Source organism: Archocentrus centrarchus, chromosome 1, assembly GCF_007364275.1.
Source record: "Archocentrus centrarchus isolate MPI-CPG fArcCen1 chromosome 1, fArcCen1, whole genome shotgun sequence".
Classification (NCBI taxonomy): Eukaryota; Metazoa; Chordata; class Actinopteri; order Cichliformes; family Cichlidae; genus Archocentrus; species Archocentrus centrarchus.
In genome coordinates this window covers 9,693,583-9,837,761 of record NC_044346.1, presented here as the reverse complement: position 1 = coordinate 9,837,761, position 144,179 = coordinate 9,693,583, and the positions used below count along the sequence as shown (strand labels likewise).

Here is a 144,179-nt window from a genome sequence, read left to right as displayed (position 1 = left end):
ATACTCTGCCATCAACAGCCACACCACTTTCAAAGTCAGTTAAATCACCTTTTTATCCCATTCTGATGCTCAGTTTGAACTTTAGCGGGATGGCTCGACCATGTCTCTGTGCCTAAATGCTTTGAGTTGCTGACATGTGATTGGCTGATTAGATATTTGCATTAAGGAGCAGTTAAACAGGCATATTTAATAAAGTGGCTGCTGAATGCATGTAGCATGATTTTAATGAACTATACTATACTTTCACGAGTATCATTTTGCTTTTCTCAATTTCAGCATTTTTGTAAAATTTCAAATAAATCCTTCACATTTCATTTTTGTGTCTGAACACTTTTTTACTCTGAATTAGGCCCACATCATTGCAGTACTCTTCCCAAAGGCAGTAAAAAACACAAACAAAAACATTTGGTGTCTAAGTATTTTTTAAAATAAATTTTAAAAAGTCCTAAAATGCTGGTGGAACAGTTTTTATTCACTGATCACAGAGATGAAGTGACTGAGTGACTTTGCATGTTCTGACATATGTGAAAAAGTTTCTGATTGTTTTGGTGTCTTTTGCATAGGTGAGTCTGTGATAGGAAAAATGCCTTAACTGTTTTAAGAACCATTAAGAGTGGTGAGAACGACGTTCCTGATGTGTGAATTGCACCAAAACAATGGAGAAAAATGGCTTACAAGTGATGTGGTTACAGTTTCTCTGTTTGCTTGGTACATTTCTCACATATAGATACTCATTATGGTATACTCACCAGCAAAAAATCTCTAACTTGCTCAAAACCTTTAATACATGATCCAAAATGATGTTTTTCTGTCAATAAACAAGCAATTACTTTGCTGCAATGTTTCAGGACACAATGGTGGTCAAAATGTTTCAATTTTATATCACAGCAACAGCACAGTCGTGGCCGAAAGTTTTGAGAATGACGCATGTATTGGTTTTCACAAAGTTTGCTGCTTCAGTTTTTATGATGGCAATTTGCATATACTCCAGCATGTTATGAAGAGTGATCAGACGAATTGCAAATATGTGCAAACTCCCTCGTTGCCATGAAAATGAACTGATTTCCAAAAACACCCATTTCCACTTCATTTCAGCCCTGCCACAAAAGTACCTGCTGACATAATTTCAGTGAGCGTGTCGACGGGGACGAGGCTGGAGATCACTCTGTCATGCTGATTGAGTTCGAACAGCAGATTGGATGCTTTAAAAGGACGGTGGTTCTTGAAATCATTGTTCTTCCTCTTTTTTGCCATGGTTACCTGCAAAGAAACACATGCAGTCATCATTGCTCTGCATGAAAAGGGCTTCACAGGCGTGGGCACTGCTGCTAGTAAGCCTACACCTAAGTCAACCATATATCGGATCATCAAGAACTTCAAGGAGAGAGGCTCAGTTGTTGTGAAGAAGGCTTCAGGGTGCCCAAGAAAGTCTAGCAAGCACCAGATTCATCTCATAAAGGTGAATCAGCTGTGGGATCGGGGCACTGCAGTGGCAGCAGGCAGGTGTGAATGCATCTGTACATGGCCTGGTGTCAGGAAGGGTAGCAAAGAAGCCACTTCTCTCCAGGAAAAACATCAAGGACAGACTCATATTCTGCAGAAGTACACAGATTGGACTGCTGAGGACTGGGGTAAAGTCATTTTCTCTGATGAAGCCCCTTCATCAGAGAAATAATTGTCTGGAGAAGAAAAGGCGCTACCATCAGTCTTGTGCCATGCCAGCAGTAAAGCATCCTGAGACCAATCATGTGTGGGGTTGCTTCTTATCCAGAGGGGGGGGGGCTTACTTACAGTTTTTCCTAAGAACACAACCATGAATAAAGAACGGTACCAAAACATCCTCCAAGAGCAACTTCTCCCAGTCGTGGAAGAACAGTTTGGTGAGGAGCCACGCCTTTTCCAGCATGACGGAGTATCGTGCCATAAGGCAGAAGTGATAACTGAGTGGCTCAGAGAACAAAACATTGAAAATTTAGGTCCATGCTCAGGAAACTCCACAGACCTTAATCCCATTGAGAACTTGTGGTCAGTCCCCAAGAAGCAGATTGCCAAACAAAACCCCACAAATTCTGACAAACTCCAAGCACTGATTATGCAAGAATGGGGCTGCTATCAGTGAGGATTTGGCCCAGAAGCCGACTGACAGCATACCGGGGCAAATAACAGAGGTCTTGAATAGGAAGGGCCAACACTGCAAACACTGACTTTGAAAAAACTTAATGTAATTGTAAATAAAGGTCTTGGAAACGTATGAAATGCTTGTCATTATACTTCAGTATACCATAGAAACATTTGACAAAAAGATGTAAAAAGCAGCAGACTTTATGAAATCCAATACTTCTGTCAGCAGACGGTGCATTCGGCATCTTCTGGTTTCCTAACTTGCTTGTCCTGACTGTGTTCATAGACACTGAATTCTTACAAGCCCCCCACCAACTGGTTGCAACAGTTAGAGCCTACTGAACCAGACTATTATTATTCCCACAACTCACTGCATGGATATCTTTCAGATGCTGAGTTCAAGATAATAGGAAAAAAAAACATGCAAAGCGCTGCAAAGAACAGACACATGTAGCCTATCAGTACCAAACACGCTGTGGAAAGAAAACATTGGCCTTCTATGTGCGATAACATACTACAGTAATAAAATCATTTTACATGTCACTGCCCGTCTGTTGGTCCACTGATTCTCTTTGATCTCACACCTAATAGTTCCTTTCATCCGGATGGAGGGAGAACATCTTCATATCCATTCACATCTGCTCTGCTGCATCTTCTGTTTTGCCTTTTTCTCGTTACACCACCACACATTTCACTCCTCTTCCTTCCTCACAGACATGCTGTTGTCTTCGTAAAATGTTTATCTGAAAAATTTCCTCCATGTTCACAAATGGTTGTGACTCTGTGCGCACAGCTTCTCTGCATGTATGCTTTACAGTACTAAGAAGAAACAGCCTTTATTGTCCCACAGAGGGGAAATTTGGGATTTGTCAAAAAACTAATATTTTGACAAATAGACTAGTCTGCAGTTATGACTTCCACAATAAAATAATTAGGGGAGAGTTATTCAACTGATAGAAACATTATCTTTTTTTTTTTTTTTTTTATCCCAGAGGCAAATTGGAGACATGTGTTCTTAGTCATTTCCCTAAATGTCACAGAGCTTTTGCAAATGCTCGCAAAGACTGGAAAAAGCTCTTTCTGATGTGCACAAGTCACAAAATGTTTTAAAGGATTTCACATTTTGTTTTGCTGTCATTCAAGAATTGAGCCAAAGCAACAGATAACTTTAAAACAGATCACTGCATAACAGTGCTGTGTTCTGTGAATTTATTATTTATAGTTATTTTTATTTTTTTTAGATTTGAGCATTGTTGCAGACTTGGAGTGGTTAAGGTGGACAAAGGGGAATAAATATACATTTTAAATGCCATGAAACTTTATGTGGCAACTAGAAGTGCTTTGTATTACAGCCTATGTACCCTGTAGTTACCACGTAACTGTAGGAGCTACCACCACATACATATATATCTAACTAACTGTGTAAGTACAGAAAACAATATAAGAACAGTTTAGTATGCTTGAAAGTATTTAGTATGCTTGGAAGGAAAAACCTAATTTATTGCACAGGTTTCTGTCAAATGAGATATAACAGTATGCATTATGTCATCCAAAGCTTCTGTTTCTTGCTCTAATTTGTATTTATGTCCAGGGACGAAAGAAGGCTGTGTACTGCTAAATAAGATAAGTTTCCACACTGATTAGCCGTAATGCTGCTTAGACACAATTACCAGGAAGAAGAGTAAACATTTTAACAGCTTTGGGAGAATAATATCTGTTGAAGTCAGACTGCTGGTGAGGTGAATGATAATTAAGATCAAAGCCATCCGTGTCCACAATAATTCACTGCTCCTTAGACCTTTGTTGCTAAGAAAAGGCAACAATGTACTCTGTAGTTATTTTAGGCAGCCCCAGATACTAAAGGAACTATTAAGTCTGCTTGAATATTAGGTTATTTTGACACTTGAAATGTATTGGTTACAGCAGACTTGGATCACTAGGGGAAAATTTGCATTTTCCTAATGATGGCAAGGTGAAATTGGTCTTAGAGGGTGCTGCAACAAAAACCTCCTTGTGATTGCTTTGGTCAAAAGCAGATTGCTGTGATTGCCTGTAGTTTGGTAAGCAGCCTTACCAAAAGGTGCAAGAGTTACTTTAAAGGCAAATAGTCTCTGTTTCCAGTTTGTGTCGCACTTTTCACAGTTTCATTATCACTAGTTGGTGTCTTCCAATCAAAATATAGGCAGATGCGGAGGTCTGCTAGCAGCTATCATTATCACTAGGAGGTTTTTGGGGTAGCACCCTTTTTGCAACAAAGTTCATTTAGCGACTGCCGGCAGCCTCCAGCAACCACTTGCCAACCAATCAGGGAAGATGCAATTTTCCTTAGCAATCAGTGGTTATCAAGGGGTCGTTGACTGGACACACCCAGTTGTTAAATGATAACTAAATCATATTTTTTTTCCACACACCCAGATTATTGTTTAAAAAAAGCAGTTATAAAGTAAAAGATCTTCTAGTTTTTCTCAGCTGCTTTGTCTCAGTTCTGAAGTGACAACAGCCTGTTAATGGAAGAGGAAGCTGCAGAAGAGTGCAAAGGGCGGATGCAGCAGAGACTGGTTCTTTGCTGGTTACATGTTAAGAGAGAGTGCTGGGTGCAAGGTTGCTAAGAATCTGTGGAGAATAATGGGTAGAATATGATATCCACTAATCCCAAGCACTTCATTCATTGCTGCACATAGTAGCCCTATTTTTTGTTTCCATAGTGCATAGATGTTTTACCATATTGTGGAGGAAAAACCATTTCCCCTCACAAAATGTGCAAATATAAGTGCTATTTTTAATTTTTTTTACAAAGTAGAACAATCTGCTCTTGGAATCAGTTTCTGAAAAGTACTCACTTTGACACATAATAGCATTCAGACATCTTAAGAAAAACAGTTGTCTGGTACACCAGGCATTAAAGGTCAGTGAAAACAAGCAGATCAAGAATGTTCCACCCCCACTCTGACAAAACAGCTGAACATTTTGACCACTTTGGTTTACACAGTGTCAAAGGAATTTGTAATTTTGGTGGCAGTGACTTCATTTTGACAAATGAAGTGGAGGTTTTGGGTGAGTTTGAGCCTTTTGCAGGTTCATTATAGTGTGTGGAAATCACATCTTCAGAAATGTTGCAAGAAATATATTCATGATGGGTTTGGTTGCCCATTTGCAGATTGTTTAAGAGTGAACTCTTGGTCTTGGATGAGGTCTAACTTTCCAAGAACCCTCTTATTTACAGTAGTGGGATGGATGGTCTGACAGTAGAATTGGGTGCCTGTCAATGGATATTATGAGTGTGCAGCACAGTGGAAACAAAGACAAGAACATACAGTAGGTCGCAACACCAGTTAGTACCAGTGTATCCATACTACTGACTATTTATCCCTACTGAGAAAAGAACCTGTTGTTATTTTTGAAAGTAATATCATCACAGTGACAAAGATGAAGATGAATCTGCAATTAAACTAAGCACAGATGGAAGCTCATAAGGGAAATAACAGGAAATAAGGACATCGACCACATTTATTCATCGTGATCATTGCACCAGAATTACTTGAAGGAGCGGCTTTTGACTGCAGGTGAACGTGACAAATGCAAGCTGGAAACAATTAGGAAATTTACATCCTTTACCCAACCCTTTCAAACTGGATTTTCTAGTTCAAGTATAACAGAGTACACGTTTCAGTGCTCTCAGTGACCTTCAGTCTAACAGCAGAATTCACCAGACAATACCAGCTAATGATTCACTTTGCTTTCGCATTAGTATTGCTCTCTGTGGGTCAAAAGCAAACAAACAAAAATAACAGTAGCATGCACACAGAGCACACAGCAGTGGAGGATGTTTTAATTCCTTAAATTGTATACACTGTGTGATTTGAGGATAAAAACGTAAGTGCTGTGAGAGCTGTGGTCAGCTCTTACAGTAGATCCACTAGCCACTGAGCATTGGTGCTGTGTGTTGCATCCTTCTCCTACATGCTCTCCCAGTATTGCCCCATCTCCAGCCTTGGTGGGGCTTGGTACCCAATCCAATATAATTGCAGTTCAGTAATTATAAAGAGACACATACAACTCCTTGTATTACAGTATTTTACTCATTCTTTTACTCTCTGAAGTCAATACCCTGTGTATTAATTATTTTTTAAACTTTGCTCTACAAATTCCCTCAGTCTCAATAAACAGCTTGAAAAGACTTTTGAAAGACGCTCCTATTAAATATTACATATCATATCAAAAACGATTCCCTTTACGGAAAAAAATCTTTTTAGATTACATCTCATCTTTCACACCTTGATCAGAGGTTTTGTGTGTTTGTCCATATCACTTTTAGCACTTCCTGTTTGATGTACAGGTGGCCTCTGCTGACAGGCTCAGAGAGATCACATTTCGAAAGGTGGCAGATAGAAATAATCAGTGAGAAAATGATAAACTCGGCCTTTCAGCTACAGAAAACTGAAGCTGTGGGTTCAGGTATGAATCTGTGTGTGTTTCAATTAAAATTGTACAAGCACATTTTTATCAGACATTTCTGAGAGATAAAATCCTCCTAATTCCTGAAGCATTCTTTTACACACACACACACACACACACACACACACACACACACACACACACACACACACACACACACACACACACACACACACACACACACACAGCTGTGCTAATGTTAGACCCATTTTATGTGAGATAGTTCAATCTGCAAGCCATTTTATATTACTCTGATCTATTTCGCTCTCCTTTCCCTTGGCGCTCCGAGGCAGGGTGGGGGTATTTACAACAACACAAAACATGAGCAAACAGTTTGATGCTAGACTACTGATGCAATGTATTTCCAGTCTTATGCAGTAAATATGGCAATGCAATAGAAATATGAACTGTAAATATAGAAACAAATAAATCTGTTGTCACCCACAATTGCTTTCTAAAGTAGTTTCTGAAGCTGTGGTTTAAATGTGATGTCGCGGAAAGCTTTTATGTTATGCTCATTTTGTGGCAGCATTATGCATATGTAGGATGATAGCTAAACGGCATAATACACCTGCCACATCGGATCAAAACCTTCCAATATGCTTTCCCCATGAAATTCTGCGTCTTATTTTAACATTAACTGACTCTATTATTATCTGAAATACAATCTTTTATATGAGGCAAAAAATTGCGTTACACTTGAATGTGCAGCCACAGGCCGCTGGCTTCCAGCAGTCACATTATGATGCTCTGATAGGTAATAATTAATTCTCATCAGGCATGACTACTGTGTGTGCATTCATGGTGCTGGAGGTGGAAAGAGAAGGCAAAAAAAAAGTGACAGAAAGGATGAAAGCGCAAAGAAAATAATGTCTGGCTTAAAACATGAACAAACATGATTCAATCTTTTGATCTCCAGCAGCTTTTACTGGAGAAGATCTGACTGTTTGATCTGTAGCCAATCCATTTTGAAAAGTGACTAAATGACAGCAATCTAACAGCAGGATTATAACAAACATCAGTATTTTTTGATCATTTCAAGAAGAAGAAAAATGATCAATGGATTGGTTTAGCTTTGAAACATATAGAGTATCTTAACCAACTTTCCAAAGATTAATAAAGGAAAGGAAGGTCTGGAAAGTTTTGCACATTGACACAGCGCAGGCTGCTTTAATCCAGTGAGGTGGACAAAAAATATTTCATTAACTTCTGAGGAATTACAGCCATTTATATACACAGTTGCCTCTTTGGCAGGGCTCATGTGAGCATAATACTGAATAAAACTTAAATTATTAGTACACTGTCAATCCTTTGCAGGCAATGGCTGCCTAAAGTCTGGAACCTATGGCTATGACCAAAGAAGGATTTCCTGCTTTTTGTGTGTTCTCTGCAGCTGTTTGTTTGTGGATCCTTTAGCTTCGTCTGTAGCAATATGGCCTGATCAGGTTAAGATGAGGTGGCTGACTTGGAATATTTCACATCTTTTACCTCAATAATTACTAGCTGGCTTTCCCATAATGTTTATGGTCCAGTCCGTGTTGGTTGTGAAGTGCCTTCCAATCAATTTTGCAGCATTTGTCTGAAAATGAGCAGAAAGCTCTTCACACTCCATATTCCACTCAGAGCTCTGTATTTGGTCACATCATGAATAAACATCAGCAATACCCATGGGAAACCTCGCATTCCTGTGCATTACACCGTCTTCAACAAGATGATGGTGTATGCCTCATATCATGAGTTATGTGTTTTTTTATTAATAGAATGCACCAAACTCTTGACTTGGGCTCTCTTTATAGTCTCATTATTTCCCTGATGGTTTATGTTATTATTATTATTATTTATTTGACTGAATATGGCCTGTTTTACTTGCCTTTTGTTGGGGATTCACAGAAACAGCTTTCAAATGCAGCACTCAGACCTTTCACCTGCTTTATTTTTGAAAAAAAAATAATGAAGAAATAGCCCGCATGTTCACGGCACTGTCCAGTTACATTTGAAAATAAATAAATAAAAGATCAGAAAAGCTGGAAATTATCATCAATGAGTTGACAGAAGAGGAAGGGGGAGGATTGTCCTTGGATAGTGAAAGGACATTTCATTTGTTAAGGTCTGCTGTTTCCTCCATGTCTGTGTGTGTAAATCAGTGTGAAGGAAAAATGTCCTTCACTGGAGCTTGAGGCACTGCTTTGTGTTGGACTGCGCTGATGATGAATGGACCCAGTGCTGGCTAATAAAAGTAGTACATTACTGAACACCAAAGCAACATATATACAGACAAAAGGTTAGCCACAGAAAATATGTGAACAGCACTTGAAAAGATTATAAAATGTAATTATCAGATTCATACGGTGTGGAAAAAAAAAGCAGTGCAATAAATGAGAAAATGTCTGCATAGTCAGCGAGCATGTTTCTGCTTATTGGATTCATTGCATTCAACATTAATGTTGTGTTTCACTTTCACCACTCACACAGTAGCTGGCTGATACAGTGACAAGCACATTAAAAAATAAAAACAGTGTTCATGGGCAAAGTCTAATTTATAGATAAGATATTAGCAGCTACATTCTAACTAAGAATATCAAATACATTGTTGACAAGACAAAATTCCTTTATGGATATCTAAAATGACATCTGATGTCATTGTGCCTTTATGTTATTGATTTGACTGAATTTATATTAAATAACCAGAATACATTAAGGACTTAAATACATAAAAATTAATTAAATGTATTTCAGATGCCTTTAATTTAAATTCCCTAGACTCTGTGAAGAATAGACCAAAGTTAAATGGCGAGTGGATACTGGGCTTTCGCTTTTTGATTTTTTTTTCTCTGTTTTTGTCTGCTGTGATTATTTATAGACAAAACCATTTATCTTCATTTTGGTCCCACTCTAACAAATTGTTCGAACAGCTTTTGAATCTTTGGTTTTGCACCCAATTTGAAATGCTCTGAGACCTAACATCATCACCATTAGTCATTCAAGGTTGTTCATTGCCTTTGTACGGGCTGCGACTACAGCTACCATGTCACCCGCATTCATCCACATATCAACTTTTAAGTAATGTGCCAAAGGTCTTCTTTGACGAGAGAGAGAAGAAAAGTTGACTGAATGGAGTTAGAGTGCTTTCAGTGAACTGTAGGTTACGTTGGTCCTTCAACATTCCCTTACACCTCTTTGCTCTTACTCTCAGGAATGTCAGCCTCTCTCTTACTTGCACCAGATTCAAAGGTATCAAATCTGCAAAGGTCACAGATAAAAGAGTCCTCCTCTACATATACAGAGCACAGAGCCCAGCGAAGAAAAACACCATATGTTCTAAACCACTGCTAGGCTGAGATTGAAATACCACTTTACCAAGTTGCCTGACAAATAATCACAATATGAATAATAACAAACAAAAAATAACATTAAACCAAACGCAGCCTTAAGCAATATAGATGTGCATGTTTAAATGCAGGATTTGTTTGATTGAAATCAAGAGAACTTTGGGTTGTCTTTGTGGGTCAATATTAAACATTACACAAACCCTTAGAGAATATTTCTTTATCTTGCTTCTTTTGACCTGTTGAATGTTTGTATTCGCTTTCATTTTTCAATTCAATTCAATTCAATTTTATTTATAAGCAAAGACCCTACAATAATTACAGAGAAAACCCAACAGTCAAAACGACCCCCTATGAGCAAGCACTTTGAGACAGTGGGAAGGAAAAACTCCCTTTTAACAGGAAGAAACCACAAGAACCAGGAAAGAAGAACCAGGCTCAGGGAGGGGCAGCCATCTGCCGCGACCGGTTGGGGCTGAGGGGAGAGAGACAGGACAAAAGACACACTGTGGAAGAGAGCCAGAGATTAATAATAACTAATGATTACAAGCAGAGTGGGGTATAAACAGAGTAAAAGAGGTGAATAAAAAAGAAACAGTGCGTCATAGGAACCCCCCAGCAGCCTAGGCCTATTGCAGCATAACTAAGGGCTGGTTCAGGGTCACCTGATCCAGCCCTAACTATAAGCTTTATCATGAAAGAAAGTTTTAAGCCTAATTTTAAAAATAGAGAGGGTGTCTGTCTCCTGAATCTACACTGAGAATGAATTACAATAGACCAGCCTAGAAGTAATAAAGGAATGAATTATTTTTTCAGCATCGTGCTGAGACAGGATGTTTCTAATTTTAGAAATATCGCGCAAATTCAAAAAAGCAGTCCTACATACATACACATACATTTGTTTAATATGTGCATTGATGAACATGTCCTGATCATCATCTGGTGTTCACAGTCATTATCTGCGGTTTTTTTCCAGCGTAGATTTGCACACATTGCTGTGTGTGTGTGTGCATGTGTACACTGGAAAAGGAGCCCTTTTAAAATGACACACACGCATGAAGCTTAAGTGTCAGTGTTGTTGATCACTGCTGTAAGAACAACCTCTGCTAAAACTTATATTAGCACTGCAATTTTTTCAGTCCCTTCCTCCATCCAGCCAGCTGTACTTAGCTTGTTCCATCCCAGCCAAGGCTGTCCACTAAAGGTGACCGAATGCAAACAAAGTCTGTAAAGACATCGCAACCAAGCTCAATGAATATTAATCAAATATGTCCGGCATTTTCTTGGAGATTCTCTCTCTGCTGATTCTTCATTCTTGTATTACGTCATCAGTTTACGTTGAATGCACATTTCCCCTCAAATTATTTATGGCAGAACATGGCAGATAAAGCGCCACACACAAAACCTCAGTGAACAACTGTTATCCATCTTCGTCTGCAGTCTTTGGAAACAGTGTCCTTTACTTTTTAGCTAAGTGCAAAGGGAAACAGTATATGAACATAGTTCATAAATTTACAATAATTCCAGTCTGGTTTGTATGCAGACTTCATATTACACAATGACAAATATGTATGTGTGACATATTACAGTGAATATAGGGACTTGTAAACACTTCACTAGTTCTTATTATTCTTTTTCTGAGGTCTTACAAACTTATTTTACTGCAAATGGAGGTGGTGGAGCCTTCATAGCACGTCATAAGTTCAAGTCTCTGATCCCTCCAGTCTCTTAACAGTCTCCTTGTAGAAGTTGACACACACACACACACACACACACACACACACACACACACACACACACACACACACCCCCTCCTGCGATTATGGTGATCTTGCTGATGTAGCTTGACCAGAGCGACAGGCCTGTGTGTGGTGTGGTACTTTGCATGCCTAAGTAGTTACTGTATTATGCAAAATAGAAAATAATCTTGTCTGCTGATGAATTTTAATGTTTGACAGTTTCAGATAAAGTGGGACAGTGCCAGATATCTTCAGCAGTAATTTCTAATTAAATGTTTAAATGTTTTCTAATTAAATGTTTAATTAGAAATTATGTTTAAATTATGGTCTCTGTTTATGAAGCACTAAGATTATGAAGTGTTTCACACAAGCAACAGAGCACTCAGACCCTTTGACAGCAAGTAATAAAATCACGATATAAATATAATTCAGTCCAAAGTAATTTCAGATAACATACTCCCCTGCAGGGAAGAATTTAAACATATATGAGGGGATCAATAACTGTCAAGTAAAATCATGAAAGGATCTCTCATAAAAGTGTGTCTTGTACAAGAGGTCAGTAACTTATTTGATCTGATTTTCTCAAGTGGCTTGTAGTGTTGCTTTAGCTCTGCTGGAGGATCTCAGGTTACATGCAGGCTCTTAAGGGACTAAGAGCTCTGATAGAGGAGTCTTAAAAGTGACAAGAAAGAAACTAAATTCAGTTCTGAAACATACTCGCAGTGCAAAAGCAAATCTGCTTACCTTGATACTAAAAGAATTGGAGTTGATTTCTGTCAGCATCCCTTTCTGCAGAGAAAACCTTGGTTACAAAGTGGCCAGGCTCAGAATGAATCAAGCCTTTTTTTAAATTTTCCATTTGGTGCATCAAGTTAATTTATAATAGTTTTCATTAGAAGTGTCAGTGTTTCCCAAAGCATCAGAAAAATGTAGATATGAATCCATCTATAAAAAATAAAGAAGAAAGAAATGTAAAATAGTGAGCTGCCAGTGCAGTGTATTCAGATTTGGTAAAGTTGCTTACTGCGTGAGAACTCTGTCATGCATTCATACACAACCTCAGTACACATGGATGAATAAGTTGATATATAGATTGTTTTCATACAAATGGCATGAATAATAATAGCATCAATTAAATATATCTGACATGATGGCACATAGTCTAGTTTAAAAAAAAAAAAGGCCTGAAGGCTGGGGTGGAAAGGGAAAAAAACAAATGGCAAAGTTGACAACTTGTATGCCTTAAACCCTGACTGGCAGCAGCTGTTCTACGAGCACCGCTGGGTTAAGCGGGTAATGTGGGGTGGAGGGCAATGATGACATGGAGGTGATGTGGGACAGTTTGATGCTCATGAGGATTCAGCTGCAGTGGATGGGGAGCAAATCTGTAATGTTCGAAGGAGGAGAGGAAAACACAGGAGACAGTGTAAAAGTTAATCCAGGCCAAAGGCATGCACGAGTAGGCAGTCAACCAGGCAAACAAACCGGCAAAGGCAAAAGGCAGAACTCATACAGGAGAAGGTCAAATAACAAGGGGGGAGGACAGAAGAAAAATGAGGAGATGCAAATGCAGAACTCTAGGATATGCTCCAAAGACTGACTTAAGGATGTGCAAAACCAATCCGGCAAGTGACAGAAGGAAAGAAGAGGGTATATATACACACTGGAGAAACATCTGATTGGACAATGAACACAAGTCACAAATTCAATACAGGCAAAATCATAATGAGTGCAGTTTAAGTTATTACAGGGGACAGATGGGCGGTGGAACACGACAGAAATGCAAAGTGTCCAAGAATTACAAAATAAAACACAAAAACACTAAACTGTTACAGATAGCTGACTGATCAGAGAAAGTTCTTAAACCCAGAATAAGCCAGCCCAGATTTTTGCTGTTGAGATCGGTCATTTTCCCCACAGGCAAATTCAGGAGGGCTCTGCAGACAGGGAGACAGGTTATCAGCAAAGGCCAGCTGATTATGGCAATTTGTGAGGGTGAATAGTGAAAAGTCTCTGAGGCCTTACTTACTAGACTGGATGATGATAGCATTGGAAGAGTTGCAGATGAACAGGCTGACGTCTGGGAGACTTGACTTTTTTTTCTCTTTTTTTTTTTTTTGGTGGGGAGTGCGCAGGCAGGTAAACAACAGGTGAATCTTTGTTTCCACAACAACAAGCTGATTTCAAGTAAGGTACAGGTAAGAGACCGGAGTTGAACTTCAGGCTCCTTACAGGCACACAGGAGAGGACTCTGAGGGATGAACAATGAACTTCTGGTAGATAACTGGGAAGCAAGCAATGAGAGAGGATTACACAGTGGAAAGCACCAGTACAAAGATTAGACTGCGTGAGCCAATTTACCACCATAGTGGATGAGACACTCTGGCATAGTGGCAGCCACAGTCAGTCCTTAGGTACATAGACTTGATGAGCAAATGCACTGCAGGTGCTTGGCTGCCAGCGCTGTAGAGGGTAGCTCCGCCCACGAGAGAGAGAGAGAGAGAGAGAGAGAGAGAGAGAGAGAGAGAGAGAGACCCCCTAACAACTGGTGCTCCCTTTATTCATAAAATAATGAATGACATTATACACAGTGTACTACAGTTTTTCATGATAATTGTGTGTGTGTGTGTGTGTGGGGGGGGGGGGGGGGGGGGGTGCACTCAGTTAGACATGGACACACTGTGATAATAAATGTATTATAGGGACAAATTAGTTACCTTTTCATTAATATCTGCTGTTCTGGGCCTGAACACACTAAGATAACAAATATTAGTACACATTAGTACACAGATACACAGCAATAATACTTATGTCCCTTTTTTGTTTCCACAGTCCTGCAAGTCCTCTGATATTCTCCACCACTTCCTTTGTTCCCCTCCTCTCCTTCCATCCCACCTGTTTGACATCACCGTCACGCTTCCTCTCCCTCCTCCCGCTGAGTGTGTTTTTTTTATTATCCCTAGCCTCCTTGTATTCACTTGAATCTCCTGAAGCAGCTCCTTGATGCTTTATATTTGTGTGTGTCAATCAAACTACCCTGTGGATGGAATGCTTCTGTACAACTGGTTATATCCCACCTGATGCCTCACATAAGTGGGCAGACACACACACACACACACACACACACACACACACACACTACAAAAACAAATCTCTATCTTTCATAAGACAGCAAGTGAGTCCCATTGGAACACTGTGGTGGTTTATTGATTGAAAGGTGTGTGAGCTCGACAGTTTTTAAAAAAAATATATTTCCCATATAATTCCAATCTGTCCCAGGCATATCCCATCTCTTGCCCTATGTCACCTGGGATAGTCTCCAGTCCTCCAGCAACACTGAATTGGATAAGCGGTTAAGAAAATGAATAGATGGATGGATTATATTCAAACAGTCACAGAGAATAGAAACAATACTTTTGTGAAATAACAATGACTTACACATGATTAACAACTATTTTGGGTTGCATATTAATAACATAGTTTTCTGTGTTTTCTGTGCTGGTGATATTGCTACTCTCTGGCCTGCGGACTGCAGAAATGTTTTTAATGCTGAAAAAAAAAAAAAGAAACCTCGGGGGTGGGTGGGGGTGGGGGTTTGAAAGAATTCAGAAAATGATGTGACACACACATCTCCTCCCCGTCAGGCTTATCCCACAGAGACTGCTTATTTCATTAATTAGTAAGTACAGTTTATTTTTAATTTCATCTCCGATTGTGGGTTCTTTATGCATAATTGGGCAGTTTTGAGTCTTCTTTGTTTTCCCCGTGTGTGCACGAGCATGCACGCCTAATATTGTTAAAATATTCCCTGGGGCTGTGTTGCACAGAAAGCCTAAATCAGCTATTGGCTCTGTCCACCTTCATTAGAAGGATATAAAATCAGGACTTCATCGATTCTTCTCATTAACCTTTCTCTCATTTGATCTGTAACGTCGTTTTTTTCCCTCTCTGAGCTTTTTCCCTGCAGTTTTCTTCCTTTTGTCTGCCACGCCTGTCTGTCTAACACCCCCCTCACACTGTCCTTTGCATTTTATGAACCTACCAGGACCACAAATTCCCATTTATCTCTCCTCATGCCTGTTCTTTATCAGCTATGTCGCCTCATGATTCATCCACTCGTAGTTCCAATGTTTACTGAGGTAACACAGTAGGTCTGGATGACCTTGAGGTGACCTCTGTCTGTTGGGGGTGTGACTAAAAATATATTTCTATTTTCCCAGAGTGGTATTCAAATTCAAAAATTATGTCTTAAATAATATGTTAGTTTAATAGCTGCTGAAAGCCTTCTTTATGGCTATTTGGATTACATTCGTTCATATCATTCAATGTAGTTAATTGCAAAGATGTAAAAGATGACACTGCCACCAATCAGACAACACAAGAAATATTGATTTTTCTCCGTGTCAGCTGCCTCTAACCTTTTGCAGTTCACATGACATTGAGGTATTCATGTTTGTTTTCATGTTTACAGCTGTGGGTGGAAAAACCCAGTGAATGTGAAATGGCTTTCCATGAACTGCTATCACTTTTCTCACAACAGATGGCAATGAAGGGCACATCTGCAGGCACTTCGGCTGATTTACATCTTACGCTGTGCATGTGTCTGCATGCGCGCGTCTGAATTTGTGCATTTGCGTCATCTCACAGAAATCGCTGCATCCAGGTCGACCTCAGGAGGACCGGGGCAGGTGGAGATGTTGGGGACGGCGAACGAAAACCCAAGGGAGACGGGGAGGGACTGAGTCAGACTATGACAGATAAAAAAAGACAGTGGAGGGAGGATGTGGGGAGTGTTCTCACCCGGTGAGAGAGGGAGATAGTGGGACCATGAAAGGAAGAGATGAGGGAGGGAGGGAGGGAGGAAGGGAGGACAGTGGACCAAAACAGACAGAATACTCATGGGGGTGAAAGGATGAAAAGCAAAGAGACAGTGACAGATAGAAAAGAAGCTCTTATGTCACTCTGAAGAGGAAATGTCTTCTGTTTGACCTTTTCAGGCAAATTCACACCCTTTCATTTAATCCCTCTTGAATCTCACCCACAAAAAAAAAAAAAAAAAAAAATCCCTACGTGGACCCTCCTATCTTTTATTTTATGTTTTCCAGCTCTTTCCTCACATAAATATTGACTTGAAACTGCACTGCCTCTCACCTCTCTTGTGCTCCTGCACTGCACTCGGCCTGGTGATGGAGTGGCGATTTTGTAATTACAGCCTTTCCTTTTGCCATCAGATTAAAAACACAAGCTAATGCTAAAGATATTAAAGTTGTTTCTCTCTTGTGTGTCTCTCGCAGCTTGTTCCAACCATCTGTGAGTGGCCTGTCTGCAACATTTCTATCTGTGTATTCTGAAACCATAGAGATCAGCACTCTCAAGGTCTTGTCTATGTTTTGCTGTAGATATTCCTACAAAAATCCCCAGAGTCTCACTTCCTTGGCTTCGCTCATTAACGGGCATGAATACAGGCCAATCGTAAGAAATTCTTTGGTCATGACCTCAGATGGTACACACAGAAATGGAGTTGGTCCTCGGCTGCTGTGGGGTGACTGTCAAATGCGGAGGATGAATTTTCACATGGGAATAAATGAAGCATTAATGAAGACACAAACCCGGATGCAGGAGAATGAGCGTCACTGTTGCTCGGATCAGGAGGATGAGTTGAGGCGGCTTATGGTGATTTAATTAAACACGAATTAAAAGGCTTTTGGCTGCAATATCGTGGCACAAATGGCCGTATTTCATGTCGTCCATGGCAATGCCGCCATCAACAATCAGCTCATACTGTGTTTGCCATCTGTAAAGCTGTGCCATCAGTGCCACACTGGGAGTGATATGCCTTATGCTAGAGGAAAAAGCATGTCCAGATCTGCTATGTCTGCTATGTGGGTACAATATCAACATTTCTCCTCACATTCATATGAATTCCAGTAATGAATAGCCAGTCACAGCTTACTATTTGTACAAAGGTTAGACTTTATGCCTAAGCAGACCTCTGCGTCCACCAAAACACCACTTAGCTGATCGTCTGTGTAAAATATATAGGGATAAATATAGCAGTGATGCCCTCTATGGGACAAACTATGTAACTACGTTTTTGTCCGCCAACATGGCCACACAAATCCAGGTACATACAGGTGCTAGTTCTAAGGGGATACAAAAGTAAATACACTATATCAGTTTTGGTAGGTTCTAACAAAAGCACAGTAATGCCACATAAATTTAGTTTTCATGTCTGGAAATGTCATAAAATATGTGTGTTTTCCTGACATATTTAGTCGGTTCATGAAGCACAGGTTTTGGTTTTAAAGTCTTCATCTTCACCATAAAAGGCATACAGTAAATACAGTTAGAGAGACTAAGAATAAATCCATAGATCTTTGAAGGACACATTACTATCCAAATTCGCCTCTTCCTTCTGCAGTCGATGGCTACATGGCCTATTCTGGGACAGGATGATGTAAAGGGCATCCACACTGACAACAGGCTGAACTAGAAGACCAACACAGAGGCTGTATACAAGAAGGGGGTGAGTGAGCTTTTTTTTCTTCCTAAGGAAGCTGAGCAAAATATTGGATATTTTCAATCAGTCAGCTGTGGTGAGCACAGTGTACTTTGCTGTGGTCTGCTGGGGAAGCTGGTGACACAGACAGGCTGTATAAACTGATTAGGAAAGTTGGCTCCGTGATTGGCTGCAAACTGGACACTTTTGAAGCTGTAGTGGAGAGGAGGTCACTGAACAAACTGTTATCCATCATGGTTAATCCACCCTCTGCACCACTTACTGCACCTTCTCTATCAGACTGATGCAGCTCTGCTGCCACAAGGACAGATTTAGGAAATCTTTCATACCACATGCTATCACCCTATATAATACCATATGCATCTGGTAGAGAGCCATCTGCCAGAAAATAATATGTATTATTAATATTATTATATGTATTATTTATTATATGTATTATTAATATTAATATTCATATTATTAATATTAATTAAGCAGAGAAGCCTGGGCTTCTCTGCTTAGGCTCCTGCCCCCGCGACCTGGTTCCGGATAAGTGGAAGAGAATGGATGGATGGATGGATTATTATTATCAATATTATGTGTATTAGGCTGTATTTTTGACCAGCATTTATTTATATATTATTCCTGTTTCCCTTTGTACTTGTCATCCCTGTGTCTCTGTGCTCCAGTCTGTTTTGTCTCTCTGTGCAGTTCCTCTTTTCTCGTGTGTTTTGTTCCAGTGTTGTGACAAGTCTGCGTCTCTGTGCTTATGTGTTTCCTGTTTTACATTGTCAGTCTTTGTCTCTTATGCTGTGTTTAGTTCTACTTCCTGGTCTTGTCTTTTGTGATTCCCTGCGCCTGTGCTTCCACCTGTTGCCATTTCCCTCATTAGTCTTTGTGTATTGTCTGTGTTGTGCCCTGGTCCCTTAGTTTTGCGCTTTAGTTCTGGCACCTGACCAGCCCCAGTTTAGCTGTGGCAAAAATATCGTATACAGTTTTTTGCGTGTAAATATTTATATGAATGAATAAGTAGATAAGTGTCTTAAATTTCCCAGGAAGGGTGTAGAATTTATTAATAACTACCGTATGCATATATAAAATTTTATTTTGGTTTGAATGTATCAAACTTCTTTTTACAACTTATTAAATTTTACGTTGAAATCGGTAAACAAAGATTGTGACAGTTCCAAAAATCAGTTTCTGTGATGCACCGTGAAGATGATGGAACGATGAGCTCCAGGACGTCAGAGCGTCCGGACATACGTGTGTAAACACACCAGAACTTGTTCTTCTGTTGGATGCTGAATCCGGTTGTTTAAACATTTAGGTGTTTCATGATCAAAGGCCTAATATTAAACTCAATATTAGCTTTTTTCCTGTGATCCTTAAAATGTAAGCAAAGGAGATAACTGTTTGTTTGTTGTTATACTTCCACGCTGTTGCATTTAATCAAGGACATCATGAGACTGGTTTAATTTCCACACACCTTGAATCTGACCTAAAAAAAAAAAAGATTATCTGCAGCAGTGTCCCATCGTCTCCTACAGACACCACACCTTTTAGACATACCCTCCGAGCTTTGCATGCATTTTTTTAAACTGATGCCTCATTTAATAATTGATAACACACTTGTCATTTAGAAAGACAATTTTCTTTTCCAGGCAAACAAGTAGAATAGGTCATCATTATGTGACATAAATACAACCTAAAATCATTATTCTGTCATCTGTTGAAAATAATGGGCACAGACCTGCGCAATATTTCATTTTTTTATTTGTTAGTTTAGGGCAGCGTGCTTTACGTTACATTTGCTACAGGATCCTTGACAGCAATTAAGATAATCCTCCAGTCATCATCTCATCTGATGAGGAAGAGGACAATGAGGATCAGGCTGAGAGTGAAGATGAAGGTGAGAGCATCCTCCCTGATGGTGGTGATGATGATGATGATGAGTTTGAGGAGAATAGTCATCAAGATGTGGAAAGCGATGAGGAAGATGAACCCACTGATGATTCAAAGGACTGGGTCGACTCGGTCAGCAAGGACCTGACACCATGGATGAGGATAAAGGCTCCCGACCTCATTCCCCTCTCATCCAGCAGTTACCTGTAAAAGACTCCTGGCGGGAATATCACCTGGTGGTTAAAGAAACTGCTCCATCAGCTTCAGGCCTCAGCACCTCCATTAAGAGAAGAAGAGAACAGGACTACATGGAGCAGGCGGGTGCAAAGATACTGAGGAAGTTGTGAGGAAAACACAGAAGAGTCTCCACGTTCAACTTCAAGTCTCAGCTCTTCTATAAGCAAGAACACAGAAGAGAACTTACAGGGAGCCTGCACCCCCAACCTCAGCTTCCTCACAAGTAGGAGTGATGAGGAAAGATATACAGAGTCAGCACCTTCTACATCAGGACTTACCATCTTTAGACTGCCGAGGCCTTTCGGTTGCCTGGTGTGGGATGATCACAGTGGCTCTGATTAGAGCTGCAGGACTGGAAAAATGTAAAACCTCTTTATCTGGCAAGGTTGGCAGGCCCTGTGACAGCTGGGATAGACTCTAGCCCCTCCACGACCCTGAACACGATAAGCGGAAGAGAATGCCTTAAGACGTCAACAAGAAGAACTGGATATTAAACCAACAATGCTTTTACCTTCTAAGCTTCTGATCTATCTATAGTTGCTTACTGTCGAGAGGATTTCTGAGGGGTCTGCAGTGGATCTCAGCTATTAATGGAGTGTTATACCCTGGATATATATATCAGGATGTATATCAGTCATGGGGTGGATGCATTGAGATGGACAGTTTTCACATTTGCACTCACTAAGGAAAATCCACAAAGAAAAGTCCCAAATGACCAGCAGGTCAACCTTCTTACTTACTGTCAGGCAACAGTGCAAACCACCGCGGACTGAGGGAATCAACTATGAAACACCTCCACCACCACCATGCTGAGGATCCTTTAGTTTGATCATCTAAAAAAAAAAAAAAAAAAACACTGAAAAACAAGACAGTCCTGCAATGAACAGAGAAGCCACATCATGAGTTATTTCTTATCATGTAATGTGGGAGAAAATGTAGGTATGGGTATGTGACTGGAATAAATGACCTACAAGGAGTTCTTATTACCTGTTTGAATGTTGAAATTCAATTTAATATTACATCTGATGTTCTTCTTTCTAACACAAGTGGTACGTATATCAACTATTTATGGCATTTAAAGCATTTTTTCAAAAAAATCTTACAGTATGATAACTTTTATGTGTTTGTCTATGGCCATACCAGAAAAAGGGTGAACTCACACATAATAAAAATGTGAACATATTAACAAGATTTTCGTATATATTATTATCGTATATATAAAAATGATGTATTTTACTGACTGTTGTTCTTATTTTTTTTGTAAGAGACACTGTATGTTCATAATGACTTCAACAGAGGTAAGGTAAAAATCAGTAACAGAGGAAAAGTCATTAACTTCACAAATCAGTGATCAGTGGACTCGCACTGTTTGTTTGTTTGTTGTAAAAACTTGGGTGCTCAATGGCTGCAATGCACAGAGGTACGACAACTGACCTCTCTCAGCATTCGGGACTTCAGACACTGGATCAGCGTCCACAAAGGAGCCATCATCCAGATCCTCAACAACCGAAAATAGGTTTCACTGACAAGATAAGAGGCCCAAAAGCCAAAGTGGAAAGTGCTGCACTGTTTTCAGCTGTGAGCAGTCCCCTCACAGTGTACCTACAGTGATACACTGATGAGCTTAAAGACAAACTTTACAGATGTGATATACTTTGTGAACTGTCTTGACTATGACATCACTCCCATACCAGCAGCTCTGTGGGTTTAAGTTTATTAATGGGTTGCATATTTACACATGGGTACAAAAATGGTAATTCAACAAAATACTGCAGCCACCAACACTGAAAGTGCTGTTTTTCAATTCAAAAGGATTCATTATTAGGTTTGTTGTTTTACAGGCGATGCCTTCAGTACTCCTGGAACAGATGAGAGTGGATACCATCTAATTAATTATCATCCCAGGAAGATGCGACTGCTCATCAGACCACTGAACCGAGCGCACATATCCAGAGACTTTGTTTATGACCACCCTGCCCCCAGCACCACCCTGTTCAGCCACCTGAAGCAGCGTCCTGACAGTGAAAAAAGAGATGTTCTCAGAAGGCGTAAAACACTACATAACAAAACGTTTTTATCCCTTTGTCAAAGTGAAATACTTTCTGAAGCAATAATAATAATAATAATAATAATCACCCCCTTTTCATATATATTCACATAAATATTTTTAAAACCAGACTAGTTTGATGTTGAATAAAATGATTAAATCTGAAATTAGTTTTGCTTGTTGTGCCCTCAGTGATGATGGGTCAAAGCGGGCCTTTATGTCACATTTATTGGGGCCATTTTTCAGAATCCGCTTTAATGAGATATGTTTTGAAAAGTCAAAATGTTTCAGTAATGTTTTAAACTGACTAGATATGAACATGTGCAGTTTTGCATAATACTTTGGTATTTAGTTGCTGACACATATCTACAATCAAAACAGTATTTTTCAGAGTTTTATAGCCCAGAGTGAAGGTGGTTTGCATCAGTTTAACCTTCTGTTTATTTGCTTAATAGATAATCAATTGTTTTTCTGAATATTTGACTAATTGGAGTTTAAGATCTGTGCATGTTGCTCCACCTAGTGGACAATTTTAAGTACTGTTTAACATGATCGGTGATAAATAAACTGAAGGTAATTTACTGTCTAGACATCAGTTTATTTCCTCTTCTGGAGAATGAGCTGCAGACAGAAGGTATAATTAAAAAAAGAACTGAGGAGCATGGCCCATAATGGCCTGTAATCAGAGAGACGTTGGCAGGTGTGTGTGTGTGTGTGTGTGCGTGTGTGTGTGTGTGTGTGTGTGTGTGTGTGTGTGTGTGTGTGTGTGTGTGTGTGTGTGTGTGTGTGTGTGTGTGTGTGTGTTGGGGTAAATGCACTGTGGTGGAGTACAGAAAACATATAAACTGAACTGTATATGCACTGCGTGCCAACTACTTTGCCGTTTAAGCCTTGTCATAAAATTTGACAATATAAAATATCAACATAAAATATATTGACCTCAATTGAGACAAAATGTTTTTACACATGTCAAAACAGAATGTTTTCCTTTAATATTGTCTTACAGAAGTATGGTGAGGAAAATCCTGCAGTAACACACGCAGCACTGTGTCTGAGCCACAAAACTGCCCACCAGTTGTGTACCACAATTTTAATTAGTGGAAAATCGAAGTATTAGGTAAAGAAAAGTTAGGTTACTGTTAATGAAAAAAAAACTAAAATAATAATGATAATGGAAAGAGGAATTTGTGATTCCATCCACCCATTTCTGGGAAATGTAAGCCTTGTCTAATGAAGACACCGTCTCTCTGCATCACTAATAACTGTGGGAGAGATAAACAAAAAATGGCATGACCAGCTGACTAATTTTTTTTTTTTGACCATATGAATTCCAACTCAGACGGCAGCAACGCTGTGAAAAACATGAGAGTACAATCGTGTGGGTAAAAATCACCTGACATTAGCGTTCTAATAATGTTAATAAGGATACAAATAAGAAATAAATATATACTTTTTCGTATTTATACTACAGTGTAAATATGCTTCTTGTTATACTGTCAATATGTTTCTTGTTTTTATATATTGACTTTCACCGGGACCTGAGAGCAAGATTTTGTTTCACTTCATGTAAACACATGTGGTGGAATGACAATAAAAAACCTTGAATCCCAGTTTTATCATTTACTCACTCTGCTTATATGCCGTATTCTACGACAGAGTATCAGTGCCACATTAAAAATATATAGATTAGAAGGTTTTTTAAGGTTCGCATTTTGAAATACTAGGGAAAGAACTGTTCAAAATGTTGAGAATAAAGTAATTAAAAGTTTCAAATCAAATCAAACTTAGTGCGATCTGTTCTACGTTAGGACATATTAATAATTCAATAACTGCCTGTTTGTAAATTTTACAAAAAAAGCGAGTTTGCGTCTGATGCTCGCGATACGTCTCCAAATCTCGCGATACCACGTGCATCACTTTCGAGCTGAACGGGAGGGATTTTTGTAGTATTTAGCGAGTGGCTAACACGTTAGCGCGACAGAGATATCTTATCTACAAATAACTCGCTCTTTGAGAGAAAAACAAGTCGACACTGAGGTGAGGATGTATTCTTACAAGCGATACCCATTTGATGGCTGTTTACGCGTAGCGGAGAGTGAATACCTGTAGAGAAAAACAGTCATTTTAAACTGAACTCTCGTCTAGCCTGTGGCTCTCTGTGGTTGATAAAGCAGAGAAACTGTTTTTAACAAACCAGTGAATACCTTCCAGAATAATTACCTGATGTAGCGACTAACGGAAACAGCTTTTGCTTGAGCTACTGAGTTATTTTCTTATTTGTGCAGATAAACAAGTACGCTAATGGCACTTTTTAGCTCCTTTGTGTAGTTAACGTCAGTGTTACACGCTTGCCTGCATATATGTGTTAATACTTGGGACGAGTTATCATAAGTCATAAAGCATGAACATGGTGCGCCGTAGAGTCGCTCAGCTAAACTTTGAATCGCCACACTACAGGTTAAATTGGTCCTCTGAACCTTTCGTTTGTGTGCTGCATCTTTCAGGATGGATTTAGAAGATGACACCACCGTTTTAACGACCCTGAAGTCCTTCAATTCCTTCATCAGCCGCCCTGAACATCCTCAGCGGCTGTCAGAGCACTCAGCAGGGAGTGGAAACCTGCAGAGCCAATACAAACGCAGCATGGAGGTATACACAAACTGTTTGCATCAACAGGGAAAAGGCTGAGCAAAAATAGCATCAACATTCAACCTCTGCGCTTACTAACATTTCCTCCTCTTAGCTTTTGGAAGCAGCAGAGAGGGTGCACTCCAAGAATCGCTACCTACAGTTGGACCAGGAAAAGAAACAGATGGAGCTGAGTCACAAACGGGCTCGTTTTGAACTGGAAAAGGCAGCTTCAGACAGTGCACGAGACTTGGAGGTATCATTTTGCATTCGTATGTAATATAAATCCTCAGGACTCCTTTAATCCCTGCATGAACTAAGCATCAGATGTTGCTTAACCTTTTATGTTGCAGCATGAGGTGGATCGGAACCAGGAACTTTTGGGGCGAATAAAAAAGTTGGAGGAGAGAGAGACAGAGGCGACTAAGAACCTGTCAGAGCAAGTGGAAGCAAATCGTGCTCTCCGTAAGAATCTGGAGGGTCTAAACAAGATACTGGAAGAACGAGATGATAAGCTTAATACAGCTAACCAGGTACACACACATACGCAGATTTGCACACACACTCACACAGTTGTTTAGCTACTCCGGTCACGTCTCTTACCTGATGTTGGATTACCTCTCTTATCTGTTTGCAGACCATCAGTTCTTTGAAGGATGAGATCAGAGAGCTCAAGCAGCAGATTCAAAACCAAGACTCAAAAATTTCTGCTCAAACACTCGAAAACCAGGAGTTACAGGAACAGCTAGATTTACAACGCAGGTACACACACACACACACACACACACTTTGCTGTGTTTCATGCTAATAAATATTGAGCTGTACTGCCTAAGATAAATGCTGACCGCCCACTTTTCTCTGATTGGTATTATGATCAGGAAGTATCAAGAAGTCTCTCAGCTTTGCCAAAGTGTCCAAGCTGCACAGTCCTCATGCTCCGAGCACATAATCAAGATTAAGGTACGTTACGTTGACACTACTTTTGGCTTCTCTTTGATCTCACTTCAGAGTTTGCATGTGGTACCGATTTGTCTGTAGGTCATAACAGTTCCGTGTCCACAATTCATGGAGAGGCACTAGTTGACATAGTTAAAAATATCAGCTTCTACAAAAATACTTGCACTGATGCAGACAGTGAGGTGTGAGGACGTTGTGTATACACACAGTATTATGCAGTTCACTCCGAGTTGCATGTAAACCTCCCACTTCAAATATGATTAAATAAAGATTTAGATGTATAACTAATGGAAGGTCATGGGCAGTATAGCAGTTCAAGTTTTTGACATGTCAGCTTTCTTATTCGAACTAGTTTTCTCCTTCAAATTGTATCATATGAGTTCAAATGCATTTTTCCCCTTATAACATACACTTGTCAGACACTTTATTAGGTACACCTTGCTATTACCAGGTTGGAGAGCATTTTGCCTTCAGAATTGTCTTAATTCTTCATGGCATAGATTCAACAAGGTGCTGGAAACATTCCTCAGAGATTTTGGTTCATATTGATGTGATAGCATCACACAGGTGCTGCAGATTGGTCAGCTGCTCATCCACGATGTGAATCTCCCACTCCACCACATCCCAAAGGTGCTCTGTTGGATTGAGAAAATATCCCCACACCATGACAGCACCACCATTCTGAACTGTGTATTGTGTATTTAACTGTGTAATTAATCTTAATCTGAAAGGATATTTGTATATTGTACTAAAATCATTGTCATAGCCATCAAATAGCCATCAGTGGTGAATTTCTTACTTTCTATTTTGGCAGGAGTTGGAAAGGCGCCTTGCATTCCAGGAGCAGGACATTGCCATTGTGAAGACTGTAAAATCAGAGGTGGCCAAAGTTCCAGATCTGGAAAAGGAGCTGAAGCGCCTCAGAGACGATAATGCCTATCTCAGGTTAAATACGTTTTTGAAGTCTTTGAAATACCTATAAACTTAAGCATTTCTCTTTACACTGTATGGGTGGGACTTTTCAAGCCACATTTTCACACATGCATGTTTACACATGCACCATAATAATTCTAGAAAATGCTGAGTTAAACCTCTTAACATTTAATTTTTTTATTACCACAATCATTCCTTTCCCTGTGACTCTGCTAGTATTGCCTTTAAAACCATATGCTATATGTTTAGGTTGATTCTGTCTGTACTACATAGTTTGGATGCTATCAAGCAGTAGTACGCATACAAGCACTTTGAAAGATTAAGTGGGATTACACTACTTCCATTTGTCAAGTAACAGCCTGACAGCTTGTCAGACTGAGTGCAGAAATGCAGTAGTTGGTGTGTTTACCCACTTACACATACTCCATTGTTGGCATCATTGTGTTATTACAGAAACATCAGTTTAATGTGTGAAACTCAGGATACTTTCGCACGATAACAGATTAAGAATTTAGCTGGAGATACCATAACTGTAACTAGGGATGTTCCTTACATTATTTATAAGTCGATTAAATGGGAGGAAAAATAGAGACTCACCAGTCTACAAGTACTCAGACACTCACATTCTTCATTAATCAAGTCGTATTTTAAATGCTGCTGAAATTTAATGACACTTTGCAGTACACACACGTACACACGTGCGCACACACAATGTCAGATTAGTTTGCAAAGTGCAGCAAATGTTTCGCAGCTTTTTGTCCTTGTAGGTAAACCTGTGCAGAATATGGTTATGGATTGCTCTGGTTGAGTGCTTGTATGTGTAAGTGCCTCGAAGTGGCACAAAGCAAAATAATCAGTTTTTAAAATAAAAGTTGGATTAACTTTACTAAAAAGTGGAATGGCTCGATCAGTAGTGCAGTGAGTGCGTGAGAGGAAGTAAGAAAGTTAAGCAAAAAGACAAAAGTAATGCGCTTCTGCTTTCAGGGAACCTCTGAGCACTCTGAGCAAGGAAGGGACATGCATAATGGGATGGATCATCACATTAAGATCAGTCTGACATGACTTGTAAAAAATAATAAAGTAAATAAAGTAAAATAAAATACTGTAGAGCCACACTGGTTAGGGGGACTGTTACATGTTTTACTTTCCACCTTGCTTGTTTACAACTTTCTGTCACAGAGAGGGTAACAGAGGGCACGGTGCTGCTGTCTGCTGAGAATTCCTGCATAACATCTCAGGGCCAACAGTCAGCTGGTGTGAAATAATGAAATATGAATAAGTAGTTATTCATACTTACTGAGTACTTATGTATATAAGTACTCAGTAAGTATGAAGTATTTATATTATTGTTACTTTATATTTATTCTTCTTTAATGTGCTTGAAAAAGTGTCCAAATATTCAAGGGCAACACTGGGACCTGAGGACAGAAATTTTATTGCACTGCATGTAAATATGATGCAGATGACAGTAAGGAATCCTTGAGTAATTTATAGTTACTGAATATTTCTGGTTAGCAAGGGGCGCCAAGTTTCTAACTATTTATAATTATGCAAACACAGTATTTTAGATTTCACTTTCCCCTCAGAGCGGAAAGCGAAATGTCAATAAAAGTAACTTAAAGGGCCAAACTGTAGTATATTTTTGGCATCAGTTTGCAAGTCTGAATTAGGGGGCGGGGCCGGGGGCAGAAGTGGCCCACGGGCCAGGAGGTTGAGACCCCTGTTCTAAGGCAAGTCCATTGTCTGGTCTCCTCTGGTAGGGCAGTCCTCTTGGGGAGAATCTTGTTTCACATTGACAACAGAAGGAAGATTTATTTTTTTTTTATATCTCATCAGTTTCTATTGTCTTGCTCGCTCTTCTTCCTTATCATTTCTTTCCTCCTCATTTTGCATTTTTTTTCCCCCAATTTCTACCGGCTTGTGTCAGCGTAATCAGCTCCCTGGTGTAAACAATGTGAGCTAGGCAAAAGTTGTGTCGTTGATTGAAGAGGAAAATAACATGGTTAAAACATATCAGAAGTTTCCCAAGCAGAGTCCACAGAAAAGTCACTGTAATCTAACAAGTGTGACAAAAACAATGAGAACTTAAAAAAACAAGCAGCAGCAACGCTGGCATGCTGCGTGCACAGTTGGTACATTGTTACATGTGCACATTTTACATTGAAGCTACATGTATTCTGGGCTTTTAGCATGACAGAATTCATGCACCACATTTTAACCTGTTACTTATTTTACTACTTAAATCTAATAATTCATAGTATCTGTTCTTTTTTTTATGTCCTCAGTCACTGAAATTTCAATGTACTTGAAAACAGGTTTTAAAATTGCATCTGAGTGTGATTGTAGCCAGGGATTGAAAGTACCGTTCTTGCGTCAGACACTGAGCTCCAAGTTTAATTTAGTCTTTAGTGTTTTTTTTTTTTTGTTTTTGTGTTTTTTACTGTCTTTGCGCTGTCCAGGGAGAGCAGAGAAAATTGCAGCCTGTTGAAAGAGGAGGTGGAGGGACTGCGGAGGAAGCTGGAGAGGATGGAGAAAACCAAAGAAGAGCTGGTCAATATGGAACTGGAAAAGGAGGTAAAAGTGTGGGCATTTGTGAGTTGTGTATTTTATTATAGTAGCATTTTAATATTTGCATAAAGACATAATAACTATAAACATGAAATATAGATATTCCGAGAATTTTTATAGTAAATGAAGATCTAATTAGACAAAATGATTGGATATTTAGATTAATTTAGATTAACATATACAGAGAAATTAGATTAATGTCTCTGTATATTCTTTAAAAATGTACTTTTAAGTTTGTAGAGCAGTCAATACAAACAATGGCAGTAAGAAACATACTTTTAAATAGCTCTATAGCTTTATCATCACTTTGACCTTCAGATTAATCTATTGACCTTGAAGGAGAGGTCAGAGGTCAGATGTGACCTGATATTTTAAATATTCATACAGTACTTTCTATATGTTGACAATACACACCACACTTATAAAAATCATAGTTTCTAAGTTATAAGGCTTTTGTCAATTTGCGACCAATAAATCATTAAGTTGACACTGAAGACCTTGATGGATGTAAGCCAAATTTTAATGGATCATTAACACGACCCTACTGTACACCCCTACAAAGTTTTATCAGAATTCATTCAAAACCTTTTGAGCTGTCGCGTTAACAGACAGAATGGCACGCAAACGCTACCAAAAACATAACCACCTTGGCGGAGGTTATAATATAAGAAACAAATAATGTACTGTAGTGATTTCGTTGTTTGTTGCAAAGATTTCATATTTGCAAGGCTTCAAACTGTATATGTGTAGGGTTTTTTTTCTCTGCAGTTGACTGCTAGTATAATACCAGGATTAAGTTTGTCTATACTGACAAATGCTTTTGTGTCATTAAAATTTAGCGGCTCACTGAGAAGCTCCATGCCTGGGAGAACCTTGGTCAATCTACTGGACTCAACATAAGGTCAGACATTGTTTCAAAGTGTATATGTATTTATGACAAAGAAAACATTTGTGTATTTCTTTCTTTCTTTCTTTTTTTTTTTTCTTTCCCTATGTGATCATGTATAAAGTGCCACTAGGTGGAGCTGTGGCCACTCCATGCAAATATGCATCATCATTGTGGCTTGATTCCACCAGTGTGTGTATAGATGTCTGTTCGGCACCTACTTGTGAGTGCACCGAGTGAGTCTCAATGCATTCACTCAGAGCTGGTAATGAGAGAATGATTGCATGTTTCCTCGTGAGCAGTGAAGCTGATCTGACAGATTATAAACATTGCAGACCTGCCGATTGCATGCATGCATGCACGCACACGTGCACACCATGTTTTTCTTTCTTTTTGTGATTAACGCTGACTGTGAGGTAAACAGAGTGTTTAATGAAATGTGCGACTGTGTGTGTTTGAGGGTGTGTTTAAAAAAAAAAAAAAAAAAAAAATAGTGTGTTACAGTTTTCCCTGGGGGCGAAAAGAAAAAAGTAGAAACTGTCATCTAATAAAGTACAAAATTAAGTGAAAACAATCCTTCTGTAAGGCTTAATTTTAGTCATATGTAATGTGTTATGGTACGTGATAGTTGCAAAATTTGGATTTCTTTAAAGCTGAGAGGCTGATAGGATTGGAATGCTAATAATGTGCTTGGGCTTCCCATAATTTCTTTTTCTTAAAATCCACTGTATAAAGGTACGTTTAGATTTCTATGTTATTGACTTAATGCGTGAAGCAGATTTAAAAGCACAAAAATATTAATGTCGCATGTATATGTTGAGCTCATATTGATTTAAAATTACATCGCATTTAGAAACCCTTTAAAGCTGTTTCTGGGCTTTAATGAATGTCCGAATAAAATGTCAAGGTGGTCAAGATCTTATTTTCTTGTCACAGTGTGTGTGATGTAGAGACAGATGGAAGTAAGTGTGTTTCATTCAGCAATTAGTTCACCTTTATTGCACTCGGTGCATCAGTGCTGTGCGAAAATTACTATTGATGTGGATTTGTGCATAAGTGGGATATTGTGATTGCCTTGTAGGCTATTAAACAGTCATTATTTCTGCATTTTACTGCATGGAATCTTGTCAGGTATATAATTGTCAAAGTTTTTATGAAGAAGTTTAAGAATCACAGAGGAAGTGGAAGTGAATTGGATATATGTCATACTCTTTTTGTGGTTAAAAATGATCAGGAGGTTTCAGAAGAGAGGAGAATTGATGAGAGTGCAGTGACAGAATAATGATGATATCTCAGGGCAGTCAGTAATGTAACAGTGCCTGAATTAATGTTGACATCAAGTCGAAGCGGCTTGTTTAGGGTACTTCGAGTTCTGTCATAGAGGTAATGTTTTCCATCTGTCTGTCTGCAGGATAACTCGGAAAATTATGAACGAATTCCAGTGAGAATGTCTAGAGTTGTTAGGGGTGGTACAAGGAACCATTGTTTAAATTTTGGTGGTGATCCGGAATCTGGATCATGAATCAGGATCCAGGAATTTTTTAAAAGGATTCTTTTCCTATTTTGAGATACAGACAATATTCACATATTTGCATCTAACTTTGTGAGGATTTGAACCTAAATTAATTAAACTTTGTGGAACTATTCCTTAGGGGCCAGAGAACGTATGAATTCATTTTCAAGGTCAAAGTGATGAAATATTAAAAAAACAAAACAACCATATCTTATTATTCAAAAAATGTTATTAGTCATATCTCAGTGAATTTTCCATCTATCGCGATAAAAATTGGTACTCAGTTATAAACAGTTACTGTTGATAATTCATTGTCTTTTTCTAATTTAAATTGAAATGCTCACAGTAGTGCAAACACTTCACAAAAAATCACAAACGCATAAATAATTCATGTCTCTGAAAATGTTTGTCTTTCTTTTCTTTTTTTTAGAGGATGCTATTAGGGTACATAAACTGAATAAAATATATCCAGACTGTATATGCCATCATCTGTTCATGTGGAGCTCATTTTTTAAATAACAATATAAAATCATGTTTTACAATTTTTACAAGTCAGTAAAATCAATTTCTAGTCTTTGTGATCTGGTAACTTATGATGGAGTATGACAGCATTGGGTGGTATCTATTGCAGCGTGGTATCGACACAGAGAAAATTTGGGGTGGGGGAGGTATGCGCTCTACTGAGTGCCCTTCTAGTGAAATATGAAATGGCTCATAAGGGCTGCTGTGTTTTGGCATACAAATTTGGATTTGTATTGTTGATTTTCTATATGTTTGGCTGCTGCGTTATCTTACGTTGCTTGAAGTAAATGTACTTTATATTTTTTCATTGGTTTATATGAAAAAATGTTTTCTGTCATGAGATATTTCTGGGTGATCATTAGTGGTGAAAAGAATATGTAGTTGAGCAGTTGTAAATAAGGAACAAAAGTATTGCACTGTACTCACAGACTTTCTCTGCCACCTCGAGTTTTGATTTCTTACCAGCAATGTTGCTTTTTTACCAGGAAAAAGCCTTTAAAGGAGAAGAGAAAACTCCTAAAGAACAATAAATGTGGCTGTCTGGTAAGGTAGACACAACCCTTTGCCAGCAGCTGGCTGGTTGCTGCAATTTATTTTCTTTCCTTCCGTTATGTGAGATGATAACATTGTGCTTGGTTATGTGTGCGCCACTGGGGATGACAATTGAAAATAAAATTGAAAGAAATAGAAAATGAAAATATTTTTATGCTTCCACGCTGGCGCCAGCTGTGGCTCTGGGGGCATTGTGTTCTGGATTTGTCCGTCCCATTCTCTACATGATGTCTCTTGGATTTCTAGATTTGGCGCCAAGTTTCACTTGGATTGAAGGATGAAGTGATTAGAATTTGGTGTTCAAAGTTGAAGACTTGGTTGTACCCTGCCTTTCACCCTATGGCAGCTGGGATAGGCTCCAGCCCCCTTGCCACCCTGAATTGGACAAGCGGAAGAAGATGGATGATTCGAGTAATGACATTTAAACCAAGTGAATTTTCCACAGGGAATTGTGATCTTTTTCCATATTTGCTTGGATACTGAATTGGTGCAAGTTGACTGGTTGGTTGGTCAAGGAACTAATTCTAAGTAATTCTGGTCTTGTCATTCAAGGACAGCTGAATGATTAAATTCTACTGAAAGGTTTTCCTGAAAGCCCCCCCCCCCTTCAAGCCAGAGAATAGTTTTGTGTGATAGATGGTGTATTAAATTGTATTAACTACTTTGTGCTAGTGTTTGTGTGTATGCTGAATCTTGATGCCACAGTGAAGGCCATACAAACTTGGTGATGTTCACTATGGATTAAAACTTTCCTTTGGCCCTCCTATTCCCATGATACATTAATTAAAAAGTTTTGTTGGCATGCTGCTCAGTGTTCAGAAATTGTGGCATCTTTATTTTCTCTACATATTAGTTCCATAACTAAATGAAACCAATAAGAATATTGTCAACAGCTTTGATAAGTAGAATATGAGATGACTAGATAACTAGAATATATTCTGGAGAAACTGCAGTGTGATTGTTGCTACTGCCGGACTTGTTCTGCGGCTTGTGAAGGGAGATAGTTTTTTTTTTTTTTTTTAATTTTTTTTCCCCCCCAGCATTTTACAATGTAAGTATCAAATGCTAAGTAGGAGGCCTATACTCTGGCTCACAGATGGTTTAGATAAAAATGTATACAAGTCCATTTCAGACAGGACCTTATAATCACATAGAACCACTTGTCTGAGAGAGAGACAAGTTCATCGACTGCCAATTGTTTCCACCTGAGTCAGTTAAGAGACAGTTAGAATTAGCATGGTGATAGCATCCTGTGCACCAATTGATTAAATTTCTCTGAAATGGGCTTGGCACTCTTTGCACTCTTGCAAAATGACTTGTAATTTCCAAACTATAATTTGTATCAACTTACTTTGAAAACCGTGTACAACATTATCATTAGCACAGGAAATATCTTTGTCAGTGAGAAGGCTGTAAAACTGACGGTGATTTAGATCTCTGCCTTGGATGAAATGAACATTTCTCATAAACACAAATATTGAGAGTGGTTAACAGCTGGGATGTGCTGAACCAAAACCTTTGGATTTTTTTCACAGCCACAAACATTATAAACTCCTCTCTGGTTTTTGCACATTACACCCATCCAGTGGGACAGATTGGACTATTTGGCACTATGGTTATGTTTGATACCCCTGCTTTAGGTTAAATTCAACTATTAGTCATGTTTCCTAATTCATTTAAGTGAGAATTCTAAGCAAGACTCTCTATACTGACTCTCTAGTGCATTTTGTTACACCTCGTAGTTGTTCACAACTTTTCACCCAATACTGTACAACCATCTTGTTATTTGAAACATCATCCAAGATGACTGGCTCATGATCCACAAAAGAAAACAAACAAATAAGGCAGAAGACAGAAAAATAGCTCCTTGTATGAACTCAGTAGAACGCTCGTCCCTCTGTGCTTAGGGCAATGTTGAATTACCTTCTCGGGATACCAAGGCCATTCCATGGCATAATTCACAAACTCATATTTTAGTCATGAGTATATTTCCATACCACTTGCACTTATCTTGGTGTGACCTCAAGTCACGCCAAGATAAGTGCAAGAGGTTCAACCCACTTTCCTAGAAAAGAGAAATTCTGTGCAAAATGTAAATAAAAACAGCATGCAGCAGTTTTGAATGTAATGCCAGCAATATGGTTCCAAACAGGTGGGAGGGGGCATGTTTACTGCTGCGCCACATAATCCCTTCTTTTAACTGCACTTTGTAAGCATGAACATAAGACACCAATTTCTGAAGTGTTGAAAGGCAGATGCTTATTTTTATTCATGTTTATTTTTTGAATTTTGTAATACAGTAAAGTGAAAGGCTGGTTGGCTCTTTTACTTCACAGTCAGGCTACTGGAATCCATGCAGAATGTGGTTTGGCATTGTATGCTGAATGATACATGGCTTTTAATGAAAAAGCCATTCTCTAGATGGTGAAATTTGTTGCTTGTAGTTCAAAATCTTTGCTCTCCTGAATGAGCAACAAGTGTATCGGAGAAAAAGTTCCACAAAACAGTTGAATGTAACTCCCGCACACTGTCTTGCTCACCGATAATACAGTTATTAAATCACGTTTCAGTCCGACTGTCCTTCATCAGGGGCAAAGACCATGTCCATGTATTCACACATATTATAACACTTAACACATATTCGTATGCATATTAAGATAATCGCAAATAACAAATTACATTAACTATATCTGCAAGTCAAAAGAGGTAATTGTTAACATATCCTAGAAATAACATGAATCAATAAATAGTAAAAATATGATGACAAATATTTTTCGCAACTACATAAAGACCTCAAAAATTAAATACAGAATATCACAACACCAATAATGTACCAATTTAAAAAAAAAAAGAAAAAAAAAGACTTGAAATGGATTATTGAAACTTTTGTGGTGGATGATGCGTGTGTTTTGTGTGTGTGTGTGTGTGTGTGTGTGTGTGTGTGTATAAATTATGAAAAGTAAGATCATTTGTGTTTAGTTATTTCTTTGTTGTAACAGTGCTTCTCGCCAATGACACTTATACCATTGGAAAGCATGTTTATTTCCCCTTAATGGTCCCACATTTGTAAGGAAAATGCATTTGTGGGTTGAGCATCACAGGTTGAGTGTGTTGGTTGCACCTATGAAAAACTTCCCAGCTCTTCACTGCCAATTTCAAACAGCTTGTTCTGCTATTGTTTATTGGATTGGATGAATGGATTCTGAAGAAACACAACATGTTGTCAATTTAACACTTTATTCATTTAACAAACAGGGGCCTCTGTAGCATGTGGAAGAACCATACACAGCCACAACAGCCTGGCACCTCCTCCTCATGCTGGTCACCAGGTTGGTTGAGCACTGCTATGGGATGATGGCATCCCGTTCTTCAACTGGGATCAGCCAGTGTGGTTGTGTTGATCACTCTGACATGAACAGCAGCCCAAGCTGATCCCAGAAGTGTTTAATGAGGTTGACGTCAGGACTGCAGACAGGCCACTCCATCCTCTCCACTCCCAAAGTCTGAAGGTAAACTCTGATAAACTCACTCTGTGGGGGCGAGCACTGTCATCTTGGAGGATAGAGTTCAGTCCCAGACTGTGGAGAAATGGGAGTGCCACTGGTTGCAGAATCTCATCTTGATATCTCTCTCTGCGTTGAGATTGGCTCCAATGGTGACAAGTCTGACTGTCAGCACCTGGGGTACCAGAAGCGCAAAAAAGAGTGAATAGCAGAATAAGCTGTTTGGCATTGGCAAAGATTTGAAAGTTTTTTTTGTGGGTGCAACCTACGTACTTAATTCTGCCCCACCCCCCACCTTCCCCCTCCCAGTCAGAAGGTCAGTCAGTGCATATTTTATATGCAGTAAGCTAGACAGTCTGGAGGGGTTACACTGAAAATCTGTTCAGCATTAATGGTTCCTTCAGATGAGATAGTTACGCATGCCATGTATAATAGTGCATTCCATCATGGACACTTGCTTTTGAATTGTGTGTTGATAACAAGGAAGATAGCGTATCTCCTCTTTGGCCTGAAGGCATCAGATTCAGAGCATGGTAAATGAGCCAAGGAAGGTGCCAGTGCTTCTGGATCCTTTTTTTAAGCAGTTAGTTAAGAGAGTCTTAACTAGCATTTGGGTATCCAGTGACAAGCTGTTGACTGACAATGGCTGTCAGAAGATCCATCCATCCACCCCCCCCACCCCCTGCTTATCTAGGTCTGAGTTGCAGTGACTAAAAAAACTGACAGTATTTTTTCCCGAGCATAAGTAGGTTGCAAAGGATGGCTAACCACTTTTTTTTTTGTTTTTTGTTTTTTTTTTTTTGGGGGGGGGGGGGGGGGGTGTCCAGGGGGAGATGTGTTTGGTTCACAGAGTACAAAAGTAATGATAATTTTTCCACTTTCGGGTCCACAGAACCATCTCAACAGCTCTTCTGTAATGCTCTCCTGTGTCCAATAATGGTACCGAATAATAATTCAGTATAATTCAGCAAATACTCAACTTTTTCCATTCTTTTGTTCCTGTTCCAGCACTTATGAAATGTGTTGCTCACATCAAATTTGAAATGAGTGTATATGTATATATTTGTGGCACAATGGTGTGGTGGTCAGCACTGTTGTCTCACAGCAAAAAGGTCTTGGCCAGCTGGGGCCTTCCTGTGTGGAACGTGCATGTTCTCCCTGTCCAGAGACATGCGTGTTAGGTTAATTGGTGGTTCTAAATTGACTGCAGTTGTGAATGGTTGTCTGTCTCTCTTTGTTAGCCCTGTGACAGAGTGGCAACATGGCCAGGGTGTACAATGTGTCTTGCCCCACAACAGCTGGGATAGGCTCCAGCCGCACTGTGACACTGAATTGAAAAGGCAGAAGAAAGTTTGTGTGCGTGTGTGTGTGTGTGTGTGTAAATAAATATATAACAAGTAGTCTTCTACTGTTTTCAATTACATCTACATTTGTCTAAATACAGGGTCTGAATGATTTGCTAATCATTGTCCCCTTTTTTTATGTACATTTTATATTTGTCTGTTTGGGGGTTTTTTTGATGGGGGCATGCTGTTTGTAATAAATCCTCATACCCTTGTCTGCCAGCCTTAAAGTTGGTGTGTACTCACAGTAGGGAATCCGTACTCTGCCAAAGCACATTTGACCCCCAAAGTCCAATTTGTTTAACTACGGTGACTGTTGCAGTTAAGCATATCAAGGCCTGGCCTATTTTTAGGAGGTGGGCCGGGGCATGGTTCAGTTAGACTCATACAGGGTACACATTTAGTATGATCACTAACTGTGCCCAAGCATGGAACTCTAACACTTCCTCTCTGACAGTATCTCTTGTGAAAATCACTGTGCTAAGTAATTAACAAATCTATAAGGTACGTGAGAGGACAGTGTGTCATTATTTAAAAAAAAATTGCTCCAGCTGAATCACAAAATGCATAAAATCATGAACCTCATTTGTTCTGCAAGAATGCTTTTCAAAAGGATGTGTCTGCCTGAAAGAGAGAGAGAGAGAGAGAGTAGGCAGGAGATGAGATGCTGAGACAAACTGAAGCATACTCTGGCCCGGATCGTTAACTGTGAGCGCAGGCCAGCAGGCGAGCGGGGTGGGCAGAGTCATGCTTGGGCAAGGTACAAAGCCACTGTGTGAGTACACCCTTAATCTGCCTTCTCAGCCTTTTCCGTTCATATGCCTAATTTGTCATATGACTCAGTAGACTGCCTAATTATGGCGCACACAACCAGGTCAAGTCTCTTGCTGCTAGTATGTGAAACATGTAATGTAGATTGATTTTTGTTATTGAAGAAAAGCAACTAGCCACTATCTGTTGAAAGCTCCAGGTTTGCTGGTTGTATCACTTAACCTGATAATGTTGAGTTGCTCTGAAGAGTACGCTATATCCCTTCAAGTGTGTAATTTTAACTTGAACATTGCACTAAAGGTATGCTGTAAGCTGAATTACCCAATCCTGTGCCCATTTCACAAGAGATGGGATGATGGCATTTATACTTTGGACAATGCCATAGCTTTCCAGTATAAAAGTATAAATGCCATTTGTCAGTGTGACCACATGCATCGCTACCTTTTCTGCTGTCTGTTTTGTGACCTGTCAGTCTCTTCCCCAGAATGAGTTTGTTTTGTAGAGCAATGACCAGTATTTATCCCACTGTCCTCCTCTCATCTCTCCCCCTGTTCCTCATGTCATTTTATTTCCGAGCTCCCACTGACCGGCAAACAAAAGACTATGGAAATGCCATCGTTTTCATCTATTCTGTCCTTTCTGCTTTCTCAGGTCGTATCAATTTTCATTGCGCGAGTATGTGTGTACACATCTGTATGCTAACTGTTCTGTGCCGTGTGTCTGTAGGAAACCCGAGGATCTGTCCAGGGAGGTGATTCAGATCCAGCAGAGAGAAATTGCTCTGAAAGAGCAGAACTACACACTCAACAGCCGGTAATACACACGTTCTCACTCGCACACAAAATCCCTTTCTCTCCCTTCAGACCTATTTCTCTCATTCTGTCTGCTTGCGTGCCTCTCTCCCCTCATGTATCTATTAGAGCATATCTCTGAGAAGTCCTTAATTGTCACAAAGTTAATTAAACTGGTCCTGATTCTGATAGCACTCCTGACAGTAACCACTGGTGTGTGAGTGTGTGTATGTGTGAGAGATTGTGAGTGTAAGAGAGGGAATTCACTAATTAAACTTGTCCTGTTTAGACAGAGGTGATGTCTATAGGGAGGGCCGCGTGAATGCTCTGGTATATTCATGCCGCAACTCAGTCCAGCTAAGAAAGCTTTCATTAGCTAACAAGCGTTCCTCTTCTGCTGAGCGTATTGGGCTCATTATGAAGTATTAGAAACAGCAGAATGGGAAAGTTGTGGGTGTGGGAGGGGATGGTGAAGGGAGCTTGCGGTGTAATTATTGCCCTTCAGCATAATTATTGTCCTATTGATCAGACCTGGCACAAATCTCTGCTGCAAATAATTTCTGGACCCTTGTCTAGGAATTATTTTGGTGTCAGTCAGGTAAGTTGTCTGTACGTCTTATTATAAATTGACTGTAAATTGCTTTTCTCAAATTGTCAGAACATTCTGCACTAATCAACCTGAATCCTTCTTTCCCTGCCCCCCCCCCCCCCCCACAACCCCCCACCCCCACCCCCTCCCCCTCCTGTTATTAACAAACACACACATGCGCACACACACACGTGTGCACACATAAAATTGCTTCCCACCAATTCATTTATCCTGCACTGTCAGTGTGAGGAGTGTGGAGCGTTCACAGTCTGAGGTTCGTGCAGAGCTGACCCAGCAGCGCAGCAAGACTCTGGAGGAGCAGAAGAAAAGAGAGGCGCAGGATGCTCTCGTCCGTCGACTGCAGAAGCGAGTGCTGTTGTTAACCAAGGTACCTGCTGGTCAACCACGCACTCTCAGCACAGAGACATCAACAAGTTTTCATGCCTTCAAACATGACCTTTCATCCATCACCCAATGCTGAAATTTAAACTCTGAACACTCACAGTAGCCGGGTAGACTTGACTCACAAGGGCAGCACTGAATTCTTAATCTTGCCTTTACACCCCTCTCCTGCTAATTGGCCACTGAGTGTCATGTGACTCCTCCATCTGGGTGTTCTTGCTTCCCCCCTGCTCTGCAGTTCTTGAGAAGACCTCCCTGTAATATCGATTTCTTGGTCTGTGTAATTCCCTAGATTATCATGCTCAGTCTCTCAGTACACAAATCACACACATGCACACACACCACCACCACCACCACAAGTGGGCAGGATTAAAGGCATATTCACATTATAGCTCTGTGGAGAATCTTCGGCATTTTGCATCATTATTCAGAAGGGTCTGAGTAATTGTTCCTTACATCCAGTCACAATGTATTTGAAAAAATATCCGTTGTATTTGCTGTTGAATACTGAAGTTTTAAATCCTTTGAACTGTAATCTGTTCAGGCATAGTTGCAGAACAGTATGTTTCTAAGCAGGCAAATACAGTTAAATTACCTTAATGATGGTAGTTAAGGTGGTATGTATGACTTTTAAGACTTCTAATATAACCAGCTAAATTGATGTTTCTTTCAGATTTTTTAACTTCATTTTGAGAAAGTAGGAATTTTACACATTTTACAATAACAAACAACTGAAGAACAATTGTCTTTTTAACTTTACTGAAAATTGCAACTCTCTGTGTGCGCACCTAAAATTTGAGCTTTCAGTTTGGAAGCCAGTACTGATCCAGTATACATCCTACAGCTTGAATCCTGCATTGCAAAAACAGTATGAGTGGTCTTTCAGTGATGTAGATGGTATCTTGTATCTAGTACTTAAACTTGTAAAATGAAAAATAATAGTTCATTGAGTATGGCTTTTTTTTTTTTTTTTCCCAGTGGAAGAAGTGTAACATGCTGTTTGAAGAATATAAAAAAACATCTCAAACAAATTATTAATCAGAGCACAGCATGTTTGTCCAGTTTTGAACTTTCCTGGAGGGATCTTAGATCGATTTTGATATATCACCCTGCCCAACTGAGAAATTAAATGGATGAAGAAGCACAAGTTCCACTTATTTGTGTGTGTGGAACCAACAGAATGATTGGCAAATAACTTAAACTGAAATGTTACTTAGTTGTGATTGTTGACGTTGTTTGTGTATTGATCAGCTATCATACCATCAAGTAATGTTGACCTTTAAAGAGTTTTTGGAGAACCGGTTTAATTTCCCACACACGCTCTAGGTTCTTCCACTCCTTCCTGTGAAAATGCAACATTTTGTCTTTGCCACAAGGCTACATCTCCTTTAAGCAAACATTGGCCCGATTACATTTTTTTTTTTTTTTCTTTTTCTTCACATACTTTTGTGGGGCAGACTCAGTGACCCATTAGAGGCACAGCCAGAGCTTCACGCACTAGATAAACCGTTGACACAAAAGCAATTTAAAAAAAAAAAAAAATAGATGATGAAAACAGTAATGATAGTTTTATCATTCTGTCCGCCCACTCCCTGTTTGGTTTGTGTGTTTTTCGATTGAGAGTTTTTATCAGAGAAGAGCTGACAGATTTTGATTAAGATTGAGTAAATTTCTTTGCACGTTAATAGACAGTAAACAGCCAAAGGGCCTGCTGGTTAGTACTGGGAGTGAACACATGCATACTGACCTCTAAATGTACTTGTGCCTTTTTGTATTTGCTTCTATTCACTCTGTCTTCCTGTTTATCTTCTCTTCTCTAAAGAGGCTCTTGTAGGATGTATTAACAGTTGTGTGTTGGTGGTTGGCAAATGAGACTGTTATAGTGTTTAAAAATTAATTTGACCAAATCATTTCTGACAGATTATCTTAATTTGATCTAAGAACTGGTTAGCTTTGTCATGGTTTGTTTGCAGATACTAAACAATATGCTAGTGTAAAAGCACAGCTGCTGGCCATTGATGGGATTTTTCTGCTAAAAATGAAGGGTTAGGATTAGGGGCAGGGGTATGGGTATGGGTTAAGCTGCATCTACACTGGAAGCGATTACTCTCGTTGCACATCACTTTGAAGCTGGCAGTTCGTCACTTGTGGCCATTCCAGGCTCCTGTTACCTATGTGACCCTGTAACACCAGGTCACATCAATCTATGTAGTCGTATATTTTTTTTGTTTTGTAGCACTTTGAGGTTTTTAAAATGTAAAGTACGTTATAAATTAAAGGTATTATTATTATTATTATTATTATTATTATTATATCACTCTCAGTCGGTCATCTGGAAGTTCGATCAATTTCAGTTACAGATACAGAGGACATACAGTTATGTCCTCTGTATTTGCTTGAAGTCACCAAATATCATTTATATTTCTTCCATTTTCAAATAATTGTACCAGCAGTTGTCACCTTCTCACCAAGCTTCTTCCGGATAGTCTTCTAGTCTGTTCCAGCACTTGTGCAGGTCTACAGTCTTGTCCCTGACATCCCTTGACAGCTCTTTGGTCTTGCCCATGGTGGTGTAGATGTTAAGAAACTTATTCTGTGAGCAAGTTTGCTCTATATGCAAAATGAGTTGAGATCAGGAGTATCTGTAATTGAGTGAATTACAGGGGATTGAGTGACTTGTAGGGGATCAAATACTTATTTCACTCAGTGACATGCAAATCATAAAAAATAATAAAACTGAAATTGATAAATAATTTGTACTTGGGATGTTGTATCTTTGTTCAGGCTCTTTAAGCTTTCCCTTGAAGCTCTGCTTTACCGGGCGCCTGGGTGGCTTAGTGGTGAAGCCGGCGACCACATACACATGCGGTGCGGGCGTCACGGTGCGGGCGTCGCGGTGCGGGCGTCGCGAGTTTGCGTCCTGGCCTGTCGCCAATTTGCCTGCTTGTCTTCCCCTGTATCTTGCCCCCATTTCCTGTCTCTCTCCACTGGTAACAAAAGCCGCTGTGGCCAAAAATGCAAAAAAAAAAAAAACCACCATGTAGCCACATCAGTAATTTTGAGCCACGATTTTGCTCTTCCTGTCATGTGTACTTTACTAGTGAGCGCTCCAGCGATGCTTGGTTGAGTCATTTGTTTACTTTGGGGACAGACATCACCAGCTGCTAGTATCTCCTCCTCGTGTGCCTTCTGGTTGTACTTGACAGTGTGTTTTTGCTTTAAGTGATGAAACAGGAACAATTGTCTTGCGTGTTCTTTGGGGTTGTTGAAGTAGCTCTAAATCGTCATCAGAGGCTGTCAGACATATCTGGGGTTGTCTCGTTTTGGTGCACGCTAGAGAAGTAAATACATGATGTCACTAAATCATTGGCATCTTGATACGACACTTATACCACGTAATGTATTATTGCGGATGATATGGCATAGCCATGTCAAAATTGTGGGCTGGTAATTATGAGGCACCAAGGCAGAGCTAACTTCACACCTGCATTGCATCAGTGAGGTATAGATTTACCTGATCTGTCTCACACTGAGCATGTGTGAGATTTCCTGGAAAAACGAGTCCAGATTACAGAGAGCCCACCTGGTAGTTTATAGAACTAAAAGGATTTGCTGTTAACGTCTTGGTACCTGTTATCACAGGACACTTCAAATGTTTCATGGAGTCCATGATCTATGGGTCAATGCTGCTTTGGTGCTATAAAGGTGCTCTACAAAATATTATGCTTTTGGTTTTTAATGGGACTGTTAATCCGTGTTTATTGCTACAGTTATTACATGACATGAACCTGAATTTCATATGCTTTCCCAAATTAGCCTCTTTAATAACCAGCGGTTGAGTTTTCAGTGAACCTCAAAATTCAAGGGTGCTTCTAAGCAGCCTGGCTGTTTGTGAGATGTTTATTAAAAGCCTGATTGCTACAAAATGCCACGTGCTTTACTTTATAATGCACAGTGTACGCTGACAGACAGCAGGGGAGGAGCTGCATCATTTTAACAGTGCTGACTGGCAGTTCACTTCAGCCGAACTCAGTCTTTTACTTTTCCTTTCTCTCCAAATATTCTCAACTAAATCTAATTCTTGACTGACGTGATTGTAGATTTTACAAAAATAAAGTGCTTCCGGCATTTTAACAAATATAGGCATGAATAATTATCAATTTATAAAGTGTTAACATTATATTTTCATTTGCTTCTGTATTTAATTGCCTTTGTTATAGTACTTGGCTGTAAATTAACAAAGTTAACTATTTTATTTCTCTGGGATCTGTTTTGAGCGAGCATGGAGGGCATGAATCACAGAATCACAGAAAGTGACAGCATTCTCACTGATTTATATTTATTATGATTTTAGCATTTCTAATTCCTGGTTCTTACTTAGTTATTTGCTTTAGAATTGATATGGTTAATAAAGTGACTGAGGCTCATATGTACCCCATTAAGATCTACTGAGACCTGTAATTATGTGTTGTGGAACTTGTGCTTCCCGGGGAGTTTTGTGATGCCTAAAGATTCTGCTGCCTGGAGGCTGAGGGGCAGCACCGGCGACCAACAGTATTTTTTGAAAATCCTGGACACCCCTGACATTCATTCACACTCAAATATGAAGTACACATAGCTATTTGGAAACAGTATGTCAGTGTTGTTGACATGTGAAAATGTTGACTTTAAGAGGTTTTTTTTTTTTTCCCCCTCTTGGAGAGAAGCGGGTACACTTTTGACTCTACTGGCACAGAGGAGAAACCATTCATTTCAATATTATCAGCACATCTATGATAAGATGATGAGGAAGCATAACATAGGCTACATCTGCTATTTATTTATTCTGGTATTCTCTGTGTACAAAGACATTTGTCTTTTGATTTGATTATTTCAATCTTCGAAATACAGATGAGCATGACCATAACCCTAATCTTCTCTTATCACAGCTAGGATAAGAAAGATGCAGCTGCCTCATACTGTGTTACTGATTTATAGAGGCGTTTGCTAATTATGAAAAAACATAATTTCATATTTTGTTTATTCATGAAGATACTGACAAATATTCATATCTGATGCTACAAAATGCTCTAATCACCCAACTTTTTTCTTTTTGTTTATTATTCATTATATATCAGATTTACCTATATCTCCATAGTGCTGTGTTAATGTGTATGTTTTTGTGTTGCAGGAGCGTGATGGAATGCGTGCCATACTAGAGTCCTATGACAGCGAGCTGGCTCCTACTGAGTACTCTCCTCAACTCAGCAAACGACTCAGGGAGGCTGAGGACATACTGCAGAAGACGCAGAACCATAATGCAGAGATGGAGGTGTGCCTGCATGCATGCATGCATAAACACATTTTTTTGTGTGGCCCTTTGTTGTGCATAGCAAGAGGTGTTTTTTCAGAGAAACTTGAATATAAAAGTAGCGAGTTGCACTAAGCTGCCAACCAGATTATTATGCATGTTGCTGTTTGACAGCTCATAGCTGAGGGCACAGTAATTGCATACTACTTAGCTTCAGCTGCTTGTTGTTTACATCCTCAATACTCTTGTTTAGTGGACTGAAACATATCTACAGTGAAAACAGATAATACTGCACGTTGTTTCTCTAATTTCCTCAATTGGACAAATAGAATTGGCCACATTTAAGTGCAAAGCCTCAGTCTGATTTGCTTCCGTTTGCCCTTTTAAAGTTACTGCATTATCTGTTTACACTGTGACTCACTCTTGAGAGAGATGGGCGAAATGGCTAGAGTTTTCTCTACAAAGCTTTTATTTTAGCAATGAGCAAACATCACTCTGAATTTGGCAATTGCTGTGCTGACACGGGGATCGGCATTAACCCAGCACCCCCTGCACTCATAGTGTCATAGTTTTGCTAATCTAACATGAAGGTTAATAAAATGCAACTTGAGCTGTGAGAATAATGGAACAAACAGAAAACTCATTATGACACAAAGCTTTGCTACTGCAATCCTGAAAGTTCCCCAACACACTGCCTTAGGACACTACAATACAAAGTCATAACCCATAAAAGCCTTAGTATTTCGGTTGACAGCAACTCATTTCTCAACAGGGCTTTTATTTTGAAGTGCTTGCTGGCTTCTACCCTCTGTATTTTAGGTCTATTACTGTGTATCAGTAGGCTAGGGTCATTTTTCATTTTTGTTTTGTTTCTATATTATTTTTCTTCCCTTTTGTCCTATTAATTCAGGCCCAGCTGACCAAAGCACAGGAGGAGACAGGGACACTCAAACTGCAGCTACAGACAGTAAGTACACCTGCACTCCTGTGTATTTAGCAGTTTTTGTGACATGCCATTTCTGGAAAGGGCACAGCCATTTTGCACTGGTCAAGTAATTATCACCTCAAGTATGAGCAGTATAGACTGGGCTGGAGATGTGGAGTTGAATACCTCCAATCCAAGAGCACAAACAATCTGTTTGGAAAAAGCATTTGAGACGTAGCTAACTAACTTGGTACATAGCAGTTAATAGAAAATGTTAGGTACATAGTGAGTATCTGTGATTGTGATATGCAGGCAATGCAAAATTCGGGGGAAGTAGGGTGTGCTCCACGTGTGCGTCTTTGGGCAGGCCATCAATGTCACGTGCTCACTGCCTGGAAGCTCTGGTTGATAATTGATATAACTAGCATAAGATGAAAGGGCATGTTTCAATGGGAGGAGGTGGAAGTTATGAATCTTTATGTATAATCTGTGACAGAAGTTACAGAAACAACATGTTCACTTCCACATTTACATATATAACCCCAATTAATTCATGAAAGGAGTCTGTGATGTTGTTCCAGTCTGATGCAGTGAGCTGAGTGTTAAGGTGTAGCCGTTGATTTACTGGTTAATTTACCTGCCCTCACCAAATACCACAAGCTGTGGGCAGTGACTGAAAGAGTAAAATCTTGGATATAAGTGGAAATGAGCTTCATCCAAAGGTTGTCTGGTTTCTCCCTTAGAGATAAGGTCAGGAGCTCAGTCATTCGGTAGAGGTTCGCAGTAGTCTAGACATCCTGACGAGGATGCCTCCTGGAGGCCTCCTAGGTGAGGTGTTTCAGGCATGTCCTACCGGGAGGACACCCAGGGGCACACTGGAGAGATAATGTCTCTTGGCTGGCTTGCCTCAGTGTGCCTGTGAAAGAGCTTGGAGGAGTAGCTGGGGAGAGAGAGATCTGGGTGTCTTGTTTATACTCTTGTTCCCACAGCCCAGACCCATGTAAGTGTTAGAAATAGATGTTTGTGGCCACCCAACCAGCTAAATACAAGAAGAAATGAAGAAACATTAACACAAACTGTTTAACTGTAAAAAAAAAAATTAAAAAAAATCTAGTAACGCTACAGAAATCTTAATTACAATGTCATAAATGATAACCAAACCTGGCCAATTTAGCAGATGCTTTCTCAGGTACTTTTTTAGTCCTGGGTGTTATTCTGATAGTCTGTCAGTGCCGTTTAAAATGGGTTTATCTGTTAATCCTGGTGTGTATATTTTCTTAATTGAGGGTTTTGGAAATGACAGAAAACTCTTAGAGACAAGAAGTATTCAGCTTTTAACTATAGTCCCGGATAACGTAGAGAGTTGGCAGGTGTGACCTGAAAACCTCTAAATGCACTCTGTGACCCTCTCTTTACTCATTCCATGATCTTCCTTCTTTTCTGGCTCCTTGTTGCTGAGGTGACATCAACAAGCCATAGCAATGAGTATTGACGCGGGAAATCCCCTGTCTGGTATAGCAGTAATTACTTATCCGTCTTGGGAAGACTGGAGTGGGGATGCGCTGAGAGACAGGCAGATGCTGTCAGAAGGAGGAAATTGGTGTGCAAATGGAAATGAGGCATAATTTCACAGACGAGAGCAAGATCAGAGGGAAAAAAAAAACTTTGAGACAGACAGAATAGAAACAAGTAAGAGGGTAAAAAGATCAGGACATTGTGAAACAGAAAATAAGTTATTGGACTATGGTGTGTAAAGGATGTATCTGTTTGTCTTGATATCTGTCTCAAAAAGATAACAGCCCACTGTAATACAGTCTATATTTATCTGGAGGCAAAAGGTTTCTGCCAGGCACACAGCCAAAGGTGGTCTGATGATACACCAGGATCATTTTCTTTGTGTCCCAGGCAGAGCTGGAGCTGAGTCTTTAAAGAAGCAGCAGGCCTCTGCTGCTGACAGCAACTCTTTACTGACCAAAGAAGAGGTCACCATACTCAGGTGGGTAAACCACAACTTGTTGCAATGAAATTCATGACTATACTTACAAAGGATTTAATCACCTGTTCACTGCATGTTAGGTGTTATTAAACAAGTGAGTGTATGTGCAATGCATTTTTTTCAGACAGAAAATTGAAGATTTAGAGACAGAGCGTCAGCGTTTAGAGGAGCAGAATAACATTCTGGAGATGAGACTGGAGAGACACAACCTACAGGTAGGCGCTAAAAAGTTCCCTCCAACTGTTTTCTGTGATGGATTTACTCGTCTGGCACAAAGGAACCAATTTAATAACCCCAAGGGCAGCAGATGAGCCCGCATGACACTACAGATTGATTCACAGAAACGTTTCACATATCTGACAGTTTTTCAAGCATATTGGACCAGGTGTGACTTCAGCAGCGTCCAATAGAAAAAACGTACAACCTGTGGCTGATTTGAAATCCTTCCTTTGTTGGTTGAAGGGATTACAAACACACAGAGTATTGCATGGACTTCCCTAGTGTGGGAAAAGACACTGGCTAAAATTAAACAAATCGTGCTTGGTAGACAACTTAACATTAATCACACACACACACACACACACACACACACACGTTTGACTGTGTGCATCTAATCCAGCTACTTTCATCTTCCAAAGTTATTTAACTCCCTTCTTCTCTTTTCCGTGCGTGCGTGCGTGCGTGCATGCGCGCGTGTGTGTGTGTGTGTGTGTGTGTGTGTTTCATCTCAGTCAGCTTCTCCAACTCCCCTGACTCATACTGTGCCAAACTAAGCCTACCAGGGCACTTTAATGAAACGTGTGTGGGCAAGCGTGTTGGTTCCATTTAGCAGTGAAGTGAATGAAATCCATGTTTTTTCAAGCATGACCACCACCTTTAAGTCAATTGATATGTGTGTGTGTGTGTGTGTGTGGTGGGGGGGGGGTGTTCAAGGTTACACAGTCAATGGATCAGGTCAGTTCTTAGGAGCTAATTTTTATGACTCTTCCATGGTCTGATACACACCAAGAGACTTCTGCATCAGACAGACTGAGATGAGTGACTGGATGGAGAACTATTTGAAAAGAGAGATGAATGGCTGAATGAGGATGACTTAACAGAACTGAATGCTTAAATAAACTGACATTGCATTTTTTTTAGTAGTATTATATCAACTTCCACATAAGATTTTTTGTGCCGGTGCAATGACACTGCTATTGTGGACTGAACAATTTAGCGATAAAACTAGTGGCTAGATTATGAAGTCTTGAAACCAGCTAACTAATCAGTGAAAACATAAATTTAACTCTGTGTTGACCAGTAGATGCTAGAACAGAAGGAATGCAATGTTGTATCTTAAAACTAGTTAAAAGCTAAGCAGCAGCTTTTAACTACTCAAAGGCGTGGCATTGATTTGTAGCTTTTCCTAATACATTGAATCATTGCTCATTTCAGTTTAGTTTGGAAAATGTTAGAGATTGAACTAGATATTGATGACGTACAACACAAAGGCAATGGCAAGATCACTGTGTCACAACATACAAAATGCTTTCGTATTTCTTGATTGTTACATAAAACTCCCTTTTTTAACACAATAAAGGACCTTGAAATAAGTGTGTATTTTGCCAGTGAATAATTCTGCTTATGACTTGTGCAGCACTTCTAAGCCTAAATATATATTATTTTTTTAATAAAATAACACACATCACGTGTGGTGGAAAGTGCGGACCCAAAATGCAGACTTGGATAATGGAGTAAATAAATCGTCCAACAAGTGGCAGAAAACAATGGCCATAAATCAAACTGGAAAAAGCTCACAGGCATACACACAGGAAACAAACAGTACAACATAGTGATGAGCACGTGGAAACTGAGAAACTAACTGTACTCCATGAGTTCCTGGCATCACAAATGAATCAGCTGCTAAACTCTAAGACACACCCAGAATGGCTGACTGAAGGCTGGACAGTCCTGATTCCCAAGGATCCCCAGAAGGGACCGGTCCCATCCAACTACTGGCAAATAATCTGCCTCAGCACAACAAGGAAACACCTGTCAGGCATCATAGCAGCTAAGAAGAGCAGGCACGTGGCTCAATACATGAGCGGGGCCCAGAAAAAAATTGGCAGAGATACTAGAGGAGCAAAACACCAGCTACTAGTAGATAGAGCAGTCACTTGAGACTGTAAGACCACACCGACCAACCTGAATGCAGCACTGAGTGCATCGAGTCTTGGACTTTCTTGTAATCTGGATTGATTACAAGAAAGCCTCTAACTCGATGCCTCACACATGGATCCTGGAATGCCTAGAACTGTAAAAGATGAACAAGAACCCTCATCAGGAACTCACTGGGGATGTGGAGAACAACACTAGAGGCCAACTTCAAGCCAATTCCACAAGTCACCATTACATGCAGGATTATCAAGGAGATGCTCTGTCCCCATTGCTATTCTAAATAGGCCTGAACCCCCTCAGCCACATCATCAACAAGACTGCTACGGATACCAACTGCTGAATGGAGCAAAAATCAGCCACCTTCTCTATGTGGATGACACCAAGCTATATGCCAGGAGTGAATGAGATATTGATTGACTGATCCACACCACACGGATCTACAGCAGTGACATTGGAATTTCATTCGATTCGGAGAAGTGTAGTCAGATGGTAACAAAGTGAGGGAAGGTAGTCAGAACTGAGGGGAGACACTTGCAGACACTGAGGACAACTACAAGTACCTTGGGATCCCATAGGCAAATGGGAACCATGAAGTGGCCACTTGGAAAGCTGCAACTGCCAAGTACCTGCTGAAAGTAAGGCAAGTCCTAAAGAGTCAGCTTGAATGGGAAGAACAAAATCTGGGCTATCAACACCTACGCCCTGCCAGTCATCAGATACCCCTTGCTAGGATAATGACCTGGCCAAAGGAGGAGATAGAAGCCACTGACATTAAGACAAGAAAAGCTCCTTACCATACATGGAGGGTTTCACCCCAAATTCAACACCTTGAGACTGTGCACTAAGTGGAAGGAAGGAGGCTGAGGACTAGTGAGAGTCAGAACCATTGATCCTGGATTGAGTAGAGGCTGGGGTCTACCACACAAGGCAGACCCCAGGTGCAGGCTGTGCTGAGATGCCTCTGAGGACAATCCAGCATATAACAGCAGGGTGGCAAGATGTTAGCAGGCAGGGCATACATGGAATGCCATAACCAACTGGCTGGCATAGTATACAGGAACATCTGTGCCGAGTATGACCTGGGAAGTCCTAAGGTCAAAATGGTATATCCCCCCACGGGTGGTCGAGAATGACAAGACTAAGATCCTGTGGGACTTCCAGATACAGGCAGACAAACTTGTGATGGCTAACCAACGGGACATTGTAATGGTGGACAATCAGAGGAAGAAAGCCATAGTGATAGATTTTGCAATAGCAAGTGATGGCAACATTAAGAGGAAGGAACACGAGAAGTTCGATAAATACCAAGGGCTGAGAAGAGCTAGAGAGGATGTGGCAGGTGAAGGCAACAGTGGTCCTTATGGTAATTGGGACCCTTGGGGCAGTGACCCCAGGAACAACATCCGAGATCTCTGTCCAGAAGAGAGCAGTCCCAGGAACAGCTAAGACACTGTGCAGGATCTTCAAGCTCCCAGGCCTCTGGTAGAGGACCCAAGCTTGGAGGACAAAGACCACCCACAGGGCAAGTGGGGAATTTACTGGGTTCAGACAAAAGGTGCTGTCTTCTGAACTGTGTATCAGATCCAAATGTAAATCCCTGGAAATAAGATGATGTTGATCTTTTGTCTCATAGTCTGATATATTTTAATGTCAAACCCAAATGTTTTCAGTCTACAGCAAAAGTAATTTGCCCTCACTGTTCCAATAGTTTTGGAAGGGGAGTGTATATAGAAAAAAAGCTTCAATTCAAAAGTATTGCATTAACTTTTCAGAAATTACAGTCATTTTTATACTAGCATACCATATTTTGCAATAAGATTATGACTGTGTGTGTTGCATAATACTACTAGTACTACTACTACTACTGCACATGGTCCTTAGTGGGACACCTCGTAAAAAGATTCCACCATCCAAGTGCTGCAGGTGATAAAGAACCATAAACCACCCCTCTTTACTGCCTTTTAGAAATGTTTGCCAGTTTACTGGGTTTTCTTTAGAGATATGGAGAGAGAGCATGTTCTACAGTATTACTCTTTAAAAAAATTGATTTTCAGAGCTGCTGCTATGTGTAGCAGCCTTCATTGAAACATGGGTCAAATCAGTTTTTGGCATTGAGTGTTGATATGTGACAGTTATAATAGTGAAAGAAACCAGGGATCACTGGATTTGTTGATGTGCAGGTCTTTACTAAAGACCGTAGAGGTCATGGTAAATACTGAATTTCATGACTAAATTAATTCATGCTAAACTAGGCTACGTGTTTATTAACAAATACTCTCAGGTTTGATGGTTGACAGAAGTAATAGTCACACTTTTTCCTGTTGCGTAGTAACAGGAATCCTCTCATAGTTAGCACATGAGTCCTTTTAGCTACCATGGAGTTATATGCAAACTCCTGCATATATACTGGAGACAAAAGGAAAGTTAGTAAATGCTTGTAGTATAGAAAATTATACTCATAATATACTGATAAAAAGTCTTCACAACCCAACAATTTTATAGCAGGTACACACCTTTATTGTTTCCACAGTGCTTGTATGCCTCTTCCAAAACTTTGTGCTTTTCAACTTCAGTCACACTATGTCATGATTATCTGAGACCTGTTGTCAGTTTCGACCACTTCTTGTAATTCAAAGACATTTGCCTCCGCTGCTCTCCTGCGGTTTGCTGCATCAGATCCAGATGCAGAGTCTTCTGTACTGGGGGTATAAATGTCTCTGTCAGTTTATCAAAAAAGTGTCTTAAAGAGTAATATTTCAAGTGGAAAATGCGTGAATGTGGTGGCTGCGCAGGGGGACCAGCAACACTGATCACTGCTGGTACAAGGTGATGCCACTAAAAAAAATTCCGGAGCATCTCCAGAGTCTGCTGGCTCTTGGTCTTCAATCTATACAGCTGGCCAGCAGCTGTTTTTCTGCAGAGTCTGCAAAGCTGCCTTGCATACAGACCTTGAAAGACTACTGGACTTTCTTAAGGTTGATTTAAAAAATAAATAAGTAAATAAAATTGCACTATTCAGTTTCTAATTGGTTGAGGCCAGGGCAATACTTGAGTTTATTACTTTATTGCTTCAGGGAGGGGCTCCAGGTCTCCGCTTTCACTCAGGGGTCACATTAGTAGGTTTAGGGTTGACCAGTGAGAACCTCCAGCTCCCCCTCTGATCTCCACTGCCTCCAGCTGTTTCTCATTGGTCAAGACTGGGACCTTCACTCACAGTCGCCTCAGTAGAGTCAGGGTCCTGGTAAAAAATTTATCCAACTTCACTGTAAGCTCTTCGGTGAGAGACTATGCACCAAATCTACAATCCCTCATTTTCCACATGAATTTTGGAAATTTACATTCGTGTGACACCCACGGGTTATAATCAATTCTAATATTTCTAAAATTCACTGATTTTAAGATAAATTTCACCAGCATCTTTCATTTGCTAGCCGAAATAAAATTTAAGAGATTACCCCATTCAGTTAGTTGCAGAGATACTGAAGCTCGAAAAATGCATTTTCACATTTTTAACCATTTCCAAGGTAGAACCTTCATCAACCAATTGTGTTTACTTATTCAGTTAATTCGTTTTGTTTTTTTTCAGAGAATAATATAGCACTAATGGTTACTGAAATAACTTGGAACTGACGAAAGTAATAATAAGTAAAAATTCACTGAAAATGAACTCATGAAAATCAGATATTGCTTTTGTGGTTCAACAGAATTATTCTTTTGGCTACAGCGGCTTTTTGTTGCCAGTAGAGGGAGACAGGAAATGGGGGGAAAGATACAGGGGAAGACGTGGGCAAACTGGCGACAGGCCGGGACTCGAGCCCGTGCCGCCTGCACCGCGGCATATACACGTGGTCGCCCGCTCCACCACTGAGCCACCCAGATGCCTGTACTTCCTTGTACCATTTTTGTCCAGGGCAGTTTCATTAGTTTGTTTTTTAAAATAATTCTCTTGAACCACAGTTCAAAAGAACTGTGATTTTCACGAGTTAATCTTCAGTAAAATTTTTATTTATTATAATTTTGTCAGTTATTTTTAGTGATCATTGAGGGTTTTTCTTACCAATAATTTTGTCCACATCTGTATAATGCAATACATAATGAAGTCAACACATGAGTTGTTACCTGGATAGCTTGTGTAATCAAAGTTATTGAAACAACTTTTACTTAAACATGTCTTTAATAGTAGTGTCATTAATAGGGACTCCTTTATGTATGTAAGTCTCAGCATTTCTTCAACTACATACTGTGTCTGTGTTCAGTGTTGTATCAGGAATTTCTGTTTTATGTGTTTTAATGCACTCATGCTCTCTTCTTGGCCAGAACAAAAACGTCTTGCTGGGCTGTGAGGCTGCACACATTAAAACACGATGATCTACTTCTGAATCAATGTGACTGTGGTACATAAATACAAGTATTTCAGAAATTCACACTGGGAAAATGACAGATAATACCCTCACAAGTTTTTAGATATAATGTTAACATAAATTTGTGCTGTCTGAAAAAGTTAATTTTAGATTTGGTACATGATGTCACATTTTACGTTGAAATGCGTGTTTTTTTTTTGTTGCTTTTTTTTTTAAATAGGCCTCAAAATCTGCTTTCAGGGATCGAACAACCAATATTTGAGGGCCTTAAAGCAGACCTAATTTTATCTTAACTTGAGCTACACTCCTGAAAGTCCATATTGATAGAGCCATAGTACCAGAGATTTACTCTAAAAATATTTGAAGAACCTAGCTCAAGTAGTTTTATGGCCCCTCGAATACTAGGAAAATATCTAAAAATAGCCTTGCTTTAAAGCATTTTGCATCTTTTCCTTGGATTTTTTTTTCCCAGGCAAATAGAGTATGCCAGGTGGGAATATTTTTTTTGTTGTCTTTGTTTGATAATTGAATAATTGAGATGAAATGACATTTATTTTGGTCAGCTTTGAGATCAGAGTTATTTAGCACACTCACTCATTAAACTTAGACAAATAATGAAAACTGGAAAAAAAAGATCTTGTTCTTCTGGAACTAAATAAATGTTAAAAATCAGGTTGATTTGGTGGACACTGTTGTTTGGTTGGCAGTTACTCAGACTAGGGGGTGTTTTTGACTGTGAAGTCAGTGTTGCTAGGCAAACACTCCAAGCTGCAGAGAGATCAGACAAGAGGGGCTAGTGGCGGAGGACTTACTGGGAGACTTGCATGCAAACATCAGGGAGAGCGATGGACTGTTACATCTTTATATTACCCCAAAATACAGAGAAGCAGTATCAATAAGAGTTGATTAATATTGGTCAGTATCAATACTGGTATTGATAGATGTTAATTTATCACAAAGTAGACACAGCATTTGCAGAGAAACACCTGTTATACAGACAAATAGAATCCAGTTCTGTCCACTCTTCATTGTGCCCTCTTTGAACACAGCGTAATCTTTAACTGACACATCCGTAGAATAGATAGATTCAACTCATTGTCATTGAGTGCACAAGGCACACAACGAAATGATCGTTCGAGATCACTCATCCAGAGACGAGCATCTGCGGTCGTGCAGCCAGAGACCGGCGCTACCATTAGGCAATGTGGTTTAAGTGTCTTGCCCAAGGACACAATGCAGTGCAGGGACAGGGGCTTGAACCTGCAACCTTCCAGCTGCAAGGCGAGCGCCTGATTTATGTTGTTCTCTGCATGCACATTCATTTCAAAAAGTGCAGAGGTGTGAGCATGAACTTAAGTGTGCATACTCACACGTGTCCCTGTTGCAAGTATTAGTTAACTGCTTGACATAAAGCAATAAGACAGGTTATTATAATGAAGAATACTGGTTTCATGTATTTATGGGAAAACAAGCTATAAGTCTTCTTGATTGGTAAGCTATTTGTGTTCACTCTAACCAACATCGATCTCCGAGATCATCACTTGGTGGCACAGCTATAAATGCCCTTTAAAATCCAGTTTTTGGTAGGGCTGTTGTATACGTCGTAATGCAATTAGAGCCTGAGCGATATATCAGCCGATATTAGCTATTTACCTATATCTGTATCAACATCTATACCGGCTGATAAATGAAAAAGAAAACTGTAAGGAAGAGATGGAAGAAACATTTTTCAGCCATATTATGAGTGTTGATGTTGCGTGTTGTTTCATAGTTTGTCCACCCTGCAGCATTTGTGTTGGCAACATGTTTAGAATGGTACAAAAACGGCAAACTGCTGCTCTGAGCAGATTCAGGCAGAGCATAAACAAATTTTTAAAACTGCATTGTCATATTATCTTAGTAAGGACTCATAAACTACACAGAATAAATGTCAGAGAAATCTTTTTTTGTGTATCTGAAAGGAAAAAAAAATGCTGATATCAGATTTTTTGGTATCTTTCTTAAAATTATTTTTTGGTCGGGCTCGAATTCTTGCTAAATTTAATTCATTAAAATAAAAAATTTTCTACACGTTTACTTCATCTGATCTAAATTTGTATAGTAATAATTTATAGCTTCCATTTCTATCTAACAATATATTTTCATCAATATATTTTCATCTTATGTATACATTCTTGGCAGTGGGGGTGGGTGTTATAGCCTTGGAATTAAATCTTTGTGATAATGTTATTTTTGACAATATAGATAGAAATCCTGAGCAACATTTTCTGTGATTGCAGCCTGCAGGCAGCAGCATTTATTATTGCAAACAAAATGAAGGCCACTTTCCATCCTTCTTTTCCAATGAGCTGCTGTCACTAATGACAGACTACCTAATTCAAAGAGTGAATTTATTGCCACAAGGTTCCAGCAGCAGCACTATTGTGCAACAGTTGTGACACAGCATCAGTCAAATGTAAGCACAAATGTATCCTAGGTAGTGTTTTCCCTAGAAATTGTAAGTAATGTGTAAAATAACTGCTTAACACTGTAGTTTACCAGTAACTAAAATAACTTAGCCTTGTAACTCTAAAGGAGCCTGCACTATGTAACAATAAACTTATGTAACAATAAACTTGAAAATATTTTCTATCTGGGATGTTTTATCTTTTTTAATGATTTGCTTAAAGCCCACATTTTCCACAGTTTGGATTGGCATCATATCCTTGGCCAAACAATACAAAACTGCATTAGTAACTTCCACCCACTGTTTGCTTATTCTGTCATGTGAAGTGCAACTAGCAAGTGCTTCAGCAATGCAAAGTTGAGTCATTTGTTTACTTTTAGGTCATAAATCACCAGCTGCTAGTATCTCCTCCTTGTGTGCCTTCATAGCCTGGTTGTGCGCAGCAGTGTCTTTTTGCCTTAAATAGTAGGTGTTGTTTTCAGCTTTAGCAAGAACAGTTAAGTATTGGGCTTTGGTGGAGGTTCTTGAAGTACAGTACTGTGCAAAGGTCTTGAGATATATGTAAATAAAGAGAGCGAAATAGACAAATGGGAAATAGGTGCAGTGATTACAGTGATTAAATGAAACATATAAAAGTATATAAGGCAAAAACAAAGTTTGTACAATTCTAACAATCTTATAAATCAGTATTTGGTATGACCACTTTTATTCTTCAACACAGCCTGAACTCTTGGGTAAGCTTTCTTAGGTAAGTCTTATGAAATACCTCTGCAGGCTTCTTGAATAATATTCAAAGCTCTTTGGCTGCCTTTTGTTTCCATTAAGATGATCCCACACTTCTTCAGTCATGTTGTGGTCCAGGCTCTGGGCAGACCAATCCATGACTAATCCCAACAGACTGCATGGACAGTGTGTTTGGGATCATTGTCATAGTGAAAAATGAAGCCATTGCCAATCAGGCACTTTTCATATGGTATTGCCTGGTGGATCAAAAAATTTGATGGTGCTTTTCTGCATTCATAATCCCATCAATTTTAACAAGATCTCCAACACAACTGGCTGAAATGCAACCCCAAACCATGACAGATCCTTCATTATGTTTTACAGGTGGCTGTAGACATATATACTGATGATGATTTGAATCAAAACTTTGAAATCTGGATTCATCACTCCATCTGCCTGTTGCCACCGATTTTCAGTGCAGTTCTTGTGTAATTCGGCAATTTGCTGTTGCTGGTCTTGCTAACTGATTTCTGTGGGAGAATCAAAACTGCTATGTTTTCATCTTTTTATTTTGGAGCTGCACAATTCTGTATTTTTCTCCAACATTCATTATTGATGATGGTAAAAATATAAACTGATTATGTTATGTGCACCAGATTTTTCCCCAATACCTGCTGGCTTGTTCATAACAGTGAGGCTGTATGATTTGGTGACCCATCTGATTTGGCAAAGGAGAGGCAAAATGTAAACTTGAAAATGTATTAATTTGTATTGCACTGTAGATTTAAAAAGAATGTGCTGGTGATTGTTTCTCTCAGTTTTTTTTTTAAGGTTTGTTTTCGTAACAATATTAGCTCTGAAATTTTCTGACAAGACCATCTCCAAGAAGCTCCAGTGTTCAGTTTTATTTTTAACAGTAATGTTTTTCCAGAGAAGCTTTTAGAGCCTATAAAGGGCTTCTATGCTGTGTGTGTTGTCTTATCTCAAGTTGGCCCTTTGTAGTTTCAGCCCTTTGTTTTTAATGGGGAAAAATTATGTTAATTACCACATGATTTTAATTTGGTTAATGACAACAAAATAAGAAAGATCTGTAGTCTGTAATATGAATTCATTCCTTATAATTTATCTTGTTTGTCCACTAATGTTTCATGTTTTTTCTTTTTTGTTCTTTTCTTTTTTTAAATAATGCAGTACAGACCCTGACAGTTATAATGGTAGACTTGGCATTGCTGTACTTTGTGCTTTGCTGTCATGTTAGTGTCTAAACAGAAATAATTGTTACCGTTGCAAGAGGTTGCATCAACATAGTCTCTCTGTTGTGCATATGCTTATATCTGTGAGCCTAGTTGTATAATACACAGCCACAGAATCATTATGTTTAGTTGTGTGTTTTTGTTTTGTTTTTTCAGACAGAAGGAGGGGCATTATTAGCAATGCTGACAAGTTACCTTCTCATTTTTGGTAGTGGGTGTCAGGACACCACTGTGTGGCAGGCAGGATTAGGACCCCAATGCAGGACTCAGAAACAGGAACTGACTTTTCACAGCTTTATTGCCGGAGTCAAAACCAAAACAATATCAAACTAAATAAACAAATTACACGGAAGCAAGAATGTAAAATAAACAAAAGTAATGTACTGCACTGGAAACACACAACAAGAGGGAGAACGCAACAGAGCACAAAGGGAAACTGAGACACTAAATGCACTTCAGGATAATGAGAGGATGGGAAACAGGTGGGCACACGGCTGGGAACAACCAACATAATTATTAAAGGGGAAGTTAACCTAGACGTAAAACACAGAGTAGAAGTATTACCAAAATAAAACAGGAAGGGAGCAACAACCAAATAGGGAGGCAAACTCAGCACAACACACAAAGGATAACAAAACCCAAAAACTCTGGATCAAATCCAGAGACCATGACAGTGGGTCTTAAATATAGTTCATAGTGAATATAGGGTGTTATTGTAATTTGACATAAAACTGTCGATATTTATTTCTTCATAATGTTTGAAAGATAGACAAGCAGAATAAATTACAATAATAAAGGAGTTGACACCTCTGCTACCAAGAAAATTAACTCAAAGTCCCAACTAATTTTCTTGAAATCCTCTACAGATTTACTAAGACATTGCAACTTTGCTGTTATAGACCTTACTAAAGCTCACACTGTTGATCTAAGTGGCTAAGGGATGGCAGCAGCAACAAGAAGCTTCTTGAACCCCAGCTTCAGGCCTTTCTCTGTGGCATTTGCATGTTCTCCTGCGTGGGATTCCTCCAGTTGTTCCAGCTTCCTCCCATAGTCCAAAGACATGCATGTTAGATTAATTGGTGATTCTTAAGTTGGCCATGGATGTGATGCAGATATTGTCTAGAATAAAGCACTACAAGAATATATGGTTAAGTGTGGCTTGTAGTCTAAAGTGCTTTGAGTGTTCAGTAAGATGAGAAAAGTGCTGCATAAATGAATTACAGCCATTTCCTGTTATTAAAAATAAATTCAAAATAAATTCAAGAAAAAACATAAATCTTAGGTTCTGTAAGTAACAAATAGCTGAAAGCTGAAAGACACAATAACGGTTATGCAAACACTTCGTTTATCCACGTGACTGATCCGTGTGACAGGAAAGGAGATGACATATTTCGCATTCCAGTTATTCCTGACAGAATTATTTGCACTGGTCTTACCTAACTGTGGGAGGCTGGATACTATGAAAAGAGGTCTTCCATGTAAGATGGTACTGGTCTGCAGACCTTCATGCTTTGTAGCCACAGCGTTCATCTCCTCTAGCTCATCCATGAATCCTTAAGGTTTATGTCCCTATGGCATTGCCTGCCAGACATTCCTGTGCTAATACTACATAGACCAATTCTGTGGCCTGTCCATAGACATATTTCTATGTCCTGGTGACGGGACATTTTTCTGTTTCCTATTCTTTGTGGATTTATGTCTTGATTTCAAAGGGAAAAAAATACAGTTAGTTCAACATTATATGGATTTGGTGTATGAAATGAAATTTTTAAAAAAATCTGTTTTCAACCCCCATTCCCCCGCTGCCTTGGAGACATGGATATAGTACCTATTCAGCAACTGCTCTGTGTTCATCATAACCTGCCTGTATCACAAGAAGTTTTTGCTTGCTGTGGTTGTTTTCCAGTTGACATCGCACTATTGTCCCATAGAAGCCTTATTTTATTCATTTTCAAGGTACATTCTTGTGCACTTTGATTTAATATAGGCAAAACTTTCCACATTTTTATTTAACCTTTATTTAACCTGGAAGTCCCTTGAGATTAACATTTTTTTTTCAAGAGACCTGGCCAAGAAGGCACACCATTACAATGTTACAGATTAACATAAAATAAACATCAACATATAAACAAAATAACACAGTAAAAACAATTTCAGTTACAAAAATTGTTAGAGCTGTAAACTCTCCCAAGAAGACAAGAGTAATCACCTTTAATATGCGCTGAAGATTGTTCCAAGACCAAGGTGCAGAATAAGAAAACGGAGTTCTACCAAGTTCAGAAAATATTCTTGGTACTCTAAGAAGAAGAAGAAGAAGAAGAAAATTCATAACGGTTATTTAAAGGTATTAAAAGATTACACAGATAAGAAAGAAGTTTGCCCCAAAAAAGCTTTGTACATAAAAGTATACCAATGCAGTTGTCTTCTTAAACTTAGTGAAGGCCAAGAAACCAAGTTATAAAGTACACAGTGATTAATAGTGAGCTGCAAATTTGATATAAAACATAAAGAGCTATGATAGACTGAGTCCAAACAACGCAGAGTAGAAGAAGTAGCATGCATATAAATAATATCACTATAATCCAAAACATTGAAAAATGTACCCTGTACAACTTTCTTTCTAACTGAAAGATTAAACCAGGCTATATTTTGATAGTAGAAACCCAGCCTAACCTTGAGCTTTTTCACTAAGTGCTCAGTATGTACTCCAAAGGAAAGTCAATTGACCAACCAAATACCCAATAAAATCTCCTCCTTAGGTAGAAATGTTCATATTGCCTAAGATCTGAGTATGATTTCTGGAAAACAACATAAGTTTGGATTCATTAACATTAAAAACCAACTTTAATCTGCACAGTAATACGTGCAGCTGCTGAAAGGCATTTTGTAGCTTTGCAAGGTAGAGCCAACTGCATAAAGCTGTACTTTAGCTTTGACCACATTCTTTCCTATGTTATTAATAAAAATAGGAAATAAAACAGGGCCTAAAATAGAGCCTTGGGGAACTCCTGAGGAACATATTAAGTCAGTATAGAATAGAATAGAATGCTTTTATTGTCATTATACAGAATGTACAATGAGATTAGTGTAGTGTTTTTATAAAATGTAGCTTGTGGTGCTTCACCACAACAGACCCATGCACCGGTAAGCTGTTGATGTACCGGTCTGTGTCCCAGCTCTTAGCTATGGTCACAAACTCTTGGTATTGACCAAAAAATAAGAATGCTGATACAAGCAGCAGAAATGAGCTTCCTCCAAAGGGTGGCTAGGCTCAGCCTGCTTTACACTTCAGTAGGAAATCTACGGTGTAACCTACATGGTAACCAGAAACCCCTCTGAATACTATGACGTAACCTACGACGTAGCCTGATGTGCAACACGTCAGGTCAGTGCAGCCTGCAACAATTGTCATTGGCCTGTTCAGTACCGTATATTCCTCCTGTGCTTTTCAGGCGAGAATAACAGTGAGAGAATAACAATTATTGTCTCAATACAAGGAGTAATAATCATAGCATCAATATCAGGTCTCTCAAATGTCAGTAAATTCCTGGACGGAGATTGCCGAAACTACCGGAATGGACATGAGTGAATGAGCAAAGAAGTGGAAAAACTAAAGGGGCAAATATGTTTACAGTGAGGTGTTCTAGGCATCTCCTACTGGGAGGAGGACACAGGGCAGACCCATGACACACTAAACAGATTACATCTCTTGGCTGTCTTGGTAGCACCTAGGTTTCCCCTCCAAAGAGCTTGAGGAAGTGACTGGAGAGATGGGGATCTGGGCATGTCTGCTCAGAGCGCTGTCCTCGGGAGGGATGGAAGGAAAGAATTTTGAGATGCCAGCTGTCACACATGTACTGTATCTTTTATTAGACATATTGTAACAAAAAGTGACCAGCATCTTTTACCAGCAAAGGTCACCAAGAAAAATGACCGTGGTCACCTACAAGTTAGAGAAGCGAGCATGTGACACAAACGTTACCATTTCCTGTGTCCTGGGATTGCACAGACCTCTGCCTGCCTGTCTAATCGCTACTTTTCAATCTCCAAACCTGCAGGATACATTCTAGGTAGGAAAGTGTGTAGCAGTGCCTTGAATGAGGCACTTCAGCTCAACTGCTCCTTTGGTAAGCAGGTCTGATAGTGGATATGCTGGGCAGCTTCCAGGTGTGAATCTTAGGCTGTATGGATGTGATTAGAGTATTAAAAAATAGTTTTGCTCTCAGTAGAACTACATTAAAGTAAAGATTAAAAAAAAAAAACAGATAACTGAAAACTTTTCCACAGTCCCTTTTCATACAAAACATTAAATTATTTCAAATAAAATTATGTTCAACTCCGTTGTTTTGGGGGGTGACAGTAAATCTCAGTGCAATTCGAGCTGATCCTTAAAATGCATCTGAGCTTCTGGACCCATATTTTGTAAAGGACAAAGGCTTACGCCTGCCAATATCTAGACAGCAGCTTCAATCTGCTTTTGATAATGTCGCTCAGTGGAAGAGGTCTGCCTCTCCAGTGTCTCTTCTGTCTTTCCATTCAACCTCACTTTGTCGGTTCATGTGGTTTTTAGGTTGATAGTACCTTCTGCTCTCACATTCATACACGCTCACCATTAATGTGTCACCTGTTCCATCAGTGACTCGTGTGTTCCCTGTGGTTGGTGCTGTGTTGAGTATATAAGTGGATGTTTCAGAGCAATTTGTTCTGCATTTGTTAAAAACAGACTGTTCCCTGGACTTCTGTAACACCCCCATTATGCCTCTTTCTCTTACTCACTCTTTTTCTGCACTTGATCTTGCTCTGATGCTGTCTCTCCCTGCCTTTTGCTCTTTCTTTTCTTTTTTTTCTTTTTTTAACAGACTGCACTCTGGTATTAGATGTGTTGTTATTGTTGTTCTATGAATAAGAGATCTGTTGCCTCGGGCACTTAGAATGGCATTCCACCTTGCTGCACTGTAAATTCTGTGTTGAAGAGCAGGCTGTATATATGCATGTAAATACGTCTGCAGGCACACACACACACACACACACACACACACACACACACACACATACGTGTTTTTCCTCAAACGTGGGGACTCTCTTTAGGCCCCTGACTAGGTGGTTACACGTGGGGACCCAACTTTCTAAACGATCTAGAGGCTTGGTTTTAGGTCAATTTTAGTCTTCTATTTTTTTGAACATGAAATATCATCTTTAATATAAAAATAATCAAATTTAGAAAATTTTAATCTTTCAGGTTTTTGGCTCCACATGGGGACCTGCTCATTTGACTTATCCACCAGGTGGCACTGTTAAGTTTTAGGGACCACTGAGATATATGAGGATGTCAAATATAAGCAATAAATAAGTCAATAAACCACATTATATTTGATTCTTTTTTGTTAAAAATTATTTTTAAGTACTGGTAACCTGTTTACTGCCAACCATCAATACTGGACTCTCCTTTCTGGTTTTATGCAAACCATTTTATTGCACAGTTTATAATATTTCAATCTTGTGGCAAAAAAAATATACATAAAAGCCAAGATGTAAAACAAATGAAAAAATAAAAATTTATGTATTCATCAATACGTATTCATAAACATGAACATGCAATATGTATACATACTTCTATTACAAAACCTGACTGCAGCTGTCCCAAAACTTCAAAACTTTCAATCTCCAAACAGAACTGGCGTGGTTATGGTACTAACAAATGGCCCGTTTCCATTCACTTTAATAAAAGGTCAACGCTTACCTTTTTGTGAAAGTCTCTCGTTTTAATGCATCTATGCGATTTTTCACATAGAACTTAACCGCTTGCCATGTCCTGTTCTCAAGGGCCACTGGTGAGGCTTCAATGCACTTCATACACTGGGCTTTCCCAGGAACCGTTCCAGAGTCAATACAGTCCATGAGCGTTTTCTCCACCGCCTGGATTTCTTCTTGGCTCCACTTCACTCTCTTCCTATGTGATGGCCCTGTAAAATGATTAGAGGGCGTAAGCATTCTTCAGTGAAAAAAAAGGTTTCAATCTTTGTGACAGGGCAAGTTATATGCTATTATGAAAACATTTCTTCACCACAGCAGCAGCACACTGCAGTAAAAGTATTATTGGGGGTGGGTGTATTACTTGTTGAAGCTGACAACTGGTAATAAATCAAGACACAAGTTTCACCAGCACTTATAAAAGCATCAGCAGGTACAGGAGAGAAATAATTGTTCAAAGTACATCACAAGAATAAATGATTAAGGTCAGGGGCATGTTAAAAAAAACAAAATTGCTTAATATATCAGACATTTCCAAAGGATTTCACCAAAAGAAAGGTTTTGAGTGATTTGATGGTGGCTAGAGACTCTGTGGACTTGAGTTAAGAGAGCATCAACATAAGTGGGGCACTCTAATGGATGAAGCCCAAATTTCCCTTTTTCACAGAGTCCAGCCTGGGAAAACTCAGCAGGGCCTGCGCAGTTTTAACACTACAGTGGAAAAAAAGTGGTGTTGAAAATGTTATTGGTGCAGTTAAACAAAAAGATTAAGCTAATCATCCAAACTACCTTGGATGATGCTAGTTAGTTTGCTGTTCCAAGACAGTTCAAGGCGAAATTAGTGGGGAAGAAGGGGAGAAGAAATAAAACCAAACTATTGCTTGAGGGTATGCAGTCAAATGAAAAAAAAAAGCTATTCTAAAGTTTTATGTGTAGAGACATCATCTGGTCTTCACCAGGCTGCAAAACGAAGAAACCTCAGATTAACACCACACAGAAAGTGTTGTGAACTGTTAATAAATTTCCCATTGTTTAGTTCAATAACAGATGGAGGAAATATTGGAAATAGGTTTACACCTGTTAATGTGAAGTATTCATTGAACAGTGACAGTAAATGCTTGTAAAAAATAAGTAAAAGTTTACGTGTTTTCAAGCCTGGCTTACAGGAGGAAAATTCAGTTATCAAGACATTGGACCCAATGGGTATTATTCTTTTTATGATAACAATTAGAAGTCAAGTAAATTCTTCGGTTTGAAAGATGTCTGTCTGGCAACATTTTTAATGCTTCTGCCCATTTATAATCTCCAAGTTTGAAGACAAACTACCTTTAGTTGTGTTGGAGTTGCCAGAGACTTCCATGGCCACCGGTACCTTGTCATTTGATCTCTCTATGAAACAAAACAAAACTCAGAATATATATGCAACTTTGAGAAAATCATCAGGTACAGAATAAATTGAAAAACTTAGAAGCCAAAAAGAACATGCATGAAGAAGAGTAAGGATACAGGACAGTGGCCTCTAAAGGTCCAATATTTATCAGAAATCTGCAATCTCATTTTCTTTCCACTTAGAAATATTCTTACCTTTGGCTGAAGGCAGATCTTTGTTTTGTCCACCTTCAGTGGTGCATCTCCTGGTCACCCCAAATTGATCTAAATAAAGCAGGTCTATTAAGTAAATGAGTATTAAACAGTAAGCAGTCAGTGTGTTTGCTTTATACAAGCATCTTAAATGACTAGTTTAACAGCTGACCTTCTTAGGAATTCTTAAGAGCACTAAATCAGAAGCTGCTGACATTGTAATCTAATTTTCACCATCAACATTTAGTTTTGCGCTGTTAGCAACAGTTTTTAAAACAGTCTTCCTTTTATGGATGAAACTGTCAATCATTAGACAGGTTTCCATGATCCCTGGATTTGCGTAAAACCAAATATCAAAAAAAGAAATCCTGTAATGGAAACTGCACTAATTTTTTTTTTTTCAAAACACTCCTCAATATCGAATTAACCTTTTTATGCTTCCAGGAGGTGGGTTTTCAGGCGATTTGAAAAATGTTAAAAGTGTTATGGAAACACTTTTTTCACATGTCCACATCTCTGGCAGACCTGGATGTGACATAGTCAATCTAAAGTTATCAAAATCTAGTTTCCAACTGTTTTTGGCCTAATTAATACGATGTAGTTGTCCTGTAACATGAACTAATCATTAGTCCATTTTCTTCAATGTTAAGATTTTGTTTTTCATTGTTTTGAAGAGAAGTCTCGCAGGACAAGATACAGAGAGTTACAAGAATTACACACACACTCGAAAAACAGCGATCAGTGGAAACACTGACCCCCTGCAGCACTGTCTTTATCGAACTTTCAGAGATAGAGGGACAAACAGAGACTACAGCGCGTTGTGCACTCTGCTGAGAAGGTGATTGGCTGTAACCTCCCATCTCTCCAGGACCTGTACACCTCCAGGACACTGGGGCGTGCAGGTCGGATCACAGCCGACCACTCTCACCCTGGGCACAGACTTTTTGACCCTCTCCCCTCAGGCAGGAGGCTACGGTCCATACGGACCAGAACCTCCCGCCATAAGAACAGTTTCTTCCCCTCTGCTGTTGGACTCATGAACAATAACCCTAAGACTGTTACCACCACCCTCCACAAACGCTGATGACCCTATGTCTATGCACCTGTCTGACTGCACTGATGTACATATTAGTGGAATATAGTCTACATTCTTTTATCTTTTAATTAGTCTCTGCACTGTATATTTTGTAATTTTGTAATATTGTGCTATAGTTATAGCTCTAATATCTCTGTATATTTGCAATTTGTATACTTGTATATTGTCTTATAGTTTTTATACTTATTTGTTTTTTTTTTCTGTAAGCACGAAGTACCGCAGCAATTTCCTAATGCTGTGAACCTGTTCACCCATATGGCAATAAAAACCTTCTGATTCTGATTCTGATTCTGATATGATTTTCTTTTGTGCAAAAGTGTCATGAAAATACAGTTATCGTTAATTGACAATTTCATCCATACCTGGTGATCTGGAAGATGAAGTTGCAGGATCCCTCTCAGCTGAGTCAACCTCCTCTTCAGTGTCTGATCCACTGTCCACAGACATTTTCTCTGAAAAACAAAGTAACATCATCCATCATATTAAACTATTAGATGTCTAAAGCCACTTTAAGCAAAACTAAAAAGGCCAAAAGAAGGAGTAATGATAGAGCTAGTACTAAGCAACTAATAATGAAATATATATATGCTGCCATCAAAAAGTTAGCGCTATTCCTTGTTTTATTACTGTTTAACATCTACTGAACTGTCACTGTCAGATTCAGGAACATACTCTTCCTCACTGATCTCAGAACTTGATGGAGCCTCTTCTGTGTATCCAAGCATTTGTTCGTGTAACTAAAAGGATTAAAAAAAAAAAAAAAAGAATACTTTAAGATACTCTCTCAAATATAAAACCAAATCATAAGAATCTAAAAATTTACAACTAGTATTTAAAGAAAGTTGAATAAAAAGAAAAACTCCCAATACTGGTATGATTTTTTTATTTTTCGGTGCTTGGAGCTCAAATGTTTTTTCAACTTTTTTAAGCATCCCCTGAACTTTGTTTTCAACCATCCATAAAATCATAAAGAGACTAGCTAAACTGGAAGTTGCTGAATGTTTTACAGCAATATGTCCTATAAAGAAGCTTAGATTTTAAATGCTACAGTTTTCCCTCCATTAAAACTTTTTTTTGTGTGTGTGTGTAAAATTAACTTGATTTTGTATCTCTAAATCTGTGACTAGGAAAGCTCTTTGGGAGTAAATGTCTTACGCTAAAAACAAGCTTAGGTTATTCTTATGGTACAAATAATTTTAATTTCTTTGGAAAGAGAGTCAAAAATAGAGGACATATTACAAAAATAATGGGTTCCTTTGATTTATTAATTTTCTTCACTTTTTTAAAAAAATTGTCTTTTTTTTTCAGGCAAATGCATCACAATCCATATTTAGAGAAATGAAATTAACTTACTAATCATAATCAAATCATGAGTAAAGATTCCCACCAACAAACAAGGTTACCCCAAAAAGTGACAGATTTACCAGCACATGGCCACTAACTGAGTTAGACAATTTGTTTTTAAATAGTGTAATAAAACAATACAATAATCCAGGAAAAATAGAATTTCTAACCCAAGTGAGTTTTAATATTAGGGTAAAATAGTGATACCAGTTAAAATAACAAACCAAGTACCCCCTAGGTTAGACTATGATGCTTGTAGATAAACTTACAATCACACTGTTGGTTCTGGCGAGCTCAGGCACACTCATGTCCTGGATTACTGCAGCTGGTGTTGGACCAAGGATGATGGTATCGTCACTCTCACTGGATGACTGTTGTGATTGCTAAAAATTGAGAAGTTTAACACTTAAATTAGTCCACCCCAAAATGAAATGCAATGCTTCAATACAGAGCTAACTTTAACTGTATCAAGGTATTTAAAAATTCCAAAGATGTCAGTTCTCAACAGCACCAAAAATGCAAAGGGTCCTTCAGATTAAACTTGAGTTTCTGAATCTTATGGTGTACAATATCACAATGCACAGTACTTTTTTACAAAGTGGAGAAATAAAACAATGCCTCCAGAAGGGGGGCAGCAGGGCCACAGTTCACCTATCACCCACACAGGAGGTAGGCACTGACCACTGCCAAATACTTCTGGATTTTGGTATTCATTGCCGACTAATCCTACCCACCAAGTTTAGGTTAAAAGACACTGAAACTATGTAAATTGATTTTATAGTTTAATTTGACAGGCCATGAAAATTTCATAGACTGGCAGATAATAAATCCTTCAGAGTGTTTTGAGTTTAGTCCTGATTAGTCCATGTTTGTATTGTAATGGACGCTATATAAATAAAATTAATTGAATGACAAAGGTGGGTCCCCCTCAAAGAAAGCTCCTGTGCACGTTCTCAAATTTCATGTTGCAGAGATTCATCTGCAACGTGATTTTGCTCAGCTGCCACCACCACATGCATTTCTTCTGATAAGCACAGTGTCTGCATCATGATGTTGGCCATTTGAAGTCTTGTAATGGATAACTGAATGCAATTTTTGTTTAATGAAAGTTTTAAAGTTGAAAAGACTGTTTTATCAAACATTAATTATGGCTGTTTAAATTTGAGTTGATTTCATAATTATAGCAGGTACTAAGAAATTTGCAACTCCATTTTACAAAATATTTTTACAAAACTAAGTCAAAACAGCTCAAGCCATACATACTCTGGTACATTTACTGATGACACACCCATAACAGTTCTCATCTCTGGGATGTAAATCAGAAAAACGGTGAAGCAAAACTAACCATTAAACCCTTCTCATGTAGACAAGACGTCCTCTCCTTCTCTTCATTTGCCATCTTTACACAGGCTGCCTTGTAATGAGCCTCACATTTATCATGATGGGCTTTGAGTTTCTTGAGGTGACAAGTGTGACGTGTTTGATCCTATAAAACAGAAAACAAGCATTTGTAAATGTCCACATTTGTGAGGTGAAACAGACCGGAAACACAGTAAAAGACATCGGATGGAACTGAAACCTGACCACAATGATGCATCCAGATGAAACTTTAAGTCAAGGATCAGCAACTCTTGTCCTGCAGCAGCACACCTGATTCAAATCAAATGGTTCTCCACTAGCTTGTTATCACACATTTGTTAAAGATCAATTTTGGTCAAGTGCAGTGGAGCAGGCAAACATCTAAAACAAGCAGGAAACCAGCCTTCGGAGACCTGAGCTGCAGATCCCTGTTTTAGGCATTTATCTACTTGACAGTTTGAACACAGATAGTGATCTCATGTGTCTCAAACTTCTTGTGATCAATTTTTAAAAAAGCCAAAAAAAGTGAAGCAGTGTGGCTTTAAAAAAAATTCACATTATTTTCAAAATCAGAGACGTCTTAACGGGCCTGATTTCAGTGGTCATCTATGATTCAGACATAACATCTGCTTTACACCTGAAATGTCAGCTTGGTTGGAGGCATATTTTCAAGATATAGCTTACTCCCAAACTCAATACCACAAGCTTATATCACAAGTCAGGGACTTTAGACATCACCTTTTACTCCAGTTTATCTTTTTTAGGCATTTCTCTACATAACAATATAGGCAACCTCTCTACAGTGAAAATAGATATCACCACTGTAGGATTTGAAAAGTATTATTGAAAATACTGATGAATACTTTGGTCAAGTTCAGTGGTTAAGACTAGAAAGCAACCTTTCCAAACTTAAATTTAGAATAAGATTTAAATCAACTTTGCAGTATGTAGAGTACAAGTGAGCTAGAATTAAACTGAAATAGTGTCACATCATTTGGACCTCTTCATAGGCACACTTACCTTTTGCCTCTGTTCAGGATCAAGCTCATTTGTCTCATCAGTGGCTGAAATTTAAAAAAAAAAAAAGAGAAAAAAGTTAATTGATTTAATAACTGGTCACCTTGAAGCCATTCAGAGGTTGTGCATCTAGATTTGTTCTTCTCAAAATAGTTCTGGGCCTTATCCCTAGGTCACGAATGCTAAATTTGGGATTAGAAATTAATACCCTCCCTTAAGGATTCAATAATTCAGGTAATGCTTTAAGATTTCTCACTTTATCCATTTAATATTAAAGGTTGGCAACTTTGAAGGACTGAAACTGACAATATAAAATAAAAGCAGAAATATATATATTTTGTTTTGCCTTTTCCTTATTCAAGCATTTGTGCGTTTTACATTTCCTTGTCTCTTCTTTTTACTTTGCCATCTGCATTTCTGCCTCATTATGCAAAGGAGGAGGGCTGCCTTCTTGGTCCAACTCCTCTACTATTGGTTAATAAACGGGAAGGAGCAGGATCCATGTACAGATCAATTGTGTATCCCTAGTTTTTGGCCGTTTCAGGACAATGCCTTATTTGAGAGGAACTGAAGTCCTCGCACTATACTTAGGTTGCCTAACTGAAGTCAAGGGCGCAGGCATGCACAATCGATCTGCACATGGATCCTGCTCCTTCCTGTTTATTGACCAATAGTAGAGGAGCTGGACCAAGAAGGCAACCCTCCTCATTTGCATAATGAGGCAGAAATGCATAAGGTCAAGTAAAAAGAGGAGACAAGGAAAGGTAAAAAGTACAACTCATATAAAGAAAAAAAACATACATTTCTGCTTTTATTTTTAATTATGTCAGTTTCAGTCCTCCATAGACAACAACTAGACTAAGCCTAATTAAATAAAATTTGCAAAGCCATGACAAATCAACAATGGAAGCATGCAAAAAGTAAAGCAGTTGAGCTGGGTCCTAACAAAACATTATTCCCCCGTCAGAGATGACATCACTAATCTTTATTTCCTCTGATATTCATAAACAATTGGCATTTGAAATAAAACTGTTGAAGGACAGATGTGCTGAGTCTTTTCTGGTTTGACAAGAAAAACTTGAGAACTCTTAAACATTAACTGATATTAGTGGTACCTTCTTCTAGGCAACTAAAACCATGTGAATAAAAATTATAATTTTATTAGACTTCTTGTTACACCTCCCTTCTCTCACCTGTCCAATTATAAGTCACATTATATTAATTTAGCATAAACGTTTATGCAAAACAACTTACAAGTGAGAAACATATTGTGGGCTAATGTATCTTTCCCTAGGATAATTCACCTTTTGAACTGGGACAGCTGGGTGTAGACTCGTCAAACCTCTCCCACGCTACCGGCACTTCCATCATATGATCTAAAACTCTGGTTGGCATTCTTTGAAGAAAAAAAAAGTGTAATGATTAGAAGTCAGTGTCAAAGCCCTGAAATTCATTTTTCTAAAACAGGTGCCCCTGCCCCCAAGTTATAATGCTGAAGTTAGTTCCCAATTCACAGCTCCTGATTCACAATAACCCCCCAAAAGACAAAAAACAAAAAAAAACTTAACCTTTATCATTCTACAAATAATGTAGGGTCTGGTGTAATGTGGTCTGCAGGCCCCACCCCAGCATAATCAACCTTTATGCACAATGAGTCATCCATTAACTTCAGCCTCATGTTTTAGCATGCCATGTCTATCATCTCTCCATTCAGAATACATGCAAAAATTTATAACCCTTTTCAATAACACAAGTGGGCTGACTGAAATAACTTGTATATTTCATGATTTCTATTCTATTAGCTTTGCAGCTGTCAAACCTTTTTTTATTTTACATTCAAGCCCTTTTTGAGAGCAGTCATATTTAACTAATTTAACCTTTTTTAAGTTAATTGTCACTTTCATTTCTATTTATTTGCTGGACCTCATTAAATGGAAAGTAAAACATGCATGCGTCTCAATAGCTGTAGCTCAGGTAATTTCAGCTAGCCATCCTAGCGAAACTCGATTGAAATATAGCTTTTATGGATCAATACGTATAAACAACATTTAAAAGTATATCTAACTGGTACTATGACATATAGATAATAAATAGGAGCTTGTTAAAATAAGAAGAACCTTACCATTTTCTTCAGTGTGGCACAGCTAGAATGCTCCTCATTCCTCAGACATTAGCATGAAGGTCTGAATGCCGTCGTTGGTGCAGGTGTGAGGCAGTGATAAAGGAGCGCTTGATTTAGGCTCCGGCACAAACCGGAGTTCCTGCTTGGATACAAAAAGCAGCTAGCTGAGGCTGACGGCTCAGCCCTGTGTAAACAACTAATGACACTTTAACTCAGCCTTCACAACGTTACCACGCATCAATTAAGTAATAAAACTATGAAATTAATTAATAAAATTCGATAATCTCCCACAGTAATGCTTCAGGAGACAAAGTTATTCGTTATAATGGACATTTTGTAGGTTTCGCACCAGTCAAATCTGCAAGATTTGAGAGTTTCAGCAAGCCATGGAGGGAGTGTTGAGGGGGGATGGGCGTGGGTGCGGTGGGGACGTCAAATCTCAGGATGCGTGTGAGATGGCAGCCATTACAGAGACTGGGTGGAGGGGCTACAGAGAGTGGGGGCTCCACTGAATTATAAAGGGGGGTTCTGAGGTTTTATAAGGGGGTACAAAACATTTTTTACACCTCCTATCTCTCACCTGGCCAGTTATGACTCACATTACATTTTTTTAGCATAAACGTTTATGCAAAACAACTTACAAGTGAGAAACGTTGTGGGCTAATGTAGCTTTCCCTGGGAGAATTCACCTTTTAAACTAGTACAGCTAGGTTAACTCAGCCTTCACAACTTTAACACAGATCAATTAAATAATAAAACTATGAAATGAATTAATAATATTCTGTAATCTCGCACAGTAATGCCTCAGGAGACAAAGTTATTCATTGTAATGGAGATTTTGTAGGTTTCACACCAGTCAAATCTGCAAGGTTTGAGAGTTTCAGCAAGCCATGGAGGGAGTGTTGAGGGGGGATGGGCGTGGGTGCAGTGGGGACGTCAAATCTCAGGATGTGTGTGAGATGGCAGCCATTACAGAGACTGGGTGGAGGGGCTACAGAGAGTGGGAGCTCTACTGAATTACAAAGGGGGGTCCTGACGTTTTATAAGGGGCCCAAAAAAATCTTGATGCAAAATAAAACAGGAAGTGACCAACATAACATGCAGACCTTGACACTGAAAACATTACACAAAGAAAGAGGAAGGGCACTAAATACAGAAGGGCCACACACAGACAATACACACAGGTTCTGGTTCTGGGGATGCAGAGTAGACCAGAACCAAAAGACCTGGGTGGTCTTGAAGGTTGATACAATAACAGGTCTGTAATGTATTTTGGTGCTAAGCCATTCAGTGATTTATAGACTAACAGGAGTATTTTAAAGTCTATTATCTGAGCTACAGGTAGCCAGTGGCAGGACTTTAGAACTGGGGTGATGTGCTCCATCTTCCTGGTCTTAGTGAGAATATGAGCAGCAGCATTTTGGATCAGCTGCAGCTGTATCTGTAATGGTCCAGGGCCCTTTTAACCCTGTGTGTTATTGTTTTATTTTTTCTGTTCTGGGTTTCTTTTGGTTGTCGGGTTTAGTTGTTGCATCACCTGTGATCCCACCTGTTTCCATTCCCTCGTTATCCCTCTGTGTATATATTGTCTGTGTTCTCACTCGTTCCTTGTTGCATCCTCATCTCTGGTCAGTGTTGTCATCCCTGCCCTGCTGTGTGCTTCGTGATTCATGCCATGTTATGTTCATAGCTATGTTGAAGTTTAGTATTGTGTACTGCTGGCACCCGACTAGCCCCACTTTGGTTCATCGTTATAAAGTTTAAGCTTAAGTATAAGCTCTGCCTCTGAGTCCTGCTTTGGGGTCTTCTGCTTTGCCTGCACCAGCAGAACGTGACAGTATCACTGTGACGAAGACGTTTTTCATTATTTGTTTTTTATTCATTTGTATGGTTTGGGTATTAAATGTTGGAACACATTTACACTTTATTAGCACTCAGCACTTTTTGACAGACTCAAAATGAGGGCTCCTAAATATTTATTGATTCTTTATTGAGTATTTTACTTAGTATGGTTCTGTCTTCCAGGCACTTGAGCAGCTACTTGGTGTGTGGCAGACAGATGCTGTAAAATAAACTAGTGTTAGCCACAAATGTAATTGACATGTGGTTAAGAAAAGTTTGGGTATTTACAGTTGTGTTCAAAATAGCAGTCCAACATGAGTAACTAGATCAGTCATTTTACTACATGGCAAACAATTTACCAGTAAGTGTAGTAGAGTCATAGAAAACCAATAGACCCAACATTCATGATATGCATGCTCCTGAGTCTGTAATTGAATAATTAATTGAAAAAGGTGTGTTCAAAATAGCAGTGTAGAGTCCAATCGGTGGTCATTCATACTGTGAAAAAACAGGTGTCAATCAGGTGGCCCTTATTTAAGGATGAAGCCAATACATGTTGTACATGCATTTCTCACTGAAAACCTGAGAAAAATGGGCCGTTCCAGACACTGTTCAAAAGTAAAGCGTTCTTTAAAATGTTGACTGAAAAGGAGAAAACAAAGTGCAGAAAACGATAGGCTGCTCAGCTAAAATGATCTCCTGTGCTCTAAACTGGAAAGCAAAGCCAGAGAGAAATGGATGAAAATGGAAGACTACCAATTCATTGGCTCGAATAGCCAGGATGGCAAAGACTCAGCCAATGATCAGCTCCAGGGTGATCAGAGACAGTCTGATGTTACCTGTGAGTACTCTGACAATTAGAAGACACCTGTGTGAAGCTAATCTGTCACCTAGAGGCCCCCATAAAGTCCCACTGTGTAAAAAAAATAAATAAATAAAAGGCATATGCTAAGAGGTTACAGTTTGCCAAAGAACACATTGACTGACCTGTAGAGAAATGTAGAAACATTTTGTGGACTGATGAAATTAAGATTCTTTTTTTGGTCCAAGGGCCCCTGACAGTTTATCAGATGAACCACAAGCACCGAATTCAAGCCACAGTATGCTCTGAAGACAGTGAAGCATGGTGGCGCAAGCATCATGATATTCAAATGTTTCTCTTACTATGGTGTTGGGCCAATTTATTGCATACCAGGGATCATGGATCAGTTTGCATATATCAAAATCGTTGAAGAGGTCATGCTGCCTTACGCTGAAGAGGAAATGCCCTTGAAATGGGTGTTTCAACAAGACAACCCCAACCACACCAGTAAGTGAGCATCATCTTTGTTCCAAACCAACAAAATTAAAGTTATGGAGTGGTCAGTCCAATCCCTGGACCTTAATCCAATAGAAAACTTGTGGGGTGCCATAAAAAATGCTGTTATTAAGGCAAAACCAACAAATGCAGAGGAATTGTGGAAAGTTGTCACATCCTCCTGGGCTGGAATACCTGTTCACAAGTGCTAGAAATTGGTTGACTCCATGCAACACAGTTAAGAAGTTCTAAAAAACAGTGGTTATACAATTAAATATTAGTTTAGTGATTCACAGGAATGCTAATCAGAATCAGAAGGTTTTTATTGCCATATGGGTGAACAGGTTGACAGCATTAGGAAATTGCTGCAGTACTTTGTGCTTACATAAAAAACAAATAAGTATAAAAACTATAAAACAATATACAAATTACAAATATACAGAGATATTAGAACTATAACTATAACACAATATTACAAAATATACAGTGCAGAGAATAATTAAAAGATAAAATGTAAACTATAGTCCAGTATTATACACATTAGTGCAATTCCTAAAGATTTGTCAGTTCATAAAGTGAAATTTGAGTTTATAAAGAAAAATGCAGACACTGCTATTTTATTGAACAACCCAACATTCATTTTTTATTTCCTGTTAAGTAATTGGAAAAATTATACATTTTTCTTCTTGTTTTGATTTAGAATATAATGTGCAGTGTTCCCAATGCCTGTAAATAAAAACAATTTAAAGATTCCAAGCTTTACTCATGCTTTTAAATGCACTGCTATCATTTTGAATACAACTGTAACTTGTGCAGTGATTGGATGCGGATATAGTGCAAGTGGGTTTGTGGTATAGCAATTACTCACCTGTTTCTTCTTTTGTCTTTCCAGGGTGTGTTCAGGCAAAAATGTTTCCTAGGCTGTCTGAACACAATTTAAAGGTTCCGGGAGAGACCAAGGAGGAAATTGGGTGGGGAAGTTGCTTGGGATTTTTTGGGTATTTTTGTAGATGTTTTGTAGGGGTATCTGGTTTTATTGTAGATAATGGTTTATGGAGATGTTTGGGTGATGGTTTTAATTATAAATGCTGTTGTCTAACTGTTCGTGTATTTTTATTGTTGTAGGGAAAATGTGTGATGCTCCTGCAAGATGTGTAGCAAGGTGTGGCTCATAAACAGCTGGGTATGAAAGGGGGTGCTAATTGCCCAATTGGCAACTTCTGCTTTACTTGGCTTGGGGTTGCTGAAAAGCTTACGCCTGCCTCACGAGGCAGCTGAGTTAATGGTTTATATTAAGCCTTGAGAAATAAAATGGAAAAAATGTGGTACAGAAAATAAAGTCTGCCTGCAATGATTTAAAGCCTTGCCGCTCATGGTCTTCTCTGCGTCACAATCACCAATCACCTTTAAGAGCTTGTGGAGAAAACCACTGGAAGAAGATAAGGGAAGTTGAGCAAGATGTAATACTAATTTGTGCAATTATGTTAAGCATATGTTATTGAAATATTCATAAGAGCCTGTTGATTGATGTAAATATGAAGTGCTTCATGTGGTGTCAGTCACAGCTCAGTTCACTTTTATAGATAATTTCTTCAATCAAGGAGGATATTAAAGGCAACTATGAGATCTCAGTTGGGTTAGCTGTCTTTGATGTGTTGTTTGATGGCCATTAACAATGGCCAAAAATTTTGGGGGACCAGGCATGATATATTTTTGACTGACAATGCCTACTAAGCAGAAACGCAGTCTGTCAGCTCTGAAATTAGATTTTTGTTTATGTGAAATTTTGTTTTGGTGAGCCGCGTAAAGCTGCAGTATATAACTTTCATAAAAACAATATTTTTCTACATATTTATTGAAATTGTCACTATTTCATGACAGTAAGGTAGGAGACAGATAATCTGTGTCTCAGGGAGGAGGTGGAGGAGATTGATCTTTTTACAGGTTATCTGTCTCATAACATATTGTCACAGCATGGTGATAGTGAAATATGTGGAATTTAGAGCCAAACGTATTGCAATGGCATGACATCTGACTTCGCCACGCCACCACGGCCAAGCCCTCTAGTGAAAACTTTTTGTGCTTTAAAGCAAGTGAGACCAACTTGTTATCTGTCTTCTGACTCAGGATCATCTTGATTAGGTCAAGGGGATGAGATGGAGCATTCCAGGAAAAAAAAAATAGACTTCCTGTTCTGAGGGAGCAGGTCTTTGATAATGTCAGCATATGACCACATAGTATCGTTGGGGATCCCACATAGATGACTCATACCAAGATTGGTGTAAATCAGTCTTTCTTTATGAAAGTTATAGTGTTTCGAAATTTGTGGCGTGTACGTCAATTTTGAGACCTGGCCACGCCCCTTTAACTTGCACGAAAGTTCATTGTTTTGATAGCTATTACTATCTAATGTCTTAAGAACGTATTGACCAACTTTGAAGCTCAAAATCCCTAGGAGGAGTTCATTAAAGTTTAACATTTAAGAAAAGTCAAAATAGCTTAAAGAAAGCCCTTTGACCCAAAAAGGCTGACTTCCTGTTGGGGTTAGTGCATACTTCCAAGAAACTTTTTTTTAATTGTTTCAGTGCATTCTACCTACATACCAAATTTCAGCTCTGTATGACTTACCAGTTGGCCTTGCTCATGTTAGGGGGTGCTGTAAAGCCATTTGGCGACACCCACTTTCAATTCCATCAGTTTTGGGACAAGTTTAGTGAGTTTTCAATTATGTTTAGTCCCCCAAATTAGTGCTTATTTTCAGAGGAGAATCATAATAATAAACATTTGAATAACAATAAGCCTTTACAATAATTTTGTTAAAATAAAAAAGTAAATATTCAATTTAAATAAAAATAAAATAAGCTAAATGAAAAATACTGTATTAACCCCAGACTGTAAGAAATAAAGGTAAAAAGTTAATTATAAAAGTTAAAGTTTAATTTGACCATTAAATTGCAATACCCTTTCTGACCAATAGGTCAGAAGGGCGCTAGAGAGTGAGCAGGCAGTTACGCACACTTCCCGCACACCAACCTAATGGGGACTGCAGTACTCGTGTGTGACCACAAGGAGCGCATGCCTATACACTTCACACAAATTTTGTCTTGAAATGACGTTCATGGGGACTTTCTAGAAAATTGCATGGGGCATATCTACACACTATTTTCTGCTTGAAAATGGGGTTGTGCCGGTGGGGACCTCAAATGTGGTCCCCACGGGCAAACAGGTCCCCATGTGTATGTATAGAGTCAGGCCAAAGTCCCCACGAATGAGGAAAAACGAGTACACACACACACACACACACACACACACACACACACACACACACACACACCCACACACACCAACCAACAAAATAGGCCATCTGAAATGCTGTAATATTAAGAAGCTCCCTTTGAAAACAGGGAATTTTGCAGTTTTCTGTTTTTGCAGCAATGACCTTAATTATAATTTTTAATGAAATACCGTGCCACTTTCTCTTTTATGGTACTGAATGCAGACATGCATGCAGAGTGAAGGGTAATATTACCTTTGTTCATTTTGTAGACGATTGTCTTCCTTTGTAGGATTCATGTTTTGTTTTTTATTTCCGTGGATCATGCTGATTCACTGGGTTACTTTTGGTCTGTTCTGTGAAGATGGCAAAATAGATTAAGACAAGAAAATGGATGGCTTTTTTTCCCCATTTTCTAACTTTAGTTCAATATATGAGGAGAGTCAAACCAATTAAAAAGTGATTATGCCATTTGGCTTACTTTGAAAGTGATGTGCTTTAAAGGCAAAGAGAAAGAACTTTGTTTTGTTTTGTTTTTTTCTTCTCTGTTGAGCAGTAAATTAAAACTTTGCCCTTCAGCTCAGTCCAGACATCCTGAAAGTAAAATATGAATCCACAGCAAAATCCTTCTTTAGCTTGACCTGAATTTTTAAAGACGTACATTTAAAAGAGTTTTTGCTTTTTGACAGCATGTAGCTTTTGACTGCGTTTTTCAAACTCTAATCTACATATCTGTCTCGTGCTATCTGCCGCTTCCTTCCATTTTCCCTCACTGGATATAACACATACAGATACAGCTTTAAATAAACTCCCTGTAAACAGATGTAGAACTTCAAAAGACTGAAGTTGAAGAAAATGAAACACTTTATTTGGCTGTGGCTGTGTGTGTGTGCAGTCTTGTTGAAAAATACTGGATATAAATATGCGCATCTACTGTTAGTCATTTTGAGAAATTTAATCGTTATAAAAGAGTTATTTATAAGCTTTTCTATAAGGTCCATCCACTCTGGTTTCTCTCTACGCTGAAGGCACCATGATAGCTGGACACCATCTGTTTTTAGCATTTATTTGTCCTTCACTGTTTCCCTTCCTAATATCCCCTTTCTTCTTTTCTGTCTTTTACACTGTAGTTTATTTGGCAACCGTTGCTTGGGGGCATATAGAATCTAATTTAGTCAGTAATCAAGAGCTCAGATAGGGGTGTGTACATGTTGTGAGCGTTCCTGTTTGTGTGCCTCTCTCCTTCTATTGGTATTAGGTGAATATAGGCTCTTCTCATTTATCCAGACCTTTCAGAGTTAGAAGAAAGCAGTGGAAAGAAAAAGCTTCTGATTATTGTGTCTATGGTTGATATAACTGAAAACAGTAGTTCCCAATAAGGAAAATTCACGTGAATGTCAAGAACCGTTGATGTCATGTTTGCAGAAACCTGGCAAATAAAAGGACGTTTTTAATAAATGGTACAAATTTACAAATGTATAAAAATTTTTATTGCTAACATTTAATTTATATGAGCTCAGTTGTAACCATTAATTTCCATGTAGAGCAGCTTAAATTAGTTAGAAAAGGTTTTCAGGATTCCTCCTGCATACGTTGGCCTTCCCTCAAAGGAAGATTACCTGGATTGTAATAAAAATGTTCTGAACTTAAATGGAGATTTTTTTCCCAACTCAAGCACAAAATGCATAATCAAATGGCCAGAAATAACAGAGAAAAAACTCTGTTAAGTAAGATAATACAGCCTCACTGCCTTAATTATAAACTTAGCACAAAAAGTAAGGAAATTTGTGCTTGGTCAGTTATTTCTTTGTTGTAACGATACTTCTTGGCAATAAATCTTATACCTTTTGAAAGGCTGAGGAAGGGTGCCAGGCTATTGGGGCGATGTATGGTTCTGCCAATATGTCTTCTTTCTACAGACTTCCATCATCCAATAAAATAAACGACACCAAGCAAGAGTCAATAGCAGAATAAGCTGTTTGGACAAATTTGTTTATTTGGACAGATTGTGCTTACCTGAGTAGCAACACCCTTTCAGAGACCTATTTTGAGCCAGGAACTTCATAAGCAGTAACACTGATAACATGTGGCAGAAGCAGCTGTCAGCACACTGTTTAAAGACTTGAAAATAAAGTCTTCTCTTCTTTGTAGCAGTCGTGCGTTTCTACATTCCTACTTGAAAACACACTAAGGTTGAATGAACCACTTCTGGAGTAGAAATTACTGCCCGTTGTGAATTTCATGTGATTTTGGGTTTGTGTGTGAAAACAGTTTTATACTCATCTAAACTATGAAGACCTGATCTGCTAGCCCAAAATACGAGCCAAGCAAGGGTGGAAGTATTTTATTTTTTTTTTAATGAATGCAGTTTAAATATGATCAGTATTTAAAGCTAAAGTACTGTATGATTACTATTGTACATGAACTTTTTGTTTTCTGCTTTGTTTGGGCTCTCTGTTATAACCTACTAGTGAGTGGGTTGTTATTAGATTTTTTTTAAAAAAGAGTATGCTGAAGCCTACACCATTACAGTTAATATTTTGTGTTCTTTTCATTTAATGTAATTTCTTATTGTCATTTAATTATTGGTATGATTTGTTTGTTTGTTTTTTGTGTTACCACAAAGTAGTAAATGAGTGGCTCTCACTCTGGTAAGAAGTTATGTGAGAAGAGCACACTGGCTCAGCTAAATCAGGTTGATATTTTGGTACAGTAACTCTGCCATTAAAAGAGCTACTACAGCCCTTTCTCTTCTGTCATCTTTGCATAGCTGATCATGACTATGGAGGAATGGCGATTTCATTAAAGGCAGTCATATTTAAAGAATCTGATTTTTCATGGGTGCTGTTGCCTGCTCATCCAGGGCACTTATCAAACATAGAGACACAGGCAGGGGAGCACAACTTCGCACTCATTGGTCATTACACCTCTGCATTTGTGACGAGGCAGTTTTTTTGGGGGGAAAAAGAAGTCTCTAAAAGAATATGAAAAGTCACTAAATCTGACAGAGTTGTTGAGTTGGCAACAGCGAGGTGAACTGAAGCGTGATGATCACTGCTGTGAGTGAGAGGAATGTGAGGCGCCCTGAATGCCAAGATGTGATGGTGCATAAAAAATGTTCAGCTCTATAACTGATGGCTGTTTGATCTATGTCTCTGTGTCTCAGGGAGACTACGATCCAGTCAAAACCCGTGTGCTCCACCTCAAAATGAACCCCACCGCTATTGCCAAACAAGAGCGCCAGCAGGAAGTGGAGGCTCTTCGGGAAGAAGTGACACGACTCAGGGATCTTGTGCGCTCTTTGCAGAGTGGAGGCACTGTGGGACATTCCCAAGATGACACGCACAACCCCAGTTTCAGCCTTAGTTTGCCTCCATCAAAGGAAGTGTTGGGTAAGATAAAACTCAAGTGCCAGAAAATGAAAAGATAAAATGTGATTCAACAGCAGACAGGGCTTTTAAAGTACTAAGTAAAATCTTAAAATAATTTCTTGGATGTCTTGCTGCTGCATTTTGCGTAATCTGAAATCTATTTGATGCTTTCTAACTGATACCTTTTAAATGACTGTTAGAATAATCTGAGTAAATAAAAGCAGTACTGATAGTCGGAGTGTCACTAAAACTCAGTATCGATAATATCCTCATGATGTTCCTTAAGTGGTAGCAGCAGGACTGGGCGGCCTTGTTTATATGCTTCTCGAAGTTGAAATTAGAGTCAAATAGCATACCAGGGTTTCTGACAGCTGATTTTACATGAACAGATGAAGGACCAAGGGAGGACTGGATTTATGGATGCAGCTTGCCTAGACCAATAATAAGAATTTTCATTTTATCTGAATTTAATTTAAAAAATTTTTTTTTGCATATATCCATTTCTTAATGTCATTGAGACAGTTTGTAAGGTTGGAACGGTCTGTTGAATATGTGGATTTCACTGTAGTAGAAATCCACATCTAGAGCTGTGTCATCAGCAAAGCAGTGGAACAAAATCTTATGTCTCTGTATAATGTAGCCACGAGGTAGCTAATTTAACCAAAGGAAGAAAAAAAAAAGGACAGGTCCTGATAGAGACCCCTCAGGGATTCCACAGTTTAGTATGGAGTAGGAAGAGCTGTATTTCAACAATAGAAAAAAAAAAAGTTAGACTGATCAGATAAGCCCTAAACCACTGCAGAGCTGTCATAGGTATACCAACCCAGTGCTACAGCCTCTTGAACAAAGTTTTATGGTCTGTTATATCAAATGCTGCACTTAAGTCAAGCAGCAAAGAACAGAACATTCCAGATCCAGAGAAACACATTTTCATACTCATTTAATTAGCTTGTAATACAGTCATAATAAAAGAAACTGTTGAGTAGTGTCACCAATCATATTTACATTACCACTGACTTATCATGGAGCTGAGATTGGGGCCAATGACAAGCAGAATGCATTTTTGTAAGATACTTTAAGTACACTCACATATGTGCTATAGAAACCAGTCCATTCAGTATGATAGTTAAATTGACCTGAGTTATATCTGAACAGTTCAGTATGTTGCAGCCATTACGTATTCAAATACTTATACTTTTAGTTATCAACATTATTTTTGTGAACGCAGAAAAGGAAATTGTCAAAGTTAACATTAAAGAGGCAGATGAATACTTTGACAGCATAAAAAAGCACAATTTTTAAAGGTGGTTACAGGTCCTTTTCACATCTAGACTGATCCAAAAAAAAAAAAAAATGTAATGACAGAAAAAGAGAAAAGCCATACCCAATACTGGCTGGTTCCTAAAGGAAAGTGTTACTTTTGGGAACTGCTTCATTGATATTTTGGCTCAGAAAGCCTCTGTCCTCTTAAGTGTGTATGTGACAGACTGTTAGAGGGAGGACGTGTAGTTATGACAGGGTTAAATATGCATTTGGAGCTCAGGACAGTTCAGTTCTGAAAGTCTGTTGGCCAATTTGTGCACAGTGCTCTGTGCTCTCCCTGTCTGTCTCCTACTCACTGGCTCAATTTTCTTGGCACTGCTTTTTTCCCCCAACTCCCGACCTTCTTATTTCTTTTTGCAGTTCCTTTCATTCTTGTCTTTTCCTGTTCCTGACATGTTCTTCTCTGCCACTTAGTTTCTTATGAAATGAAAATGAAAATTGAGTTCCTAACAAGTATGTTCAATTAAAACTCTGTATAGATAAAACAGACCTAGTGTGTGATATCTGTCTTTATTGCAAAACGTGGATCAGTGCAATAGAATGTCTACAAACTTATCAGAGATCAACAGAACCATTTTAATGTCTGAGATTATCAGTTCTTTTTTACTAATAGATTGTAGTCTTTACATTTTTTGTGGTAGAATAGCTATTCTTTCCTCACATTTTACTTGCAGTTTGAGTATTGTTCAGAATTTAAAAGAAAAAAATCATCACAATAATATTTCAATCCACTACTGTGCGAGCACTTCAGTGCACACCTCATTTCTTTATATTTTGCTCCCAAAATGTCGGTGGTCTTGAGCAATAGTTCGTAGGACTTAAAGTTTTTCTTTGGACATTGGCTGCTTTTTCTCTAATTTTCAGTCCAGTCCTGGCCATTTTCAGAGGAATGTTCTTTGTTTCTTGAGCCACTTCACACGACTTATGAATCGGTCAAGCCTTAAAAAAGGCACAGATTGAACAAGTGTGTCTACACATAACAGACAACTTAGCAACGAAACCATTTATAATTGTATCTTTATTTGCTTGATTACTAGCAGCTTGTCACAAAACACATCACTTGTTCCTGTTTCTTTATTTGAATCTATAACAGTTTAAATACAACTCCCGTACACTATCTTGTTTGCCACTAGTAAATTTATTAAGTCACGACTTAATAAAGCATTTAACTGGTAATGGCTTAAGTTTTTAGTGTAACAATGTTCCCGAACACACTGCCAGTGCAGTAAAAGCATACCTGGATAGAAAAAACACACAGTGAAGCATTATCAGTCATGGATTGGCCTCCCCAGAGCCTGAACCTTAACATTATTGAAGCAATGTGGGATCATCCTGACAGAGAACGGAACAAAAGGCAGAAACATCCAAAGAAGAGCTTTGAATGTCCTTCAAGAAGCCTGAAGAACTACCCAAAGAAATGACAAGAAAGCTGCCTAAGAGAGTTCAGGCTGTAAGAATAAAGGTGGCATACCCAATTCTGACTTTCTTAGAATTATACAAACTTGTTGTTTTTTGCCTTAACCCTTTATTTACCACAGGCCCGCCAATGGGTCGTGAACTTCAAAGGTGCCGTCATTCTTAGACTTCTGGCACCATAATAATCATAATAAAATAAGTGCCATAATAACCCTATGTTAGGTGTGAAGTGCAATTTCTCAGCTTTCAGAAGCCTTATGAATTTTTCCGATTGGACAACCGGTCGCGTAATTATGGTAATTCAAAGTGCATTTGATCAGATGTCTCAGCTGACCTGTTTTCCATTTTCCTAGCAAAATATAAAGAAAGGAGGGGTGGCTCAAGACTTTTGCACAGTAATTTTTTGGGGGGTGGCCAACTCTTTGTAAATTTCTATCACTGCAGATTTTTATTCTTTTTGCTTCTGATGCAAGTGCAAACTTTAGGAGTATTTTTTTCTGAAAATGAGAGGTAAAAATATACACTGCTCAAAAAAAAATAAAGGAGCACTTTGAAAACATCAGATCTCAATGGGAAAAGCCGATGTGACCTCGGGATCTCCTCCCAGATCTGGTCCAGGGTATCACTAAGCTCCTGGACAGTCTGAGGTGCAACTTGGCAGTGTCAGATGGACCAAAACATAATGTCCCAGAGGTGTTCTATTGAATTTAGGCCCGGCAAGTGTAGGGCCCAGTCAATGGTATCAGTTCCTTCATTCTCCAGTAACTGCCTGCATACTCTGGCCACAGGAGGCCAGGCATTGTCGTGCATCAGTGTAAGGTCTGACAATGGGTCCAAGAATTTTATCCCAATACCTAATGGCAGTCAGGGTTCCATTTCCTAGCCTGTAGAGGTCAGTGTGTCCCTCCATGGATATGTCTCCCTCAACCATCACTGACCCACCACCAAACCAGTCATGCTGAACGTTCTCCAGACCCTTTCATGTCTGTCATATGTGCTCAGGGTGAACCTTCTCTCATCTGTGAAAATCACAGGGTGCCGGGGTGGACCTGCCAATTCTGGTATTCTATGGCAAATGCCAAATGAGCTCCACGGTGCAGTGAGCACAGGGTCCACTAGAAAATGCCAGCCACCCTTATGAAGTCTGTTTCTGATTGTTTGGTCAGAGACATTCACACCAGTGACCTGCTGGAGGTCATTTTGTAGCTCTGGCAGTTCTCATCCTGTTCCTCTTTGAACAAAGGAGCAGATACCGGTCCTGCTGATGGGTTAAGGGTTTTCTACAACCCCATCCAGCTCTCCCAGAGTAACTGCCTGTCTCCTGGAATCTCCTCCATGCTCCTGAGACTGTGCTGGGAGACACAGCAAGCCTTCTGGCAATGGCACATAATTGATGTGCCATCCTGGAGGAGTTGGACTACAGGTGCAACCTCTGTAGGGTCCAGGTATCACCGCATGCTACCAGCGGTGACACTGACCCTAGCCAAATGCAAAACTACTGAAAAAAACAGTCAGAAAAGATGAGGAGGGACAAATGTGAGTGTCCTCCACCTGTAAAACCATTCCTGTTTTGGGGGTTGTATCATTGTTGCCCCTCTAGTGCCCCTGTTGTTAATTTCATTAACACCAAAGCAGCTGAAACTGATTAAAAGCCCCCTCTGCTACTTAACTGATCAGATCAATATCCCAGAGGTTTAACTGACTCGATGCTATACTCTGATTAAAAAGTGTGGGTGGTATATAAATAAGATGCTCCCTAAGCAGCTGACAGCTTTTGTGTTCATATACACAGACCCGTAGAGACCAATCAAGACAGAAATACAGAAGTCACCAAAAATGTAAAAGATGGTTTGAAAACTATTCTTACTATTACTCAGATTTAGTAACTCAACATTTACATTGACACATTTGTGTGCCCATTTGTATGTATTTGTCTTTGTGATTGCACAGATAATGACATGTCCACAATCCTGTGTGTCCACTTGTCTGCACGGAGAAGGAAACTTAAGAATTCCCAGCCATTTTCAGGGCATTTTGATGGCTGTCATAAAGTGACAGTTTTGTCACATTTCTGAAGTCTTGAAACAGTATTTAACCGCAGTGACTGACACTTGAGAGGAGCCCAGTCACCCAGGAGACAGACAGGCACGTAGACACACACTGGCAGATTTAGTCCCAGACTCTTAAGTTTATACTTTCTAGTCATTCACTTGTATAATAATGACAGATAAAAATATAACCGGCCGAGCTATATGCTATGAAGAGAAGGATTATGAGTAGAAATAATTATCAATCACAGCAGGGTTAGAAGTTAGGGGAATGAAAATGTCCAACTGCTCTTGAAACTATGCATAATGGTTTAAAAGAATAGAGATTTTGGACTGACTGATGTTGACTGAAAAAAAGTAAAAAGGACTGGTTGTTAAGTAAGATATAACCCTGAACAATGCAGGTTCACATTTGAGCAACAGAAATGCTTTTAACCTTTAAAAAAATCAGTAGCAAACACCAAGCTTTTCAGTGGTGTTAAGTAAGCATTTTATCTGCCTTGGTTATGTCATCTCCCCACAAACTATTTTCTGATACTCTTCCTGATGTTCCTATCTGCATTCATAATCTCGTTTTTTGTTAAACATTTTCTCAGGTTTACAAACGCCACCGTGTTGAGAAGATTGGTACAAATAACCACAAAAAGTAAATATTTGCCTCTTTGTGGTTATTCTGTTCTCCGCACTCCTTTCACCACTTGTGTTCTTGCAAAATATTCATGAATACACATATGCTCGTATGCATATCCTGTTTAACTTTTTTTTCCCTGTAGTGATCACATTGTAAATAATTACCCCCATAACGACTCATTTTTCCTCCGACAAACTAATTTCTCTGACTTCTCAAATCAAGTCTCCAAATTAAAGTAATTATCCCAAATTGATTTTCAACAAATTAAAGTCAAGCCCCATTCTGTTTCTCCCCTTCATGATTATCTCTGCTCCCAGCTAGGAGATGCAGCTGACTGCTTTAGACTCCACTGTACTCTGCATTATAGTACTTTGGAGGCCCTGAGTCAACAGATGGATTGCAGTAGGGTAGAGACTGATATCATTCAGAACTTCTTGATGCTGGTATCTGGGGATGTCACGATATTTTGTAGTTGGTACCGAAAACTGTGCATGATTACCTAATTCCCTATACGCAGTTAGATACCAAAACAAAAATGATAATCCCATGTTGCTAAACATAACTTTTTAATAAGAGTTTATGCTGTTTATTTTTACTCACTGACATTTTGGTGGTGGAATTTAAAATGTTAGGATTATATTTTGTTGAGAGGACACAGACAGAAATGTTAGGATGATTAATGTTACTATGTGCTGTAACATTTGTTACATTAAATACTAGCCATTGCTAACATTTTAGCCTATGGCTCATAGTCGTTTTCACGACAGCAGTGCCAGCTGTCTCAAACAAAATGGTAACTTGTATTTCAGGTTACCATGAGAAGGATAATACGTTGGATGTTGAATTGAAAAGCATTCGCTTTGAGCACTGAACAGAACTAGATGCCGGTCTTTTAGGTGCTTCGCTAGATTGCGATTATGTCCTCCCTTGGTCTGAAAAGCGAGATGGAATCATTCACATGTTGCCTTTTGGAAATCAGTTATCACCCCCTCGTCCTCTGCCTCAAATGTTAAGTACTTCCATGCTCAACTCTCCTTATCCGATTCTCCACCCTGGCTCGACTTATTGTGGCAGCTGCAATAGTCACCATCTTCCACATGTAGTTTTTTCCTGTGCTGAGTGTCCAAAGTCCAGTTTGACTTAAATTGACTGAATCTTTATTTTTATGATTTTGCTAATTTTTTTTTTATATAAAATAAAGTCTTAGAAAATGTCTAATATTTTAATGCGGCTTAATATACTAATTTGAGTTGCCACAGCTATTCCAGAAATGTTACATTTGTTAAATAACTATGATGCTACAAAACTACCAGCCATGCGTTCTGCACATTTCCAGCTGGCATCAGAATATTTGACACGTTCTTCAAACCTTTGTGTCTTGTAGATTTGCGTAAGCAGATGGAGAGCTCAGAGCTGAGGAACCAGAGACTCAAAGAGGTTTTCCAGAAAAAAATACAGGAGTTTCGCACAGTCTGCTACGTCCTGACCGGCTACCAGATAGATATAACCACTGAGAACCAATACCGGCTCACCTCTGTCTACGCAGAGCACATGGATGACTCCTTGCTCTTCAAAAAGGTATGAAGAGTTCATCTAATGCTGGGGATTGTGGATGCGCTCAAATGTCGCAATACTTTTAATTTAAATAAAAAAAAAATGCCTTGTGTTCACAGAGACAGAAACAGGAAGTAAAATTTATACATAAACTCCTGAAAAAACACCAACTGAACCTATCTCACAGTCACAGATATCCAGTCTTATATATAAATAACCGTATTATCAGCATCTTTTTTAGTCCTACATTCCTCTTTACCTATACAGTTAAACTGATCAGATATAGAGGCACGTAGCTTTTAGCCTCAGTGTGCATCATTAAACAGCAGCATGAAGTTAAAATGGGCACACTGTCAACAAAACTCCTACAGGCTGTGGCATCTGTGTGAGTGTTGATATCTGTCCCAGGGAGCTCTTACAGAAATGCTCTAGGAAGTTTAGATTTGACCTTGCAAGGTGCCACATCACTGTGCCACATTACAGCTTTGTTCCTGGCTTAGCGATGCAGTGAGACGAACACTGTGCCAACAGAGACTCTTCACTTTGTGGATTGAATTTGTATGTGTGGAAGACTGGCAGCGTCTGTGTGAAAGAGAGGAAGAGAGTGATGACTGGGCACTGTCACAGGGTGGGTTTTACATTAATTGATCACAACTCTCTTATTGAGTGGGCTAAATAAAAGCTGAATTTGTCGTCATTTCTTGGCTTTTTAGAAAGTGCTTTTCTTAAGTAGCTTTACAGAGAAAAAAAAAACAGTTGTGCCTCCTTCACAGTTTGTCTTTACTCGGTCTCTCACCTTCCTGTCATCTCTCCATCCTGTAGTTTTCTTTTTACCTCTCTTTATTTATCTCTCTCTCTCTCTAGCCCGATTGTGTAACATTAGCTCATTTCCGTGTTGTTGCTGCTGCTGTGTTATGATAGGGAGCCCCTAGCTAGAACAGAAGCTCTGGAGAATCCATAGTGGCAAGGTGGCAGAGGGCCAGCTTTATTATCTTGGCAGGTAATTATTGTGGTCACATGCTGGATGATTGCGACTGGTCATCAGTGCCTTGCTCAAGGACTCTCTTGAATGCTGCTGAAAAAGGTAAAATATGAAATGGGACCGGGGTAAGCATGTTCTCATGCACATACTTTTTTTTTTTTTTCTTTTTGTTTCTGTCCAGTCTGCTCCATTGAAACCACCTGCGACCCTGCCAGAAGAGATAATTCACTGTCAATATTTATTAACCTCAGAGTGTGTCCATAAAATCCACACACACATACACAGACTCACGCACAGTCATAATGCCCTCATGCCGCGCACTGTCACACTCAAATGCACACATACTCGTTCCAGTCTCAACACTCTGTCACACCGCGCAGCACTTGCTACCACCTCACCCTCCCGCTGTCGGGTGCACGTGTATACAGATGTACAAAGCCACACATGCATACCTAAAACGGCTGCTAACACCTTCAGTATTAGTATTCAGAGTATGCCGCATTGTGAGTGTGTATGACAAACAGTGGCTTATGGGAGCAGAGAGGCCTGTACTGTTAATGGAATACAAAGATCAAAACCCACACATACACACAGTTACATCCATGTTTAAACGAGCATACACACTAGTACACATAAACACAGCGTGTGCATATAACTGGCTTTCCAAGCATGTGTGTGAGTTTAATCTGGGGTATGAGAATGTAAAGTGGACTAATTGTACTATGAAGCAAGAGAGGGGGGGAGATAAAATGGGGGATTTGGGACAGGAAGCATAGAAGTCTTTACAAATAGGATTCTAATGTTATTCACCTCAGCAACAGGGTTGCCAGATAATCCTGCTAATATCCCCCTCTAGAAGAGGCACCCAAATCCCCCTCCTATAGCGTAAGCTGTTTAACCTGCAGCAGTCACGTTCCCCGCGCTCTTTCTTGTCTCATGCATTCATTACTGTATGTCACACTCATTAAAATGTTTTCCACATTTTATTTTAATTTTTGTCAGCTCTTTAACCTTACTATAGTTCAGTATTTTAAATGGCTACATGTTGCTTATTTAAAGGTTCAGTTTTATGTTTGGGTTCTATTAGAATAAAGTACATGCTTTTAATGTTCAAAACATATTAATTTATTTATAAGGGATTCCTCAAGAATTTTATGAGTTGAATCATTTCAACACAGCGGTTTAGATATTTGCTCTGGTTTGTGGCATATGTGACATATAGTGTTTGGCTATCATATGGATTTACCAGAAAAACAGCACACCTATATATTATATACTGTTGTTCAAATTGAGCTTCTTTAGACTCATTTTGCTTCACTTAAATAACATGTAAATGCATAAACATAAAGAAATGAAACTGTAAAAAGAAATTCACAGCACCCACAAGGATTTGCTGCTAATGTCCCGGTGCCAGATACCACAGTACACCCCCAGAGGTCTTCTGTCTGTCCCCCGTTACTGCTAATGTCAGTGAGAGTTTGTGTCTGTAAGATTTCCTCTGTGTCATCACTGCTAAATTTGACTGTAAAACAGATTAGCATAGGGAAAAGTCCTTTCTTTTTAATTATTTAAATTAATTGCCGCATCGCAACATGCAAAATTTATGCTTTATTTCCTCATTGGATTCAGGAGGATTCCCTTCGTCTAAGTGGCATGGCTGTAGGGTGTGTGATGGTATTCGTCTGTTGTTCAGTCAGGCTGTGAGTGTGAAATTTCAAGAAAATTGATCTCATGAAGACTGAGGAAAATCTTTTTGTTGTTTTCATATATGGTAGGGATGCACCGATATGACAGCAGTTTGCAGCCTAATGATTCTCACTTGGATCCCAAATAAGACCAGTGCAAAGAAATTAGATGAATAACAATACGTTATTTATTTGTTTCACTCTATTTATCCTGGGCCCTTCTTCATTTATATTTCACTAATAAATATCAAAACATTTGTAAATTTGGGTGTATTCATTTCTTAGATTTTATTTTACAAAGTTAGGAAAGCTGTTTAAGTCGAGCTCGATGTTTCAGGAATGATGCCCAGTCTCTTCCTCACACTGAGGGATGCAGATTATTAATTTAACACTGGTGTCGGACCGGTACCTGCTCTCGGCAGGTACCCACAACCAGGGTATCATCACTGGAACAAGCTGGATCAGACCATACATGAAAATATGTTTCATGTATTGTGTTTTATAACTGTTATTTTAGTCATTGATTTTATTGTTGCAGTAACTTCATGGGTTAATAATACTTCTACAGCATTTGCTGTCAGTTGTTTTTGTATGTTTGTACTGTATACTTCAAAGTCAAGGGGAATCTCATTATGCTGGCACCAAAATGCTGCGTTTTTTGATCTGTTTTACCAAGTAGTCTGAAGCCTGACTGTGTAATTCTTAACAGCTGGCCTTAAAATGGAAGGAAATCAAAAGCTGCAGGCATCAAAATTGACTGGAACTGTGTGGTTCTTTTAGTGCCACAAACAAGAACCAGTGTGGTGAAAAATGATCCTCATTGTAGAGAGTTTATGCAGAAATGTTGTCAACTAATAACGGATTAATGTTACATTAGTTTTTTAAGCCTGTGATGCCTTAATTATTTAGATAGGTAATAGGGTATAGATTTCTTTTTTGGCTTTAGTGTAGCTACTGCATGTGTTTTATATTTTTAGCTCACCCCTAGGTGAGAGAGCTGATTAGCATCAGTGATTAGATATTTATGAGGCTCTGCTAATCAGAGATAAACACCTCAGGAGTGTGAGTGATTGACTTATTTGAGCATTTTTCTTCCTGAAGAAGAAGACCGAGTGTTATATTAACATTTATGAATTTAAGAGTTCACAGTCCAAAGTCCAAAAGGCCTAAAACAACTAGACAAATAGTTCGTGTATGCGTGAATAATTTTCACTTGGCTGCAAATCCTGCTGCAGATGTTCTCCTGTCCTTTTTTAGGGGGGAAGGGGTTGTATTAATATGTCTACTTTCATTTTAATGCAGCTGTGCAGTTGTTCAAATAAAACTGTACATTTGTCACAAATTGTTGTGATTAACCTTGAGATTGAGGTTTGTGTTGTCCTAATTTGTGCTCTGAGAAACTTGAGTTGAGCAGCTTCAGTTTAGTCAGACCAGTTTAAAAAATAAGAGAAGAACATTGTAGATAAACAAGTCTTACAAGTTGTGTGTCTCTGTAAGTAATCTCCCGAAGCAGGCCCACTGCTGGGCTTACACACCTCTACTATTGATTAGCTCATTAACAAATAAACAAACGCGCACAGAGCTCTCCACAGCACTTACTAAAAACTTCTCGATGTTCTCTATTGACTGACTTTTTTTTTCCCCCTCATTTCTTTCCTTAACTCCTTTACTCTCTCTCACTCTTCCTTCACTTCCTTGACGTGCTCTCCCCTGTCTCCCCTTCCTAATGAAAGGAAAAGATAGAATCTCAGGGCCAGCTCATTAAAACACACTCCCAATTAACCGTCTCACAAAAGAGAGATGGAGGGAATGAAGAATGTATGGGGAAACGGGTGAGGGTAGGTGATATGCAGACAGAGTGGAAGCAATGAAAAAGTGCCTTTTGAAAAAGCAAAATAATTTGTGTCTGTGTGTGTCAGTGGGCGAAAGAAGAGGACAGTTAATAAAGTACAGTTTATGAACACTGTCGAGTCTTAATGACCTGTCTCTGTTTTATCAGCCACTGGGGAATGATTAACGCCACACAAATGTGTTTGCCTGTGAGGGTGTGTAAGACGGATTGTGAGCCATCAGAGCTTGAATAGTTTATTCATTTTTCTGTTATAGCTTCATTTTAAAATAATTTAAGGCAGAGTGTGACTGTCAGGGAAGCTGGTTGCAACAGCTGTAAGGAGCTCAGCCCAGCTGGGCCAGTGGCCACAAAGGTTACTGGTGTCAAACATTACCACCCAGTGATAACAGGCATTAACAGGCATTTCTTTCTTTTATCTTTCACTCTTTTTTCTGACCAATCAGAATAGATAAACTTTTTTTTTGACTTATACTTAAAATGATAAGGACCTGGGATATTGTATTTTCCTGTAAACCATTTTTATTGATTAGAGAATAAAGAGAAAATGTGCTTATTTTAAAAGGAATGGTAGGTCTGTATTCATCGTCTACAACAGTGCTATTGACAGCGCCCAGTAGGGTGTAAAAAATATTGACACAGCTGATGTTAAAAAGGAGGACAGTTGGAGAACAGTCATATTCATGATTCATGCTCACATTTTGCCTTCTCTGTCTCTTGTATCTCTTAGAAAATGACCAATCTAACATTTCCTAATTATTATTTATTTGGTAGCTGCTCACTGGAGCTCTCAATATGAGGTCCAAAGACGTGTTGTTGATGTGATGCAATTAAAGGAGGCCATCGTTAGGCTAAAAAAAAAAATCTATGAGAGAAATTGTAAAAATATTAGGAATGGCCAAATCAATAGTGAACTGCCTGGCTCAGCAACATCAAAAGGCCTGAAAGACCACAGAAGACAAAGTAGACGACCACAGAATTATTTCCATGGTTAAGAACCCTCTACAACATCTAACCACTTTCAAGGAGGTAGGCTTGTCGTTGTTAAAGTCCACAGTCAAGAGACAGGAAGTCGCAAAAGAACATGTAAAGAACTGCAGGCCTCGCTTGCCTCAGTTAAGGTCAGTGCTCATGACTTAACAAACCATGGGAGAAACCCACTGCTGACCAAAAAGAACACAAAGGCTTGTCTCACATTGGCCAAAAAACATCTTAATGATCCCCAAGACTTTTGGGAAAATATTCTGTGGACTGACGAGACAAATGTTGAACTTTTTGGAAGGATTGAGGTTTATCGCAGACGCGTGATTGCTCAATAAAACCTAATAACTGGTTGTGCCCAAGGGTGGCACAACCAGTTATTAGGTGTAGGGGTAATTACTTCATCACATAGAGCCAGGTAGGTTTGGATCGCTTTAGTCCCTTAATAAATGAAGTCATGTTTAAATTAGTTTGATCTTGAACATTTAAGTATGACAAATGTTTAAAAAACTAGCATCATGACAGCCCTACCACACAGTGGCTGCTTCAAAGCTGAAAGTCTGCACTTCAATCTTATATTGATTGTTCAATCTAAAATCCACTGTGGTGGTGAATATGGACTAAACTTTTTTGTTTTACGTTTGAGACTCTATTTCACTTTATGTTGTGAGTCAAGTTACTATATATGGCTTCTTGCTGGTTAAAGGTTTAAGTATATATTAGGCCTTGAAAATAAAGTGCATTTGGAGGCATGGGCAGCTTAACTGACGTGACTCGCCTGGAGTGATTGACTTGACATTTGGGTGAAGCAGGCCAGGTGAGTCATTCACCAGTGATTTAAAGTCACTTGGACGTTGCTTTTATTTAGTTGTGGTTTGTAATTTTGTTGCCATTTGTCATTGAAGTTGGCAATAAACTTTCCAAAGAGTTTTCCTGTTTTTTTAACTTGTTTGAATGTTTTGGGTTTTTTTTTAGTTCAATGAGATTATGGATTGTCCTTCAGTTAATTGAACTAACACACCCTCAGGAGGTTACAATATCCTGTTTATTTGGTAACATTTATTTATTCTCTCAATGGTTTCCAATTTTACTTTTAAGTAGAATGTATGAGGCCTCTAGCTCGCTATCTAAAAAAAACAGTGATGCTGTACATGCTAATTTTGTAAGCCAGTCAGGTTGCAAGTGCCAGTCCTCCCCCCTCCATAGATGGAAAGTCCTGGTTCCAAATAAAATACGATGCCATTAACCATAAATCCATTCTCTAGGCTGCAGTTCAGCTCCACTGTGGAGTAATGAGTGCCATCACTCGCTATGTATAGTATAATATACAGTCTGTGGTTATATATAAAGCTGCCCTGTGTGACCATTACTGCTGTTTTCACATTGATGGTAATGTAAATGAATATTTTATAATTTAATGCATAATCAAATCAAAACCCTAAAAGAGTGATACCTTTAATTCTAAGCTTTGTGTGGTACTTTGCTCTGTGGGTTAAAAAATATTCAGCTAAAACCCGTTCAGCCTCACAAAATATTGATAAGCTGGAAGAATGGGACTTGCAGTACAACTTCAATAAATGTCCTGCCTAAATTCCAGCACTTATGTCCAGCTTATTGCAAATTTAATTTACCACATTTCAGTTGTCGGATTTGTTCACTTAACATCAGTACTCATCCATCTGTAGCCACTATAATACTGCAGCATATCTGTTTTTAGCTGAGTCTGATCAAACAAGGTCTTTAAAAAAAAACAAAAACAAACAAACACTAATTTAGTTATAAAACAATGTTTTATTGCTGAGCCACATTTTGTGGAGAAATGTTTGTGTGGACAGTACAGTCAGATAATTCCCTTTGTACAATAAAAATAACTGTATGTTATGTATTTTGTTCCTCTTGTACAGTTTTTTTTTTTTTTCATTTAAATTTTTTTGAGTGTGTGTACACATGAGCTCTTGCTCGTGTGGACAAGATGGAGTTGAGAGCCATAAAAAATGAATATGAAAGTGAAAAGGATAGATGAGTGGGTGTTTGAATTTTTTTGGGAAAAGAGGGCTTGCTGGGACTGAATTTCACTTTGCTCACTGACTGAAACAAAACACTCAATGATGTATCGCTGATAGCTATAAAGATAAACACGAGCAAAGCACTAATAAACAGTAAACACAAAGGCTGGTGGGAATACAAGAGAGAATAAATTAAGTACTTTTTCAGTGGATTGTATGTACTTAAGCCTTCAGAGAGGAATCTCGGAGTGAAAATCCCAGAGAAAGAAGAGAATGTTGACTGTGATTTCTCCTGACAGTTTCCTGTCCTGCTTGCCCTCAGGGTGTGTATGTGAATATGCGGGTGTGTGTATGTGTGTGTCTGTGCGTGCACGTTTGCGTGCCTGCTCTTGTTGGCGTCACTAGCTCCTCCGGTCGATGTTCGGAGCATATGTCTGCTGTCTCCATGGTAACATGATACATCACAACCACACATAAGTCCACCTGAGGTCATGAATATTCCTGAGCCGGAGACGGCTGCTTCATCTCTGCCACGGACTCACAGCAGATGACACATGAAGGCCAGTGCTAAGTGGTCGTGAGTTAATGACATTCGTACTTCGAAAATTTACAAAAATAATTATTCATCCACTTCTGAGCAATATGTCTGCTGTGTAGCAGAAGCCGTTTAGGTGTGCGTGCATGACCTCATGGATTGGGAAACTTGCGTACACAAGAAAAACGAACTGACATCAACCCCATTGATATTTGTCTGTTTGCACGTACGGTGTAGCTTACAGGACTTTTGTTATTCCCCCCTTCATTTTTAGGATAGCTGCTAAAAGCTACATTTGCCAGTGCTAGCAGAACACACCAGAATCTCTGAACTATCATCAGTCCAGTTGCAGTGTGGGTAATGTAGGCTAATATAAATGTAAATATTCTCTGTGCTGCTGTTCTGCAATGAAAGGTTACCTAGCTTATCTGCTTGCTCTTATGTATTTGTGACTGTTACTGTTTTTACTTTATAAAACCTGTAATTAGCCACCTACACAAAAAAGAAATTACCTTAAGAGGCATAGATATAGAAGTAATACTTGCAAATATGATTTAGAGGCTCAGTCTAGAGTTATGCTTTTGTTCCCAAGTCTATTTATAAGCCGTGCTTATACTTTTCTTATTTGCTAATTAAATCAGGAGCTCGTGTTCATTATGCTAACAGTCTTGAGGTTCCACATAACAGATCCCTGAGGCTGAGGAGTGCTATGGGAACCTGTGTTTCAGGGCTAAATGAATTTAAGGAAAATTTATAACTGTTAAAAAATAACAAATACATCTCTGCATATTTAAGGGCCTATCGGGGTTCAGTTGGACAAGACTTTGCTTTCATGTAAGCTTTGCAACTTTTCTACTGAGAATCAGTTGCGAGGCCAACAAACCGTGCACATAATATTTCTCTAGAGATGCTCTTCATAACTGTGGGATGTCACAGACGGCAGCTCCGCTGGATTACTGCAAATCAAAAAGTTGGGGGAAAAAAGTGCAGCGCTCACCTTTGTAGGGAATTCTGATGTAAACCATCAGGACTGTGTCAATCCCGTGCAAAATCTTATGCTCTGAATCCAATTGATTTCTTTTTTATGTAGTTAGTGGTTTTCATTATGAAACAGTGGTGGAATGAGTTTGCAAGTGGTCACAGACTCCAGCTGATTGCAACATGTTAGCAATCTGTCTGCGTTTGTAAATTACAGTGATTATTTGTAAACTTTTGCCAGTCTGTCTGAGAGTGATTGCAGTCAGACAACAATTCTTTGGAGACAGAGTCACCTTGCAAGTAAAAGGGGTTGCCCAGAGGATAAGCTTACTGCAACCTCTGAGGGACTAGTTGGCCACTGCAACTACTTGCAATCAGTAGTTGCTGAATGCAAAAAAACAAGTGGTGCCAGGCACAACAAACCCCGCCCCCAGAACACGTTTTAGCTAATTTAAACTTTGTCCGTCTCACAAACACGTCTACCTTACCTTGTTTGGTGTCATTGTTTTCAGCACAACCTCACGTGTTACTTTATTCTTCTTTATACATTATTTTTTCATTTTGACTTTGTTAACACATTGGACCTAAAATCACACAAATAACATAAAATCAGAGTAGAAAAAAGTTTTTTTTTTTTTTTTTTGTGAAACCGCATGTTTAACAAACTATTTTTATAACTGAAAATCAAAAGACGTAATTTTCAAAAACTTATGTACAAATTTATCAAACAACAAAGTTATATACAATGGTTCACATTAAAATGCAGGTAATGTCTCAGGCTTTGGTTGTACAACTGTTTACAGAACAAGCAGGTGTCACCTACGATGTGGCACAAATTATTTGTGCCCCTCCAAAAAAAACAGTTCCTGTCCACCACAAGACTCCTGTTGTACACCTGGAGACAACAGTTACATTTGTGTCTGCCTTTGGTGGCTTTTTGGGCTAGTATCTGCCTTGTCCATGACTACACAACACACTAACTATACACTCCAAACACACTAAAATCTCGTGACTTTTATTTATTTTTTGCTCGCGAGCAAATATCCCGTTTCCCGTTTCTTCCTGCACCATATGTGCGTCACACGTACAATATACAGGAAAAAGCATGGTGTGAATGATTGATCATAACTCTGGTTTTACTTGGTGTGTCAACACAATTTAAAATCTAGTATGTAGTTTGAGGTCCGCACTTTCGACACAGTTCAGTGGTTAAGATCCACAGCAAGAAGATTCATGGTTTAAACCAGCTGGCTAAGTACTCCATCTTCCTCCCATGTTCCAGAGACATGCATGTTAGGTTAACTGGGGATTTTAAATTGGATAGTCAGACTGGTGACCTGTCCAGGGTGTACCCCACCTTTCACCCTATAACTGCTGGGATAGTCTCCACCCAACCTGCAACCCTGAATTAAATAAGTGATAAAGGAGTTGCATGGATGGCGTATGTTCCCACTAATGCAGCCAATATTCCAGTTTTATTGTGCTCTTGCAATTTCAAGAACTGCACTGTTAAAATAAGCGACTATAATTTTAGACCCACTGTGCATCATTATACTCTTTACATAACTGATTTTACCTCTAGAAACTGTATGAATGAACTGGACACTTAGCTTTTTTGTAACCTGAACTAAACAGTATCTGTATACATAAATACAAGGTCCATGTGCTATATACATACAATTTCATGAATAAATGGCCAAACAAGGTCCAGGCAGTATTTAACTGTGCGTGCATGCGAGGCAGAGAGAGATAATTTAGTGATTCCAAGAAGCTGCTTTACATGTCTGCCCAACCGTACATATATTGGTAACAAACCCAGCGTCACTGCCAGTTCCTATATTATAATGTAGAGAAATGCACCAATTGCTGAACTACTCAGAATTCAAACAGCAAAATCTTGTTTACCCAGTTTGTTTTGTTTTTGCGTCTTATCTGGAATGCTTACTGCATATAACGTTTTGCATTGGGATTAGCTTATTGTCACCGCATATAAATACCCTTTCTCTTCCTCACTTGGCATTCATTGCTTGGTATTTTAATGGTAAAAACAACTGCCCAGTTCATAGGTTCCTTCTGTTCCTTCTGTTATATATTCAAATCATGAATCATGCCAACCTAACTAGGTGATTAATGGCCAGTTAATCACACATTAGAGCAAGTGAGCGAGGCAGAGCAGTATTTTATCTCTGACTGCAAATTGACTCAAGCAAAGGCAAAGATGAGAGAAGTATAAAATGACAACAAATACAAACAAAACAAACACTTCTGTCCTTGTGAATGTTCATCCAGTTCCATCTTGTCTCCTATTAACAACTGTAACTAACTCCATGTTTTATGTATTTGTGCTGCTGAGAATCAGGTTAATCGCCGTTGTTTAGCCAAAGTCTTTATCATAGCACTCACTGAACCATTTTGTCAGATGTATGTTGCCATTAGTTATTTAGTGCTCAGTCACATGAACAGCATTTTTAAAATCTGTAAACAAAAAGCTGATTAAAATATAAATATGTATAGAATGGTTGCTGATTCAATTACAGTGGGGACTCCACACCATCTTTCTCTTTCTCTCTCTCTTTTTCATCCTCTTCCCGGCTCCAGAAAAAAGACGAAATCTGCATTTAAATTGAAAGCTATTAATCTGCATATTTCTGATTATTCAATTAATTTGCCTTCTGTTTTTCACCCTCACCAATCAATAGCTATGACATCCTGTGGAATTTCTCGCGTGTGTGTGTGTGTGTGTGTGTGTGTGTGTGTGTGTGTGTGTGTGTGTGTGTGTGTGTGTGTGTGTGTGTGTGTGTAAAGAGGCAAAGGTATAAGTGACAGTGAAATGTCTTCAAATACACAGATTTCTACTCAAATTATCTAATCGCAATGACAAAGATGCAGTGAAGCAGAGGGAGGAAAGAACTAGACAGAGAGGTATACAGAAGAAACGTCTACTCATTAGCAGTGAAGAGCAGAGGCAGAGGTCAACTGATTTGTGAACTGCATGTCACCACCTCAATATAGAGCCATCTATCACATCCACACACGTACAGCCAGAATCAGGACTCAGTGCAAAGCAGCATGCTTTGTCCAAGAATGGTGAAATTTTCTGTAAGTATTTCAGGCATAGCCGATTTAGGGAATTGGAATATGATTTGGTGAGGAGTACTGATTAATCATTATCTTCTGCCCCCCCAGTCTAAACTTTCAGACAGCTGTGCCAATCAGTTGTAATAACACAAATAGCTCATCAGATGGAAATGAGAAGTCAGGGAGCTTCACTTCTGAGAAAGAAATAACAGTTGTTGTGTTGTGGTCTGAAACTGTGATTCCAAAAGCCAAAGAGTTGCCTTTTTAAAGGTGAATTTAAGTATACGGCAGTGCGATGTTGTTTTTTTTGTTTTTCTTCCATTTTGTAGCACAATAAGCCACTTAATGATATTGATGAAAGCTGTGCTAAATGAGAACTTGGAATTGGTAACAATTACATGCACCATTAATATTACTGCGTGAATACTTTAATAAAGTCACTTGAGGCCCTCTTTCAGCAACAGTTTCCAATATGACTGTCTAAATTGAGTTGTTTTTTGTTTCCTAAAGAGATAGAGTTTGTTGTCTCATTACTTTTAAAATCATTAAAACAACCACAATTCACCCGCCTCACGTCATATCACAATAATAATAATAATAAAAAATAAGTACTTAATTGGAAATACCACTTAAGCCAGTTAAATTGGCAAAGGGGCCATTACACACATGATTGGTGGTAACCCTGAGACAAATGAGTTATATTGGGCTTTGGCCACAAGGAGAATCAACTTAATACAATCTTTTATTTGCTGATATCATCAGACTTCTTAAATTTTAAGTGTTGATTCGTCCTAATTTCCCCACATTCTCATTGTCATCAGTCAGCAGACACCTGTTCTCACGTACAACCCCAGTTCCAGTAAAGTTGGGACACTGCATAAAATGTAAATAAAAACAGGATGCAATGATTTGCAAATCTCATGAACCCATATTTTATACAGAATAGAACATTGAAAACATAAAATGTTTAAACTGGGAAAATGTACCATTTTAAGAAAAATATGGGCTCATTTTGGGTTTAATGGCAGCAACACATCTCAAAAAAGTTGGGACAGTACCGTGTTTATCACTGTGTAGCATCCCCTCTTCTTTTAACAGTGTGTAAACATCTGGGAACTGAGGAGAGCAGCTGCTGCACCTTTGTCAGAGGATTGTTGTCTGATAGAGGATTCTAAATGCAGTCCTGGGCCTTTTCTTTTAGTATATTTAATTTCATAATGCTCCAGATGTTTTCAGATGGTGAAAGGTCTGGACTGCATGCAGGGCATTTCAGCAGGCAGACTCTTCTACTATGAAGTCATGCTCTTGTTATAGCCGTATTATGCAGTTTAGCATTATCTTGCTGAAATGTGCAAGGGCTTCCCTGAAAAAGACATTGTCTGCTCACTGGAATACCTTTATATACCTTTCAGCACTGATGGTGCCTTTTCAGATATGCAAGCTGCCAATTCCATAGGCACTAATGCACCCCAATACCATCAAAGATGCAGGCTTTTGAACTGTGATGGTCCCTCTCCTCTTTAGTCCAGAGGACATGGTGTCCATGTTTTCCAAAGAGAATTTCAAATTTGGGTTCATCAAAACACAGAACGGTTTCCCTCAGTCCATTTTAAATGAGTCCAGAGAAGACAGCTGTGTAAAAAAAAAAAACAAAAAAAACTTTTTTCTACTCTGGCTTCTTCTTTGCATGATGAAGCTTTAACCTGCATTTGTGGATGGCACAGTGAACTGTGTTCACAGACAGCGATTTCTAGAAGTGTTCCTGAGCCCATGCAGTGATTTCCATGACACAGTCGTGCCTGTTTTTAATGCAGTGCTGCCTGAAGGCCAGAAGATCAGACATCCAGTATTGATTTTCAGCCTCGTCCCTTGCAGATTCTCTGAATCTTTTGATGACATTTTGTACTGTAGATGATGAGATATTCAAAGTCTTTACAATTTTACATTGAGTAATATCATTCTGAAATGATTCCACAATTTGTAGATGGAGGTTTTTGGGATTTTTTTTTTTTTTTTGCAGATTGGAGAAACTTGGAGAAACCATCTCTTTATATCCAGTCATGTTACTGACCTGCTGCCAGCTAACCTAACTAATTACAAAACGTTCCTCCAGCTGTTTCTTTTTAGTCAACTTTTGAGATATGTTGGCTGCCATTACATTCAAAATGAGCCCGTATTTTTTATGAAATGGTAAAAAGTCTCAGTTTAAACTTTTGAAATGTTTCCTATTTGAATAAGATACGGGTTTATGAGATTAGCAAATCATTGCATTCTGTTTTCATTAACATTTAACACAGTATCCCAACTTTTTTGGAATTGGGATATAAATGTTTAAAAGATCACACTAGCTGTTGAGACAAATGTTTTCAAGGTCAGAAAAATAATAGTGTTGAATATTGTGCTTCTTATCTTTTCATTGGCATGACAACAGAGGGCCCACTACTTTGTCTTTGCCTTCTTGTCTTTCATGTGTCTGATGGCGTAGGTGTAAACCTTTTACTCTGACCCATTCTGCATTCAGAGAGGAGCATTATTGTCATTCAGGAAGTATGCAGCTCCTTGCTTGGATGAGGTCACTATAAAGCCCCACCCTGCATCTCAAGCCAGGAAGCATCGATTTCCTTTAATTGGATTGACAAATGAAAAGATGAATGGGATAGCACTTCTTCTCTCCATTGTTGAGTTGTGTCCTTAGTTTTTGTGCACAGGTTTGTCTTTTTAGATGCTTACCTCTGATCTTGAGGAAACAAACAGAATTTTTCCTTCCCTTCTGCCTGTTTTTGCGCTGGGTGAGGTTGATGTCACCTTGTTGGAGGAACCTGTGATATTTGTATTTACGGTGTCTTAATGTCACCTTGGTTGTTTCCTACATGTTTTCCAACGTAAACAGAACCTTGTCGTTTTCATAAAGGTCAGATATAGTTAAAAACACTTCTTAGCAACATGTGAATATGCAAATAGAGATTGATAAGGTCAGTATTTGAATAAAGCTGATTTAAAGAAAAAAAAATCTCCCCTGACCTTTGATTAACTTGGTTTGATTTTTTTTTTTTCTTCTGTGCACAAGGAAAGAGAAATGTGAAAATAAATCTAACAAGTGCTGCTGAACATATGGCCCATTGGGTCATGTTCATTTAAAATATGCACCTCTTTTAGTCATAAAAAAAATGTGTATTTTTTCTCCCATGATTGCATTTTATAGTGTGCAATCGTGTGACATGTAATTAGTATATCAAATTATAAATGGCAAAAATGGCTCATCCCCTTCATCTGTACTCGTAAACAGAATGGTTTATGAGTCAGTGTCAGTGTAAGTACAGTTTAGGAAGCTTCCAGTGATTTAGGCAGGCAGGTATCTGACCTTGTGGAACATTAACAGAACCAAACATGCTCCTTTCATTCATTTATTAATTTAACCAATTCTTCAAATAGCAACAGTTATTCAGCAGTGCTTTGATCTTTTCCAGCCCTTTTCTGAGCCCTTTTCATCAGAATTTTATCCCACAGTTCATTTTCCAGCTTTTTTTTTTTTTTTAAAGCCACCTACACACAAACACAAAACTCAAAAACTAATACTTTATAAATCACTGTCACACAGACACAGCACGTTTAGCTGTGATTGGAGGGACGGGGAAAGCTGTTTTTGATGGGACATTTCTGTTTGGCATCACTGTATTTCTTTTCATGATTTATTGGCTGATGGTCAGTTCTGCTGTTTTGGCAGGAGAAACATTCTTTCAGCTCCCTCCAGCATCCATGGCTTGATGGTCACTAATGCAAAACTAGCTGGGTGTAGCAGCTAGAGAGTAAATACAAAAAGAAAATGACCTTTGATCTGATTGTTTTCGCAATCAGATTGATTAAGTAATGTCTATTAGTCCGTTAAGATTAGTTTTCCGTCAATCCAAGAGGTGTAAATGGTCAAGGATTCTGAGATGAGCCACTGGAGGGCATACAAACGTGAGAAATAGCAGCATTCAGTATTTTTACTTCAGGAGATATTTTTCTTTCTACTAGAAACATGAAAGCAACAAGGTTATGACAGGCCCGTTTACTGTTAGGAGTACCTGAGAGGTAGACTGAAACATACCCTGACGCTCAATGTGAAAAGGGAATAATTGAATGCATTGAACATACACATCTTGTTAAATAACACAAGAAAATGCATTGGACCATAAAAAAGACTCATTGAAAGCTGCCAGCTTTAAGACTAAAACCAGCACTAATACACACCAACATCTGGGTAGATCGCTATGAACTTTCCGATGTCCAAGATACCCAGAAGCTGGAAGTGAATAACTTTGGAGACCCCTATTATTTCAGGCCAAATTTAGCTTAAGGGGATATTGCTATTTCTGTCAGTCCATTGCAGATATCTAGACTGAGATAAATGTTTGATTTGGGGCAGAAATTCAGGATCCCAGAAGACAACCCCTGACCACCTTCCTGAAATACTTGCACGTCTGCTGGCTCAATCATCTGGACATAAATTCAAGTCGTCCACTGCTTTGGTTTATGGTCAAATATTTGCTTAACTAATGACCGTCACATCAGCCTGGGCTGCACTGTCTGCTTAGTCCTAATTAGCAAATGTTAGTGTTACAGAGGTAGTGTCATGACATTGTCAGTGTGCGCATGTTAGCACAAAGATGTTAGCAGTCAGCTCCGGGCACCACTGTGCCTCAGTGCAGCCTCACAGGGTTCGTAGACTTTAAGGCTACAAATGAACCAACTATAAGTGAAAATGGTGAGATTAATATGTGCCATCGTTTAAAAAAGGTTTGAATCCAACATATCTTCAATAATAAGCTGAGAGCACTTGTTTGAGGTGCACCAAGAATTAAGTGCAGAAAAAAAAAAAAATTAAAGCACGGGCTGCATTTTTTTTTATTTATTTACTCTAGGATTGAAAGTGGAGAGTTTTCAGACTGTAAATCTAAAGTTATAAATTATATAACCAAAGCGTCCGGTTGTAGGAACGGTGCTGAAGCAAAGCAGTTTGTGTGCTAACATCACTGGAGTCTGCCTCTCTCTCATCATGGCTCCACGTTACTGTGCCTCAGTCCCAGAGCACCGCTGCTCCAGTTTTGTATCTATAACCTTTGGTAATCTTTGTAAATCGCTGTAACCTTTGTTCAGGCGTGCGTGCTTGCGTGTGTTTGTGTCTGCTTGAACGTTTGGCCTCTTAAAACACAAATGTTCTGTTCACAGCTCGAGTGTTTCACTTCACAGTGAGGCCGGTATCTTAGTTTTCCTTCCCGGCCGACTGCGGGAGTCCTCGCAGTCCTCGGCGTGTCCGCTCTGTCTCTCACACACCCTCTCTTACGCAGTCTGTTCTGAAGGCAAACTTCAGCAGTCGGTGTTTCAGACACACAGATCTCCATGGTAACTGGTCCCTCTTTGATGTATGTGTTCCATGTTGTCGAAGCCCCGGCAGTTTTTTTTTTTTTTAAAGCCGTGCGCACACACGTGTTTGTGTGTGCGTGCCCGTGATGGGAGTCGCAGCCTGAGGATATGATGTAGCTTTGAGACAGTAGCGCAGGGGGAAAAAAAAAAATCTCACCAGGGATTGTCAGGGAAATAAAGTCACAGAGTGAGGCAGTTAGATGAAGCGATGCGAAATAGTCACAAGAAAGATGGTGTGATTAGAAAAGCCTTTGAACTGCTGTACTGCAGAGTCCCAGCCAATGATATAGAGATTATTTTAGAAGGAAATCAAGGCTGCATGTAAAGATTGTTTGAACAGGTGACCAAAGCCACGTTGTTATCAGGTGTGCTGATGGAAAATATTTTACAGACACGCTTGTGCTAATTACAAACAGCTGGGATCACGATCAGCTGAGATGGTTTTCATTATTAAATGTGTTCACTGCTTGTAAAGTCGGTCCATTTCTATCTTTTATTATAGCCGTGGTGCTGGGGATGAATCCATAGAGTTGTTCCAGCCTCTGTAGCGGACTGAAACTGGGAAGTGAGAATTGCTTCCATTTAAGAACTCGTTACAAATGATAAACTCCAGATTCCTATAAGCCAAACATTTCCTAGCATCAGTGCTTGTATTTGTGCATTTGCAGAGCATTGAGTCAGACTCATAGCTGTGGAGTTTTAGCACACCTGAGTCATGTGCAAGTCTAAATTCTGCTGTTTCTACACTGAGACTCTGAGATTAAAAAAAGACAAACAGTGTAGGCCTGCTTTTGTGTGAAGACAGTTAATTAACAAGGCAGTTATTAAAAACTAGAAAGAGAATCAATAATGGCACAGGTGTCAATGAAATATTAGCAATATCTGTATATTCATACACATTACACAGACATAATAATTTGTCTTCTTTAATAAAGCCAATATTTTACGATTGATATCATATATTGACACAAAGGAAATCTTGAAAAAGCCCACAACAAAGACGTCCCAGTGGTGTCGCTGCCACAGTGGACTTACATTAGCACAATATCTGACAGGAGGCTCTTGTTTCATGTCACCTTTCCTTTTCTTTAACTCTCGTCTCCATCTTCGTGAGTCGGTCCATGCAGAGACTCAATCGTTTCTGAAGTCTTCTTTCTCTTCCCTGTATTTTAGTAAAAGTTGGAGTTAGATTGTTATTTAGTGCTCTAAGCTCCAAGCCCAACATGATCAACACACGATTGTTCAAGCTCAGGGTTGTAAATATGGGAAAATATGATGAAAATATTGTTTAAGAGCAACAAAGCATGGCTTGATCACTGCCATTTCACATATGTGACAAAACTGCACTCACACCTGGTGTCTCAGACCAGCTCTGTTTTCATATTCAGCACACATCACAGTGGATTATATATCAAACAATCCAAGTCCACCGAGCCTCTGGAAATGGGAGACTGTGTACAAAAGTGACTGTAATTTCAAAACAATTATTGCAGTCTGCAAACAATCACATCTTGATTGTTTGCTTTAATATCCACAAATGTGTCATTGTTCAAAAACTTATGGACCCACCCCATTTTGATTGTGGCAGGTTTCCCCACATCTTGCTGTGATGGTTGGAGCAAAATCACTCATACATTACACCAGAGTGCAGAAAGCAAGCACTGAAAAAAATCCATGCTCATTTGACACAAATGGATTTATTATTAAGTATCTCTGTAATAACAAAATACACCTATGAAATGAATCAGCTTAGCTGCTATTTAGTGAAATTTAAGTCTCTTGAAGCTGAATTTGCTTTCTTTAACTATAAACTGCTGAGTTTTTGTACATATTTCTGAAGAATGACATAGAAACAGCGAGTCAGTGTATCTGTGTCTCTTAAGCACATCCCGTACTGCATTTAGCCTCGCTTAGGCATTGTGCAGTCAGCTAGCAAATGCCATTAGTTCAGGTATCCTCTCCTCTCAGCCATTAGAGATTTGTGACTGTTCACACAAAAATGAACAGCTGAGTTCACTTCAGCTTGTTGTGTGAGAGGAAGCACACTAATTAGTTTATCAAATTATTTTTTTATTTTCTATTTGGCAACACAGTGATGCACTGCCTTTCAATTTCCCACTGTTCAGTCTTACAAATATTAATAATAAAATCCTTAATTTTCATTTTTTTCTGATTTTTTTTTTTTTTTTTTTTTTAGCTCCAAGTCTGTCACAGTGAGTGGACATTTACAGAAAACTGTTCATCTTGAAAATGATTTTTAGCGCATGATTCAATCTTTGTCTGTTAATATGCTTTGATTTATTCTTTTCTTGACTTCTGGTCTTAAGTTTCTGGTTAAATGCCATTCTTAGTATTTTCCCTTTGCCCTCCGTTTTATGAGCTTTCTTGTGACACTTGTCAAATCAAAGATTTGTGTGTCTGACATGCACTGACACGGGGCATTTCTCAGATGTCTCAATATCTTCTCTGTATGTCATGGGACTCTGCTCCTCACTGCTTTCCTCCCTCCCTGCGATGCTTTAATTACTTTATCCCTTGTTTCACTCATCCCTTTCTCCTTCACTCCATCGCCCCGAGCTGCTCCTCATTCCTTTTAATTAATCCTCACAGATTTAGACACCTTCACCCTGCTGTGAATGCGTGCACACACACACACACACACACACACACACACACACACACACACACACACACACACACACACACACACACACACACAGAGACACACAGACACACACAGACTTGAATTCCTTATAGAGAATAACAACTTTTAAGTGTTCTTGCTTCACTTTGAAAGTTTTTTTTTTGTCTGGAAATGAACGCAGTGGGTCTGATTGTTTGTTATTGTGTGTTGGTTCAGGGCTCCAATGGAAGCATGCAGCTCATGGAAACCGAGTTCTCCAAAACTCTGGGAGAGATGGTGGCTCTTCATCTGCATCACCAGAAGAGCATTCCAGCATTCCTCTCCGCTGTGACCCTCGACCTCTTCAGCCGGCAGACCACAATCTGATAAGAACGTCACACCATCTCAGTAACGGGTGTAAGATTGTAGATTTTTAGTTTGATTTTCCCCTTTCTGTACCCCATCACCTCCACCCCACCTCATGAAATATTCATAAATTGTTCAGGTTGTCCCAATATGTTTGAGCAGCTCTGTCGTATGAACAGAGCAGCGAGTGCTGCTTTGTGGAGGATGAGCATCTTGTGCTTCCAGCTTTCACTGAAAAGCAGCTCGGTGCACCTATTTGTACACTGAATATTGCATCAATAAAGCCTTGAGGAAACCTTTTTTTTTTTCTTTCATATCAGAACAAAGTCATCATGAAAATGACACATAAAAGTTGCTTGTATTTGAATTTGGAGCTTTTTTTTTAAAATGGTGGATGATGGAAACTAACTCCCCCCAGGTTTATGCACTGTGTGGAGAAAAAAGAAGTGTTTGTGAGCTTCTCTGTATCTTTATTCTGCTGTTTGCATCCTCTCTCTAGGGGCCTTATATAAAGATTTTTTTTTTTATTTTTTATTATAGCTGTCGTAGTTCCAGCCTGTCCAAGCCTGTGTTAAAGGAATCACTGCAACTTGTTTAGTTCAGTTTGTAAATCAGATTTGTTTTTTTTTGTTTTTTTGCTCACCAGATTTAAACGTTCAAAATCAGGTGACAGTGCGGCGTAATCATACGGGGAATATATGTGTGTTTCCACTGTCAGCGGGACCGCTAAGCTTGACTGGCACTGAAGAAGTAACTGTGTGCAGTCGGTTTAGATGTAATAGATGGGAAAAAATCATGGATAAGGGTAATTTAAAAATTTGTGTCACCTATCAGCTTGTCACCCAGGAGAGACGGTGCTGGTGTGAATGAAAAGCAGTGTTATACAGTGTAATGTTAGTTTAAGGAGCGCATATGTGGGTTCTCTCTGAATTTCAATTGAGAAATTATGTATTTGCCCTCTCTCACAGTTATTTTTGTCCTCTGTAATGGCTTTACAGAAAAAAAAATACAGTCATTGGTGTGCTGTGTGTGGGATAACACCCGTGCAAAACAGCAGGGAAGCTTCAGGTGTCTGAGGTCTATACATTAATAATGCTTTTAACACAGAGATATGAGATTGATTTTTAATGAAATGTGATTTAATCCTTTTATGACTTCAGTTAATGATCGTATGTTTGTGCAAATATGAACACAACACGAGTGGAATTTCTTGGTACCAATAAAGTGAAATGGCAGAAATAAACAGGCTGAGGAGGGAAACGAGGGAGCCGTCCAATAAAACTGAGAAACAAAAGGAAGTGAACTGAGGATAAAGCCACTTATCACAGCAACAATATAAGGACTCCAGCTGGTGCAGCCATATGTCTCCTGAGAAAACATATTCTGTACAGTACATGCCACATACTGTCCTTGTTTTGTTTTGTTTTTTACACACACACTCATTTTCACAGCACAGCACATCTCCCGCGCGCCCCGGCGCTCTGATGAGGTCATATTTTTTGTCATTTTTGTTTTAAATTTGAAATAAAAATGTAAATAAAACACATTTGACTGTTAAATTTAAGGATTTTTGTTTCTGCATCTGCTAAACCTTCAACTGCAGTAATGTTTAAAATGCGTCTAGTGTGATTTAATGAGTCAGTATGTTAATAAATACTTCCTGAAGAAGCAGCATCGCCCAGACCAGAGGCATTAGGAGGCGCTTGGAAGTGGAGCTAGCATTCGAATGACTGGTGTCCAGGCTTGTACCCATGGGCCTAATTTGCCTCAGACGATGTCCAGATTGACAGATTGGCTACACAGAAGGTGGAGTGTGAGCAGCATGTCAGTGGAGCAGCAACAGCCGCTCTGCTCGTTTCCAAAGTGGGAAAAGTCCGTCCTCTTGTTATTATAAACTGCACTCTGAAGTGTTTTGGTGCTTAATAAGGCTTCACACTAATGGATCTGTTATCCAAACTGCGCTTCCTGGATCATATTTTATTTTGTCATGTATAACTGAAGCAGCACATTTGTTTATTTTTTTGTTTTGTTTTTTCCTGAATGCTCATTACATGTAAATCAGTCTCTACTGAACAGTGTGTACACAGCCAAGCTTAACCTGAAGAAAAGTAGTCGCTATCGAATAAGTACTGGTGCACAGTTCCAGTGCGGTGCTTTTTGCGTGACAGGCACCTTATTAAGTTGAGCCCCAGCACAATTTTTTTTGGGGGGGGCTCTTTATTACAATAGAAGCAGACAGTGGAAGGCCAAGCATTACCAGCTAGATATAGTTAAGACTGCATCTAAGCACAGCTCTTTTTCTGGAGCCAAACTCCCACCAGGGCTGGAGTTGCTCTGAGTCAAAGTTGCTGCCAGTGTTCGTGTCTGACAACCCAATAACACCGTGCTGGATGCTGAAGGAATCTGTCAAAACAAAGTACAAGGATTTCTGTGCTTAGTTAGCTGACAACACAGAGGCTGCCGGTGCCACTATAGAACAGACTGTAAGAGGAGTATACTGGGGGTTATTAAATGAGACTTAACTTACAAACAGTACATTTTAATGTGTGACTTTAAAGTGAATTCATTATGTTTCTCATTATATTCTGGCTCACATACAGTCACAAAAGTTTTTGGGACCTCTTTTTTTTTTTTTTTGTGCTCTGTTTCCTCCCCTGAGATGCTGTCAGGCCTTCACTGCAGCTGCCTTCAGTAGCTGCTTGTTTGTGAGTGTCTCTGCCTTCAGTTTTGTGTTTAATAAGTGAAACACGTGTTCTGTTGAGCTGAGATCAGGTGACTTGAAGAACATCTCATTTCTTTGCCTTGGGTGGTTGTTGCTGTACAAGTTCATGTTGGTTTCCTCTGTTCAAAGATCTATTTTAAGAACTAGATTTAGATGTTTTCTAGCAGAGTCTAATCTGGCCTTCCTGTTCTGGAGTGTAACCAGTGGTTTGTACCTTGTAGTAAACCCTCTTGATTGTGGACTTGGACAATGATACGCTGACCTCCACCAGAGCGTTCTGGACCTGCTTAGATGTTGTGAAGGGTTTTTATTAACTGTGGAAGTAATTCTTTCATCATCCATTTTGTTGTCTTCTGTGGTCTTTCAGGCCTGTAGGTAAGCTCTGTCTTTTTTAATAATGTGCTAGATTGTTGATTTGGCCACTCCTAAAGTTTTTGCTCTCTCTGACAGGTTTATTTGGTTTTTCAGCCCAATGATGGCCGCCTCCCCTTGCGTCGACATTTCCTTAGGTCTCACATCGAGAGTCTCAGTGAAAAGATGCCAAATACAAGCTCGACACATGGAATCACCTACGGATCTTTTATCTGCTTATTTTTAGGGCTGCACCGACTAGTCGACATTGTCGACAATAATCGACAATAAAAATAGTTGACGACGAATGTAATTGTCGATAATAGTCGTTTATTATTACTGGTGATTTTTTTTTTTTTTAACGTAGTGAGACATCTTCCTGTCTGTCTATCTCTGGCGAGCTTCACACATGCGCAATCCGGTTAAGTGATGACCATTTGCGGATCTAAACTGTCACGTGATCAATTTCCCGCAATGCTGTGGCCCTGGTTGTTTTAACTCAAAACACACAGCTGTGATTTTACCGATGAGAAGGAGAAGCTGCAGATGATAAGGTATGTTACAATCATCTTTAATATTGAACAGTCATTCGTTATACCGTTGCTGTTTATTTAGAAGCATTTGGACCCAGAAATGACGTCCGACTTAAAGACAGGTGTTGTGCCAAAAAGTGATCGTCTGCCAGAAAGTGATTTTTGATGTTTCTGTGTGCTTTTATGTGTAATGTCTTTGCTTATATTGGTGAATAGAGTGTAGTCAATAGGATTTATGAAGGGCTTAAATATAAAATGAAGAAATGACCTGTTATTCAAGTATGTTTATGACTCTGCATTATTGCACGTACATTATAATAAATCCAGTCCTCTTTGGTCACTTAAAATATCTATATAGAGTGTAATGTCATATTTGTTCTGATTTGTGCTGCCCTCTTGTCCAGATATCTCTTTAAAATCTGGAAAATTACAGTTTTTACCCTGATAAATAAAGAATATATAAAAGTCGCTGCCAAAAACTGATTGCAGCTTCTACCTTGTGACAGAAATGTTGTTTCTTACTCAAAATGACTTGATATCATTCACGAGAGATATGTTTGACATATTTTTCACAGATTATAGGTCAGCAAGTCATTTACAACAGTTTAAATATGGGCAATCATTTTCTGGCAATCACTTTTTGGCAGACGATCACTTTTTGGCAGATGATCACTTTTTGGCACAACACCGGATAGCATTCAGCGGCACGTTTAGTGATGGGGGAAACTGGTGAAACTGTGCCAACTTTGTTTTACAGGGACGAAAAAGTACTCTATTTTTTTTTTTTATGGTTGGAAAAATGGACCGTTAAAGTTATATCAGTAGCAAACCTGATTAAAAGTTTTGAATGAAGTATGTGTTACTACCACATTTTAAATAACCTTATGCAGGGCTTTCAAATTATGCCGGCGGCAGGCGCATTTTCCACCTACTCCACCGCTCTGCGCAGTCTACTTTTTAATTTTCCTAAAAAAAAAAAATTTGCGCCGACCACCTTCTCGTATCCAGCGCCATGTGGACGCACGTGACAATATTTATGTTCTTTCAGTCTGAGCCATTTGATTAATTCACGATTGCCATGTGACTGTTCATATCGTCTGCTGCCGTCATGGCTTTGGTCTCGGTCATAAGGCGCCTGGTACTTCGACATGCCCCCCAGCTACTCCAAAACAATTTGAAAGCCCTGCTTATGCAAAATGTAAAAGCTGATAGCTAAATAAGTGTCATTTCATAATTATGTGATTCATAATCCGATTAGTCGAGTAATCGTTTCAATAGTCGATGACTAATTGACTATCAAAATAGTCGTTAGTTGCAGCCCTACTTATTTTGCTCCTTATTTTGGGAACAGGCCTCACCTGGCTGTGAAACTGCTTGTTAGTTATTCGTTCCGTTAATTTTGAGCCTCTGAAAATGAAGGACTGAGGCGTGATCACTGTGAGTCCAAATCTAAGGTCACTGTTTCCAAGATTTTTTCTTCACACAGGTGTGCTTTATGTCTCCTCCTTATGGTAACAAAGCTCTTTTCTGAGCACCTCCACCGACCTGTGAGACTCAGTTTTCCTGCTACTTTGCTTATGAATACTCTGCAAGTACATTTGAAGAGTAATTAGATCAAAAATGAGAGAAATTTTTTTTTTGAGAGGGCAGACAAAGAAATTTGCATTTTGTTCTCTGAATTTTAGTTTCTGTTGTTTTACTTATCCCAGCGAGGTCATCGGCAGTCTTCGGAGGTTATTGTGCTTGAACAGCGGCTGCTTGCTCCAGGCAAAAAGAGCCGATGTGTTAGAACTGTCAATTTTTTTTTTGTTTTGTTTGCATGTAATCAGTTCAAACGGTGGTTAGCTCTAGTTTACCACTGAGAATCACCTGAAGCACAACTAATTAAAGAATGATCACCTGCAAATCATCAGTGCATTCTTAAGATCGTGAATAAAAGAAAAGCAAGGAAAGCAGTGAACCTCTTAGGAGTTTTCTGTGGCTGCAGTTCAGCTTTCACCCAGGTTATTTCCATCGTAATCCTTCACTACCTGTTAAACTGCAACCCCCTCGCACTCTTTCATCTTCCTGCTCCTCTCCACTCTTTTATTCATTCCTTTATCTTTATTTCATCAGCCCATCATCTCTGAGTCGAAAAACAATTAGTACAACCCCCAATATCTCATTAACTATAAATGAGATGGTGGAGTGAGGTTAAAAAAAAAAAAATGCCATAGCTGAGCTGTGCGGCGTGCATCAGATTTCACTCACACGCCAAACCTCATCAAGCAGTAAACAATCGAGTTGAAAGGTGTATTTTAAAAATATGAAGCCGAAATCATCTCGAGGCAGCGCTAAATCTTTAACAGCAATTCTCGTGCATGATTAATTTATTTAAAAAGTATAGGAGTGGTATTTCAACTTCATCTTTTTGCTTTATTTTTTTGTAAACCACAGAGAAATATTGATGAGACCCGCTGAGGAGAGACATCCCCGCTACAGAGGGGAGTCTCAGCTGGAAACTAGAGAGGCTTATGGGACAGTAAAAGAGGAGAGAGCGAGTGAGAGAACCTGTCACTTCTTTCTTTCATCTCATCCCTCTCCTCTCTCTATCTATACCTTCCCCGCAAAACTCTCCATCTGCCAGCTTCCACTCGCACAGGAAGCTCTGTATCATTTTCTCTGAAGTGAGTCTTTCTCCCAGTGCTTCCTCCAGTCTCCAGCCCTCTCTCTCACTGCAGTCCCAACAGAGAAAGAGAGACAGTGCAGCTGTCATGCTTTAGTTCAGATCTGAGCTTCTTTTCCTTGGGTTCCCCCCTAGAGTAGAAACAGCAGGATACTGTATTCACTGAGGTGTGTGTGTGCGCGCGTGCGCGTGTGTGTGTATGTGTGAGAGAGAGAGAGCATTCATGCATTCTTACAGTATTGTGCAGCAGAACAGCAGTAAAAGCTCTTTGCTGTGAAACATTTTTACATGAAGGAATTCAGTCCAGTGTTTAAATGCGGTTTTCCTGGGGGGTCGTAACCGATGCTGAACTTTTAAAGGGTTATTGTAACATGCCGCCTTTTCTAGCTGAAATGAAATTCTTAGGTGCCAGCTTAGATTTAGACATCCCGCTAACATAAAAGTTTAACGCAGCAGGAAACGTGAGGTCTGAGGTTATCATACGGAATTAAAAAAAAAAAGAGAGAGAGAAAACCTCAGCAGAGAAAGTAAAAGAGAATTAAACTTTGACCCACTGTGAGCAGTAGGAGTGTGTCCAATTTTCTTTTGAAATTATAAATGCTGACATTATTATAATGGGAACTCCTACCTAGAGGACAAAACAAGGCTTTATTTTCCCACTGCCCTCCCAAAGCGTAGATTATGGCACTGTGCGCCTGCATTCATGCAAATGCGGTGACCAAATAGCACCAATTCGTCCTACACAGCAACCCAGGGTGCTGGTGGGCTATTTAAACTGACACTGGAAATAAGTTTTAATTACACTCATAGCCACTTTTTTTGAGACATGGCAGCAACTCAGTGCATTCAGGCATGTAGACACGGTCAGGACGACCTGCTGGAGTTCAAACTGAGCATCATAATGAGGAAGAAAGGTGATCTAGGTGACTTTGAATGCAGCATGGTTGTTGGTGGCAGATGGGCTGAGATTTTCGCACATAACCATCTTCGTGCTTTACAGAGAATCATCTGGAACAAAGAAAATGCTGATAAGAAGCCAACAGTAACTCAAATCAGCACTCGTTACAACCAAGGTACGCAGAAGACCATCTCTGAACACACAACGCGTCGAACCTTGAAGTAGATGGGCTAGAGCAGCAGAAGACCACACCGGGTGACACTCCTGTCAGCTGAACAGACTTCGATTTGCACGGGCCAATCAAAAGTGGGCAACAGAAGGCTGAAAAATGCCGCCTGGTCTGATGAGTCTCGATTTTTGCTGTGACATTCCCATGGTTTGGTCAAAATTTGGCGTAAACAACATGAAAGCAGGGATCCAGCTTGCCAAAAGTGTCCAACCTGCTACTAGCAAGGGTTGACTAATGAAGTGGGCAGTGAGTGTAGATATGAGCTATTGTGTAAACACAACCAAAATGTTACTGAATTAACACTGCAACTTTGGAATTGCGACTAACCTGAAACACATGGCACAGATGATTATTAGGTAGTTAATTAAAACCAACCTTTGTTTTGACAATGAAGACTTTCTTGTCCTTCCCTTTGTGAACAGCATTACTGCCCCACCGAGACAGAAAATACACACAACTGTCCGTGGCATATGCTTTGATCCTGATATAAACAAAGGAATTTTCCACAAGCTACACTATACAGCTACAGTACAACTTTAATACCACCTGCCTTATATTGTATATCATGTTGTTCTTACTGGTTGTGGCATGAACACAGGAACTCTGTTGGTGTCCTGTCAGCTTTTAAATGTGGGCAGTGAATCCTCTGGGTGCTTGATCCACTTGGGATCCGGTGAGTTGGGACGATTTGGGAACTCCTTGATCCTGTGGGAGGCTTGTGAAATTTGCAGGGGGGGGGGGTTGTTTTAACTGGTTTGCACCAATGATTAGTTGAGTGGATTGTGTCAAGATAAAATCCACATGAATGCCAGGACTCCAGGATCATTGTATTGTGCTTTTGCACTGCTGTCAAAACCCCCTTTTTTAAAGGTGCTATTATATTATCACAGTGGAGCTCTGGCAGGGATGTTATTGATTGAAATAGAGCAGTGGGTACTGCATACAGATCACAGATGCACCAAAGAAACGTTCCTCAGAGATTTCAGTCAATACTGACACAACATCATGCAGTTAGGGTTACTACTAGGCTGATCCCCCCCTTTTCCTTCAGAACTACATTAATTCTTCAGGGCATAGATTCAACAAACTGTTGGAAACGTTCCTCACAGATTTTGGTCCATGACATGATAGAATCACACAGATGCTGCAGATTTGTCAGCTGCACAGCCATGATGAGAATCTCTCGTTCTACCACATCCCAAAAGTGCTCTTTTGGATTGAGATCTGGAACACTGGAATGAACATGGCCAGCAACAATACTCAGGTAGGCTGTGGTATTTCAACAAAGCTCAGTTGGTACTAAGGTGCCCAAACTGTGCCAAGAAATGATACAAGGCAGGATGGACTTGTGCTTTCATGTTGATTATGCCAAAATGTAGCAGAGTGTAATTTCAGTTTCCTGTTCTTAGCTGACAGAAGTGGCACCCGGTGTGGTCTGCTGCTGCTGCAGCCCATCTGCTTTAAAGCTGTTTTGTTTTCAGAGATGCTCCTCTGCATACCTTGGTTGTAATGAGTGATTATTTGAGTTACTGTTGCCTTATTATCAGCTGAAAGCAGTTCATTCTGCCCATTCTCCTCAGATCTCTGGCATCAACAAGGCATTTTCACACACAATTTCACTCCATGTTCAAAGTCACTTAAATCGCCTTTCTTTCCCATTCTGATGCTCGGTTTGGACTTCAGCAGGTTGTCTTGAACATGTCTACATGCACTGGGTTGCTGCCATGTGATTGGCTGATTAAACAAACTGAAATTAGTTGAGTTCCTTTGTCCAGTGGTTCCCAAACTTTCTGGGTAAGAAGCAGTTTAATGAAAAGTAAAGTAATGACCTCGATGTGGAAAACAGTTGATTCTTTAATTCTGTCTCATTTGATGAGACAAAAGTAAGGTCATGTAGAGGTGACAATATAATTTATTCTAATAAGAAGTCTGACAAATGAATCACAATTTGGTCAAAAGAAATTGATTTTCTTTCTTAACTCTTCAGTTATGTTGTGAATCCTCAGATTAATAATGGGAAATGATTTTGCTCATTAAATGTTTCCCACTTTGCTGTATGCTGACAACGTTCCAAACACTGTTTTCCCTTTAATGTTCCAGTATTCTTCAGCAGTGAATTTACAGTGAATTTTACACGCTTGTATAAAACATGAAGCTGAACACCCTCGTGCTTGTTTCTTCTTTACTGCCAGTACTCCTCAAACCTCAGACCCCCCTTTGAACCCCCCCAAATTGCCCCTTCTCAATTAATCTATTAATAAGAAGCACTCCAAGAGTGCAAACCTCCACAAGGCAGCTCACGCTCGGCAGTATTTACTTTTCAGGGAATGGTACTGTATTTTGTACCCCATCATTTTCTTTTCTTCGTTCTGTTGAGACATGTTTGTAGAGCAGTAAAAATCAGAGAGCATGACAGATGTTTAATTTGATTAGACCAACATTACGTAGGAGTTGGTAATGGATGATAGGTGTTGATTTGTAAACAACTGGATGTGAATAACTTGAGCTTAGATAATATTAGAAAGCAGTATATTTCTTCATCAAACTATCACCAAACTTTAGTTTTGGTAGGTGAAATTCTGGTACGTTATTTGTACGTAAGATAGCAGATGTGTGTCTGTGCATTGCATCTGTACAGTCTGTGCATGCAGCTTGCTATCCAAGCTAAATAGCAAGCTTATAAAGCTCACTTGTAAGGCTAGCAACGTGGAACTCCACCCTATCGTCTAACTGTGGGAACTTCTGGCTCCAAAACTCCAAGGTGGTGGCAGTCAGAGTCGTTATTGAGGCTTTAAAATGCAGAGTCCGGCAACAGTGGGTGAGGTAACTGTGGCTGTGACTAGCTTTTATATACAGTCCATGATATGGCCCCAATTATTTGCAGCCTTTTTTTCCCCCAAATGTTACTGCTGAGATGTCTATCTCCAGAATGATTGGCCTCGTAAGATATTTCACCAGCACCAGCCTCACCATACCTCGCCATACCTCTCGTCAAAGAGAAGATAACAGTGAAACCGCTGACCTAATAACTCGTAAGTCGTGTTGTTTGCCTCTCAGCCAGCCTCGACCTTTCCACAGTGTTCTCTTACTTAGACTGTACATTATTAATCCTGCTTGGCCTGTATGTGTGGCTGTCTGTGTATTGAAGTAAGAAGTGGGGCCCTCCCTTTAGCGGGTTGATTTTAATATGTATTAATACAGTGGTGAGAATGTTTCTCATTATTGCTCTTATCATCGTGCTCTATCAAGCCGCCTCCTTCTACAGGCTGGCCCACATTAGGCCGTGATCTCTGAGAGAGACAGCGAGTCTAATTCCCATTTTTAAAAGAAGGTTATTTCACAAAGACAACCCCTGGGGCTCTGTGAGAAATCAAAACTGAAAATGAGCAAAGAACTCGGTCTTTCTTTGCTCTTTTATCTTCCTTAGCCCCTTATTCTTAATTCCATTTCCTTCCCCTTTCTTTTTTTTTTTTTTTCTTTTCCTTCTCTTCCTGTCCTCATATCTCTGCCACCCTCCATCCCTGCCGGAGGCGTCACTGTAAATGCCAATGTGGAGAATGAAGGAGGGTGGTTATTGTTTGTGCCCGGGGAGGCTTCCTTTTGTTACTTGGGCAGGCACAGAGTGATGCGGGAGACAGGCAGTGCTCGCGCATGCACGCACACATAAAAAGACAGATATTTTGGTCACTGCAGTGTTGGCTGTGACAAGCCTGACAACTACTTGTGTTCCAAACTCTGATGCCGGGTCAAGCTGGAGGCTCCTTCTCCGCTCTGCGTCAGACTGCTTTGATAATACCACATCTAGAAAGGGCAGCTCTCGAGCACAGCGCTTCAAAACTAGACTTAATGTAGGTTCCCATCCACTGTGCAGCAGCAGTAATACCAGGACTTGTTTGGCTGCCCTTTTCAACTGCCCCACCGGGTACAGGAGCAAAATCTTTCATTCTCCTGGCCGGGAGTGCTCTTTAATAAACCACCCCACATCCATGAGTGCATTTTGTGCATTTCTGTAAATATCATGTGCAAATTTTAAAAGTTCAACAATAAAGGTAAATCTCCAAAAGCTTTAAATGAAAATGATTTAATGACTTGGCATAAAAAAAAAAAAAAAAATGTGTATTTTACCCTCACAGCATGTTCAGGTTTGCACGAAAAAAAAAAAAAAATCACATGTACTTGCAACCACAGAGTGCATCTGTCTCCGGGAGTTTGAGAGAGAGCGAGAGATCTGAGATGTCACAAAGGGAGGGAAATGAGGCTGGGGAGACAGATGATGTAAGCGCAGAGACATACCAAGCTCACCTGCCCTCGGTAAAAATCACACAGGAGAGATGGGAGATGGAAGGATAATGAAAAGACTCTGCTAGAACAGGTTCCCTTCACACTGTCTTGATAGAAGCCGCCCACTGTCAAGCCCCTAAGCCAATTGTACCACTGCAGTTTAAAGATAAGAAGTAATGAACCTTGCTGGTGATGTACTGAAGTTACCATTTCCAGACAGTCAGTTCAGGATAGAACAGTATTGTGCTCCTGAACGTGAATTACACCACTGCAATGAATCCAATAAGAGCCATTTCACCTGCAATGATAAGCCCCTGGTCCAGGCTTAGTGGCTGTCTTAGTCATTAACTATCTGTGCACTTGACTCTGCTGCAAGATGAAAATATGCATAAAGAAAGTCAGCATCAAAATGACAGAATCATATTTGAAGATACTGAGGTTAAAATCCTGTTTTAAAGTGAAACAATCACATGCTCCTTTTCCTGTTTGAGAGCATGTTCTTCATTGGAATACGTAAATCACTGGAAAATGACACTTTTTTTTTTTTTTAATCATTTTGCTTCTGTAAATGTAGCATTATAGTGGATTTTACATAAAACAATCAAGATGTGATTGAAGTGCAGACTTCCAGGTTTAATTCAAGGAGTTGTAGAAAAAAATTTCCATTAACTGTGAAGAAATTACAGCAATTACATACGGTCCTTCATTTTCAGAGGCTCAAAATTAAGTGGACAAACTGACATCATTTTAAATATGTTGAATTCCCGAAGCCTACGATTGATGGACATCATCAGTTGCTCTGTTCCCTCTCTTGAAATGTTCTGTCAGACCTTTACTGCAGCCAGTTTCAGTTACTGCTCTTTTGCAGCTCTGTCTGCCTTCAGTACCTGAAGAGCATGCTCTGTTGGGTTGAGATCAGGTGGCTGGCTCTTCTCATCTTTCTGGTAGAAGTTAATCTTGGTTTCATCTGTCTAAAGATTTTTTTTTTTCCAGAAATGACCATGATCTGCAACTTCAGTGCTTAGAATCAACTCCAAAACCTTATCAACACCAAACAGGCCTCACCTGGCCATGAAACTGCGTGTCAGGCAACTGTGCAATTACTTTTGAGCCTCTAAAAATGGGGAAACTGTGTATACAAATGGCTGTAATTCCAAAACATTTAATGTAATACTTTTGATAAATGGCAGTGCATGTATACATTAATAAAACTGTAAAACTATGGAAGTCATACGCAGAAGCTCTATGAATGAATGTGCAGCAGTGGTGTTTTTAAGCACCCCCCCCCCCCCCCCCCCCCCCAAATAAAAAACAAAAAAGCAAAACAAGCTTTGCACTGTATTGCTAGTGATGCACGAATGGCTCTATCTTGCTGAGGAGCTTTTCCGATACCTTGCTTTTCTGATTTTCCTGGAATGCACTCAACTCGGGAGTGATGTCATTACCAGCTATGGCACTGGACTTTTGAGGTAAATGGGATGTAGCAATATGTGCTACATTTCTGGCTGACAGTTGGTACGGTAACATGGCATTCAGTGATGAGGGGGGGGGGACAGTTGGGAAATTAAACACTGTTGTAAACAAGTGGCTATTATAAAGATTAAAATAGTGCAAATGTTGAATGAGGAGGAAAGCTGTTTCATCATGTTTGTTAGACCACAGGATCCATGCAGTTCATTTTCAGTGAGAAACACCAAATGTTAAACATGGCTCTACAGGGTGCCTTTGAAGTAAGGAGCTGGAGCTGAGAGCTTAGCTATACACATTTCAAATTAGCTGTTTGTCACTCTTTTTAGCACAAGAGAACAGTTAAAAAAAGAAACTGCCTACCAGCACCCGTAAAGCTCACTAATTGACATATTAATATATCTCACTTGTTATATCCAAAAAGATAAAAATTACAGTTTGCTGTGTTAGGAGGAGTTAGCACATTGACTTCCTGTACTATGCAACAGTTGCCTCACAGGGACAAAAAGGCCAGGGCCCAGTTCCTCTCTCATCCTGTCCACTCTTTGTCTGTTTGCATGTTCGTGTGGAGGGTTTACCACAATAAGAGCCATTCCAAACAGAAGTGAGAATGCATGTTTAAAGGCTCACTAACCACACCTCTTGCAAGTGCAGCATCTGTTTTCTGTCCAGAGAGAGGAAGCTCCTCACACCTACAAATATCAAACGTGACTTCTATATGCCTTCAGTGATAAATTACATTTATATATATATATATACTGGCAGTTTTTTGTATTTCAAGGCAGAATCTGTGGAATGTCATCGTGTTGCAATCAATGTAAATAACTATAAAACCAACATATTGGCGTAAATATTTCAAACCACATACTTGCCAATCACAATTCATTAGCCAATAACCATGAAGTTTCACAGTAAGACCCGCCCCTCCTTGTCACATCCAGTTTTTTGCAACGAATTTAAAATGGGAAACCAGTAGGTGACGCCACGGTCATCTTTTATGCTGTCTGGGATAGTTCCTATTTATGACTTTATGCTGGTATTAAACAATAAAGGTAAACAAATGAAGACAAGACAAGCAGGATAAATTGGCACAGGGGCTGGAACCTGTGAATTCCCCTTTTCTGTCGTAGAGGAGCAAGGACTTTCCAAAGCTTACCGATGTATTGCTGCCCTACTGCTTAACTAAAAGACCCTCCACAGCAGCACATGGGACTCCACACTGAGTTGTAGGGGCTAGATTGGAAATGAGCGCAGCTGTTTCCCCTCACTGCTTAGAGCCACTGTTGACTTTAAGTCCCTACACTTCAAACTTTAACTTGATTTTGTATTATTAGCCCTGACTTGCAATAATCTTTATTTTTAAACACGCATTTCCTGTCAATAACCTGGTCTGTAACCCAGATTTGTGTTCAAGGTGTGTATTCCGCAGGCCCACGCAGGTGCTATCACTTGAATAAAACTATTTATTCACAGACTTCACAGAGCTCATCCAAACAACCGTTCACTGGATGAGAAGTACTCTTCACGGCCAGTAAATTCATCTTGTGTAGAATAAAAATTTGTGCTGATGTCTGTTATAGCAATGCACTCACCTGCTGCATGCACAGTAAAACCTTTGAGAGAGAATTGGATGGCCTAACTATGTGGCTAATGGCCATGTGTGTGTCTGTGTGTTCTCTGAGAAAGTTAAAATCCCTTTGTGTACATACAGGTAGCCTACATTTTAGACTACACTATTATTTAAGCTGCTGACAGTTCAATCTCCAGTCACGTCAAACTCTCTGTTTTGCACAAAACAGCCTGAGAAGTGGGTTACATCAGCAACGGTGTATCCACCAACACCCAGTCGTTTGCTGCACAAGGAAGGAGAATGTCTAATTTTCTTAAATCTGTCAAAGTTGTTTTTAATGCTGCAAATTTTGTGGCATATAAAACACAAAATTTCAAAATATGTTTTGACACATACTGCGCAGAGATACTCACTGTCAACACAGTTTTCATTAGACAGGTTCATTTGGTCCATTCAGCTGCTCCTGTCAAATAAAAATTGAGCAAAGTGAGCATCCCGTCTCAACCATGGTGTCAATCCAAGTTGCGATCTATCGAGGGTGTCACGGATTTGTCAGCATCCATATTCATCCAAGTTGGCTTAAGGGAAATTTGGCCTGTATTTACATTTGTTCAAGTAGTGTGTAGGTTTGTCAAAGCTGATTATTATTATTATTATTATTATTTTTACAAATGTTATGCAGCTTATTTAATACTAATATATTTAAGTACAAGACAAAAATTGTTCAAAATTTATCAGTTAGTCAGAGGTTAACAACTAATTACTGTGATTTTCTTAAACTACAGACTGGCCTCTGGCTATATGTCAAAACTAAATATAATTAGCTCTGTATGATTGGTCAGCCAGTGTTGACTACATATCAGATGGCAAGACACTATTTAAGTTCTTAAGTAGTGGCTCTGTAGTTTTTACGCGTTCACCTAACAAATGAAAGATCTCTGATTTGATCCCAGGAGGAGACACAAATCCCTCGGGAATGCATCAGGAAAGGCATAAAAATCTGCCAAATCAAATATACAGAGCTTCCTGCTGTGAATAAGGAAGCAGCTGAAAGCAGCTTTTTAAAATTTCCTATGGGATTAATAAAGCATTTCTCTATCTACTGTACGGATGTGGAAGTGCCTTAAACCTGCGTTCTACCTGAAGGCCACCAGATGGTGATAGCTGTGACTGTAAAAAGAGTTCTGGTCCTATAGACTGGTTGTTTTATTTGACCTCAGTGCAGCATTCATACTGTTGACCACAATATTTTACTTAATAGGATTAAGGTTTTGGCAGTTAGCAGGTTCTCCTCTAACATTGCTTCTCTAACCTGTGAGGTTCCGCAAGGCTCAGTCCTGGATCCATTATTATTTTCTTTCTACATTCATCTTAATTTATTTGATGTTACTTTGCTGTCGATGGCACTTTAATTTTCTATTATATTTCATTATGATTTTTTTTTTTTACTCAATTTTATTGTACAGTGCTTTGTGACTGCTTTTCTGTGAAAAGCACTTTATAAATAAACTTTAAATTACTGTAGAAGTCTGTAAATTCTTTCCTGACAGGTTTATGGTCTCAGTCACTTGTTTTGGTCATATTGAATTTAAAAAAAAAATGAAGCCCGTTTGTAAATATTGGCCATATGTTTAGGAAAAAAAAAGGATTATCCAGTGTACTCATTAGCTGATGACTTGTGACTGCCAAGTTGTAAGCCAATAACCAAACAGTTTCACAGTCAGACCTGCCCCTCTTCATCACATTGTCTTTTTCAGTACCAAGATGGGATCACTGGGAACACTCCAGGCTTCAAAACGGGACTTCAGAAATCAATGTGCGATGTTACGGTAGTTATGCCCATCTCTTACACTGTCCGTGATGTAAGTAAGTAAGGACAGTGATACTAGCATTTATCTTGTAACACTCTCCGGTCAAAAAATAAACCCAATGTTGTTCAAATACAAAAGCGCTATACTGTATAATTACCTCCATATCGACCAATGTAGAAGTGTTGCAAACTGCAGTTCCTTGAATAGCCACATTAGGCTGGAACCTATAGCATGTCAATCCCTTCAGAGTTCCGTGTAAAAATCCTCAGTTTTTAAGCATAAGAAATTCAGCCTGTTACAAAAATGGCTTTGTCCACTATCAGCAATTTCCACCTTCATAACCACTGTGCAGGGTTTAAATGAGCAACATCCAATAGCAGCTTGTATTTTCAGTGATATATTATTTTTATTCTTCATATTAACTTTTAAAAGCTCTAAAGGACCTGTTTAAAGGTTTGCTGCTTTTAATTTATTACATTATTATGTTGTTTAGAGTTACAAAAGGAGAGCTACAGTGTTTGCCAACATGGCCGGAGGGCAGCCAGGCCTAGCAGACTCACAACACACAGCGCTCATGGTTTAGTTGACACTAAGGAACCAGATATCGGTACTGTCTCCTGTCTCATCTCTTCTCACCAGAACACAACTCAAACAACAATGGGTGTAACACACACATACGAGTGACATTAGCACCACAAATAAAACCATTTACCTCCACTATGTAAGGAGGCAGAAGTCTGAGAGATAAGCATCTTAAAAGCCCAAGAACATTTTATTTCTCTATTTTGTTAGATTTTGCTTCAGATTTTTTTTTTGGCCTCCATCTTAAGATAAAAGCAGAAATGTCACAAGCTTGTCGCAAACAGATGACACCAGAATAATTTATGGTGATGCTAGTGAAAGTTTGGGTTAACTGACCTTGTATTTATCCCAGCAAAAGTAATCATCAAACCGCTCTCAAATGTGAAATGAAAGTCCTGTGATACTTCTGGCACTTGTGGCGTTTGTACGGTTTCTCCAGGAAAGGAGACAGTGAAAGGAAGGCGATTTTTATTGTGCTCATTTTAATTTTTTGACAATAAAATAAAGAAAGCCTCTGAGAGATCCTATGGTAGAGCATTCTCTCTCTCTCTCTCTCACTCTCTCTCTGTTGCTCCTGAGTCATTCACTAGAAGAATATAACACAAGCTTCCACTGAGGATTTCCTTGCAGCATGCTCCATTGTCATTTCTCTCTGTTAGTAGGACCTCAGTTTATTTCCACTTTCTAGGCATTGTTGTTTCAAAAACACAGTTTCTCTTCATCACAGTTCAAAGAATAGCAGCGCTGATTAGGGTCACCGTGGACCGGTCGCCTTGACCATCAGCTCGTTCGTGTCTTATTCTAGGTGAGCTCTGCTGCTACTCTCTGACACATGATAAATTCAGGCCATTACTGTTGATAAAACAGAATGAAAAAACAAAAACAGTAATTTAATACATCGCTACATTGATATTACTGTTACTAAAAGAATGCTCAAGTGAGGCTTCAGAATCAAGCAATTATAAAATTGCAGACAGTAAAGTATACGTTAAGAAATCAGGATTTTTTTTTTTGTTTTTTTTTTGTTTCTTTTTTCAATTTTCAAAGCAATGCTAAAGTTAAAAAGATGAAAGAAAATTGAATGTTTTAAGGCTGTTATTTGGTTAAAGCCACAATCTGGGACGTGTAATACAGAAAGAGCCACGGCTCATCAGTTTCCTTTTAGATCAGAGTTGGACTGTTTGGTGCTGCAACAGAGGAACCATGTCATAGCCGCTGCAGTGTCAGGGGAGGGGGGGGGAAATTGCCTTTTTTTCAGCCACACAATGAATGTGCTTTTGCGGTGCTACAAACAGCTGTCATGATTTTACTCACACGCGATTATGGCTTTAACCGGGCTTAATGACTTGAGCATCCTGAACTCATTATAGCAGAGAAAAAATTTTTTTTTTTTACAGTGTTTCCATTCAACAGTAAACTCTTCATTGTTTGCCAGCTCTGTTGTTTCTCTGTAGTTTTCGGTGTTGTTTCAAGGTTGGAGTCAACTCGGTTTCAAATCAGGTTGCAAACTTGTTAATGTTAAATTCAAAGTGCACTGAAATGAAATTCCCTTGACTCCACCCCTGCTTTACAGTTTCCTTAAATGACTTGTAGCACAGTTCTGTGTTGATTATATTATCACATTTGTCTCCTATTTTCCGCCTCCAGAGTTTAAATCCTGCAGATATTTCTAATATACACAAAGTCTCTTTTCACCACATACGTGATAATGATCACATTTTACTATAACACTTCTTATATAAAAAAAACCAACTGTTAATACTTAAATAGACCTCTTTAGCAACTGCTTTGGGCTTCCAGAACAAACTGGTCATCTGTGAGCACCAATTTGGTCACGTTTGATTCTACAGGAAGCCATTCGTTCCTTATTTATCTCTAATTCTGAAATACAATTGGCCATCTGAAAGAAAGTTTTCTGCCAGACAATGGGCTCAAGACTGAATACAGCTTGTTCATCAGAATCCAGCCTCTGAACAGTATTAACTTCTCAAAGAATACATTCATCTGTGTGTGGTTGTGAGTGCATGAGTACACTTGGAGTTGTGTGTATGCATGTGCTAGAGTCATAACTGTGAGGATGATGGTGGGTCAACAGCTGGGTCCTGGTTTGGGGGCTGTAAGGGTCAATTTACTACCACAGTACTTTGGTCTTAGAAATGATTGGAGGAGGGGAGCAGTGAGCCAATGGTGGTGGATCGTTTTTGTGCAAATCACCGTTCTGTTTGGCACACTGATGTGTATTGATGTGAAGGTACGAGGTCTGTAAATAGTATTTAAAATCGTCTCAAATGCGTTGCGATTTATCAAATTAGCACAATGGCACCACAGTGGAACTAGAGGAATCCAAAAAAGTAAAACATTAAAACCCTGGGAGATGGGAAGAGGGACAGGAAGGTGGGGCGGTTGGGTGGGAGTAAATTGTCGATAAAAACACAGTGGAGCTACAGTATATCGGGAAGGAAGCCGAGAGTTTTAGGTCTTTTTCCTAAGAGTCGTTTTTTGATTTTGAACAGTGCAGATATGCTTTCCCTATGGGAACTGAAGACATTCATTTGAAGATTAGAATTTTTAGTTCGATTTCAAAATCAAAAACGTACCATTGAAGGTGATCCGGTAGGTAACTAACTCGGGATTCTGGTTTCTGAAAAGTCTGAAAGATTTCAAAACCCATGTTGTACAAACAAAACAGTCACCTCTGTTGCAAATATAGAACTTCTCTCTCTCATCTGTACAATGTTCCCTCTTTAGGAGGATGAGGAGTGGGTGGGGTACACCAAGAGAAAAGGCGGGCTTGTTTCTGGCTCAGCAAAGAGCACATTCCTCTTGGTAGAAAAGGAGAACTCAAAAGTCTTGTCCATCAACAGTTTGTCTCTGTTGGTGTGCACTTCTCAGCTGAGAGGTTCAAAACAGTCAAAAACACAGTCACACGATAGAGCCATGCCATATTCAAATAATAGAATATTAATGATGAGGGTCATAGGAATAATAGAAGACCAGTAATGATAATAAGAATAATGAATAGTAATAACAACATATCATACTAGTTGTTTTTTTTTGTTTGTTTGTTTGCTTGTTTTTTAAATCCTGTATATAAAAACAGTGGCGAGGAGAAGTTGATACACAGTAGGGCTCTACTATCCCCTTGGTTGATTTGGCACATTATACTCACTCTCTGGTGAGAGCTACCTACTCATTCTCAGCACAGTTTAATATTACTGTAGCCTGGCGACCCATCCAGAATTTGTTGTTTTTGATGTTTTCAATCTTCAAATAGCAAGTTTTTCAAAAAAAAAACAAACAAAAAAAACTTGCTCTTGTGGCTGCATCGCAGGGCGCAATGCAAAAACAACCTCTCTAGAAAACCAGTCTTTATCTCTCCACCGCTGTGCTGAGATTGAAAGCATCACTGGGGCTGTTCAGGATGGGCTGCCCAGCAACATTTAAGGTTTCTATTCTTAATGTTGATTCTGTTTTTCTTCATTCAAAACTTAGTACAAATAGCTACATAAGTCTGAGCTATAACTTCCATTACATTACAAAAAAGTAACTCAGTCTCTATAAGTTATAATTTTGTTGTTCAATATAATATATTAGTTTGGTCCTCCTCCATGTTCTCAGAAGAAAAGGCTTAGTTTGTGTAAAGTATGACCGTGTGTGTGTGTGTGTATGTGTGTGTACACATATGTTTCAATTGGATTCTGTAGATCCTGTAAGTTGTGTGCATTTTATGTATTTACAGCTTCTTATTGAATAGGTCTGTGTATATGTATCAATATGTCATGGATGCACTGTTGTTTATTTTCCATCTTCATATTATGTGGGGTCTCCTCACGTGGGATCAGGCCTTTTGCTGAGCGGACACACCCTTCCAGTAGTCCAGTATGTCATGGAGATCTTCATCCTTGGCAAACTGAACCTTTCGCCTCAGTGCATGTCCGGCTGCCACGTATCCTTCATCTTCCATTGATGCCTGCCGGTGCCTCTTACGATGCAGTTTGAACCTCTCCCACAGCCCCAGGGTCGGGGTGCAGAGGAGCCCTTCCTCCTCCTCATCTTCCTCGGGGCTGGAGCAGTAGCTCAGGTTGTGGTACTGCGGCGAGAGTGGGTAGTGTGGTGAAAGCTGGGAGTAGGCTAACTCCCTCTGCTTGGCCTGCCTGCTGAGAGTGAGGGGGTCTAATACTGAAGGCTTACGGGCCCCTGGGTGGTGGTGGAGCTCTTGCAGGATCTGGGGGTGGTGCTGCAGCTCCTGGAGATGCTGCTGGGAGCCAGGATAGGAGTGACGGTGTTCATTGTACTGCCGAATTCTCTGGGCTTCAGCTCGTAAGATAGCTGCAGCTGGGGTGACGGTGCGGATGGGCTCTCCTCCACCACCTCCCCTTTCTCCTCTCTCTCCTGGTGAGGTTCTCTCAATATATCGGGACTCAGATGAGTGGTACCCTCCCTCTGAGCGGAAGGAACGAGGGCTCCGGGCAGAGCCAGGAGAGGACGAGGTACTGGGCCTCTTGGAAGTTGGCGGAGCCTCCACGCTGTGGTGTCGCTGTAATGAGTGATGATAACTTCTCCCCCTCTCCTCTCTTCCTCCCCTCCCCCCTTTATACACCGGGGAGAGGAACTCACCTCCTCGTTCCCTTTCTCCTTGCTCAGACAGAAGCACCAACTGTGGCTCTGCTGTTGAAACAGCTCCTCCACCTGCCGAAGACGGGGACTTGATCCCCTGCTGAAAGGAGGTAGACTCAGATTTAAGAGCATCTATACAGTTGTTGATGATCTGGTTAACTTTATCTACTTCTTTAGCAATGGTAGAGATCTCTGCAACTGAGCCTTGGGGATTTGCTTGTGGTGACATTTCCCTTTCCCTCTCTCGTTCTCTCTCCCTTTCAATGTCAGAACCTCTGACCTCCATATAGTTGAGTTTAGGAGGTTTGTGTGGCGGTGTTTCTATCACCTCCTGAAGCTTGTATGGATCTATCTCACCACCCTGAGGTAGGTAGGGCATTCTGGACAGGCTGTCCCCAGCAGCAAGCTTCTGGGAAACAGATCCTCCACTCCCTCCCTCTATATCCCCCTCTCCTCCATACTTTAGCTCTATCAAAGTCCTCTGGATTCTGCTCATCTTCCTCTCCTTTTCCTCCATGATCCTCTTTCTCCTCAGACAGTGGACAACAAAGCCAAGGAACACCAGCATTCCAAACAGGCAGCCTAAAATTGTCATAATGTAATGGGTGGCTGATGACTGATTGGCCATTTTCTCGGTTCCGGCTCGACGGCCAGTTGAGATGGTCAGACAGGTGTGGTTGAAGCGCAGGGAGTTTCGTATCGAAGCCACACAGTATGTGTAGTCAGTGTTTGGTTTTAAGTTTTTTAGCTCAATGTCTTCTCTTTTATCTTTCAGATTCTGAATGTCTGTGTAGAAGCTATTGTTATAAAGCATCAAGATATACATTTTCTTGTATGGATCGGGAATCTGAACCGTGATCACAGCGCTCGAATGTAGCACCTGCTTTATCGTCATTATGGGTTTGGGATCAGGGAAAATGGGACTCACGTTGATCATCTCATCAGGAGGGGTCCCGGAAGCACAATCATCCAGTCCGCATGGAGAGGCAAACTCTGGCGAAGGAGTTGTGGAATCAATAACATAGATGGATGGCATGCTACTGTCGACATCAGTGCACACATGACTGAGTGCATACAGAGCACTACGTTGATTATGCAGGCGGGGGTTTTGGTTCAGAAGGTAGTACCCCGAGAATCCACGAGGAGAGTCACACACCATCCTCTCACTGGTCCTGTTGGGAAAGGCTGCAAGCCAGCGAAGGAAACCCAGCAGCTCACAAGAGCAGTTGAAGGGGTTAGTGTAAAGTTCACAGGTGGTCAGTTTAGCGAGTCCAGAGAACAAACTGCCATCCAACAGCTGGATCCTGGAAACAGATCAATAGGAAATTATAGATTTATTGGCAAATGACCCCTTTAGATACACTCACGGAATTGAAGACGGTATGTTCTTTCAGATTTAATGTACCTGTTACTTGCATTTAATAGATTTCAGCTCATGGTCAAAAACATTTTCTACAATACATTTCAACAATCCCCAAAGAGCAGTTAAGCTTATTTCATTTAGCTGTTGCTATACATTTAGGTCAACAGATCAATACCAATTACCAAAACCAATAGTAAGAACAAGACAGTTATTTCCACTGAGAAAAAAGGAGGGTAGCATAGTGATCTGCTGAGGATACTGTCAGTGAGAAAATTAGTATCTGAGTGTTCAGTAGTGCATTTTTCTATATAAATCTGCCCAACATCAGTGTAAATAGGTGAATTTATAGAGCAGCCACTGCCATTTTGGGCCATGTCTGACATTTTTATTTTGGTTGTTTATGAAATTTACCATAATATCCTGTTTAGCTCCAGTAAGCATGTGCTACAAATATTTAATGTCATTTTCTTCCTTTGCCCTGATATTATCAGACAACAGTGAACTAAAAATATAAATGCAGATGTCATGTAGCCTTTTTTATTCATTTATTTACAGTGGTAACGTAATGTATCATCATCATTGCATCTACAGATAGATGTTTCTATAATATATATGTGTATGTATGTATGTGTATATATATATATATATATATATAGATATATAGATATATATATAGATAGATATAGATATATAGATATAGATATATATAGATATATATATAGATATATATAGATATATAGATTCACTGATCCACACCACTAGGATCTACATCAACAACACTGGAATGTCATTTGGACTGGAGAAATGTAGTCAGATGGTAACAAAGTGTGGGAAGATAGTCAGAACTGAGGGGATTGCACTACCAGAAGGCAACATTGCAGACACTGAGGACAGCTACCAGTACTTTGGAATTCCACAGGCAAATGGGAACCATGAAGAGGCTGCTAGGAAAGCTGCAACTGCCAAGTACCTGCAAAGAATAAGGCAAGTCCTGAGGAGTCAGCTAAATGGGAAGAACAAGATCCAGGCAATCAACACCTACGCCCTGCCAGTCATCAGATACCCTGCTGGGAAAAAAAGGCTGGAGGAGGAGACAGAAGTCACTGACATCAAGACAAGAAAGCTCCTTACCATGCATGGAGGGTTTCAACCCAAATCCAGCACCCTCAGACTGTACGCTAAGTGGAAGGAAGGAGGCCAAGGACTAGTGGGTGTCAGAACCACTATTCTAGATGAAACAACAAAGATCCATGAATACATCAGGAAGATGGCGACAAATCATCATCATCTGGTTACTGAATACCTCAGGCAGCAGAAACCCCAGAAAGAAGAAGAAAATTAACCATAATGGCAGGACAAGCCCCTGCATGGCATGTACCACTGGCAGATCAAGTGACTGATATCAAAAAATCCTATCAATGGCTGGACAAAACTGGGCTGAAAGACTGCACAGAGGCACTAATCATGGCAGCACAGGAACAAGCTCTAAGCACAAGATTCATAGAGGCTGGGGTCTATCACACCAACAAGACCCCAGGTACAGGTTGTGCAGAGATGCCCCTGAGACAATCCAGCACATAACAGCAGAGTAAAAGATGCTAGCAGGCAGGACATACATGGAACGCCATAACCAAGTGGCTGGCATACTGTAGTATACAGGAACATCTGCGCAAGCATGACCTGGAAGTCCTGAGATCAAAAGGGAATACGTCCCCAAAGGTGATTGAGAATGACCAAGCTAAGATCCTGTGGGACTTACAGATACAGATGGACAAAGTGGTGATGGCTAACTAACCGGACAGAGCAGTAGTGGACAAGCAGAGGAAGAAATCTGTAGTGATAGATATAGCAATAGATATAGCAATACCAACACGGGAAGCTCGATAAATACCAAGGTGCTGAGAAAAAAGCTAGAGAGGATGTGGAAGGTGAAGGTAACAGTGGTCCTTGTAGTAATCACAACACTTAGGGCAGTGACCCCCAGACTGGGAGAGTGTCTCCAGCAGATTCCAGGAACGACATTCGAGATCTCTGTTGAGAAGAGTGCAGTCCTAGGAACAGCTAAGAAACTGTGTAGGACCCTCAAGCTCCCAGGCCTCTGGTAGAGGACCAGAGCTTATATCTACAGTATATAACTTAGCACACAAAGTAAGGAAATTTTTCTTTAATTATTTCTTTGTAGTAACAATGCTTGTTGGCAATAAATCTTGTACTGTTGGAAAGCCTGTTTATTTCTCCCTAAATAGTGGCAGCATGTGGGAGAACCATACAGAGCCACAGCACAGTCATCTTGGAGGAAAGAGTTCGGTCCCAGACTGTGGAGATACGGGATTGCCACTGGTTGCAGAATCTCATCTCAATATCTCTCTGCATTGAGATTGCCTCCAATGATGACAACCCTGATTGTCAGCTCAAAACAAGAGTCAACAACTTAATTAACAGTTTGGCATTGGTAGAGAAGATTTGGCAAATTTTTCATGGGCACAACCCACATACTCAACTCTGCTGCTCAACCCACAACAGCATTTTCCTTACAAATGTGGCACCATTTAATGGGAAATAAACAGGCTTTCCAACAGTATAAGATATATTGCCAAGAAGCATTGTTATCTCAAAGAAATAATTGACCAAACACATTGGTTTCAACTGCTTTTTCAGGGTGTCCTTGAATTCAACCCTAACACATTACCCAGTCCATACTAGTATAGATATCCAGCATGATTTCTTTTTCCTATTGAAATCTGATGTGTTTTAAAAGTGTTCCTTTTATTTTTTTGAGCTGTGTATATAGACACACATAACCATATACACCTATGGGCAATTTAGAATCACATGTCTTTGGACTGTGGGAGAAAGCCAGAGAACCCAGAAAGAACCCACACAGACGCGGGGAGAACATGCAAACTCCACACAGAAAGGTCCTGGGCAGATGGTGGATTTGAGCTCAGGACCTTCTTGCTGTGGGGCAACAGTGCTAACCACTGCACCGCCTGTGCTGTTTATTGACTTTTACAATTCAATTTTTCAGCACTACCACAAAATTTTGTCTTTCATCAGATGCACATACACACTCTGGTCAATACCTGTTCATGGAGAGGTCTATATTCTCTATATTGGGACATTCCCAGAAGGTGTTGGGGGTAACAGTCTCAATGAGGTTGGCTTGCAGGTAAAGGTACTGCAGCTTGCCCAGACCTCGCAACATCCCCTCTGTCAGGTTCCTCAACTTGTTAAAGCCCATCTGGAGAACCTGGGGAGACAAGACAAGTGGGATTAGTCTAATCTCCGAAGAGCTAGCCTGTGCCAGGCATCACTCTCTACAACCTGGAAACATACAGAACAAACAGATGACGATTCAAACAATTTGTGTTTGACACAGTGATCTAAGCCTGTGTGCTGTGCTGAATTTACTCAGATCTTTCTTGTTCACATTTTACCTCCTGGCTCAGCTCCAGCAGCTGGGATAGATGTGTAAGCATGCCAGCTCATTATGGATGTGTTCAGCTCAGTTTGGTGAAACACTTTGCTTGAATGTTCCTAGAAGCCATAATGAGCGGGCGTTGTCATTCTCATGTATCTGTGTCCATCTGTGCATATATTGGTGGAAGAATTTAGATCCCTTAAAGGTGGATGTACACAGTTTAAAAACTACTGATGGTTATATTAGTATACAAAGGTATAATCAGCAAAATTCAATACAATATGGAAATAGTACTTTAAAAAAAAATATTATGGGTGTTTCAGTATTCCCGATTTCTGAGTTTTATATAGCAAAAGAAAGTGTTAAATGTTACAGGATACTCATTATCCTAAATAAAAGAGTTTAGACACAATATATAATAAATATGGTTTACGTTTGCTATAAGAATAAGCAAAGAAATGTTATGCATGGTTTGATTCTAAACTATCCATGAGCTCCCCAATTTCACGATGGCCCTGAAACGTACAGAGAGCAAACATCAACCTCTGTGCCAAGATGACCCAACTTTCATCTCAAGAATCATCACTAGCATTGAAAGCTGGGTCTCAGTCAATGCCTGTGAACCAAACTGCAGTTTTTAGTGCAAATTTATGCTGAGGAGTCTGAGGAAAACATTTGGTGCAAACTCTCTGAATTTGGTACTTGAAATTGTTTCTGTTCAGCGCATGATGAAAACATATACCAGATAATTTAGAAGTCTCCCTTCTTCTAAATTTAACTGCGTAAATTGTTTTAAGATTGATTTGGCCACTCCTAAAGTTTTTGCGGTCTCTTTTATAGGGTATATTTTGGTTTTTCAGGCCAGTGATGGCCTCCCTCACTTGCACTGACATCTCTTTGAGCCACATATGAAGAATTCCAGGGAAAAGTTTATCACTTGGAATCAACTCCATACATGTATCTTTATATCTGCTTATCTTTTATCTCAGTTGGAATAACAAGGTATGAGCCTCACCTGGCCATGAAACTGCCTATCAGTCAATTGTCCAATTGCTTTAAAGCCTCTAAAAATGGTGGAGTAATGGGTGATGTGAAATCCACTCAAAACAAAAACAAAAAAAGACAAAAAAAAAGAACAAAAACTGTCCAAATACTAGAGACTGTACAGAGGAAAACCACGAAGGGAGAAGAAGGGACAGCCTGCTTGAAATCAGATACAGTTCTTTCTATAGACAGAGTTGCAGAACTTCTTTAAATTGCACCTCATACTAATAATATCTGAAGGTTGGTACCACAATACTGTAGTAGTTTCGATACTCAGTGTTAAGTATACATCATGTGTTGGATTATCAGACCACTGGTGCACTATGATTTAAATAGCAGTTTTATGTTGGATATGTACTATTGTATATACTTGGAATTTGATTGCACTGAGATTAATGGATTGCACTTTGTTACTTTTTATACTGCAAGATTATGCAGTATTATATATATTACCCAGATACCTCCAAACTGTTTGAGAATTGCATTTCATGTACCTAAAAATCACTGCAATTTTCCACTATTGTATGCATACTGGATGCATTCATGAATGTGCACTTATAAAAGTTTATGAATGCGTCTTGTGTCACGGCTCACCTGCAGATTAAATTGTGCTGAAAATGCTCCATCTTCCACATAACTGATATCGTTCTTGGTCAGGTTCAGATAGGTGAGGTTGCTAAAGCGACTGAGTGAAGAATAATGGACCGCCCGTATCTTGTTTTCGTTCAGCCTCAGATCCACAATAGTGCTGTGGAGATATGTATGAGATCTCTAGATGTTTAGCAGCACTGGAGCATACTGTGGAAATAACTTTGATTGTAAGTTTTCGTACCTGTTAATGTGGGAAGGGATGGCCTCATAGGGAGGCTGGTTCATACTGCAAATAGCCAACCACACAAAGCCTTTCTCCCCTTCAATAAGCCAGCAGTCCGCTTTTGCTACTGGCAAGCGCATCATTGAAAGCAGGGTAAAGAAACAGATGAAGGAGGTGGCTGTAGACGAAACCACTGATGAAGACCCTCCAGTCGTGTTATGTCGCTGCCGTCCCTGTCCTGTATTCTGGGCCATTTGGGATGTCATTGCAGTATCCACTGGAGAAAGCCGACCAGAGATGCTCGCCATCTAACATTTATTCTTGTAGACTGGAGCCATTGGAAAAGGGAGGGTGTGTGTGTGTGTGTGTGTTTTTAATGGTTATATTTTTATGAACAGGGACTTGCTTTTCTCAAGATTTGTGATTGTTTTATGTGTGGTAAATTTATTAAACTGAGGGGTTTTTTTTGAAGAGAAATAGAGTGCATGAATGGGATGTATCACTTCATTGGCAGTGTGTGTATCTAGGTAAACTGTATCAGTTGTTTAATTAAGGGGTCACATTTGATTTATGTATAATTTGGCAAGTGCAGGTCGTCCTAGTGCCAGATTGGCTGGTATTCATGTCTTCTGTGGCCATCTGCATCTCTGATTGGACAAGCACCTCTTTTCTTTCTTCCTCATTGCGTGTTGCTCTGTACTTGGTGTGAGAACTGGTCCCTGGAGGGAAAGGGAGAGAGAGCGAGATGGGAGGAGGGTGTAAGAATGGGGTTGCCAGTAAAATACAGTGGTTTATTTGTGAGCTGCAACAAACACAACCCTGTTACCAGTATGATGAGACAGAGGTGCTTATTTTTTTTCTTATATAACAGTCTGACGTGTGCACATCCATACACAAATTTATACATGCACACGCACACAATTTTTATATACAGTGACATTTCTTGACAAGTCCAATTAGTGTACACACTGGTGCAGATACACAATAAGCACCTGCAGATCTTAAAAATACACACAGCTTGCTGCTGCTGTAAAAAAAAAAAACACACACAGACACGCACAGATTTTCTGCAGTTCCATTAGCCTCAGGGCCTTGATGGCCTGGGCTAAGAATGGCCATGGCTCCGATACTGTATCTAATTAATTAATCTGCTCTAAATAAAACACTTCCTGGGAAAAACAGCTGACGTATGATGGAATAGGAGAGACAGGGAGGCGGGAAAGTGAAAGAGGCTCTCAAAGAGCTGTGCTGAGCAGGAGGAAGAAAAAGTGGATGCAAGAGAGCGGCGAAGAAAGATGTGTGGGGGAGGGGAGAGAGATGGTGAGATGGAGAAAAGGCTGAGGTAGAGGGAGGAATAAAGCAATTGCTGGTGAAAGAGAGCGATTCTGTGAGAAAAAAGAGGCGGCTGGGAGGAGAAAGGGATGTAGAGGGACTGTTCTGGGAAACTGCTACAATAGTGGCTCCCTCTTCTTTTTAGAGCTTTCTTTTTTCTCAGCTGTAAGAGCAACAAACAGGAAGTGACATCATTGAGGTGAAGGAGAAGGAGTGGGAAGGAGCAAAAGGTCCAGCCTTCCTGACAAACATCTTCTGGCTGCTGTTCCCACCTTATTGATTACAGCGAGGCAGAGAGGTGCTGATGTGTCACCTCTGATCTGAGGAGGAGGGTAAATGAGAGCAGAATACTTGAGAGAGGCACAAAGCTCCCCTCAACTTCTCGTGTCCTTTTAGAGAGCTGGAGTCTGGAAATATATTCAGATACAGCCTGTTAACAATGCATTCACTTAATGGATGATGACGAATCATTCTCCTGACATTTCTCACTTTTAATAACACAAGGGTTTGTGGTGATACCCTCCATGTCTGTTCTCATAGCTCATCAGTCATCTGGCCTTGTTCAAGTAGGTAGCATTAAATTTGCAATGGTTTGGAGGCTGTGGGAAATCGTGTTAAATGCAGATAAAAAAAAAAAAAAAATAACGATAAGAGTTATCTTTCATGCACCACCCCTGTCTAGACAAATTTATCGAACAGCACAAGATACGAGGCCGAACCGTATTCCAGGGTTTTTTCTTTGTCATTTGATTTATCACAAATGTGTTTTTCAGTGAGGGTTTTGAACTTCTAGATGTGCAGGGATTGATATGCCTCCACTGTATGTCAATAACTTCTCTCCTCTCAAGTTTGTCCCTTTTCCTCTATGCCCTCTCTCCCCTGGTTCCTTTCCTCATGCATCTCTGACTCCAGAGCTGCATGCTTCGGATGTGCGGTAACTGGCCCCACCAACCTGCTGAGTGTTTACTGTTCTATTGCTTGTGATTTGTTGCTCCTCTCTTCTCTCTTTGCTTTCCACTCACCCCAACCGGCTGAGGCAGATGGCTGCCCTCCCTGAGCTTGGTTTGTGTCGGAGGTTTCTTCCTGTCAAAACAGAGTCTGACTCCCTGCTGTTATAATGTAAAGTTCTCTGAAATAACTGCTGTTGTGAATTGGCACTTTAGAAATACAAATGAATTGAAATAAAACCCGGAAACCTTCTTTATAAATGTGACTAATTTACATTGGCATGCATGAGAGTTTGTCATTGTGTACACATATGCATGGGCTTTCCCACCCAGTCAGCACAATCTATAATTGATGGTGAGACTTCCTCCCACATTGCATGAGACAAACTACCTAGATAGGACACCAGAGAAAAAGTAGGAACTGCTGCCAGCCACACACACACACACACACACACACACACACAGACAGACGGGAAATGTCCATTTTGCTGACCAATGGATAAGCTCGGGTGAACAAACTGTTGAGAGGGAACAACATGGTGGAGTAGTGGGGGGTGCAGAGCGGGCATGGGGGGACAAACTGTTTAGTTAAGATGCTGATTTCCACCTGACCCTTTTTGTACTGAGGCAAGTGATGTCGGCTGAAGGGCCTGGAGACAAAACGGGAGAGCAGGGTAGCAGAAAGAGAGCTACAGTAGCAGCTACTGGCTTTCACTTGACCTTCTTTTGTAGTAAATACACTTGTAGTGGCTAACGTGATATGCACAGAAGGAACTGTTAAGAGTCTGTCGGCCTCTTTTCCATTTTGCATCATTCATCGCATTCCCCGACCTCGCTCGCACTCGACGCTGCCGCAGCTGTGGAGAACAGCCATGTGGAATATTCCAGCACTCAGCATTGTGACCGCCTCACTTTTCAGTCATGTCACACTCAAAGATTTATAGGGTACAAACCATCATACGGAGAAAGACGGAGACTCTAACCTTGCTTTGACCATGGTGGTGTCATGGCTGCTGTAGTTTTAGGAAAGGTTGTGTAGATGTACATGTTCTCTCTCCAAAAAAAAAAAAAAAAAAAAACACATACAGAAAACCACCTGGGGCCAGATGCATAAAGCTGTGTATGCACAAAACCAGAAAAGTGCATACACTTTCTTTTTGTGAGATTTATAAAGCTCTGTGTATGTATTGTCCTCTTTAAAAAAAAAAAAAAGAGTGAAATTTTATGCACACGCACAAGCTTAATTTTAGCTTGCATCTTTAGCCACAAATGGACACAGCCACTCCCTTATTTCATCATTTCCATGTAAAATCACTGTGTGCACCTCAGGTTAATGAAGAGGTGCAATTTACCCCGCAGAGGAAGAAGATAAAGGGAAATGTGGGTTTGACTGGTTCTGGAATTACAAAGAGAAGAAAAACTGTTGAATGAAAAAAAACAATAGGGATGAAAAGAGCAAAGGACCTTGGCCGAGGTTAAAAAAAAAAAAAAGTTAGACTATAAACAAAAGGCAAAGAAAGGAAAGCAGACCATTACACATGGCCACAGCTATTTATAGCTATTTATATATTATAGATGATAAACTATTGTACAAGCACCAGGCTGTTTTGCTTGATGCCAAGTTCTTTCTCACCTTATTCTTCATCTCCTTCCTGTCGGGCTCGGCGTGATCCAGTGACACATTTTTACAGTTCGTTCTTCCTTTATAAAAACCAGTTTACATCAGCCTCTGTAAAGCTCTAAAAACTGGGCTTTGTTACAGTGCTGTAAAAAATATACACAAAGACAGACAGCAGTGCCTCACCTTCCTCAAATGATTATCAGATTACCTAGCCTCTGGAAGAGAGTGTTTTTCAGTAGAGGACATATTCTGTTATGCTTTGTATACTGTGTCTCACTAATCTGGGGAAATAATTCTGACTGAATCTCCCCTTTAGACCCTTTCAAGCACTGGAGGGCTCTCCTTCGAGATTCACTCTTTTTGACTTTTGTTTTTCTTTCAGTTTCTATTACTCTCCCTCTTCATCATTTCTTTTTTTTTCTTTTTTTGTCAAGCATAAGCGCAGTCTCCTTCCTGTTCTGGCTGCACAATAGTGCCTTCATTTTCCTAGGAGATTTTATATCCAGACAGAATTTCATAATGAAAGTGAGGTAGTTAACCAATCAAAATGCAGACAGTATTATTATTCTACACCTGTTACTCTGCTGGGTTAAAAAAAACAGTGTTTTATCTCTAACAGTGCAAAAATCTGCAGTCCACTTTTCCTTTAAGAAATCTAAATAACCTCAAATCTGGATCCTCCAACATCATACACTCATTGAGTGTGTGTGTCTGTGTGTGTATATTATCAAAACACATTTTAAACTATGAAAAAATGGGTAAAAAAATCTTTATTGTAATTCTCACTTTAGCTTTTCTTCTCACACCTCCCTGTGTCAGAGTTATGCCAAACAAGAGAGAAAGATCCACAGTATGACTCAGAAAAATCTCAGAGAGTCAAGCATAGAAAGTAGATTGCAGATGATGTATCCTGTTTACAAAGATTAAGCCTGTTCTTTCTGCCTCTGCCAGGGAAGCTACA

The 144,179-nt window shown here is 39.5% G+C and overlaps 2 protein-coding genes across 2 annotated transcripts; one reads left to right on the top strand and one right to left on the bottom strand.

Moving 5' to 3' along the window:
• Positions 1-24,232: 24,232 nt before the first annotated feature.
• Positions 24,233-112,466, top strand: mad1l1 (mitotic arrest deficient 1 like 1). Its single transcript, XM_030735816.1, has 19 exons — positions 24,233-24,363; positions 24,831-24,975; positions 25,070-25,210; positions 25,308-25,487; positions 25,592-25,716; positions 25,833-25,914; positions 26,726-26,856; positions 29,304-29,418; positions 30,252-30,313; positions 39,229-39,315; positions 40,126-40,270; positions 45,455-45,595; positions 46,485-46,545; positions 47,505-47,518; positions 48,422-48,495; positions 48,620-48,710; positions 83,285-83,510; positions 90,292-90,485; positions 110,822-112,466. Exons 2-19 carry the CDS (start codon positions 24,832-24,834, stop codon positions 110,969-110,971), a joined length of 2,163 nt encoding a protein of 720 aa, XP_030591676.1. The 5' UTR covers positions 24,233-24,363; position 24,831; the 3' UTR covers positions 110,972-112,466.
• A 19,254-nt stretch (positions 112,467-131,720) lies between these two features.
• LOC115786628 (protein ELFN1-like) lies at positions 131,721-139,665 on the bottom strand. The gene is made up of 4 exons (XM_030738917.1): positions 139,337-139,665; positions 139,099-139,252; positions 137,123-137,289; positions 131,721-133,980 (listed from the first exon to the last, which is right to left on the bottom strand). The coding sequence occupies exons 1-4, from the start codon at positions 139,624-139,626 to the stop codon at positions 131,898-131,900; spliced, it is 2,694 nt and encodes an 897-aa protein (XP_030594777.1). The 5' UTR covers positions 139,627-139,665; the 3' UTR covers positions 131,721-131,897.
• Positions 139,666-144,179: the final 4,514 nt, after the last annotated feature.

Excerpts from the sequence above, each read along its gene's own strand:
- mad1l1 (XM_030735816.1), top strand. The coding sequence starts at position 24,832 with ATGGATTTAGAAGATGACACCACCGTTTTAACGACCCTGAAGTCCTTC. Across the intron at positions 26,857-29,303 it reads GACGATAATGCCTATCTCAG|GGAGAGCAGAGAAAATTGCA; the intron begins GTTAAATACGTT and ends TGCGCTGTCCAG. Across the intron at positions 45,596-46,484 it reads ACCATAATGCAGAGATGGAG|GCCCAGCTGACCAAAGCACA; the intron begins GTGTGCCTGCAT and ends CTATTAATTCAG.
- LOC115786628 (XM_030738917.1), bottom strand. The coding sequence starts at position 139,626 with ATGGCGAGCATCTCTGGTCGGCTTTCTCCAGTGGATACTGCAATGACA. Across the intron at positions 137,290-139,098 it reads CAGCACAATTTAATCTGCAG|GTTCTCCAGATGGGCTTTAA; the intron begins GTGAGCCGTGAC and ends TTGTCTCCCCAG. Across the intron at positions 133,981-137,122 it reads ATAGACCTCTCCATGAACAG|GATCCAGCTGTTGGATGGCA; the intron begins GTATTGACCAGA and ends ATCTGTTTCCAG.